General features: G+C 42.2%; 3 protein-coding genes across 7 annotated transcripts in view; 1 reads left to right on the forward strand and 2 right to left on the reverse strand.

Annotated features, from left to right (window-relative positions):
• Positions 1–3,780: 3,780 nt before the first annotated feature.
• Positions 3,781–26,261, reverse strand: LOC125447225 (galectin-2-like). The gene is made up of 4 exons (XM_048521466.2): positions 26,143–26,261; positions 6,677–6,753; positions 5,772–5,943; positions 3,781–4,772 (listed from the first exon to the last, which is right to left on the reverse strand). The coding sequence occupies exons 1-4, from the start codon at positions 26,146–26,148 to the stop codon at positions 4,626–4,628; spliced, it is 402 nt and encodes a 133-aa protein (XP_048377423.1). The 5' UTR covers positions 26,149–26,261; the 3' UTR covers positions 3,781–4,625.
• A 9,744-nt stretch (positions 26,262–36,005) lies between these two features.
• Positions 36,006–94,285, forward strand: gga1 (golgi-associated, gamma adaptin ear containing, ARF binding protein 1). The gene is made up of 17 exons (XM_048521155.2): positions 36,006–36,147; positions 54,818–54,902; positions 55,694–55,769; positions 57,369–57,467; positions 59,632–59,755; positions 62,148–62,245; positions 69,147–69,227; positions 70,470–70,607; positions 71,764–71,845; positions 72,559–72,666; positions 74,633–74,788; positions 75,854–75,927; positions 77,594–77,814; positions 78,638–78,972; positions 80,242–80,411; positions 86,795–86,905; positions 88,214–94,285. Exons 1-17 carry the CDS (start codon positions 36,105–36,107, stop codon positions 88,322–88,324), a joined length of 2,112 nt encoding a protein of 703 aa, XP_048377112.1. The 5' UTR covers positions 36,006–36,104; the 3' UTR covers positions 88,325–94,285.
• Positions 94,286–98,171: 3,886 nt separating this feature from the next.
• LOC125447313 (cytohesin-3-like) overlaps positions 98,172–144,179 on the reverse strand; it is a 77,481-nt gene continuing 31,473 nt past the window's right edge. Inside the window, exons 1-13 of one of the 5 annotated variants that reach the window (XM_048521633.2) lie at positions 142,472–142,582; positions 141,193–141,275; positions 138,887–138,951; positions 131,756–131,822; positions 121,308–121,426; positions 120,126–120,206; positions 117,840–117,952; positions 114,913–115,061; positions 112,353–112,464; positions 111,360–111,436; positions 104,315–104,386; positions 101,636–101,790; positions 98,172–100,907 (exon numbers count right to left, since the gene is read on the reverse strand). In XM_048521633.2, the coding sequence (XP_048377590.1) occupies positions 100,829–100,907; positions 101,636–101,790; positions 104,315–104,386; positions 111,360–111,436; positions 112,353–112,464; positions 114,913–115,061; positions 117,840–117,952; positions 120,126–120,206; positions 121,308–121,426; positions 131,756–131,822; positions 138,887–138,951; positions 141,193–141,275; positions 142,472–142,478 (1,179 nt within the window). In that variant the 5' untranslated portion in view covers positions 142,479–142,582 and the 3' untranslated portion in view covers positions 98,172–100,828. Of the gene's footprint in view, positions 100,908–101,635; positions 101,791–104,314; positions 104,387–111,359; positions 111,437–112,352; positions 112,465–114,912; positions 115,062–117,839; positions 117,953–120,125; positions 120,207–121,307; positions 121,427–131,755; positions 131,823–138,886; positions 138,952–141,192; positions 141,276–142,005; positions 142,122–142,471; positions 142,583–144,179 lie in introns of those variants that run through there. The other 4 variants (XM_048521635.2, XM_048521634.2, XM_048521632.2 and 1 more) reach the window with 4 other exon arrangements.

Below are 144,179 nucleotides of genomic sequence, written 5' to 3' on the forward strand. Positions count from 1 at the left end.
AGATACTACTTTATTCATGCCTACACTATAGTTGTGAAAACAAAAACACTACAATCTGCCATTCCCAGTAATCCATCTTGCAACCTTGTTTTGATCTAATTGTGTATAATGTATTCTTAACTGTGTGTGATATATATGTCTTAATAACTGGTTTGATTGTGACGTTGGCGATGATTATTGTCATGTGAATACAATCATTATCCTGTAAACAAACCAAAACAAGTCTATATTTAAATCTTTTACCTTGTGCATTTATTTCTCCATCTATAATAAAGCTTTTATTCTTTCTTTTGTGTGTTAGTGCTTCTTTTTCCTTATTTTTCCCCAAGATTCCACCTTAGAAAACAATATTCACCCTTCGTTCTTGGTTCTACCAGAGAAACAGTTGTCCAGTTGCTTGTGCCATTCTGCCACTCGTACAGTATAGAACTGTACAGAACAGGTAGAGATGCTTAAGAGTGCCAAGTTCCTAGGAGTGATGATCACCAACAGTCTGGTCCACCCAGATCTTCTTGGTCCACCCACGTTGAGGTGTTGGTCAAGAAAGCACAACAACGTCATTATTTCCTCAGGAGGTAAAGGAAATTTGGCATATCCACAATGACTCTTACCAGTTTTTATAGATGCTCCATAGAAAGCGTTTCTATCTGGATGCATTACAGTGTGGTATCGCAACTGCTCCTCCAAAGTCTGCAAGAAACTTGAGTCATGTACACAGCCCAGTCCATCATACAAACCAGCCTTCCATCAGTTAACTCTATCAATACTTTCCGTTGGGGAAAACAACCAAAGGCCCCTTCCACCCGGTTATACTCCCTTCCATCTGACAGAAGATATAAAAGTTTGAATACACAAGCGAATAGTCAAGAACAGCTTCTTCCCCACAGTTATCAGACTTTTGAATGGATCTCTGAAATATTAATTCTGATCTCTCACTCTCTGCACCTTCTCTGTGGCTGTAACACTGTATTCTGCATGCTGTTCAGCTACCTTGATGCACTTTGATACATTCAGCCTATACAGCATACAAACCAACACTTCTCATTGTATCTGACTACATGTGACAACAGTAAACCAATCAATTGTAAGAACAGCCCCTTCAACCCACCATGCCTCAACTGATCATATGCCATTCTAAACTATCTGCCTGCACATGGTCTGCATCCGTCTATTCCCTTCTTGTTCATGTGTCTATAAATGGCTTTTAAACACTGCTATCATATCTACTTCTACCATCTCCCCTGCATTTCCAGATACCTCCCATCCCTTCTGTTTGAAGGACTTGCCTCACACATCCCCTTTAAACAATCCCCCATTCATCTTAAACCCATGACCTGTAGTTTTTGACATTTCCACCCTGGGGAAGAAAGACCTCCAACTATCCACCCTTTTCATGCCTCATAATTTTATACATCTCTATCATGTCATCCCGCATCCCCCAAAGCCCTTGCAAAAACAATTCGAGTTTGTCCAACTTCTTATAGCTCATAACACTGCAATCTATCCGCCATGCTGGTAAACCTCCTTTGCACTCTATCCAAAGCCTCTGCATTCCTTTCTGTAGTGTCGGGACCAGAACTGCACACTATTCCAAATGTGTCAGTGAAGTTTTATACAGCTGCAACGTGATTAACCAACTTTTATGTTCAGTGTCCTGCTGAAGAAGTCAAGCATGCTGTACACCGTTGCTTTTTACCAAGGTCAGAAAAGACATGACACCAGGTTATAGTCCAACAGGTTTATTTGAAAACACAAACTTTTGGACCCTCACTCCTTCAGGTGTTAATTGTATTGTCATTTTCAGGAAACTATAGATTTGCATCCCACGATTCTTCTGTATATCAATTCAAAATGATAGGGACCTGGGGAGTGTTGTCGAACAGAGACACCCATGGGTTCGGTGACATAGTTGCTTGAAAGTGGCATCACACGTAGGCAGGTGAAGCTGGCATTTGGCACACTTGACTGTTGGTCAGACCATTGCGTGTAAGAGTTGAAATGTCATGCTGCAGTGATGGAGTTTTCTGAGGTCACTTTTGGATAGTACTGCACGTTGTTCACCCTGCTGTAGGAAGGATGTTATTAAATTGTTGCCAGGACCGGAGGGTTTGAGTTACAAAGACAGGCTGGGACTTCTCCCGGAGCGTAGGAAGTCGAGGGGTGGCCTCATTGAGGTTTAACAAAAAACATGTGAATAGCAAAGGTCTTTCCCCCAAGGTAGGGGAGTTCAAAACTAGAGGGCATAGGCTCAAGAAGAAAGGGGAAAGGTATAAAAGGGACGCTGGGACAAATTTTCTCCGGCTATTCATTCTATGTACCTTCTGTGTCAAAGTGATAGAGATGGGCACAATTACAACATTTAAAAGATATTTCTTCATATTAGCCTGGTAAAATATAACAAAGAACTGCAGATGCTGGAAATCTGGGTGGAAAAAAACAACTTATTGGAGAAACTCAGCAAGCCTGGCAGCATCTGTGGACAGCAAGGAGAGTTTATGTTTTCTGAAGAAGGATTGCTGGACTTGAAACATTAACTATGCTCTCTTGCTGTCTCTCCACAAATGCTGTCAGACCTGCTGAGTTTCTCCAGCAATTTCTGTTCTTGTTTTATTACCCTTGTAAACTTTCTCTGAACTGCCTCCAATGCAATTACATCCTTCCTTAAATAAGGTTTGTGACCCTCTGACATAGCACTTCCTCCTAGGATGCATATTTATAAAACGTCCTTGAAAGGGATCGGGACAACTTCCAGAAAAAAAAGGCATAACTGAACTGTTCAGCAAATATGGTTCCCAGGAAAGGTAGCTGAGTGCTCCAGTGTTAGGTGAGGGAGCAATCGTTAGATTGAATGGGAATGATAAAGTTAAGCTGAGACATGACAAGGAAGCAGATGCACAGGAATACCATCAGCTGCAGGTTCCCCTCCAAGACCCGTCATCCTGATACGAATATATATCACTGTCCCTTTAACCGTTGCTAGAACTCCCTCCGGAACAGCATTGTAAATGTTCCTACACCACACGGACTGCAGCAGTTCAAGAAGGCAGCTCATCCCCACCCTCTCACAGAGGGTAGGGCTGGGCAACAAGCCAGGGAAACCTCTTTCACTGCATCCATTTTGGCACATTCAGTAAGAACTGTGTAAGTTTCATTGAGGTTACCCCTCATACTTTGTTCTCTCAGAAGGTAGTGAATCTTTATCACAGAGGGTTGTTGAAGTGGCGTCGTTAAGTGTAATCAAGGCTGAGGAAAAATTTTAATCAGTAAGCAGATCAACGGTTATAGGGTAAAGGTAGGAAACTGGAATTGAAAGTGATCAGGTCAACCACAATCTCATTGAATGGGGGAGCATGCTTTGATGAGCTGAATGACGTACTTCTGCTCCCATGTCTTATTGTATAAGAAACACATATGCAGTCTCCTCAGTCTCTTCTGATAAAACAATCCCAGGAATTAATCTGGTGAATCTCTATTGCAGTCCTTCTGCACCCCTCTTTTAATAAGGACACCTAAACTATCCATCCACACCCTGATGTATTGCAGCATTCCCCCAATAATTGTCAGAAACATATTCAATCTTACGTAATCACATTTTACAATCCACTACACCTCGATAGTAAGAACCCCATGTGATCTGATATACCAGAAGTTCATGTGTGATAAACCAGATGCCTCTTTAATATTCTTTGGTTGATGTGGGGTAAAGAAAGTGACCATATAGGATTCTGTTTCTCCCTCAGTTAACCCATTGTAGAACGAGAATCATCATCATGAAACTGATTCGTCTCACAAGAAGTTTTATTTATGGATAGCTTACAGAAGTTGTATTACTATTAATTAGACAAACATAGTAAGCATGCGGGTTACACAGAACGAAAAAGCCAAATTGACGATGCAAGTCATTCACTTTGACTGGAACAGACTCAAAGAGGTTGGGTGAAGTCTTTGCTGCCTGAATGTTTATGTTTGGGTCCTTGTGCTGTATAATAGTAACATTTTTCTACATTGGGTAGTGAGTGTTACTCCCAGCTCAAGTATACAAAAGCCAGAGGCTGAGAAATATAGAAAAAAATAGGATTGGAGATAGATTTTTATTTAGTAATGGGTTTTGGACAGAGGACTAGAAAGTGGATTTGAGACTGAGATGAGATCAACCATGACTGTATTAAATGGAGCAGGCTCAAGAGACTGCATTGCCTACTCTTGTTCTGGTTCTTTGCTTAATGAACCATTCAGCCCTTCAAACCTGCTCTGCTAATCCATTCCATACATGGACCATCTTTAGCCTTTTCGAAAAGGGGGAATTGACACTAATAGGTTCATATGATCAGAACTAAGATTGCCCAAACTAATTTTACACAGCACCTTTGAGGCCAGTGACAAGGGAAGTTTTCATCTGAGAAATCTAGACTGAATTTGATTCTGTGGCTCTGGAAAGGAAAGCACAAGGTTGAACCATGTCATCATCCAGAAGGTTTGGCAGAGGCTCTCACTAGATATGATTTTTTACAATTAGTCACCTGACAGAAATGCATGCTTCCAACATTTATGACATTTTCAAATTTCCAGCATTCACTAGTTACAATTTTTGTGTGGCGGGTTGCTGGTGTGGTGTCACAGACATTTTAATCGAACTTGAAGGAAGTCAATTTGAAGTCGCCCCACACGGTCATGTAGTCTATTTTATCCAAGGATAATCTGTTGGGGAATTCCACCACATGATCATTTGGGAGCTTTATTTCAAAGCTGTCTCCCTTGAAAGTGATGTATACCTGTGGAAGTGAAGAAAAGAAAGGTTTGAATAGAAGTAAAATGAGGCTGACAGGACAGACTGGGCCCAAATCCTATGCCAAGAAATCAGAACAGGCCATTTGACCAGCAAACTTGTGCTGCCATTGCGTAAGATCATGCACCATGCAGTGGAATCCAGGGAAACCTTGACATTATCGCAAAGAGTGGCGGGAAGATTGATTTTGCTGACTCCATCTCAGCTAATAGTTGCCTATCGTCTTAGCAATCTGACTACCCATAAGAATTGGAAAGCAGGTAGATTCTTGGAGCTAAAAGGACAACTTTTGCAAGACAACCAAACGAAATATTTTCCCTGAGATAGTAGGAACTGCAGATACTGGAGAATCTAAGATAACAAGGTGTCGAGCTGGATGAACACAGCAGGCCAAGCAGCATCAGAGGAGCAGGAAGGCTGATGTTTCAGGCCTAGACCCTTCTTATTTTCCCTGTACCATTAGTTTTAGGCTTTGAAAGTGTTCAAATCTAAAAGTGTTGCCTCCACAGTTTGACTCTCCAATCTTACTCCTTTCTATCTTTCCTGAAGCCTGCACAGTTGTAAGTAATCTTTATCTTATGCAACTATTCTCTCTGCATTCACATCAATTATACTCCCTGCTTTCCTGCTTTGATCAGGAGATGCTACTGAAGGTTTGCTTAAATATTTTGATTTCTGTTATTCGTAGACACTCAGTTTCAAAAATAGTTGTGGATAGTTAACTGCACATAATAACTACTTAAATTGATCCTGTAGACTGTTTGCTGTGAATTTCCAGAGGAAGAAAATGTGCGTTAATCCTGTGTAATACACCACTCTGCTATTATTTACAACATGTGCTAGATGATTTTCTCTACATGTCGTCCAACACCTTGAAACATTGAGTTTAGAGTTGGTGTTTAATGCTTTGTAATTTTACCACTTCATTATTTACAAAGGGAAGCAAGTTTACCTTGGCAATGCATAATATTCAGGCTGCCCTTACCTTGACTTCATCCCCTTTGCTGAAGGGGAACTCCATATCCCTCTGCTCACTGCCCCAGCAGTCATCCTCTTTTGAGTTGCAGACAATTACAGTACCATCAACATTATCATGGAAACGGGGGTTGAAGTGAAGTGCAATGTGGTGTGAACTGCTCCCCAGATTCACCGCAAATCTGTGGCCAGAAAAGAGGCAGAGAGTCAACCATTTGTTCCATCGGTTGTGGTCAGACTGGAAAGATGTTGTGTATTTCTGCATGTATGAGGAAATAACCAGGAAAAACTGTCTTGTTGGTGATGTTGATGAAGAGGTAAGTATTATCAAGGATACTGGGTGAATTCTGTTCTCCACTGGAGAAGATAACAAGGGTCTCCCGAATGACTGTTTCATCTGAAGGTTGGTGCAACTGTTCAATTGTTGTACTTTTAGTTATACGAGTATACTATCCAATCTATGCTACTATGTTTGATTGGTTAAGTCTGGGTATTAATTCAGAGAAGAACAAACAGTCAAGTAGTTAGCTCCTAGAAGCTGAAAGTTGAAGCGTGGTGGAGACAATTTAAAGCATTAATTCTGCAAGTAATGTTCATGTGAAGCTATTGTCATTTCTACATAACTAAGAGATATAAAATATTCAAAAGTTTGGATATTTGACAGTTAACTTGCCCTCTGTTCGATATGACACATTTATGGAATGGGATTGAACCCACAACCACCTTGTACTCTGAGCATGATCAGTACACTTTCCTTGTTTATGTGGACAATACCCAAATTGCCAAGATGTACATGCAGATTAGATGCGTGCATACCTTGTACATTGATGTTATATCTCTTTCCAGTTAGAATTCTCTTTGCAGGCATTTGGTCAACAAATAGGATGAAGAGAAAAAGGAAAATGTAAATCATACCTGTCTGCTTCTTCAGTAATCTTTCCTTTAATCTTCAGAGTGCCTCCACTTGTCAAGTTAATGTTATGCACTTCAAACTATTTTCAAAGTTGGAAAGAAAACAATGTCAATAACACCAGACATAATGACTTTCCTTTACAAAAATCCCCACAGATTATTACTGTGAATGGGACATGAATTTACACGAGTATTCTCACAAGGGCACTGAGTCATGGTGATTTACATCTTCATTATTTCTGAGCTGAAGGAGGAAAGGTTGAACAGGGTTGGGCTATATTCGTTGAAATTCAGAAGAATATAAATCAGCCTCCCAGCCCACTGGGCTGCTCTTTCATTGGAGAGAGACAACTAACGATGGTTCAACCGAAGAGTCACAATGCCTCGGGTGAGGGAAGAGTTCTCAGCCCCAATGCAAGAATTGAATCCAAGCTTTCGGCATCAATCTGCATTGTAAACCAGCCATCTAACTGACCCAGTTAGAAGAATTAAGTCTGATTAAAACATAAAATTCAGAGAGTGCTTGACAGGTTATATACTGAGAGGAATGCAGAACTCGGGAGCACTTTATCAAACTAAGGGTGTCTTGTGACAGAAATGTTTTCTCTGGGAAGATTATTAGTGTTTAATGGAATTCTCTTCCCAGTGACTAACAGTTTGGCCCATTGAATATGTTCAAGGCTAAGATAGATAAATGTTTTATCGAGAAAGGAGAGATTATGGGGGAACAGACTGGAAAGTGGATTTGAGGGCACATCAGAAAGCTATGATGTTGTTGACTGCCCTGAGAGGCTGAGAACACTACTCATGCTCTTATAAAAACTCTTATACAGACTTGTGGGTATACACACACACACAGGCTCTCATACAAATATTCACAAATACATACACACATCAAAACACAAGCACACACACACACACACACACACACACACAGAAAAACAGACACATATGCAAACATTTAATAACGTGCCTGATTTTTAAGAACATAATGGTGACATCTTTTCTTCCACAACCTGAAAATTTTCAATTATTATACCATGACTTAGTGGTACCAATCTTGCTTTTACGTACAAGAGGCAAATTGAGCTTTAATTTCTACTGAATGGTAATGGAATAACCGGACAAGTTAACACAATGATCCCTATTGATAATGCTAATTAATGTGCTCTTTGACTGCATTATATATATCACCTGAGAATCATGTCCTTGTTGAGTCAAATGTCTTGTTGATGAACAACACTAACAACTTACTTGGCTATAAATCACACATTATGCAACATATTCTGGTTTCTTTTCTAACAGCAGACTGATTTATCTAAATGTATTATGCTGAATCCAATTTACAGACAGTGACTGAAGTCAAGGTAGGTACCATTAGAGTGGGACATCATGTGTCATGTAAATATCACAAAGATACAAGTCTGTTAATCTGGAATCTATGCCATTTTATAACCATCCAGCTTTTCCTTTGCAAAAAAATTATTCATGAAATAACTGTACAGACACCTTTATTTACACTTTATTTACTTGTGCACAGTACACTGGCTGTGGCCAGCCAGGTCGGAGGAGTCCCCTGATCTGAGATTCTAAATCCCCTGATTATTTACCTTTTTTTTCCCCCTCTTACCACTACATTACTGCCATACAACAGTAGTGCTTATTTTCCCCAGCAATTTGTTGTGCATCTGCGGATGCCAGACGCAGTTAAAAACACCAGGTATGCAAATAACTTTATTAACATATCACCACCAGGAAAGACACCCAGCTGAATCCCCTGCCTATATTGGTCAGCCAGGATTTCCTGATTGGTCCAGGTTAACAACCCCAATCAAGAACATTGCAGTCAACAAGGCGCAGCTGGTTCCAATTCCTCCGCACTCCCCCCACCCTGCAAAATTCCAGGCATTTAGGCCTGGTCTACACCTTAGAGCTTTTTCTGCAATGTTATCATGCCAAGCCTAGTTCCTCTGATTCAGAGTCTGACAAGGTGGCAGTGTTATTGAGGCAGATCCATCTTGGTCTCTGAGGTTTCCTTGACCCTCGAAAGAGGGGGAGAGCCTACGGTTTCTGACAGGCTTTCTGGCTGTTCTGAGGGGCAATGTGTGTTTTCCCCCTGCCCCATTTTCAGGTGATCCACATGTTTGTTCAAGACTGCCTCACCTACCCGAAATTTGTAAGTGATGGGACCTGACCTCTCATCAACCTCATCTCATACCCTTACAGGGCCATTTCCATGGTTTCAGCACAAGACTTCATTTCCCCGAATTAACTTGTCCCTCTTGCTTAAAGTAAGCATGTGGTCAGCATTGGAATTCCTGATGTCATTTCACCCTCCCCTCTCCAGGTCTGGAAATATCTAATTTAACCTGATGCAAAGTCTTCTGCCCATCTACAACTCACTGGAACTATCCCTGTAGTTGCATGTGGAGCGATCCTAGAATCGAACAGGAACCAGGACAGTTTGGTACCAAGTGATGCTTTAGGCTGCTTTTTTAAGATTTCCTTCAATGTTTGGACTACCGTTTCCACCAGACCTTTGGACAATGAATGGTATGGAGCTGTCCTTATGTGGCAAATCCTATTGGACTTTAGGAAAAATTCAAATTCCCTGCTGGTAAATGATGTCCCATTGTCCATGACCAATATTTCCAGGAGTCTATCAATTGTGAATGATGCTCACAGCTTCTCAATTGTCATCATTGAGCTTGCCGAACAGACTTCATGCACATCCAACCACTTTGACTGGGCATCCATGAATGAGTCCAGGATTTACCCAGCCATTTCCATGAATGTGGGGGTGCTGCTGGTGTCAATTTTTGTCCTTGTTGACACTTTGGGCACCACCCCAACAATGCAGCTCTGTTGGCATCCAGCCCTGGCCACCAGACATAGCTTCTTACCAGCATCTTCAGCTTAGAAACCCCTGGATGACCCTGGTGGAGTCTGGCCTGTGTCTGGCAGTGACCTTTACTTGGGACAATCACCCTTGCTTCCCAGAGTAATATACCACCCTCTATGGTGATCTGATCTTGCCTGATCCAGAAAGGTTTCAATCCTGGATGTGATGGTCCTTCTGCTTCTCCCATTACCACCAGTTGTTTCAGTTTCGCTAGGACAGGATCTTTTGGTCTCCACAGTCGGACATTGTCAGCAGTGACAGGAACGGTGTCCAGGAAGTTTAAAACAGAACGGACTCTTCCAGAAGAGGCTCTGTCGGTGGAGGATCAGCCAATAGGAGGCAGCTCAAGGCATCTGCATTAGCCACTTGGCTGCCTGGACGGTCCTCTACTTTATATTTATATGCACTGAGAATAAAGGGCCCAATGCTGAATTCTACCAGAAGCTATGGGCAGCTGCCTTGTCTTCCTCCATTAGCCCTAGTAGGGGTTTGTGATCTGTTACTATGACAGATTTCCATCCATAAAGGTACTGGTGGAACTTCCTCACACCAAAAATGACTGTCGAAGCTTCCGTCTGTACCTGGGCATATCTGCATTCGCCATCAGCCAAAGTCCAGGAAGCACGCACTATTTGGCATTCTGTTCCACTGGGCCACCAGAGAACCAACACAACCCTCATACCATCTGGGGCGATATTGCATGTCAGTACCACCTCTCGCTTCAGATCATAGTGGACCAACACCCTTGATGACACTAGCTGCTTTTTCACTTCCCTAAAGACTATGTCTTGGCTACGCCACCATTTCCAAAGCTCACCCTTTCTCAATAGCCAAAGTAAGGGTGCCCAGATGGAAGCCAGATTATGGTATGACTTTTCTGCAATAATTTTCCATCCCGAGGAGAGACTGAAGCACAGAAGTGGGAGTCGGAGCTTCTTTGATTGCCCTCACTTTATCTTCCAACAGGTGTAACATGGCTTTGTTGACTTAGTATCACAAAGAAGTCACTTGGGACACCTGGAACACACATTTTTCCCTTCTAAGGCATATGCCTGTCTGGGAGAAATATTTAATTACTATTTCCAAGTTCTCCAAGTGCTGTTTATTGATCTTCCTGGTTGTTAGTACATCATCCAGATAAATGGCAACCTGGGGTAGCCCTTGAAAAATGTTCTCCATGGTCTGCTGGAAAAGGGCACAAATAACAGTATTGTATATTGATATAAACCCTTATGAGTATTATTGTAGCATATTTCTGGGACTCCTCATCCAGTCACAATTGCAGGTTGGCATGGCTCATGTCCAGCTTTGTAAAGTATAGCACCCCCCACTAACTTCGTGTACAAGTCCACTATGTGAGGGATCAGGTATTTATCCAGCTCTGAGAAGTGGTTTAAGGTTTGCTTAAAATCCCCACAAAAGGCAAACTGAGCTGTCAGGCTTCCCAATGGTACAACCGGTGCTGCCCATTTGGCAAACTGCACTGGTTTGATTATTCCTTCACTCTCCAGCCTCCTGATGCCCACTTCTACATTTGCCCACAAGGCAAATGGCACTTGGGGTGGGGGGCCTGGAATTGCTTACTGATTCAGAAGTAAAGTGGCTTTGGCCCCTTTGATAGTCCAAAGCCCTCTGTGAAAAGCCAATGTAGTTGCTGCTGGTATGGAGACATGAGACCATAAAGGAGTCCTACAAGGACTACTTCACTAGGACTTCACTGAGGCAGCTATTTTCTTATCAAAAAATTTTGACCCAATCAAGATTAATCTTTCTCAACCAATTCTGCTCCATTAGGCTTGGGCCGAAGCTTTCACTACCATCAATGGTAAGTACACCAACTGCTTCTCGTCGGAGACTGGAGTGAAAGTTGTACCCTTAACCTGCACTAGTTTCCCAGAGTTTGCTGTCAGTCTGGCTGAGGTCTTGTTCAAACTTAAGGATTGGAAACCTGAGTGAATCTTGTTAAAGACAGATTCTGCAAACACAGATACAGCTGCACTGGTATCAACCTCCTTGGGAACTGGCTGGCCATTTAATCCAATATTAATTTTAATCAGTTCCGATTTGGATGTGGCTAAGCAATTTAGTTGTTCCAACCCATGCACAGAGGAACTTCCCAGGGTGTGCACTCTCCTGGGTAATGGCCGACGAGCTTTCTTACTCAAATCAGGTTTTGCAGGACTGCTTTTCTATCTGTCCACATTTGGACAGCAACTACAATGGCTCACTGACCCGGATCCTGAAGAACTTTTTAGCCACTTGGCTGAGGCCCACCTTTGCTATGGGGTTCTGCTGTGGGCTGTCCTAGGGTCCCTCCGATCAGGATATGCTCTCTGTGATGGTCTGCAAGTGCCTACACTCAAGTGGTGTTCCCAAGCTCAGTTGGACAGGTGAAGGCGTCTGCTTCCATTGGGTTTCAGCTGGTAGGCGTTTCTGCATGGTTTCACCATTAATCCCACATTCTAAACGATATTTCAGCATCTCATTCAGGGTTAACCCAAAATCACATGCATCTGCCATGGTCTTTGTCACAAATCCAGAAACAGATTCCCCCAGCTCTCTAACAGCTGAATAAAACTGATGGTGTCAGGAGTAGAGGAGGTTTGGTGTTGTCATATTCCTTAACCAACTCCTGGAAGGTTTTAGTGTCTGGTGCCTCTGGGAAAGTTAAGTCCCTTGTAACCGTAAATGCTGAAGGCTCACAAGCAGTCAGAAGGACTACTCGTTGTTTTTCATCAGGACAAAAAACATAGCACATTCTTTCCACGTACTATGCCCAATCTTTGATGGCAGGCTCAAATGACTCATGCTTCCCAAATAAAGGCATGATGCCAGAAATGCTTACCCCATTTCAAAGTGACTGTTGTGAGTGAGTATTCTTTAGGCACACATTGTTTTCTCCCGTCGCCACTGAAATAACTGCATAGAGGCTGATATCCCATCATCAAACCATTCCTTATTTACTTGTGCACAGTACACAGGCTGTGGCCAGCCAGTTCAGAATCAGTCCCCTAAACTGAGGATATTCTAACTCTGCTGTTATATTGTTCATCTTGGGCTTCCTGATTGGCCTGAGTTAACAATCACTGCAATTCAGTTGTAGAACATGGACGTTACTATCTACTATTATTACTAATACATGGGCTGGTATTTATTGCCCATCTCTTGAGGATATGATGGTGAGTCGCCTTCTTTTAATGCTGCAGTCAATCTGCTGTGAGTTAACCTACAATTCCTGGAGGAAATTCCAGGATTCTGACCCAGCAACTGTGAGGGAACAGTGATAGATTTCCAAGGCAAATTGGTGAGAGGCTTGGAGGGAACATGGAGGTGGTGATGGTCCCATGTATCTACTGCCCATGCCCTTCTAGATGGAAGCGTTCATGGATTTGAAGGATGCTGTCTCAGGATCTTTGGTGCATTTCTGCAATCCATCTTGTAGAATGAGCCTGTGATTTAAACTGAACCTGTTCGACCATTACCTGGTGTTGTGTGACTTCTCGGCATGTAGAAGGTGCACATTGCTGCTACTGAGCATCAGTGGTGGAGGCCGTGGATCATTGTGGATGTGATGCCAGTCAAGCAGTGTCAAGCTTCTTTTTGGAGCTGCACTCATCCAGGCAAGTGAGGAATATTCCATCACTCTCCTGGCTTCACTCTGTAGATGGTTGACAGGCTTTGGGGTGGTGGTGGGGGGAGGGGGGCATTGCTCTGGTGGTGGGAGAGGTGGGCCATCATTCCTAGCCTTTGACCTGCTGCTGCAGCCACTGTATTTACATGGTGAGTCTAGTTGAGTTTCTGGTCAATGATAAATCATAAACCCCTCCCAGCTGTTTGATAATGGTGATTTCAGTGATGGTAACACCATTGAATGTCAAGAGGCAGTGGTTACTTTGTCTCTTACTGGAGATGATCATTGTCTGGCCATTAGTGTGGCATGACTGTTACTTTCCATTTGTCAGCCCAAGCCAGGATATTGTCCAGATCTTGTTACATTTGAACACTAACTTCTTCGGTATCTGAGGAGCCGCAACTGGTGTTGAACATTGTGCAATCATCGGTGAGCGTCCACACTTCTGACCTTATGATAGAGGGATGGTCAGTGATGAAGCATGTGAAGATTGGGACTAGACTACTACCTTGAGAAACTCCTACAGAGATGTCCTGGAGCTGGGATGACTGGCCTCCAACAACCACAACCATCTTCCTATCAGGTATGACTTCAACCAGTGGAGAGTTTGCCCCCTGATTCTCCTTGATTCAAGTTTTGCTAGGACTTTTTGATGCCACACTTGGTCAAATGCATCTGTGATATCGAGAGCTGTCACTGTCACCTCACTTTTGTCCATGTTTGAACTAATGATGTAATGAGGTCAGGAGCTGAGTGCCCTTGGCAGATGATATTAAGACTTTTCCAGTAAATATGTACCAGGGTGTACAGATGTAATGGGCTGAATCTTACCTTTTTCTGGCTAAGTCCAAGGTTTTGTGGAATGTTTCCCGCCCTGAGATCTAACAGGTGTTCCTGCAGTAACTTACCAAATCTGACTTTTTAACCAGCTGCCCTACCCCTATGGTGTCAGTTATGCCCAGTTGATTCAGAATTGCCATGGGGCACCAACTTGTGAAGGTGCTGCTTGGTGATCAACATATTACAATCAAAATGGAGTCCCTGCTGCCAGTGAGTAAACTTGTTCATTGCCTGAACATGAACCTGAGAGAATTCTGCTACTTGTATTAATGAACCTTTAGTGAGCCAGTGTAGCACAAAGACCTTACAGTGCAAAGGTCAGAGGGCAAACTATTAAAGCCAGAAATGATAAGAGAGATGATGGACATTTGAAAAGATTGTGCTTCCTTTATTTGGCAGAGAGGTGGCCAAGAGGAGACCTAATTCAGGTGTACAAGATGATGACATGCTCAGATAGAATGGGTAGAACGGAGCCTCAGTGGAGAGATCAATAACCAGGGGACATGGATTTAAAGTCATCAGTAGATAGATGAGAGGAGAGTTAAAGACAATGCTTTTCATTCAGGAGGTGTTGGGGATCTGGAACCTATTTCAAGCCATATAAAATCGTAAGAGCTAGAAAGTCAGTATAGATACTGGCTCAAATGTCACCACCTTTTGTGTTGTAAATTTATATGATTCTATGAGCTATGCAATGCAGTATTTATTTTTAGATCATTAGTAGCCTCACAATACCTGAAGTTCCTTCTGTTGTGCTTCATGTGATTGCCTATCTAGATTGCCCTCCTGATAAGCCCCACCTTCCTTCTTTCCTTTAACGGTTTATGACTCAACAATACTTTTAATTGCTAGTTCCGGCTGGCTCTTACTCATTGCCACTTACTTAACATATTCTTGTGTGTGTGTGTGTGTGTGTGTGTGTGTGTGTGTGTGTGTGTGTGTGAGAGAGAGACAGAGATAGAAAGAGAGAGAGAGAAATGATGCAATCCAAGTCAGCTGATTCAACTGACCACAAGTAAATGGACCATTGTGTCTTATTGGAATCCAATTACACAATTTTGGTGTTGCCCTTGGGAGTAGAGGAATATAGAGGAACAGAAGGGTCATTGTGGTGGACCTAACCACTCCCATCTGGCTTACTGAAAATTCTTTTTAAATAATTGGCAAATCTAGGTGAAGAATCAAGGACTGCAGCAGCTGGATTAGACAGGGTAGGAGAAGAGATCAAACTTAAAGAAGATTTCTAACCAACAGGAGTAAGCTATTTGGAATCTCGGGTCTGCTCCAGTAAGTTTGTGGCTGTTCTGATTGTGGCCTCAACATCATTTTCTTGCCTGTTCCTCCGTAGCCCTTGACCCCATTTTAAATGACCAGAAATTCCTTCACGCAGAGAAAGGTGATCCTGGGGAATTCATAGCTATAGAAAGTGGTTGAGGCCAAAATATTGAACATTTTCAAGAAAGCATTAGATATGATTCTTAGGGCTAAAGGGATTAAAGGGTATGAGGAACAGGGAACTGGGTTGGATGGTCAGCCATGATCATATTGAATGGCAGAGCAGGTTTGAAAGCCTGAATGGCCTCCTCCTATTCCCTTTTTTAAAATTTCTGTTTCTCTAGATATAAAATGTATCTCCAGCTCAGCTTTGAATATATTTGATAGCTGATAATGCAGAGGGTAATCTGATGTATGCCCCTTTGCTTACAAATTACAAATAACCTAATACATCTCAGTGTTGAAGTGACAGGACAAAGCAACAATTTGTACTTTGACAGGAAAACAACTCAAGGCTCTTCAGAGAGGCAGAATCTGACAAAATAAAATTTACAGCAAAGGTCAAAATCTGAAGAAGGGTCCTGACCCGAAACGTCAAGCTTTCCTGCTCCTCTGATGCTGCTTGGCCCACTTGTTCATCCAGCTTCACACCATGTTTTCTCTTCATCAATGAGGTGTGGTTTTAAATTAGTGTTGAGGTAGAAATGGTGGGAGTGAACTCAGAACATGGGCCAGAAACTCCACTTCAATGTGAACACTAATGATAAAGCACATGGCTTATATTGATAGTCAGTGTCAAAATATGGTGCAATGACGTTAAGAAACACTTGTAGCACATCAACTAAATTGAGAGAAGCCCGACTCAGAATAATTTGTGCTTCCTCAGTCGTATAAAGAGTGTAGCAGCGAACGACTAGAAAGCATCTAATACATAAATTGTAACAGTTAACTAAATAAGTAGTAATGGCTGGACAGGTGATGTGCTGTAGCTGTATGATGTGGGAGCTGGCTGATCCCATTGTGAATGGCAGTGACCACATCTGCAGCAAGTGTAGGTTGCTGGAAGAACTCCGGATCAGAGTAAATGATTTAGAATCTGAGCTTCAAACTCTGCGGCACATCCAGGAGGGGGAGAGTTACCTGGACACTTTGTTTCAGGAGGCAGTCACACCCGGTAGATTAAATAACTCAAATTCAGAAAGTGTTCAGGGACAAGGTGTGACTGTAAGTGAGGCAAGTAGGGGAATTCAGAGTTCAGGAGTTCAGGAGCCTCAGTCCTTGACCTTGACCAACAGGTATGAGATTCTTGCTCCCTGTACGGATGAGGAAAAGGACTGTGGACAGGATGAGCCAGCAAACCACGGCACCGTGGTGCAGAAGGCCATTCAAGAGGGGGGAGCAAAAAGACAGGTAGTTGTTATAAGGGATACTATTATTAGGGGGACAGATAGTATCCTATGCAAGCTGGATCGGGAGTCCCACATGAGGTGTTGCCTGCCCGGTGCCAGGGTGCGGGACATCTCTGACTGGGTTGAAAGGATATTGGAGCGTGTGGGGGAGGATCCAGTTGCTGTGGTCCATGTTGGGACTAATAACATAGGCAAAGCTCGGGTAGAGGACCTGTTCAGGGATTATCAAGCACTAGGAAAGACATTGAAGTACAGGTCCTCAAGGGTCATAATCTCCGGATTACTGCCTGAGCCACGTGCTAATTGGCATAGGGAAAAAAAAATAGAGAAGTAAACACGTGGCTAAGGGATTGGTGTGGGAAAGAGGGATTCCAGTTCATGGGGCACTGGCATCAGTTTTGGAACCGGGGGGATCTGTACCGTTGGGACGGTCTCCACCTGAACCGATCTGGAACCAGTGTTCTAGCGAAAAGGATAAATAGGGTGGTCAGTAGGACTTTAAACTTGTGAGTCGGGGGGAAGGGAAAGTGAAAGAGACAGGGAGTATGGAGTTAACTGGAAAGATAAGCAACAGGATAGCATGTGTACAGGTGGGTTTAAGCTCCAGGCAGACTAGGAATACAGCAAAAATACAGGATAGCTTAAGACATCATGGGATTTCCAACCTCTCTAATAATGATAAGAAAGTTAGCATTAAGGCACTTTATGTAAATACTCGTAGTATTCGCATCAAAGCAGATGAATTAATACACAAATCCTCTTGAATGATTATGATGTGGTAGGCATCACAGAGACATGGTTGCAGGGAGCTCAGGACTGGCAGTTAAACATCCAAGGATTCACAACATATCAAAAAGACAGGGTGGTCGGCAGAGGTGGCGGGTTTACCTTGTTAGTTAAGAATGAAATTAAATCTACGGCCCTGAATGGCACAGGTTCAGAGGATGTGGAGTCTGCGTGGGTGGAGTTGAGGAAGCACAAAGGCAAAAAAACTACAATGGGAGTTATGTACAGACCTCCTAACAGTGATCAGGACCAGGGGCGCAAGATGCACCGAGAAATAGATAGGGCATGCCAGAAAGGCAAGCTCACAGTGATCATGGGGGACTTCAATATGCAGGTGGATTGGGTGAATAATGTTGCCGGTGGATCCAAAGAAAGGGAATTCATGGAATGTTTGCAGGATGGCTTTTTGGAACAGCTTGTGATGGAGCCCACAAGGGAGCAGGCTATTCTGGACTTAGTGCTATGTAATGAGCCAGACTTTATAAAAGACCTTAAAGTAAGGGAACACTTCGGAGGCAGCAATCATAATATGGTAGAGTTCAGTCTGCAGTTTGAAAGAGAGAAGGCAAAATCGGATGTAATGGTGTTACAGTTAAATAAAGGTAATTACAGGGGCATGAGAGAGGAATTGACGAAAATCAACTGGAAGCAGAGCCGAGCAGGGAAGACAGCAGAGCAACAATGGCAGGAGTTTCTGGGTGTAATTGAGGACACAGTACAGAGGTTCATCCCAAAGAAAAGAAAGATTATCCGGGGTGGGATTAGACAGCCATGGCTGACAAAGGAAGTCAGGAAATATATCAAAGAAAAAGAGACAGCCTATAAAGTGGCCAAGAGCACTGGGAAATCAGGAGATTGGGAAGGCTACAAATCAAACAGAGGATAACAAAGAGAGCAATAAGGAAGGAGAGGATGAAATATGAACAGAGGCGAGCTAGTAATATTAAATGATAGTAAAAGCTTCTTTTAATACATAAGAAACAAACGAGAGGCAAAAGTAGATATTGGGCTGCTCCTAATTGATGCTGGAAGGCTAGTAATGGGAGATAAGGAAATAGCTGAAGAACTGTGTTCATCCAGCTCCACACTTTGTTATCTTGGATTCTCCAGCATCTGCAGTTCCCATTAGCTCTGCCTAACCTTGCTACCTGTGTGTGAACATCTTCATAATAAAGCTTCTATGGTTTTTTGCCTGAGCCTCGCAGTCCTTCTTGGATCTTACCCCTGACCTAGACCCCTACTTAAGAAAGACCTCAATTTTAAATTCTCATCCTTGTTTTCAAATCTTTCCGTGGCCTCACATCTCCCTATCTGTGTAATGCCTTCCAATCTAAAAACTCACCAAGATATCAGTGCCTAAATCTGGTCTCTTAGCTTCTGTGATTTTAATTGCCTCACCAATGCTGTCTGTGCCTTCAGTTGCATAGGACCTAAGCTCTGGAATTTTAACTGTAAATCACCTCGTTCTTCTCTTATGACTTTAAAACTTTCCTATTTGACTACGCTTTTGGACAAGTGCCTGAACATGTGATTTGATGTCCGCTTCTTGCTTAAAAATACTCTAGTGAAGCACGTTTTCATACATTAAAGGCATTACATAAATAAAATATGTTTTTGTATGCCATCTCGTCTTGTGTGAGAAGAAAGTGTGTCAGCTAGTGTTGTGTTACTTGTCTGGGCAGTCTCACTACCGTGATTGAATAGCATCAGATTGTCCAAACTATGGATTACACTTGTGATGGCAGTTTTCCTTGTGTGAGGCTGCATGCAGCATATTGATATGCGTCCTGATTGTTAAGAATTTGTTTACTGATAAGAATTAGAGCTGTATCATTTCGAACAGTCTATGAGGCTAATGGTACAGTTGGCAGAAGATGATACTCGAAGGTATATTTGCTGACCATTCATGTGAACATATTACAGTACTGTATACAGATCTGCAGGGCTTGAGTCCTGAAGATGATCTTCATGGTCATCTTTTCCACTTTCTTCTGACTGTGTGTTTTGGAGATCTCCTAGCCTCCTAGAAGGTACAGTGAGACATCCCCTCAAATAATGGCATAGAAAGCCTTGTATCAAAATTTGCTGATAATGCAAAGTTAGGTGACGTTGTAGATTGTTTAGATGTTTACATGAAATTTCAAAGGGGTATTGATAGAGTAAGTGATTTGGGAAAACTGTGGGAGGTAGATTTTGGTGTCAGCAAGTGTCAAGATATCTATTTTGAAAAGAGAAAGGATAGATCAAGGTACTTTGTAGGTGGTATGAAGTTACGAACAGTGGATGTCCAAAGAGACTTGGGTGTTCGGGTGCATAGATCTTTAAAATGCAACAAGTAGGTGCAGAAAATAATCAAGAAGACTAATGGAATATTGACCTTTACATTTAGAGGACTGAAGGAGAAGGATGCAGAAGTTATGTCTCAGCTATACAAAATTCTGGTTAGACCGTACTTGAGTACTGTGAGCAGATCTGGACACCACACCTTCGGAAGGATGTATCAGCCTTTTAAGGAGTACAGCATTGGTTAGCAAGAACGATACTTGGACTTCGGTGTAAACTAATAAAGAGAGTTCATACAAATTAGGCCTGTATCTCTAGAGTTTAGAAGGGGTGGTCTAATCGAAGTCTTCCAGAAATTAACAGGAAAAGATAGGGAGATAAAATAAACAATTTCACTGGATTGAACAAGGGGGCATAATCTAAAATTTAGGGCCATACTGTTCAGTAGCGATGTTAGAAAGTACTGCTACACATGCAGGATGTTGGGTATCTGAAATCCTCTTCCACAAATGACACTTGATGCTAGATCAGTTGGTAATTTTAAATCAGAGATTAAAAAAAAATTGTTAAGCAAAGGTATTGAGGAATGTGGGCTAAAGGCAAGTATATGGAATTAGTTCACAGATCAGGTATGATCTTATTGAACGGCAGAACAGGCTTCAGAGGCTGAATGGCCTATTCCTGATCCTATGTCAAGATGTCTAGTGTGAAAACATGAACTCCATGCTCTCTGTCATTCTTGTCTGTCCTAGGTCAGTTCCAACTGCTAAAGGACTGCCAATGCCTACTCTAGCCACAGTGCACTTCTTTAAGAGGTTTAGACTTGCTTTAAGCCTTGCAGGCTACTTTATAACTGTTGCCAATGACTCATTATTTTGGCTCCTTGCTCAGTTTGTCACCAATCAATGGCATGGTTGGCAGTGACTTTATGCCGAAAGCATTTTAAATGGTATGCAGCGCGAAGTTTGTATGTTGCGTGTGGTGCAGCTAGTGAACACTCCTTAGTCAGTTATGCCTATTGTCAGGGATATCTAATTTAGCCCCAAATGAATGATCATAAATTAACAAGTCTACACGTTACTTTGTAAAATGCCAAGTTATTTTAGTTTAAATTTTTCGTACTTACTTAATTGATTCCCCAACTACTATCTCTGCTCCATCATTTGGATGTTCTGAGTTAAGCATATTCTTGATTTATTTCTGTGCCAATTGTTGATTGACTGTTGGCAGAGATTTGAGAACAAACCTAGTTCAGATACCTTTCCATGTTCATTGAAAGAGATGGAACTTTTCATTCTTCATATTCTGTGAAGTTATGGACTGCTGTCATAACTCACCAAATGAGGGAGGTTATGTTTACATATTAAAGCCTGTGATAAAATAAAATAAAGAACTGCAGATGCTGGAAATAAATAGTAAAAGAAATTGGTGGAGAAACTCAATAGGTGTGGCGGCATCTCTGGAGGGTGAAACAGAATTAGCATTTCAAGTCCAGTATGGCCCTTCTTCAGAACCCTGTTTAGCATCTGCAATATTTTCTTTTGATCTGATCAAGTAGAATGCAAGATCAGAGCAATTCATTGTCTTGCCCACTGCTATCTTCATGGGAAGTCATAAGTAAAACTTGTTCAGTAATATGTACCTGATGTTGAATATAAATTATTCTTAATCAGTGCAGTATGCATCTGAAATACTGTTCCTCGCAGAAACTAGAGTAGGAGCATTAATCTGAGCAGACACTGGATTGAAATGGCCTGTACTGGGAAGCCATCTCGCCCTCCTGTTAGCAGCAGTTTGTCTTCCTCTAAGTCACTCATGTCCATACCATCTGTTGTGTTGTATTCCAAAGTGGCATGCAAACTATTTTACTCAAGTCTGGGGCCAAGTGTTTTGTGCAAAAGCCTTGAAGTCAGGAACAGTCTGCCTTTAGCACCCTGTTTAGCACTCCCTTCACTTTAGCAATGCCAAATAAACAGGACAGACCATCAAACATTTGTACAACATCAACATCAAGTAGAAATCAATAGCAACTATCCTGAAAATTCTTCATTTTTAATTAATGCAGAGGTATAAGGTGGAGTGGAGATCCTTCCCACTTCATAACCTATATTCAACTGTGTGAGGATGAGAGAGGGCATTAGCTCAACTCTGAGTTCCAAAATGGCAAAGTTGACATATCTTTCTACAGGGTCTCTGGACTTGAATGTTAACTCTGATTTCCAAACACAGATACTGCCAGACCTGCTGTTTCTCTAGCAATTTCTGTTTTTGTTTCAAATCTTCAGCATCCACACCTCTTTGTTTTATTGCCAGACAGCTGATTCGACATTGCAGTCTGCAAATTCTGCATTTTTTTGGCATATGTGGAACTGTTCAACATATTATCCAATGTGACCTGCACCAGAGTTGTGAAGATTCTACAGTCACCATTCTGGATATAATATTCCTATTATGTAGAGAAATACGGCACGATGGCTCAGAGGTTAGCACTGCAGCCTCACAGCACCAGGGACCGAGGTTCGAGTCCAGCCTCGGGCGACTGTCTGTGTGGAGTTTGCACATTCTCCCCGTGTCTGCGTGGGTTGACTCGGGGTCCTCCGATTTCCTCCCACAGTCCAAAGATGTGCAGGCTAGCTGGATCGGCCATGCTAAATTGCCCATAGTGTTCAGGGGTGTGTGGGTTATAGGAGGGATGGGTCTGGGTGGGATGCTTCAAGGGCCTGTTTCCACACTGTAGGTAATCTAAAAACTTAATAAGTACTTAGTGTCAATCTTCACAGTGGAAGACATGAGTAGTATGCCAACAATTAGGGAGAGCCGGGGGCAGAGTTGAGTATGGTTGGCATTACAAAAGAGAAGGTGCTAGAAAAGCTAAAAGATCTAAAAATTGATAAATCTCCTGGCCCCGATAAGCTACATCCTAGAGTTCTGAGGGAGGTGGCTGAGGAAATAGCAGAGGCGTTGGTTGTGATCTTTCAAAAGTCACTAGAGTCAGGGAAAGTCCCAGACGTTTGGAAAATTGCTGTTGTAACCCCCTTGTTTAAGAAAGGATCAAGGCAAAAGATAGAAAATTATAGGCCGATTACCCGAACCTCGGTAGTTGGTAAAATTCTTGAATCCATTGTCAAGAATGAGATTTCTAAATTCCTGGAAGTGCAGGATCAGATTAGAACAAGTCAGCATGGATTTAGTAAGGAGAGGTCGTGCCTGACAAACCTGTTAGAATTCTTTGAAGAGGTAACAAGTATGTTAGACCAGGGAAACCCAGTAGATGTTATCTATCTAGACGTCCAAAAGGCCTTTGATACGGTGCCTCACGGGAGGCTGCTGAGCAAGGTGAGGGCCCATGGTGTTCGAGGTGAGCTACTGGCTTGGACTGAGGATTGGCTGTCTGACAGAAGGCAGAGAGTTGGGATAAAAGGCTCTTTTTCAGAATGCAACCTGTGACGAGTGGTGTCCCGCAGTGTTCAGCGTTGGGGCCACAGCTGTTCACCTTGTATATTAATGATTTGGATGAAGAGACTGGGGGCATTCTGGTGAAGTTTGCCGATGATACGAAGATAGGTGGAACTGAGGAGGTGGGGAAGCTGCAGAAAGATTTAGACAGTTTAGGAGAGTGGTCCAGGAAATGGCTGATGATATTCAATGTGAGTAAATGTGAGGTTTTGCACTTTGGAAGAAAGAATACAGGCATGGACTATTTTCTAAATGGTGAGAAAATTCGCAAAGCAGAAGTAAAAAGGGATCTAGGAGTGTTGGTCCAGGATTCTCTCAAGGTTAACTTGCAGGTAGCGTCCGTGATTAAGAAAGCGAATGTAATGTTGTCACTTATATCAAGAGGGTTGGAATATAAAAGCAGCGATGTGCTTCTGAGACTTTATAAAGCTCTAGTTAGGCCCCATTTAGAATACTGTGTCCAATTTTGGGCCCCACACCTCAGGAAGGACATACTGGCCCTGGAGTGTGTCCAGCGGAGATTCACACGGATGATCCCTGGAGTGGTAGGTTTAATGTATGGTGAACGGCTAAGGATCCTGGGATTGTACTCATTAGAGTTTAGAAGGTTGAGGGGAGATCTAATAGAAACTTACAAGATAATGTATGGCTTAGAAGGGATGGACGCTAGGAAGTTGTTTCTGTTAGGCGGGGAGACTAGGCCCGTGGGCACAGCCTTAAAATTAGAGGGGATAAATTTAGAACTGAAATGAGACAACACTTCTTCAGTCAGAGAGTGGTGGGCTTGTGGAATTCATTGCCGCAGAGTGCAGTGGAGGCCGGGACATTGGATGCCTTCAAGGCAGAGATCGACAAATTCTTGATCTCAGAAGGAATCAAGGGCTACAGAGAGAGTGCAGGGAAGTGGAGTTGAAATGCCTATCAGCCATGATTTAAATGGCGGAGTGGACCTGATGGGCCAAATGGCCTTACTTCCATTCCTATGTCTTATGGTCTTATGGTATGTGCACTGCTCGATGCACTGCAGGCTATTTTACGACCCCAGTGTAGAATCAATTGATAGAAAACGGCCAACAATTATCCTCAAAAGTGTTGGGTGAGAGCAGTGGGAATAAAAACAATGACTTTTCATTATACTATGTTGTTAACATGAGAGGGAATGTACAGCACATCGCAGGAACATTCTGAAACAAACTTTTGGCATTGAGCTGCATAAGGAGATCATTCAAGCTTGGGGGTCAAAGGTAGGTTTTGAGGAATGTCTTAAAGGAAGAAATTGCGATAAAGAGGCAGAGATGTTTAAGGAGATAATTCAAGAACTTAGGGCCCAGCAGCTGAAGGCATGGCTACTAATGATGGAGATTAGACAGTGGAACTAAGAACAGTCAATACCGCAACCCATGAGAGTTGATCCAATAAACACTTGAATAAAGGCAAAATACTGGGGATGCTGGAAATCTGAAACAAACTTCAAAAATTCTGGAGAAACTCAGCAAGTCTGGCAGCATCTGTGGGGGGAGAGAAACAGTTAAAGTTTTGAGTCCAGTATGACTCTTCAGAACTGAAAGGTGTTGAAAAAAATGTTTTTATACTTTTGACAGATTCAGAGGGGGAACAAGAAGGCAGATGGAATCAGGACCCAGTGCAAACAACAAAAGGGTGTTAATAATGGAAAAAAGAAAGATTTAAAATGGGTATAAATTAAGAATTAAAAGGGAGAGAGAAAATTAGTCCTCTGCCCGAGGTGCAAAGTAATTAAGACACCGAAACGACATGGCTCTGGGGAAAGTGTAGAACAAGTTGTTTCTTCCCGGAAAGACAAGTAACAAAATCTTAACAGCAAGAATGAAATCGCTTTATATTGATATCTCTGACTTTTAAGCATCCTGTATTCTGAATTACAGCTGATCTGCACCTCATCTGATCTTGCAGTTCCATGACTCTTGATTTCCTTGACCAACAAGGGCATGGCTATTCTCAGGCTTGAAACTTCAATTATCCCCCTCAACAATCACAGTCTTTTTGAAAGATTCCACACACCTTGATGTGGAAAAGTGCCCAATTTAACTCAGAGGAGGAAAAATTCAAATTTTAAGATTAGTCACCTCACTATTGAATGACCCAGATGGAAGAAATAAATTTTCCATACCAAACTTGTCGAATCATAAAATAGTACAACACAGAGGAGGTCACTTATCCCATCAAGCCTGTGCTAGCAATTTCAAGCAGCGTACAGATGAGTTCTACTTTTCCTCTCTTTCCCCATATCCTTCAAACCTTTTCTGCTTCTCCAGTAACAGTCAATTTTGTTCAATGTGATTTTAAGCACTTGAATACATTTTCCTCTTTTCCTTCTCTGTTCCAAGAAACCAAGCCAGCTTCTTCATTTTGTCCGTGTCATTGTAATCCCTCAATCCAAATAAATCTTTTCCAGAGACAGTGTGTCCTTTGCAAAACTTTCACCTCTTCCGAAAGAGCAGTGCCAAGAATTAGATGCAACTCTTCAAGTAGCTTGAATCCATTTAAATGCCTCAATCTTATTGGCACTCAGACTTCCCATATTGTCACCTAATTTTATCCTCCTTACATTACGTTTGTACTCCTGCAAAAAATTATGGTCTTGCTTGTATGAATTAATGTAGCTGACATTAGTTCTGCATCCCAGGAGAGTCAAATTATAAATGAAACAGCACTTCCAAGTAATGAAATCAGCGAGTTATTAGAATTTATGGCATTTCAAGTGAGACATGACCTTTACTTGAGTACAGTCCCTTTAAACTTTTTCAGAATTTGGCAGTACCTTACTGAAAAGGGCCTTGGTCCCTTTACCTGGTTAAACACAAATACAAAAGGATAAACAACTTTATAGTCCATATACTCTACTCACCGACATCTTCGTGTGTATAAAGAGGAAGTTTGAGTATGCAAGGGAAGTGGTCACAGTCTTGTGAAGAGAGAAATGAGAGCAGAACTGTGCGCATATGTGTGTGTATATATATATATATATATATATATATATATATGAGGTAAAGCATGTTAATCATTGATCAAGTTGCGTATCAGTTTTAAGCCCACTTGTAAATGATTTATAACAGTAATACATTTACAAGAGATAACACAGTGTGGAACTGGAGGAACACAGCAGGCCAGGCAGCATCAAAGGAGCAGGAAAGTTGACGTTTTTGGTTTTAGTGACTGTTAAATAGTGTGTAATGGCAGGCTGTAACAACAAGGCCTGGTGTGTAGGGTAGGGGGCGAGGACATGGGAGAGTGACTGTATGTCACTAACAGTCCCCATTAACAGCTATTCACCCTCTGAGCCAGATCATCATCAACTCCGAGATAGTAGAAACTGCAGATGCTGGAGAATCTGAGATAACAAGGTGTAGAGCTGGATGAACAGAGCAGGCCAAGCAGCATCAGAGGAGCAGGAAGGCTGATGTTTTGGGCCCAAAATGTCAGCCGTCCTGCTCCTCTGATGCTGCTTGGCCTGCTCTGTTCATCCAGCTCTACACCTTGTTGTCTTGTTATCAACTCCATTGACTATCCAATTGCTCTTCTCTCCATCTCTGGACACTATCCTTTATCCTACTGTTCACTCCCTACCCCACCAGCCTTCCTATTTTCTGATTCTCGACTAACATTTTGCCAGCTACCATAGGTTCTGAGGAAGGGTTGCCAGACCCAAAATTTTAGCTTTGATTTTTCCTTCACAGATGCTGCCAGACCTGCTGAGCTTTTCCAGCATCTGCAATTCTTTTGGTTTTTCTGTTATAAAAATCAATTGGTTCACTGATGTCCTCTGGGGGAGGAGATCTGACATCATCCTTGGTCTGGCCCATATGTAACTCTGGACACACAGCAATGTGGTTGACTCAAATAGCTTAGCAAGCTTAGATCGAAGCCCATTAGGGATGGGCAATAAATGATGGCTTTGCCATTTACTGCCCATATCCCTTAAGCAAAACAAAAGTACATCATTGACTATAAGGTGCATTCGGATGTGCTGAAGATAAATGGTGCTATACAAATTCCTGTTCTCCTTTACTGGTGAAGAAAGAATTGAAACACTGACGGGAAAGCTTAAACCTCATTAAAACTTAGTTTATGCTGAACCATGTATAAACAACAATACCAGAATTTAGTCTGTGGGCCCTTTGTTGATTGTCAGTAGGGACTGGCTTAATATTGAACTATTAATTAATAATTTTGTAGTATTCCTCTCTGCGCTATTATCTCCTTAATACCTGTTCAAATGCAGACCTCGAATATCATTGAAACATCAAAAAGAGATTCACAGGAGTGATCCAGGGGCCTGAGTTCCAGAAGTGAGTTCAAATCTCACTGCACTGATGAAATTTAGATTTAATGAAATAAATTCAGAATTGAAGTAAATTTCAAAATTGTGGTAACCATGAATGAAGTAGATTTTTGCAAAAAAAAACTCCCTCCGGTTCACTTTTGATGTCTTTCAAGGGGGGATATCTGTTGACATTAGCTGGCCAGACCTACCTGTAACATCAAGAGCCTCAAGGACATTTAAGTGCCTTCTGCAAAGGCCTGTTTAGTCTCTGTTTCATCAATCTATTACAGGAAGCCTGTTCTGACACCACATCGACTGCATGTGTATTTTGAGGGCAGTTAGGGATTCACAACAAATACCTGGCATGCTGGTGCTGTTCACATCCCTTCAATGAATAACAATGAAACACTAAGACAAGTTAGTCCAAGGGATTGTTTTTAAGGAAGGCAACAAGAGATGTTTTAAGGAGCAAATTCTCGAGGTTAAGCCCTAACAGCTGAAGGTGTGGCCACCAGTGGGAAGACACTAGCTGATTTTTCTTTTCATAAGAACATAAAAACGTAAGAGCACATATAGGCTATTTGGCCCAAATGTCCGCAACACCACACCAGCCCCCACACACAAAAAAAAGAGTAACCCATGAGTGCTGGAAATTTGAAAATGTAGTAAATGTTGGAAACATGCATTTCTGTCAGGTGTCTAATTGTAAAAGATCAGATCTAGTGACAGCCTCCACGAAATGATCAGCACAGTAGCACAGCGGTTAGCACTGCTGCCTCACAGCGCCAAGGGCCTGGGTTTGATTCCAGCCTTGGGCAACTGTCTGTGTGTAGTTTGCACCTTCTCCCCATGTCTGTGTGGGTTTCCTCCAGGTGCTCTGGTTTACTCCCACAGTCCAAAGATGTGCAGGGTAGGTGGACTGGCCATGCTAAGTTGCCCATAGTCTCCAGGGAGGTGTAGATTAGGTGGGTTATAGGGGGATGGGTTGAGGTGGCATGCTCTGAGGTTCGGTGTGGACTTGTTTAGCCAAAGGGCCTGTTTCCACACTGTAGGGATTCTATAACTATATCAAACCTCATGGATGAAGACATGGTTCAACCCTGTGCTTTCCTTTCCAGAGCCACAGAATCAAATTTAGTCTAGATTTCTCAGATGAAGTCTTCCCTTGCCGCTGGCCTCAAAGGTGCTGTGTAAAATTAGTTTGGGCAATCTTAGTTCTGATCATATGGACCTATTAGTGTCAATTCCCCCTTTTAGAAAAGGCTAAAGATGGTCCATGTATGGAATGGATTAGCAGAGCAGGTTTGAAGGGCTGAATGGTTCATTAAGCAAAGAACCAGACCAAGAGTAGGCAATGCAGTCTCTTGAGCCTGCTCCATTTAATACAGTCATGGTTGATCTCATCTCAGTCTCAAATCCACTTTCCAGCCCTCTCTCCAAAACCCATTACTAAATAAAAATCTATCTCCAATCCTATTTTTTTCTATATTTCTCAGCCTCTGGCTTTTGTATACTTGAGCTGGGAGTAACACTCACTACCCAATGTAGAAAAATGTTACTATTATACAGCACAAGGACCCAAACATAAACATTCAGGCAGCAAAGACTTCACCCAACCTCTTTGAGTCTGTTCCAGTCAAAGTGAATGACTTGCATCGTCAATTTGGCTTTTTTGTTCTGTGTAACCTGTGTGCTTATTATGTTTGTCTAATTTAGAGAAATGCAACTTCTGTAAGCTATCCATAAATAAAGCTTCTTGTGAGACGAATCAGTTCCTTGATGACAATTCTTGTTCTACAATGGGTTAACTGAGGGAGAAACAGAATCCTATATGGTCACTTTCTTTACCCCACATCAACCAAAGAATATTAAAGAGGCATCTGGTTTATCAGACATGAACTTCTGGTATATCAGATCACATGGGGTTCTTACTATCGAGGTGTAGTGGATTGTAAATTGTGATTACGTAAGATTGAATGTGTTTCTGACAATTATTAGGGGAATGCTGCAATACATCAGGGTGTGGATGGATAGTTTAGGTGTCCTTATTAAAAGAGGGGTGCAGAAGGAATGCAATGGAGATTCACCAGATTAATTCCTGGGATTGTTTTATCAGAAGAGATTGAGGAGACTGCATCTGTGTTTCTTAGACAATAAGACATGGGAGCAGAAGAGAGAATACAACAAAGGTTAACCAGACTGATTCCTGGGATGGTAAAATTGTCCTGTGAGGAGAAATTGAGGAAACTGGGTCTGTACACTCTAAAGTTTTGAAGTTTGTGAGTTGATCGCATTGAAACGCACCATACACCTACAGGACATGTCAGGATAGATGCAGGAAGCATGTTCGCCCAGCTGGAGTGGAGGACGTATATAGAATTGGGTCACAATCTCACAATGAGAAGAAGACAAATTTCTTCACTCAGGGTTGTGAATCTTTGGAATTCTGCTCTCTAAAAGGTGTTGAGGCTTAGATATTGAGTAATGACAAGACAAAGTTGGATAAATTTTAGATATTAAATTATCAAGGGATATGGAGATAGTGCAGGAAATTTACGTTGGAGTAGATGATCAGACATGAGCTGGTTGAAGTTAAGGCTCAAGGGTCCAACTGGCCTATTCTTGCTCCTATTTCCTATATTTTTATGAGATCTTCTTCATTGACCAGGACAGGCAGATGGGGCCGGGACAGGACATTGACCATTTGGCACACCCTCAGTCTCACACTGGATTGTCAGCTTTCACTTCAATGCTCAAACCTCAAAAGCTGGAACCTTACGATGTATGGCAAGAGTGTTACTTGTTGAGCTACAGATCATTTTTCCATTATACTCTCTTGAGAAAAGTAAAAACGATTAATTAACTAATGAACAGTCCCTTACTTAGAAGGACTTTCTTTAACATTTCTGCGATTATAAGTTTGTAGGCACTTGTTTAAAGTTAGAACAATGAGAAGCATAGTCAGCAGAAATCAAACCTGCACTGGATCACCCCAATGGATTCCAAATCCATTACCTTATACTCTCAGCCCGGTCATGTTGTTGTATTCTTTTGAATAACCAAATAAGAACTGAAACCAGGTAAGACAAAATTATTATGGAACAGTCTCTTAAAGGAACACAGGAACAAAATCAACTCCACAAATTAAACTCGAAATTCAAAACTGATTGTGGGAGGAGGACCCGAATTGCCCATTAGTCAGGAAAGGCCTCAAGTATATTGATAGGTATCACATAACCCCTCTCCAGGGGGAAATCCCTAACTCTTAATAAAAACCAAAAGAACTGCTGATGTTGTAAATCAGGAACAAAAACGAAGTTGCGGGAAAAGCTCAGCAGGTCTGGCAGCATCTGTGGAGGAGAAAACAGAGTTAATGTTTCGGGTCTGGTGACCCTTCTGCAGAACTGTTAATGCCCGGCTCTCTGTTAATTGCAGTTTGAAATTTTTTGTTAAAAAAAGGGAGTATCTTGCATTTACTTAACACCTCTCACAACCTCCAAGTATTCCAAAGTGCTTCACTGAAGTAGTTTTGAAGTGTAGCTGTAAGGTAGGGAACAACAGCAGCCAAACTGCTCACCTCAAACTCCCACAGAAAGCATTGTGACATTGCTTTTCTTTGAAGTGGTGCCATGGGAACTTTTATGACCAACTATGAGGGCAGATTGGATCTCAGTTTAACAAACAGCAGCAGCTCCAACAGAACTATAGTTAACCCTCAGCTTTGACTTAATGTAGCATCTGATCAGGATGTGAACCAACAGCTTTCATACTAAAAGGTAAGGCAGTAAACCTCAGAGCCCTGCACAGCTAACAGTCTCAATATACATTTATTCCTGACTACTACTCCTATTACTCGCAAACAGAAATAATCATTAATGGGGAATGAATAATGTAAAGGAGGCAATGAGATTGCTGATACTAAATGTACGGGTCAACGTTGGGTTTTGTACTGTTATCTAAGATGCACCTAACACAGGACCTTATCAAATATAGTATTAACATAAGCTGGCCCCTCATGGTTTAGGAAGAACTGGCATTAAATATCCTGTTTCTTACTCATTCCCATTATCTCTGTCCGGATCTGGCCACTGTAAAGAAGTAAACGATTAACTCAAGTTTGCAATATTTGGTGCAGTTGCCTGTAACTGTAACTACTGCTAAAGTCCATTCTCTGTGGCAATAAAGTTAGGAAATAAATTGCAAGTCATTTCTCGTCAATGACTCAACTTATGTTGGTACCAGTCTGTGGTTGATACATGTAAAGACTATTCTGTTACGTAAGGAAGTAAGGACAAATGCAAAATCTCAACAGAGTTAGAAAAGGAAAATCAGAAATGTGCTACATGCTACACAAGGTAATTGTAGTTTGAAACTCTTCCACAAATGACAGTTGATGCAAGATCAGTTGTAGTTTTAAATCTGAAATGGATAAATTTTCGTTAAGCAAAGATATTAAAGTATATGGAGTTAGGCCACGGATCAGCCATGATCTCAATGAATGGTGGAACAGGCTTAGGAGTTGAATGGTCTACTCTTGTTCCTGTATCCAATGATTCAATGTCAACAACAACTGGCATTTATACAGTACCTCCAATATAGTAACAAAAATGAATATCCCTCCCTGACTCAAGGCAGTGCTATCCGACAAGCCAACAAGATTAAATTAGGGCAGGTGACTAAAGGCTTAAAACCAGTGGCAGCTATACCATCTACAAATGTACTACAGCAACTCACCTTTAGTAACACCTACCACATTCACAATTTCTAACACCTGGAAAGACAAGGACAGGAGATGTGTGGTAACACCTACACTTGTAAGTTCCTTTCCAAGCTTCACACCATCCTGACTTGGAACTACATGGCGGTTCCTTCGCTGTGGTTGGGTCAAAATGCCTGAATTCCCTAACATCACCGTGGGTGAATCTACACCCCAAGGACTGTAAGAAAGCAGCTTATCCACCACCTTCTCCAGGGCAATTAGAGATTGGCACAGATGTCTCAACCAGCGATGCGCACATCCCCTTAAAGAACATTTTAAAAATCACGTTAACAGATGTGAAAACATCTGACCGATTCTCTATGCCATTGCACACCATAAAATGGGACAAATAGCAGTCATGCTGTAGTCCCTGGTGCAGGTCCTTATATATCCTTCTTTGTTCTGTTTTAGTTCAAGTGGTAGAAAGTCTGTAGGATGTAGTTCACATCAGTAAAGGAAGTAATGAAAATAGACAATTCTCACACTCCACTAACTGTGTGTACTTCCTCTCAAGGAAGTACAAAACTTGACAAGATAATCCTCTACAGTTTATTAAAGGTTGTTAAAGGTTAAACAAACACATAGATATACAAGATACAGGTGTCAATCGCTTCCATCCAAAGGAGAGCAAATATTGTGGAGGTGAAACTATAAAATGAGATTTGTAGTATGTTTGTTATGCACAGTCAGCTGTGACATAATCTTGACCTTATGAGAGGATTATTATGGGGAAAAAAGCATTTTTTAAATGATCCCAAACCTAATTGCATATTTGAGTTTGATTGGTTTGAAACCATTCAGCTGATATGTTAAATCGAGATCTCTAATCAAGATCTCTATTACCGAGCTGCTAAATCAAATACTATATTGATTCCATAGTATAATTTGGAAGGAGAGCAAGTACATTTCTCCCCAGTGTCCCAGCTAAGATGTTTTCCCTCAAACAATGCTATTAAAATGGACTAACCAGTCATTTCATGCAGTAATATTTGTGGGCCTTGCTGTATGCAAATTGGCTGCAAAGCTGTAGTTCAATTAAACAACCCCTTCCTCGGGTTTGAAATAGTGAACTACAAAAAGTTGCAAATCTAGATGGAGGAATAATTTATAAATATAGAAACATAGAAACCATAAGAGAGAAAGGCCACTTGGCTATCAGTTTCAGTGAAATTGGTACTACATTTTCAATCCATCTGAACGTAGGAAATGGGAGCAGGAGTAGGCAGTTCTGCTGTTTCAATATGATCATCTGATTTCACCCCTATATCTTGCACATTATTGATCTGTGTGTATATGTTTATATATATTGATATAAGAATTTCACTGAAGTTCAAGATCTGAAATAATCTTGCTTCAGTATGTTGCTGAACTATGTAACAACCCAGACATCAAACCATGGGCAATGGAAGTGGACAGAGCCTTAATGTCTCTTCTCCAGAAAGACAATGCTGCACTCCTTCAGTGCTGTTCCAAAATGATAAATGTGATAATAGGCTCAACTATTGCACTGGCAGCTTGAATTTCTCATAGGAGAGAGTGCACCATTCTGCTGAGCTGTCACTCTGACAATGATATTATCTAATTAACAAATAACTGCTTTTTGGTCAGGATGAAACATTGGTCGAAAAGTCAAAAGATAATATTTATTGTTCATCCCTATTTGCCATAGAGAAGGTGGTGTGTTGCCTTCTTAAACCGCTGCAGTCCGTGTTGGGTAGATTGACCGACAGTGACATTAAGGAGGGAGTTCTAGGATTTTGATGCAGCAACAATGAAAGACAGCAATATTATTCCCAATTAGGACGTACGTAGTTTGGAAGAGAACGTGCACGCCTTGCTCTTAATAATACATCTGCTGACCTTGTGGTCGGTTTGGAAAGGTGCTGCTAGAGGAGGCTAGATGAGTTTCTGAGTTTGTTTAGTGTTTATTTGTGTTTTTGTTCTTTCATGGCACATGATTGTCACTGAAACATCCCTGAATGTTCTTGGACTGAGTGGCTCACTAAGCCACTTCAGAGGGCAGTGTGGATCCATTACTATGGATCTGGAATCACATGAGGGGCAGACCAAGCAAGGATATCATTGGACCAGATGCGGTTTTATTATAATTGGTGACGGTTTATGGAAACCAGATTTCAAATCCAGATTCTTTTTATGAATCATTAGATTTATTCATGACTTAAATACAAGTTATGCATGTTTGAAATCTGAACTAAAAACAGAAAGTTCTGGTCAAATTAAACAGGTCTGGCAGCAGCATTCTGGAGGGGGAAGAAGAGTTAATATTTCCACTCCGGTACCCTGCTTTTCCAAAGAAGAGTCACATTGGATGCGAAATGCCAACTTGATCTCTGTTCTTGTAGACGCTGCTGCCAGACCTGATGAGTTTCTCCAGCAACTTTTTGAACACATTAATGAATTGTATTCCTAAAAAAAATTCATTCACAGGATGTGGCTGGGGTGGGGGTGTGGTTGGCTAGGTAAGCATTTAACACACAGAAGGAAAAACCAGTAAAGCTTGCAAATGCTGCCTATTTGTTCTGTATACCTCACAGCAGTGCTCAGGTGCGACTAGTACATTCATTTCAAAATATTACTGCTTAATCCCTCTGGGTGCCCACCCCTAGTTGCCCTTGAGAAGATGGTGATGAGCAATGTTGTCCCTAAGCTACACTGCACACACAGTGATTGGCATGCCAACATTATTGACAGCATTGATCTTCGGAAGTTTCTGCTGTGTGTCAAACTTGGAGGTCAACGTAGAAGAAAACAAATTTGCAGTAATGTCGGTGGTGAACTGCCTTGTTTGAATGCTGCAGTCCATTTTTTTTGCTGTCAGTTTAAATGGCAAAATCGCTCAGATCATTAGCCTGGAGTTCTGGAGATCTTGCCTAGTGACATTAAACCTCTGCCACCATCTCCATTCTTTCTTTGTGTATGCCTGGTGGTCAATCATTATCAGGATAGTTATTGCCAATTTCAAAAGAGTAGTAGGTGCCTTCCTCCTTTAGAACAGCATTAAGGGTGCCTCCTTCTTTAAAAGCAGCATTAACAATGTCTACATGCAAGACCAGCGAGGGTGTCTGCCTCTTAAGAGCAGTTATGATAGTGTCTGGCCTTTGAACAGCAGCAGTGAAGGTGTCTAATCCTAAAGAGCAGCAGTGAAGCTGTCAACTTCTTGAAGGGCGACAACAAGATATTTACACTCTAGGTGCAGTGTGAAGGCGCGTACTCTTTAGCAACAGTGTGCATATCTCTAATTGCAGCATCAGCAATTCTTACTATCTCTGAGTGTGCATGCCTGTCCCTTTAAGAGTGCCGTGAAGAGTGCTTTTAATAGCAGTGAGGATACCTGCTCCTTCGAGGGCAGCCATGCTGCCTGGGCTTTTCAGAACAGCAGTAAGGGTACCCTTATTGTAAGAGCAGCAGTGAGAGTACCTGGGCCTTTCAGAGCAGTATTGAAAGTGTGGGATAACACAATGTGGAAATGGAGGAACACAGCAGGCCAGGCAACATCAGAGGAGCAGGAAAGTTGATGTTTCGGTTCAAGAGCTTTCTTCAGAAATTATGCTGCGGGGGCTGTAGCCTTTTAACGGCAGCAGTGAGGATGACTGCCCCTTCAAGGGCAGCAATAAAGATGCCTGCTCCTTTAAGAGCAGCGAGGGTACCTGCACCTCAAGTGCAGCCGCGGTGCCTGGCCCTTTAACAGCAGCAGTGAGGGCGCCTGGCCCTTTAAGAGCCAGCGCCACCTGTCGGGTGGAGGAGGGAAGTTGCAGCTGGATCCAAGATGGCGGCGCCGCCAGAAGAGGAGAGTCTGGAGTCGCGACTGAGTGAGTGCGAGCGGCAACAGATAAAACACACCACACTGACTGACAATAAACAAACACATTCTTTTTTCGGGGAAGGGGTGGCGTGGGCAGGACTGAGACTGGCATTAGCAGCTTTTGTGTTTTTCTTGTGAAAATTAAACACTAGGCCCCACAATCTAATCGAACTCGCCTCAGAATATTCTAGAAGGTAGACTTCGGCTCGAGGTTGGGGAGAGCGGGTAAATCTGGAGGAGCGGAGGTGTAAAACACGTTCCGAAGCTTCTGTCTTTTGTGGGAGAAATCTTTTTGTGCCTGCGGCAGCAATTGTTGGTTATTTTAAAGTGGATTTGGAAGGCGTAGGGGTGGGGATTAATCAGGAAGTGACGACGAATTACTTGCCCTTCGGCCAATAGCAGGCCAGGTGATTGTTCACCGCCTGCCAATCAGGGGAGCGTTGGGTGGGACATCCGGGCCTGCTTCTTTATGAATGGGTCTATCTCTGGTGTCTGGAGCTGCTAGTAATTCTGTCTGTACTTAGGCTATACCCATGAGTGTGTAGGTGCGAGGCTGGGAAAGCCCAACCGGTCAGATAGCATCCGAGGAGCAGCGATTTCGGGCTGAACCCCTTCGCCACGACTGTTAAGATCTGAAAGTTAATAAAATGTGAGGCTGGATGAACACAGCAGGCCAAGCAGCATCTCAGGAGCACAAAAGCTGAAAGTTATTTTTTGGAGCCCACGAGGGATGATCAAGCTGTGCAGACAGGCACAGAGGAAGGAAATAACAGTGTGGAGCTGGATGAACACAGCAGGCCCAGCAGCATCTCAGGAGCACAAAAGCTGACGTTTCAGGCCTAGACCCTTCATCGCGGGGGCAGTCTTGCAGTGGGAGAGAGACTTGCTGAGCTCTCTCTGGCAGTGGGTAACTTGTAGAGTATTGGTTTTCAGTGACTTGGAGACAATAAGGACTGCAGATGCTGGAGGCATCCTGGCTAATGGTTTCAGCCTGAAACATTGACTTGCCTGCTTCTCAGATGTTGACTGACCTGCTGTGCTCTTCTAGCCATACCCATGAGCGTGCATTCGAGACAGTCCTCCAGGACCATTTTCAGCCTTCAGCTTCTTTGTGTTACTACTTTATTACCCATTAAGTCTCAACGTGATATGATTAGGCATCCTTACACTTACCTTATGGTCGTAGTGTCAGTGTAGAGTCATACAGCATAGAAACAGGCTGTTCAGCCCATCATGTCTCTGCTGACTAGCAAGCATTAAACTATGAATTCCCATTTACCCACACTTGGTTCACAGCCTACCACACGTTGCCATTTTCATGCCCAATTGCAATGAGTTTTGAATGAGTCACAAGTCTGTTAAGTGGCAGAGCAGGTTCAAAGGCCAAATGGCCTACTCTTTCTGTTTCTTATGGTCATGTGATCTTGTATTATTGGAAAACTGCACTCAATTCTTATTCTCTAAGGGCATAAGGAACAGAATAGGCAATTCAGCTCCTTCAACCTGCTTGGCCATCCAATACGACCTTATCTCATTCTTATTTCTGCCTCAAATTCACTCCCCTGCTTGCATTCTATATCCCTTCAACCCATTACTCATTAAAAATCAGTCTGCCTTGTCCTCAAATTTACTCTCTGGTAATGTCTTCGTTCTGTGGTGTTGAATTCCACAGAGTCACAATCCTTTGAGAGAAGCAATTTTTTCTTAGCTCTGTTTTAAATCTGTCACCCCCTTATCTAAACTATCACCTCATTCTAGATTCTCCTACAAGTGTGAATATCCCTTCTAAATCTACTTTAAGTCCCTTTTGCATCTTTGTGTTTCTGAATTCGATCTCCTCTCATACTTCTAAACACTTTAGGAAGTATGGCCTAAACTGCTCAATCTCTCTTCATAAAACAAACTCCTCACTGCTATAATCAATGTGGTGAATCTCCTCTAAACTCCCTCCAGTGTATCTACAGCCTTCTTGAAGGGGCCCAGAACTGTACAGAATACTCCAGATGTGATCTTTCTGCTTCAGACAGGTGCAGCAATACTTCTCCACTTTTACACATTATTCCTTTATCAATAAATGCCAACATTTCATTTGCCTTCCTTATTACCTGCTATACTTGCATATAATTTTCTGTAGCTCATGCATGAGGGCTCCCAAATTCCTCCAAACTGAAGCACTCTGAAGTTTCTCACCAGATAATTTGCCTTCCTATTCATCTGAACAATTTGCTCCCTGTGGATCTAGATAGTTGGCTGTCATTTCTATTCCCATTGTCTTGTCCAGTCTGCCTCCGTAAACATTGCATGGTTCTTTGCAGTATGTAGGAGAGGTGTCCACGTTGTTTATTACCAGTGGGAAGCCCTATCCTTCTATTCCCCCATGGATAACGAGGAATGAACATGTTGCATGAACTCTAGCCCTGATGATCATCAGTTCACTCCATGTGCTTCTTTACTTGTGTTTATAACACAAATGTGGCTAGATTTTAGTTTCTGCCTAGCTTGCAGTTTCTCCTTCACTCTGCCCAGGGAGGAGCAACTGTAATATCACCCCAAAGATGCTCAAGGCTTCTGAAGCCCTAGTTCAACAATTTGATGTATGTTTGTGCATTGTGAATCAGGGAATGGTGCTTTTACGAGCCATCTGCCCATTTCTGTGCATGTGGGCTGCCTTGTACATGAGCTGTGGATTTTTCACTAGATGTTTACGTATAGTTGTTTAATAGTACAAAACTTAAGTATTGCTGAACAAATAGGTGTTTTTTTGAAGCTCTCCCTTACCCTCATTGTAAGAAATACAAAGTAGAGGGACCAACTGCACTTGCACATCATGCTTTTCATATACATTGAATGTCATTTCCTTTTGTATTTCTTGTGAATTGTCCCAATGAGTGCAAACCAAAAAGCTTCAAAATGTACTTATTTTTTAAGCTAGGGTAAACCTTCACTTCTCTCAGTTCCAAAGAAGGGTCATGTTGGTCTGAAACATTCTCTGTCTCTCTTTTCACAGATGTTGGCAGAGCTGCTGAATTTCTGCGGCACTTTGCACTTTGTTTTCATTCCTACCTCTCTCTACTTTTTGGGTCCCTACTTGTAGCAGTCAGCCTTTATTTGTAAGTTAAGGTATGCTGGGGGTATGACGTGCAGTTTTGATCCCTCTGTTTTAGGATGAACATAACTTGCATTTGAAGCAGTTCACAGAAAGTTCACTCAACACATCTCTCTGATGAGGGGGTTGTCTGGTGATGAAAGTTTGGGCCCAAACTCATTGTAGTTTAGAAGAAATGAGAGGTGATCTTCTTGAAATACGAGAATCTGAGGAGGCTTGACAGAGTAGATGTTGCAAGGTTGTTTTTCTTTTATGAGGGAATCTCAGACATAAGGCCACAGTTTCAAAATGAGAGGCTTCCCATTTAAGGTGGTGATAAGGAGAAAATTTTGCTTTCATACTGTCATCAGTCTTTGGATTTCTATCCTCCAGAGAACAGTGGAGGCTGGTTGATTGAATACATTAAAGGCTGAGCTAGACATATTCTGGTTGACAAGGGCATCGAGAGTTGTGGGGGACAGGCGGGAAAATGGAGTTAAAGCCCTGTCAGGTTAGTCATATTGACTTTGTGTAGGCTGAATAGCCCCTATTTCTTATGTTCTGTCTTTACTCCCTTAGCTCATTCCCTTAAAGCCTATTGCTGTGACCAAGCCATTGGCCACTGCCTTTCGATCTATTTTATGTTCAATGGTAAATCTTGCTTCAAAATGCTCCTATGAAGTGCCTTTGAGCTACTTACTTTAAGGGAGCTAATTGTGTGCAATCAAAACTAAACGTGTCTGATTATTATCACATTGCAGTGTGTGGGCACATGCCGTGTGTGAATTAGCTGCCACCTTTTATACGTTACAACTGTGTCCACGCATCAGAAAGTGTTGAATTTGCTATAAAGCACTTTGAAATATCTTCTGGAAAGTATTTTATTACAAAGACTACAAATGCATATGTTAAAGTTAAAAGGAAACCCATGTTGTTACCATCTCATCACTTCTTCAAATCAGAGTTTTGATAGCTATTAGAAATGTACACAGGGTCTAACAGAGAAATGAATGTGTAATTAATTCACTATATTTATTTTTTCAAAGATCAAACAGCACATTCCTTGGCTTATTTGTAGTAGGCAGTGCACAGATCATACTTAACCAAACCCCACATCAAAACCCAAACCAAAACATCTATTGTTGAATGTGATACTCAGTTGCGTAGTTCTTTCCCAACAATCCAGTGTGCACCAATAACTACACTGACAACCAACTTTAAATAATCAGTGAAGCTTGTAACATAATTCACTTACATTCACTAGAAGCCGTATATGTTCATTTTCCTCTTGTGGAAACAAAACATGCCAGACAAGGAAGGGCCACAATCACCTTGTTTGTATTCTGCCATTAAATTTAAGAAAAGGACAAGCTCAAAAGACTCAGCAAGTCAGGCAGCGCGTATAGAGAGACAAACAGTTAACCTGATTAAGTTAATGATCTTTCATCAGCATTGCCATCTCAGTGATCATGTTGCAATACTAATTGGTCTTTTGATTTTTATCTTTTGATATGTTGTACTGTGGCTGGGTAGACTCTTCATTTGTAATTCATCTGTGTCCTGATGATACTGCACGAGACAGTCACTTAAAACCTGACACCACACTACATGAGATATTAGGGACAGAATTCCAAAGGTCCACAGAAAGTGGCAACACAGATGGATAAAGTGGTCAAGAAGGCATACAGCACGCTTGCCTTCATTCGCTGTGCCATCGAATATAAAAATTGGCAAGTTAAATTTCAGCTGTACAAGTATTAGGTAGGCCACATTTGGAATATTGCATGCAGTTTTGATCGCCACATTAACAGAGGATGTGGATGCTTTGGAGAGGGTGCAGGCAATGTCTACGAAGATGTTGCCTGCCCTGGAGGGTGTGAAAGTAGGTATGTTAGCAATGTTCACAGTGTAACTTGATAGACACATGAGGCTGAGGCCAATAGAGGGATATATAAACCAATAGAGGGATACATGGGCAACAAGTAATGTCCAGAATAAGGATTAGGAATCTTATTCGGTTAGAGGGCCTGTTCCTGTGCTGTATTGTGTTGTTTAACTAAGAGCTGTAGGAGCTAACAACATGACTGGGAATGGAGGAGCAATTAAAGTTGAAATGTTGAAGAGTCTAAAATTGATGGAATGTAAAAGTCTGAGTTGTCGAAGGTTAGGAAGGGGCAAGTTCATGGATGGAATTGTAAATGAGGATTTCAAGTTTTAGAAGTATTGCCATCTGGTGGCCTCGGTAAATCAGAGGGACGATGGCTGAATGAGACTTGGTGCAAGTCAGGGTGTAGCTTGTAGGCTTTCAGATAACCTGCAACCCAGAAGCAAGAATTTTACTGTGTTGCCTCCTGAAGCAAATCTTTTCTTTTCCCCTTGGGTGATTTTTGCTGGCGCACACACATCCCTTCGTGGACTCTGAAATGTCTAGACATGTTCAGCTGACGATTTTGAATGATATTAGCTGCAAATCTGTGACTTATTTCAGAGATGTTTGTTTTTTCAACGCTGGTGTTGTTGGACATACAAAATAGTGTCCCTGTAATAATAGCAATGCAACTGCACTAATGGAAAGTGTGGATTGGAGTGTATGGGATTAATCACATTTACTAACAATATTTAATTTTACAATACAAGGATAGGAGGATTTATTGGCCTTGGACGGAATACAACATAAGTTTACAAGACGCAATGGCCTAATGGTATTAGCACTGGACTGTTAGTTCAGAGACCCAGATAAAGTTCCAGGGACCTGGATTCGAATACTGCCTTGGCACATGGTGGAATTTGAATTCAGTAAAAATATATCTGGAATTAAGAATGGATTCTTGGTCATCATTAATGTTGATTGTCAGAAAAACCCATCTGGTTCACTAATGTGTCCTTTTAGGGAAGGAACCTGCCTGCCTTACCTGATCTGGCCCAAGTGTGATTCCAGACCCATTGCAATGTCGTTGGCTCTGAACTGCCCTCTGAGCAATTAGGGATGGGCACTAAATGCTGCCTGGCCAGCGACGCCCTCATCCCATGCATGAATAAAGATAAAGGCCCAGTGTTGGCATTCTCTTCTACAGATGGTAGTTGATTATAAATCATTTTTAAATCTGAAATAAATTTTGTTAAGCAAGTGTACTAAGGGATATGGGGTTAGGTCATAGATCAGCCATGATCTCATTGATTGGCAGAACAGGTTCAAGGGACTGAATGGCCTACTCCTGTTCCTATCTTCCCATAATAAGGAAATCTTGCTATAATTGTCCAAGGATTGGTGAGACCACAGATGGAGCTTTAGGCAAAGCATTTGTTTGTGTATTTAAGGAAGGATACATTTGCACTGGAGGTGGTGCAGTGAATATTCAAAGATTGGTCCCTTAGATGAGAGGCCTAGTAAATTGGGCATGGATACTCTCGTCTAAACCCCAGAGTGAGTGATGAACACTAGATTCTGAAGGGGCGGAACAGAATAGATAAGAAAAAAGACTGTTTCCCCTCACTGCAGAACCTATAACATTGGGCAAAGACTTAGGGTAGAGGGCTGATCGTGTAAAATTAAGCTGAAAACGAAAATAAAATTTGTCCCTCAAAAGGGTGCGAATCTTCATATTTCTCTATGCTGGAGACCTCTGGATGATCTATCATGTATGAGATGGGCAGGTTTCTGGTGTTTTAAGGATCAAGGGATATAGGGAGTGGATGGGAATGTTGAGTTGGACTAAAAGGCTACCCATGATTGTATTGGAACATTGGAAAAGACATGACAGGCCACATAATTTACTCCTGCTCCTAGTCTTTATTTTAAAGTTAACTGTATAAAGCAATATTTTTAAAAATTAATTTAACTTGCTAGATTTGCAGTGTAGATGCAGTATTAATCATTTCAGCAACATTTGTGTCCAATTACTTAAAAATGGGCAACTCCTCTTAAATACTTCCTGGTGTGTGGAAATTCCTAATGTCTTTTCCCTTCTTTATTTTACCAATCTTCTGATTTCCTTAAGGAAAACTTCAAAAATACCACGCAGACAGAAAAGGTATGTTTAAAAAGAAATACCTGTCCGGAATCCAAGACAAAGGTGGATTTCTTTTTCAATTAGCATTAATGTCTAGCATCTACAGTATTTTACTTACCATGACCCTGGGGCAAAATTGAAATGAGATTGATATAACTGAAAGTTCACATTTGCAACATAGCTTTTAGACAAATTGTGTACTAGTTCCTGTCAAGTAATTGCTTTAGAGAGGGCGCTGAGCGGCGTAAAAAGTGCAAAATGTTTTTCTATCATTCATGATTCCTACGGCTGTTGCTGTCACCTTGATGATTTGCTGATATTCATTGTGAAAACCTAACAAAATTGTATAAGAAGAATATTAAATGAATGTTGCAGTATATTAATTAGGCTGAGTCTTAAAGTGCCAGTGCTTAATTGATAAACACTGCTTTTCTATCCATATGTGCAATAGATATTATTTTTCCTTTTATTTCTGACAATATCAGAGTTTCCCAGCTTATCTGTTCAAGTAGTACTTTGATCTGTACATGTAAAAATAATACTATTCCGTGATTAAATTACAGCGAGTTTAAAATAACACATGCTGGCAATGATTTCCCAACCTTTAGGAGTGTTAAGAAGTAAACACGGTGATATTGCTGCATAATGGAAGTGGTAAAATATGGTTGTAAGAAATTTCAGATGGCTAGCTCATTTTTCTGATATTGGTATGATGATTAAACAAGGTCTAAAATGTGTTCGTACAGAAATTGGAGATATTAACTGTAATTGGCGCAATTACTTTTTTTCTGTTAGTCTTTTATAGATCAACTAAGAATGCTTTTTTTAATTGTTGCTTGGAAAACAAAACACTCCAATAATGACAAAGTTCGTTGTTACTGTCAACAATCTTTCTTCTAAATAGTTATTAATTCTTGAGCACAGGACTCACAATTGATGTGGATTCCTTTTTAGCTTAAAGAATTAAAATAACCTGTGAAATCAGAGCTTAATTGCTTGTTTGTTTTATTTGTTGAAGTGTAATTCAGAATAGTTAAAACATCCATGTCGTTTCCATCTTCATTTTGTTAAAATAAGTGAGATTGTAGAAATACTTGGGAAAGTGTATTTCAAGCAGGAGTAACATTGGGTTAACTACATGTCTGTAATTTGTGCTAGGAGCAAATTGATGTGATGATTTAAGAATGTTATACAAGAAATATATTATTTGCTCTTAGTGTTTAATCTGGGTGTCAGGAAGTGAGCAGCTTAGAGTCAGCTCCACACACATTACATTGCTAAATCTGTGTGTTATTCTGTTAGTAGAATCCTAGATCTATTTAGTTTTTATTTGGGTATACAATTCTGAATTTATAAAATTCCCACAGTGTGAAAACAGGCCATTCAGCCCAATAAGTCCATGCCAAGCCTCTGAAGACCATCTCACCCAGACCCATCCCCCTTGCCTATCCCTGTAACTTGACATTACCCACGGCTAACATGCCTACCCTATACATCTCTGAACACAATGTGGTAATTTAGCATGGCCAGTCTGCCTAATGTGCACATCTTTGGACTGTGGGACGAAACTAATGCAGACACGGGGAGAATGTGCAAACTCCACACAGACAGTTGCCCGAGGCTAGAATCAAACCCAGGTCCTTAGCACCGTGAGGTGGTGTTACTAACCACTGAGCCACCATGGTGCCTTTAGTCATGTGAATTTGAAAAGCATGGTCTTGAATGCCAACTTTCTTGAGTCTAAACTAAACAATGCTGAGGTAAAAGTGCATAACCATCCAAATGCAATAAGGCCATGTTTTGTGGATCAGGTTACCAAGCTAGATGCATGTTCAGCATCGGAAGGTGTCTTTGATCTCATGCTTCTAAACGTAAGTGCCAAAGCTTGAGTTTACTCCAATGCAAAGTCCTGCAGTCAGGTCAGCCACAGATTTAGGCTGAAGTTACACTTTAACTTCAGTGAGGGGTGCAAAACAAAAGTATTTCACTACATCGCCCCAGTAATAATCTGATTGCAGCCTGTCAGTAAACTAGAACAGGGGTAACAAAGTGTGGAGCTGAATGAACACAGCAGGCCAAGCAGCATCTTAGGAGTACTAAAGGTGATGTTTCAGGCCCGAAACGTCAGCCTTTGTACTCCTAAGATGCTGCTTGGCCTGCTGTGTTCATTCAGCTCCACACTTTGTTGTCTCGGATTCTCCAGCATCTGTAGTTCCCATTATCTCTGAATTAGAGTAGGGTGGTGTTATGTGGCTTAATACAGTAGTGAGAAATGCATCTCAATGTTCAGATGTTTCAATGCCTAGCAACACATTTTTGGGAGTAGTAGTATGTATAATATGTGGAAAACCATAACTTATTCCCTTTATTTGCTGGTAATGTTGTTGAAGTTTTCAATCATTAAATGGCATTATACTGAATTGCCTTATTAAGTTCGAAGTGTGAGAACCGTACAACTTTATTTAGAATAATATGCCTTTGACTGGAGGCTGGATTTAAGGGAGGGCCATAACCAGAAGGACCATAACTCAAGAATCAAAAGTTCATTATGTAGTTTTTCAGTAAATCCCACAACGTCATTTCAATCCAAGTGCCATGTGCTATTCATGATGCATCTTGTTGCTGTTATTGTGATTGGTTGGATAGGACAATTCTCTCTGCAGGCATAATGGAGCTACTGATTTGAGGCAAGTTGAAGCTAGTGAGCCTCAAAGACGGGGTTTGCATCCTCTTTCCTCCTATCTTGTTTCCTTTTACTTTTTAAAGACGTATTGAGGAAGATATGAAAAATTGCTACTTAAAGTTATTTTAAACGTTTTGCTAGATGGTAGTGCACATAAATGGACCTTTTGTCAGTCCACTTTGAAGCATGTTTTTGAGACATCTGATGAGGGTAGCCCAAAATAGCACTCAGCTGACTTGCAACCAAAATCCCTGTGGGATCTCCATGGCAGATCATTCCCGCATGGTGACTCGGCGCAGCTCACTTATTGTAAACGTGGAATAAAATGTTTTTGTACACATTGCTGAAACATCTAAGTCAGCTGATCCTATTTCCCTGCAGTGGCTGAGATGAGCTTTGTCTTGTCTCATGAGTATCTATAATGTTGCAGTAGTGCTGCTTATGAATGCGTGATGTTGGGTATTGCCCAAACAGCAGTTTCCGTATATTAAACCTTATTGTCAGATGTAGAAATTTGCATCTGATTCTGAACTTTTAACTTAATTCTCTGTTTATTACTGCAGTGGAAAACTTGAATATTGCTAAAAAGGAGGATATGTTGTCAGAGCTTTTAAATCTTACAGTCATCAGGACAGATGCAAGAATGCCAAATTTCAATTGATTGCAGTAATTTATTCTACAGGAGAAAAAGGTGATGATTGGCAATTAAACCCTAGCTGAGCCATTGCCATGGAGAAAGCAGCATAAACTTATAGGATTCCTAAACACATTCGCTCTCAAATTAACATTTACAATTATAACAAGCAAAATAAAGTACGAACAAGAGGACCAGTTGTAACAAGTGTGAACTGAAGATAGACCTGTTTGGCTTTACTGCTATGACCAAAAGCTGTGTGTGAAGTAGAGATCAGGGCTGTTTAGAAGTTAACTTTATATTTCTTCCATTCAGCCAGTAGAAACTAATTGACATCTTCAAATGCTGTTGCACTCACTTTACAAAAAAATGACAGTTGAGAATTGGAGGCTTTATAGAAAGGTTGAGGCAAAGAAGGACACCATTTGGCCAGTGGTCTGTGCTGGTTCTCTTGTGCCATTTCCCTGCTGTTTTCATGTCGACCTTTTTCGCCTTTTTTATTTCTTTTCAGCTAACTCAAAACAGATAATGGAAATGTGATTTCTGAACTCTGGATTTATTTTGTTCTTAAATCTTTTAAGTTCCCAGCTGATGGTAATACTGGGGAGATCAGATCCCACAATGAAGCCTAACTTTTATTTCTAATCCAGGAGTGCTCTTACGCACAACTGAATGTTTTTTGTTTTTTTCTCCTGTTATGCAATCAGCCGTGTTATTTTTTCCATCTGTTAAGCACCACGAATAAATCAACTGTTTTCCATATGAGTTAATTTATACCTGTAATGATTGAAGCCAGGTGGATCTTGTTGACTGAGATCCTTGATTGGAATCACTAGCCTGGGCCAATCAGGAAGCCTTGGCTGACCAATATGAACAGGGAAGGCCCCCTTGTGGTGCAGTGGTAGGGTCCCTACTCCTGGTTCAAGCCCCACCTGCTCCAGAGGTGTGCGCAATAATATTTCTGAACAGGTTGATTAGAAAAATAGGTTAAACCAAAAAACACAGGGATTCAGAATCTCATAGGTTCAGGGACTGACTGGCTATGGCTAGTCAGCTCAATGTGTTGTTCACATGTAAATAAAGGGTGACTTGATGACAGGATACTGGCCTCTTTGCAGTTATTTGAACCTCCAAAGCCCATTAAGGGAAGTACAGACTATCAAAGGTGACGGGTAGTGGGCTAAATCAGAATGGAGTTGGAAAAGGGGAAAACCTGGTTTAATAAATGTACATTTTAGTAATTCAGTTGTCATGGTGGCCTGTTACTTAACATTATTGATTTGAGGCTGCCAATTTGCCTTTAACAAAAGAACATCAGTTTGTTACATTTTTTAAAAAAAACTTGTGTATACGTAGAAAGACGAGTTGTAAGGTCTTATGTAAAACAAAGAAAAGGAAGATTAAATCCTATTCCTAGTGATGTCCTTTACTGGCAGCCAACCTCCATATGATACCACTCTTATTTTCACTTTTCAGTCTTTTATTGAACTCCCAAGTAATACCCTTCAGTGGCTTTCTGAAGGTTGACCAGATGCAGAGATTTTCTCTAATGCTGTCTCTCCCTGGGGCACTCATCCATCCAGGCTAACACACTGATTCTTTTTTCCATTGAATTGTCGGAAATAAACTACTAACCAGCACATCTCTTAGACTTAATCTTTTCTTCTGAACTGCCATCTGCATCTGACCTGTGACCATGTACTACTGTCAATCATAAAAGCTCAAATTAACAATAATCATCTCACCAGGTAGCTTGTTGAGTCATTTAGCTTGAGTAACATGATTTCTTTAAAATGCTGTTTGCAGCTCACTGTTCCAAGTGACGTGTTTTTTAAAAAAAAAGTTCTGTCTTCACAACACTGAAAGCCGAAAAAAAAATTACAGTCCAGATTTCCAAATAAGAATACACGATGAACCTTGTTCACAATGGATACAGCATTACAAGCTCTCAAATATCTAAAAAAGCCACTGAGTGTTCTTGTCGCTCTACGGTCATAAAGTTCACAGTGGACTAAACACATCATGAGTGGTAACAATGCAATTGTGATGTCAAAATAGAATTAGATGACAACAACAAAAATAAGAACTGTAGTGTAGTGCTGTATGAGGTATGCACCACAATCCCTTGTGTTCATTGGAGCAATTACAAATGACATAGGTGAGAGAACTTGCTCACACTCACACACACAGTCACACACTCTCTCTCTCTCACACACTCTCGCACACACTCTCGCACACACGTATGCACACACTCTCACACACACGTATGCACACATACCCAGCAAAGCTTAACAAGCCCATCTGTGTCAATTCACCCATGTATACTTGCCAGGGGTCTGACCATTGTCTCATTGGTTGATGTGATGAACAGATTTCTTAAAACTACTTTTTTTCTGGAAAATCATTTTCCAGCGACTGAAGAATCAGTTGCAGATCACTGAGAAAACCTGGACATATTATGAGCCTACATCTTCCACAGATCACAAATTGTGCTCAGGTTGAAAGCCCACATGTAGCATGAGTTATTTCTTAAGAATTCTTACCTACCTAACATAAAGATCCTGAATAGATCTTGGGGAAGACCACATTTGAACGTGATGTCCAATTTTTCCCAGAAGATGCATTAAAGTGATGGATCTGTCGGTAACAAGAGCCATAAGGCTGACGATCAATCTTAAGTTACAGTAATACGGAAGGCAGTGAACAGGTTAGACTCTTCGGCCAGCAAAAAAAGGAAGAATTTGAGAGGTGTTCTGGTATGAATTTGCAATATTGCAAAGAGTCCAGTTAAAGGAAAATTAAGATAATTACTTTTAATAGAGTTGGAAGTGGAATCACAGGTTTTGTCCAACAAACAGCAAGGTGAAAACTGATGTGTGGAAAGTTTATCTATGTAGTATTGGAATGAATGGCCTTCTGGATAGAGCAGTGGAGAAAAAACTAATCATGTAATCAGTTGAGATAACAAGAACTGCAGATGCCAGAGTCAGAAATAAGTGTGGAGCTGGAGGAACACAGCAGGCCAGGAAGCATCAGAGGAGCAGGAAAGTTGATGCTTCTGGTCGGGATCCTGCTTCAGAAAAAGGGCCTTTTTTTCTGAAGAGGGTCCCAATCTGAAACACCACCTTTCCTACTCCACTGATGCTGCCTGGCCTGCTGTGTTCCTCCAGCTCCACACTGTATCACTCGTAACCAGTATCCATGATGGCAAGTGGATAGGCATCAGAGTAGGGAGGAAAATATTGAATTGGATTCTTCATTGACCCCAGCATACCTCTGGGCTCAATGACCTCCTGTGCTGCAACATTATTATTTCATATTGCATTCATTTCTTTAACAACATTGTATGTCAGCATTCATTGTTTGAAAAATAGCCTCAGTTTCTTTTATATGGAAGTGTTAGTTCCAACCTAAAAGTGTCAACTTTCCTGCTCTTTTGCTGCCTGGCCTGCTGTGTTCCTCCAGCTCCACATTGTTAACTCTGACTCCGGCATCTGCAGTTCTTGCTATCACTAGGATTGACGTTGACATTGTTTTACTCTGAATTGTTTCTGCATTGGGTGTAACAAAAGATTGTTTTTGATCATTTTTGTTCAGACGTGTTTGATTTTGAGATTTGATGCAGCACAGGGAGGCATTTCCAGGGTTTGGGGTTTTTGTCTTCACTCAACACTATTCCCTGATTTTGTTTGTATTCTCAGAGTGTTGACTTTTAGGTTTGCTGTATGCTCTCCCCATTTATTCTTCACAGCATTTAAATCTATGGATCAGATACTTCTCTTAAGTACTAAAATTGAGCCTTTGGTTTTTAATTGCTGCTTTCTGATCCGATTTTTTTGCAATCTTTATGGGTTCAGCTAAACAAATTTTTCAGGGTCAATTTTCTGAAGTTGCTCCTCTTGCCTAACGAAGTGATCAAACAGGAATGGCAAGTTTTGCATTTATAAAGTTTAGATCAGCAGCAAAGCAGAGCATAATTGTTCTAATATTGGAAACATGCTGTAATGAGAGATAAATTGTTAAAATACTGGTCTTCATTCCAGCGTCCAAAAAATGAACGAAAAAATTTTATTGTGCCGGTTATCAGTAAAGAACTGTCACCTTATACTGTGCCTTTTGTATTGTCGATGGCTCAAAACACTTCTCAGCCAACAGTAATCACTTTGTTTTAGACAAGCACCGCAATTTGCATGCAAGAACAAGATAATCTTTATTGGAAAATATTGGCTAGAATACCGGCATTTCTCCCTGATTTTCAGAGTCCTTGTGATCTTTTATGTCCAAGCAGGCAACTGGAAACTTAATCATAGAGTTATAGTGATGTACAGCATGGAAACAGACCCTTCCAACTTGTACATGCTGACCAGGTATCCTAAATTAATCTAGCCCTGTTTGCGAGCATTTGGCCCATATCCCTCCAAACCCTTTGTCTACCCACCCAAATGCCTTTTTAAATGTTGTAATTGTACCCGCCTTCATTGTTTCCTGTCGCAGTTCATTCCACACACTCACCACCTTTTACCAGAAATATAATACTTCTCTAAGTGTAGCATTTCCTCAGTTACCTGCATTATCTGTCACCTTTCACAAACACATGACGATGTATAGCCAATGAATACTCTTTCAATCACGTCATTGTAGGAACATTACAGAGCACTGAGGTGTTAGCCTAAATTATATACTGAAGCCCCTGAAGTGGGGCTAATGCCTTTTATAATACTCAGACTTAACCAGGATCCCACAGTTATTCACTTTTAGGCAGTGATCTATGTTTTTACAGATCATGGTTGAACAATCAGATCTGTAATCTTTGCACACTTTCTCTGACCTGCACTAAAACCATGTCCACACAAAGGAACTACTTCGTATGTTGTCAGATGTTTCTACATTTTCATGAGCTAGCCAGTCTAATGACTATTCGAAGCTTGAATATATAGTTTGAAATGAATATAAGTGGCAATGAAACAACAGCTTGTTGGTGCTTCTGCATGGGAGGTGGTAGTGTGTAAGATTGATTTTTCTCACAAAGTAAATTTGAAGGCACAAGTTGACGTTTTTGGCTATGTCTTTTTACCTTTTTCACCTTTGTGCTGAAGACTGTCCTTTAAGTAACAGCAACGTTCTCTGATCTTGTCCAACTTTCTTCATAAGCGAGTGTAATTAAGGAGCCATTTGAATTACATCAAAGCAGTACCTACTCCATTTTCACCTGCTACGCATGCAAGGACACACTTTTCAGAGACTGAATAATGATTAAGTGCAGAAATCTTCCAATTCTAATCAGTTTTTTAATCTATTCCTGTTTCTTACCTCCTTAGAACTGTAACAAATTTGTCATGTGTGATTTCCCCTTCATGAGGGCATACTGACTTGATTTATATTATGTATTTCTAAATGCTCCGCTATTTACATTTTTTTATAGGCTGTAATATTTTCCCTTAGAAGATGTTAAGGTAACAGACTTTTGTGTGTCTCTCTCCCTTTTGAAATAAGGGTGTGACATTGGTAGTTTTCCAATTCTATAAATTCTTTCCAGAATCTAAGGATTCTTAAAATCTTACTGATATTGCACACACTATCTCTGTAGCTACTTTTGAAATCCTAGACTTTTGAAATCCTAGAGTGCAACCCATCAAGTCTGGGAAACTTTAATAGCCTTTAGCCCCATTAGGTTTCTTAGTACACTTTTTTTTTGCTAGTAGTCCTTTGCTTGATTTTTGGTAGTTTCTTTTGGGATGCTCTAATGTTGTATGTCATGAAAACCGATGCAAAATACTCATTCAACTCCTCTGTCATTTCCTGGTTCCCAATCTTGTTTCCTCATGCTCGTTAGAGAACAATACTAAATAAAAACCAAAAGAACTGCAGATGCTGTAAATTAGGAACAAAAACAAAGTTGCTGGAAAAGCTCAGCAGGTTTGGCAACATCTGTGAAGGAGAAAACAGAGTTAACGTTTTGGGTCTGGTAACCCTTCCTCAAAACTGAAGGTAGCTGGGAAAATGTCAGATGCTGCCAGCCTACTGAGATTTTCCAGCAACTTTGTTTTTGCTCATTAGAGAACGAGCTTGTGTTCTCTTGGCCCTTTGCTTTTTTTACATATTTAAGGAAGCACTTAGTATCTGGTTTTATTTTACTAGCTAGTTTGCCCTCTCAACTCGTTCTCATTTTTTGGTCATCTCTGGCTTTTAAAATTTTCTCAATCTTCTGGTTTGCCACTGTCTTTGAAATGAAAACAAATGATGTAGCAAATCGATACTGCTGTTAACTTCTTTGGTTTGTCTGTTTCCTAGAATCTTTGTGCCTCACTAACATATATCTTTGCTGTGAATCATGCACTGTTTTCTTAGATGTCTGCAATTTTTCTTCAACCTTTTTTTTTGCTAAACTCTGTTCTCAATCCACAGCACCCAACTATGCCCTCAACCCAAAGTGCTTACCCTGACATAAGTACAATAATTTCTAACAAGTTTCTCACTTTCAGATTGAATACTAAAATTCCCCCATGTTGTGGCCCATTGGGGAATTTTTTTTTAGCTCTGAGATCATTTGTTAGACCTGCCTAATTGCACATTACCAGATCCAAAATAGCCTGAGCCTTGCTTGAATCCACTACATATTGTTCTATGAAACTGTCTTGAATATGCTAGATGAATTCTTCCTCATGGCTGCCCATTTAAGTTCCCCATAATTATTGCACTGCCTTTTTAATGCCCTCATTATCTCCCAATTTATTCTGTCTTTCCCAACAGAATAGCTACTGCTGGGGAGCTTATAGATTGTTCCTACCAGTGTCTTAATTTCCTTCTTAGGTCTTAACCCCCTCCTCTGCCCCAACAAGGATTCAGCAGTATCAAACCTAAGATCATTTCTTGCAATTATGCTTAATCCATCTCATACTAACAAAGCTACCCCACAATACTTCCCTTTCTACTTGCACTTTCAAAATGCCCTATCTCTGAGTATTTATTTTCTAGCTTCAGTCTCCTTGCAGCCATGTCTCTGTAGTGGTTACTAGTTGTATCCATTAACCTCCAAATTAATTCAGTTCTTTCGTACTGAATATCACATGCATTTAAGAGCACTAGTTTTGTCTTTTTACCATTATTGCCCATTTTTACTTTATCTGCAGCTTCTTTTATGCTTGTACAAATTGTTTCTCCACTCTAGAAATCATTGTCAAAATAGTTGTCCTGCAATACTGCCATATCCTTTTGCTTTGTGAGCCTATGAATCTCTCCTTCTGAATCCTCCCCTCCAATTAGTTTAAATCACTCTCTACAGCCAGGGTTTGGCATCTAGCACTTCTTAAGTGAAACCTATTCAACCTGAACAGCTGCCTGCCGTCCCAGTACTGATGCTAGTGCTACAATAACATTAAACCCATTTCTTCCACACCAATCTTTTAAGCTATATGTTTAACATATTTCCTTTATTTACCATATGCCAGCTGGCTTGTGACTCAGGTAGTAATCCCTAGATTATTATCTTGGAGGTCTGCTTTGTAGTTTAGCTCCTAACTGTTCAAAATCTTTAAGCAGAAACACTTTTCCAGTCTTATCAATGTCATTCATACTGATATGGATGACAACAACTGCACTCCTCTCCTTCTAATCCAAATTCCTGTAAGGTCTTGAGCTCTTCAACTTGTATCCAAAAATGCTTAGTCTATAAACAGTTGCTTTGAATGTATTCACTGTGGGTTATTTGGTGTCTCAGTATGCTGCAGCAGCAACACATCATCCAAGCTGTGATCTTGATCATATTTTAACCAATTTTTAAATGAATCAGTCTCCTATCCCTGTCCCTTAAACTTGATTAATGCACACTCTGAACAATTTAATGTATATTTTCTTTGTCATACAGCAGTATCAAGGTTATATTATGATATTTTAAGAAAAAGAAGGAAAAAATAATTTGAGACCTAAGCATAAAGTCCTTACTTTTACTTTAAAGTATAGTTTGCAGGGAAGTAAGTTTTCCCTCATGGTTCAGTGAGTAAGTACACTAACATTTCAGATTGACTGCTTGTGATAATTTATATCAAAGAAACCACTCTGGGCATTTTCTCAAAACCTGAAATGAATTTTCCACAATCCTTCAAAATTAGAGTCCTCCAATAAATATTATATATAAAGTATCTTCATAGTAAAATCAAGGAAATTTGATAATAGTAATTTTCCAGTCCTGGAGCTGAGTCAATCATGTCAGCAAGATTCACCATCTGGAGTTTATGCTAACCTGTATTTATTTTGTTTCCTACACAGATAAAGCCACAAATCCTTTAAACCGAGAACTGGAATGGAACTACATTCAAGAATTTTGTGACCAGCTGAACAAGGAATTGGAAGGGTAGGTACCTAATGAAAATCAGCACAATTGTCCAAACAACACTGCACCCATTTTGTTGAATCAGTTATATAAATACTTGACGTTGACTGGCAACAAACCCTGGCTCTCCTACGTCTTCCCTTCATTGGTTGAAGATCTAACTGGGATCCGCTGATTTTCGGTCAATAAAAAATTAAAAGTCTTGTCAGGGAGCCTGGAAAAATTAAAATTGCGTTGAGGGGTCCTGGATAACACCATTAGTTGAAATAATTGTAGGCCTACAGACTCAAATGTCACTTCATATATTACACAGTTATTCACGGTAAGGTTTACAATGCATTTGTGACTGTAAACTTGTTTGGCAGACACTGCTATACACAATGGCTACTGGACATCAAGATTGGATTGAACTTGTTTATGTTGAATCTTCATGCCTGAGCTCAGTTGCTAAGTAGTTGCTTGAGATGAAGGACACTGCTAGCACTGGTGAAACCATACATGTGAAAGGATTTGAGAAATTGGGAATCACTAAGCTAAGCCTTGTGGTTGAAGTAAGAACTGACAACATTCAAGATTAGGTTGGAAAGGTGGATGAAGGCAAAAGGGATTGAGGGGAATATAAATGGAAAAGCTCAATTAGACCATATGGATTGCATCTATTTTGATTACTCAAGTGTGCCTGTGGATTGTTTATTAATTCACAGCAATGCCACAACAATGTAAGTTTGCATCTTATCTTAAAGTTCTCTTTTTGCGGAGTGACATTCATTATGCCGTAACGTTGTATCATTCTTACACTTTTCTTTCTTTAGACCTCAGCTTGCCACAAGGTTTCTGGCACATAAGATACAATCTCCCCAGGAATGGGAAGCTATTCAGGCCTTGACAGTAAGATTTACTGTAACTTTGTCTAAAGCCCTTTTGCTATTAAATGATCTTCATGGGTATCAGTAGTTTTTAAGGGATGTGGAGATAGTGTGGGCAAGTGGTGTCGAACCTAGATGATTAGCCATGATTTTTTTCTAATTGAATGGCAGAGCAGGCTTGATGGGCTGAATGACCCTTCCATACTGTTATGTTCCCAAGTATTGAAGTCTATGACCTATGATTTTATTTTAAAAGCATGATTTTGTAGACTTATGTATTTTAACTGATAAATTAACAGTGCTTTAAAACATTAAAAGTTTTACATTATTTTGGAAATGGGTCAAATGAAAATATCCATCCCAGAGCCCAATGCCATTTAGTTGCGATGAGGAGAACTGTAATGGAGCACTCCCACATGTACCATGAGTATCCTACAGAATGATGCCACAATGCAATAAGGCAACTTTTTAAAAATCTTATTGTGATGTGGATATTGCTGGAGAGACCAGCATTTGTTGTCCATCTTCAAACAGTCACCCTTCCAAAGCGGTTGGGGATGGACAGCAAATGCTGCCTTTTGTCAGTGAGACCCACATCCCATTAAATAATTTAAAAAGTCACCCTTTTATTGCCCTTTTGGTGACAGCCTGTTGGAAACTGCCACATAATCAGTTTTTAAAAAAAACTATAAAATTCTACACAATCTATAAAATGAGAATCACTCAGCTGAGATAGTCATTAACATTTGCAATTGAGGTCTGTCACCATCATGGTGTGATAAGCATCCCTTTCGGTCCTAAATGTCAGTCTTAAAATGTCACCAAATCAAAATTCACAACCTACTGTGCACTTGGCTCGTGAGATTATATTTTTCTTTATTATATTGATGGGACCTTCTGTTCAGCATTCAGTTATTAACTGGCATGAAATCATTTGCCAATTATTACATTGTTGTCACTTGAACACCTCAATGCAGATAGACTGATCTCTGTACCACTGCAAGGTGAAACAAGAACATGAACTTAAATTTCCTGCTTTAAGCAATCCCATTATGACTGAGATACTTTCTCTGTCTCTAAGCCATTTGTATCAAGCTGCCGTGGATTTGATCCTGTGTGTTAGCTTTGTAAAATCAGGCAAGATTGCCCATTCTGATTGCTGCCCTGATCAGAAGTGCATAAACTGGACAAGAGCAGGTGATTACTTCACTGCCCACAATTGGATGATCCACAGTATTAATGAACAAAAGTCCTACGTGAAAAATGCCCATTAGCTGTAGCTATCAAAAGGCGAATAATTCCTATGAAATTAGTCTCCCAGCATACCGCCAGTAGAGCTGAATTTCTGTAGAGTTTCTCATTTTTTTCCCCCTCCATCCTCCATAGCTTCAACTAAATAACATTTGCTTAAATTGCCTGGGTTTCATCTGGCGCTTCTGCCAAAGTTAACTTCAGGTGGGAGGAAGATCGCTACAGAACCTGAGCAGAAGGAAGGAAGCTTGATGTATTTAATTTCAAGAAGTAAAGGGGCAATAAAGAGTAGATGTAAAGTTAAACATGTTTGTTTTAATTCATTTTATTCAGTGTCAGTGAAATTTAAATTTTCTCAATTTTTGCTCAGGTCCTGGAGACATGTATGAAAAACTGTGGGAAGCGGTTTCACAATGAAGTCGGAAAATTCAGGTTTTTAAATGAATTAATCAAAGTCGTGTCACCCAAGGTAAGTCTGCTGCAAGGGTACCATAATGCTTTAGAATCTTTGTACCATAATGGAAAATAGATGAGCAAATCATCTGTAGCTAACTTGCGTGTCGCCTAAGTCCTCATGACTTCATAGAAAGTCTTTGTTGGAGAGCAACAGATGTCATTGTAAAGCGAAGGAAATTGTACCTTGTGCACCAAGTATGGCCACACAGCATGTTTAAAAGGAGCAAGGTCGTAGTGACATCATATCATGTGGAACTGAAGCCTGGGACTATAGAGATCCAAGTACGATGTCCTCTTTTATCTCTTCTGTTCGTGATGTTCAATAAAGCCAGCTGGTGTTCACTCACAAGTGCAGATCTCTCATTACAATAGCATATAATTTAGCATGGAAAGCTGCCTGAGGTATCTGTTGAGTGTCTTTGGTGACTAGTGCAGAGGACCCTGGAACCCTATGCAAATAGCCCACAAGGGTACAAAAGATACTGAATTAGGAGGGCTGTTCCAAAGTGATGCAGGCAACCAGAATGACTGTATAGTCACACAATGCCTATTTAAATTTGGCTTTTGAGAGAGAATAAAAATTGAAAATCTTGAAAGAACGCAAGTGCTCAATGACACCTTTCCTGCATATGGCTTCCCAGGTGCTGGGAAATAGTGTAATAAAGAATGGATCCTTAATTGGCTGCTTGCACTGCTGGGTGTGTCATGGATAACTAGCCAAGAATGACAGAAAATCATTCAAAGAGCTGACTTTTCCATTTTACAGTGGGGCTACATCATTGGCTTAGCGATTGTAGAATTTTTGGAATGTCAGCATTGCAGAATATTCCAGCTTGAAAACTAAACTCTTCAACAAATAACAAGGTGTAGAGCTGGATGAATACAGCAGGCCAAGCAGCATCTTAGGAGCAGGAAAGCTGACGTTTCAGGCCTAGACCCTTTATCAGAAACGCCAGCTTTCCTGCTCCTAAGATGCTGCTTGGCCTGCTGCATTCATCCAGCTCCACATCTTGTTATCTTGGATTTTCCAGCATCTGCAGTTCCTATTATCTCTTAAACGAATAAATGGTGTTACCATGGGGGCCTCCTCTAGGCCCAGCATTCATAACCTTTTATTTTGATTCACAAGAAGTACTTCCCAAATAGAATGAACACTAAACTCTTAACTTTGCATATTTCTAACAGACAAGTGATACATTTGCTATATTTGAATATGTTAATGTGTGTAAGTATTTCAATACACCCTTTAATGGGCTCTTCCTGCACTCAAATTTGCCTTTGAATTAGAGCAGTCTAATGCATCACTTACCTCAATATGCCACTTGAGAAATCTCTCGCTGTCTGCTGCAAGCGTGCCTTCGCTGGCCTGTATTTGCATTGGGAGATTCCTGGAAATCCATGCACTGTAAGGTTGGTCTTATTGGCAATCTCGTAACCAGGGCCAGAGCCATTTGCTTGCCGCACTTGGAAGATGTGCTCAAAATTTGAGTAACAGATGGAGCTAGATGTTTCACATATTGTGTATTAACTGCACCGGAGTTGCTGTTCTGTCTGCCGCACAAGTGAGTAATCTTGTACGTGAAGTTCAGTATGTGATGTCTTCTGTGTAGGCCGTATGTCCCAACAATTTGTAGATCATTATCAAGTACCAGGTAAGGTACTGACCAAGTTCACCCAAACTTTGCTTACCCAAACTCAGAAATTGGTTTTGAACCTTTAAGTATTGTCCAGTCACAGAATCCCATTTAACAACCCAGAGAGTGCTAAGAGTAATACTAACAACCAATTCAAACTTATTATTTGGTCTCATTATACTTGTTAGATGCTATGCTTATGCATATGCATGATGCCCTGCTTTGCAAACAGAAATAACGTATCCACACATTGTACATTTTCAACTAAGCAGTCGCCTGGGGTTGGATTTTCCCTGGTGCATTCTGCATGGAAATACCTCAGCTAATTCATCAACACCCTCTTCTTATGCTGTATAACTTGTTGTTCCCTTTGAGATTTGGCATCTTAGTAATTCTGTCCTGGTGAATGTAGGTTAATGAACTTTGATTGTGGTCTCTGTTTTCTCCAGCAGCAGTTGAATTCTTAGTTATTGAGGTGCAGTATTAATAATTCTAATTCAAACATTGTGGCTAAGGGATACTTTTTTGTGTTTTTCCCATTAGTATCTGGGAACGCGAGCTTCTGAGAAAGTAAAAGCTAAAGTTTTAGAACTAATGTTCAGTTGGACAGTGGGTCTACCAGATGAGCTGAAGATCACAGAGGCCTATCACATGCTTAAAAAACAAGGTTTGTTCAGACCTTTCTGGCCAAGTGTAAGTACTCGGCTATAAACTATTGCTATTTCCAATGATATGCCTTGATCCTGAACTGCACAACCCTTATTGAATGACCTCCTTCTTTACTGTAAAATTCTATGATTCTATATCAGTCTGCACTATTATTCTAAAAGCCATGGTATCAGTACGCAACCTGTATTTATATGTCATTAAGATGGAATAAAGGATTTCCAAAAACTCTTGTGTTTCTTTACGAGAGTAATACAAGAACTGAGAAACCATACCTATCAGAGAGGATTGAACAGACTGGAGTTCTTAACTTTACAAAAGGCAATGCCAAATGATGGTCTGTTGGAAGTTTTTTCCATTATTGGAGGGCTTCTACATGGAGAAACCACAACTAGGGGACATATTTATAACATTACTAACAAATCCAACAGGAAATTCAAGAGAAGATTCTTTACCCAGGAAGTGGTTGGAACTGAGGAATTCCTTGCCTCAAGCTGGAGTTCAGCTGATTTGTGGCAGCAGATTTAAGAAGCTGGATAAACAAGACTGAGAAAGGATTGGAGGATTATACTGCTCAAGTTAATGAAGAAGGGTGGGAAGTAGACACTTGAGAAGCATAAATGTTAGATTGGGCCCATTGGACCAAATTACCTGTTTCTGTGCTGTATGTTCTATGTAGTTGTTCACTGTGAGCATGGCCGGCTTTGAGTTAGGCAGCACTAATTCCTGTGAAATTCCAGGTTTAACATGTTGTCAGGGTGAGCAGTTTTTGTCTATGTAGCCAAGGTTCAGGCAGGTGAGGAATTTGGATCTCTTTCAGGTTGGATTCGGTCTTTGCGTGCGTGCGTGTGTGTGTGTGTGTGTGTGTGTGTGTGTGTGAGAGAGAGAGAGAGAGAAATCCAGCTAATTTAGGGAAGAGCAAAATTGCCTACAAATCACTATTAATCTTTACATAAGTGAGTCCAAGTGGCTGCTGCCAAAACTTACCCTTGAGCTGAAATAAGTGACTGCTAATAGTTCCTTGTTAACACAGACTTTCACTAAAGCATATGAACATACAAATAAATTGGGGGCGTGAGTAGGTTACTTAGCCCTTGAGTCTCCTATGCTATTGATAAGCTCAGAGACTGATTGTGGATTTAGCTATATTTTCCTGCTAACCCCCACCTTTCCTTTGGCTTTCTTGTTAGTAAAGAATCCATCTGCCTCTATTCCTTAAAAATATTCATTGGCATGGTCTTCCCTAGTGTAGGGAAAGAGTTCTATGGAATTGTAGAGGTTTACATTGTGGAAATGGGCACTTCAGCCCATCATGTTAATGCAGGTCATCAAGCATCTCTATGTTCTAACCTCATTTTCCAGCACTTAGCCCATGGTCATGTATGCTGTGGCATTTCAATTTCTTCAAATTTCTTGAAGGTTTCTGCCTCTACAATCTGTTTTTAGGCAGCGAGTTCACTCGATGGATAATTTTTATTTTTCCTCAAATCCTCTCTTAAACCTCCTACTCCTTGCCTTAAAACTATTCCCATGGTTATTGACCTCTCCACTAAAATGAAAATTTATCTCCATCTACCTTATCAATGCCTTTCAGAACTCTGCTCACCTCAGTCAGGTTCCTCTTCAGCCTTCTCAGCTTTAACGAAAATGACCCCAGCCTATCTAATTTTTCTGTAGCTGAATTGCTGCAGCTCAAGCAATATTCCTGGTGAATGTCCTCTGCTTGTGACCCTTTGAGGGGAAAGTAATCCTCATCTCTCCACTAAATTGGGCACAGCTTAATTTTAAACTGTGCCCACTAGTTCTAATATCTTCCACAAGGGGAAACATGAAAAAGGCTTTGTTTTTAAAAACTGATTCCGGCACAACGAATGCATCATATAAATTTTAAAGGCAAGCGTTTTGAGTTGAAGACCAGTGTTCGGTTGCTAATAATTTTTGAAATTTTATTTCAAAACTTTTTAAAAAAATGCGAGTTCTTTGCTTGCTACAGAGTCAATTATTGTTAACAAGTAACTTGGTGAGAAAGAGATGAAGAGTGACTGTAGAATCTCTACAGTGTGAAAGCAGGCCACTTGGCATCGAGTCAACACTGACCCTCCAAAGAGCATCCGTCCAGACCCAGCCCCCTACCCTATCCCTGTAACCCTGCATGTCCCATGACCAATTCACTTAACCTGCACATTGTTGGAAGCAGGACACAAAAAGGCAGGTTACCACAGATTTGGAGATAGAGGAAGAGCTGTGCTGATTGAAGTGCCAGCAAGTGCAGAGTTTCTTGTGGTTCTGTCATCAGTGAAACTGAGTTTCCAATATTGGCTGAGCTATGTGGAGAGTGTTTTGCCGTATGCCGTAAGTTTTCTGTTTTAATATTTTGCCCCGTTGTTCCACAGGAATTATAAAACAGGATCCTGTGTTACCTGATGATGAACCCCTTCCTCCACCCCCTCCACGCTCGAATGCCATGTTTGAAGATGAGGAAAAGTCTAAGGTAACTTGTCCCTGTCCCATTGTGTTTGCAGGGACCAAGTCTAAGTACACGGCTGAAGCTGACACTGTCAGGCTGTAATTTTAAATTACTTTGTGGAAAATCTGAAGGGGGACATATTTACAGATGTTGCCTGCATACTGTAAAATGTAATTAAAGGGAACATTAGCCTTGAGGTGAAGAAGGGGTAGAGAAGACGAGCTAGTTTGGACCATGATAATTTGTGTAATTCATTTTAAAGCATGAATTCTGTACTTTATATGACTAGATAGCAGTGTTCAAAATACGTAAGGATCGCCCCTGAATTGCCAGTAAAATTCAATAATGGGGGTGGAGGTCACCAATGAAAGAAATGTCCCTGGAAGTAGAAACAGGAAAGAAATGGTGAGGAGCTGCTTCGCCAATTTCAGGATGGCTCTCTGCTGTGCTCGCTGCCAGTAAGCTCCATGAATCAATCAGCAGCAAATGTAGGAGAAGAGCAGACTGCAATTGAAGCAGCAAGGTGAATTTAATATTAAAAACACTTGCAGTTCCAAGGGCTCTCGGGTGCAAGACGTTATTTAAACACTTACCTCGAAGCCCCAGGTCCTACACAGTAGGGCCTCCCTCCCTCCCTCCTCCTCTAACCTAATTAAAAGTTCACAGAGCGGGAGCGTCGACCAGAGACCTACAGGTGGGTGAGTCTGCTTTAAAGATTAGCAAATACCTACCTTGACTGGCGGAGCCCTCCATTCCTGTTCCAGCAGCAGAAACAGCGGGAGCTCTAACTGAGAAGGACCTTTGTGTGTTGTTAAGGTAAGGCTTTTCAATTTATATCCTTGTGTATTGTGTAATTGATTAAAAGTTTAATTGCTTAATTGAAAAAGAGTGTAGCAGAGAAGTAGTAGAAAGCATTTAATACATAAATTGTAACAGTTAACTAAATAAGTAGTAATGTGCTGTAGCTGTATGATGTGGGAGCTGGCTGATCCCATTGTGAACAGCAGCGACCACATCTGCAGCAAGTGTTGGTTGCTGGAAGAACTCCGGATCAGAGTAAATGATCTAGAATCTGAGCTTCAAACTCTGCGACACATCCGGGAGGGGGACAGTTACCTGGACACTTTGTTTCAGGAGGCAGTCACACCCGGTAGACTAAATAACTCAAATTCAGAAAGTGTTCAGGGACAAGGTGTGACTGTAAGTGAGGCAAGTAGGGGGATTCAGAGTTCAGGAGTTCAGGAGCCTCAGCCCTTGACCTTGACCAACAGGTATGAGATTCTTGCTCCCTGTACGGATGAGGAAAAGGACTGTGGACAGGATGAGCCAGCTGACCATGGCACCGTGGTGCAGAAGGCCATTCAAGAGGGGGGAGCAAAAAGACAGGTAGTTGTTACAGGGGATTCTATTATTAGGGGGACAGATAGTATCCTATGCAAGCCAGATCGGGAGTCCCACATGAGGTGTTGCCTGCCCGGTGCCAGGGTGCGGGACATCTCTGACTGGGTTGAAAGGATATTGGAGCGGGAGGGGGAGGATCCAGTTGCTGTGGTCCACGTTGGGACTAACCACGTAGACAAAGCTAGGGTAGAGGACCTGTTCAGGGATTATGAAGCACGAGGAAAGACATTGAAGTACAGGTCCTCAAGGGTCATAATCTCCGGATTGCTGCCTGAGCCACGTGCTAATTGGCATAGGGAAAAAAAAATAGAGAAGTAAACACGTGGCTAAGGGATTGGTGTGGGAAAGAGGGATTCCATTTCATGGGGCATTGGCATCAGTCTTGGAACCGGGGGGATCTGTACCGTTGGGACGGTCTCCACCTGAACTGATCTGGACCCAGTGTTCTAGCGAAAAGGGTAAATAGGGTGGTCAGTAGGACTTTAAACTTGTGAGTCGGGGGGAAGGGAAAGTGAAAGAGACAGGGAATGTGGAGTTAACTGGAAAGATAAGCAACAGGATAGCATGTGTACAGGTGGATTTAAGCTTGAGGCAGACGAGGAATACAGCAAAAAGGAAGGATAGCTTAAGCCATCTTGGGATTTCTAACCTCTCTAATAATGATAAGAAAGTTATCATTAAGGCACTTTATGTAAATACTCGTAGTATTCGCAACAAAGTAGATGAATTAACAGCACAAATCGTCTTGAATGATTGATGTGGTAGGCATCACAGAGACGTGGTTGCAGGGAGCTCAGGACTGGCAGTTAAACATGCAAGGATTCACAACATATCGAAAAGACAGGGAGGTGGGCAGAGGGGGTGGGGTTGCCTTGTTAGTTAAGAATGAAATTAAATCTACGGCCCTGAATGACATAGGATCAAAAGATGTGGAGTCTGTGTGGGTGGAGTTGAGGAAGCACAAAGGCAAATAAACTATAATGGGAGTTATGTACAGATCCCCTATCAGTGATCAGGACCAGGTGCGCAAGATGCACCAAGAAATAGATAGGGCATGCCAGAAAGGCAAGCTCACAGTGATCATGGGGGACTTCAATATGCAGGTGGATTGGATGAATAATGTTGCCGGTGGATCCAAAGAAAGGGAATTCATGGAATGTTTGCAGGATGGCTTTTTGGAACAGCTTGTGATGGAGCCCACAAGGGAGCAGGCTATTCTGGACTTAGTCGAAAATCGACTGGAAGCAGAACCTAGTGGGGAAGACAGTAGACCAGCAATGGCAGGAGTTTCTGGGTGTAATTGAGGACTCAGTACTGAGGTTCATCCCAAAGAAAAGAAAGATTATCCGGGGTGGGATTAGACAGCCATGGCTGACAAAGGAAGTCAGGAAGTATATCAAAGAAAAAGAGACAGCCTATAAAGTGGCCAAGAGCACTGGGAAATCAGGAGATTGGGAAGGCTACAAATCAAACAGAGGATAACAAAGAGAGCAATAAGGAAGGAGAGGATGAAATATGAACAGAGGCTAGCTAGTAATATTAGAAATGATAGTAAAAGCTTCTTTCAATACATAAGAAACAAACGAGAGGCAAAAGTAGACATTGGGCCGCTCCTAATTGATGCTGGAAGCTAGTGATGGGAGATAAGGAAATAGCTGAAGAACTTAATAAGTACTTTGCGTCAGTCTTCACAGTGGAAGACATGAGTAGTATGCCAACAATTAGGGAGAGTCAGGGGGCAGAGTTGAGTATGGTAGGCATTACAAAAGAGAAGGTGCTAGAAAAGCTAAAAGGTCTAAAAATTGATCAATCTCCTGGCCCCGATGGGCTACATCCTCGAGTTCTGAGGGAGGTGGCTGAGGAATTAGTGGAGGCTTTGGTTGTGATCTTTCAAAAGTCACTGGAGTCAGGAGAAAGTCCAAGGTGATTGGAAAATTGCTGTTGTAACCCCCTTGTTTAAGAAAGGATAAAGGCAAATGATGGAAAATTATAGGCCGATTACCCGAACCTCGGTAGTTGGTAAAATTCTAGAATCCATTGTCAAGAATGAGATTTCTAAATTCCTGGAAGTGCAGGATCAGATTAGAACAAGTCAGCATGGATTTAGTAAGGGGAGGTCGTGCCTGAAAAACCTGTTAGAATTCAGTGAAGAGGTAACAAGTATGTTAGACCAGGGAAACCCAGTAGATGTTATCTATCTAGACGTCCAAAAGGCCTTTGATATGGTGCCTCACGGGAGGCTGCTGAGCAAGGTGAGGGCCCATGGTGTTCGAGGTGAGCTGGTGGCTAGGATTGAGGATTGGCTGTCTGACAGAAGGCAGAGAGTTGGGATAAAAGGCTCTTTTTCAGAATGGCAACCGGTGACGAGTGGTGTCCTGCAGGATTCAGTGTTGGGGCCGCAGCTGTTCGCCTTACACGTTAATGATCTGTATGAAGAGACTGGGGGCATTCTGGCGGAGTTTGCCGATGATACGAAGATATGTGGACAGGCAGGTAATACTGAAGAGGTGGGGAAGCTGCAGAAAGATTTAGACAGTTTAGGAGAGTGGGTCTGGGAAATGGCTGATGAAATTCAATGTGAGTAAATGTGAGGTTTTACACTTTGGAAAAAAGAATACAGGCATGGACTATTTTCTAAATGGTGAGAAAATTCGCAAAGCAGAAGTACAAAGGGATCTAGGAGTGTTGGTCCAGGATTCTCTCAAGGTTAACTTGCAGGTAGAGTCTGTAATTCAGAAAGCGAATGTAATGTTGTCATTTATCTCAAGAGGGTTGGAATATAAAAGCAGCGATGTGCATCTGAGGCTTTATAAAGCTCTAGTTAGGCCCAATTTAGAATACTGTGTCCAATTTTGGGCTCCACACCTCAGGAAGGACATACTGGCCCTGGAGTGTGTCCAGCGGAGATTCACACGGATGATCCCTGGAGTGGTAGGTTTAATGTATGATGAACGGCTAAGGATCCTGGGATTGTACTCATTAGAGTTTAGAAGGTTGAGGGGAGATCTGATAGAAACTTACAAGATAATGTATGGCTTAGAAGGGATGGACACTAGGAAGTTATTTCCGTTAGGCGGGGAGACTAGGACCCGTGGGCCCAGCCTTAAAATTAGAGGAGGTAAATTTAAAATCGAAATGAGATGACATTTCTTCAGCCAGAGAGTGGTGGGCTTGTGGAATTCATTGCTACGGAGTGCAGTGGTGGCCAGGATGTTGGATGCCTTCATAGCAGAGATCGACAAATTCTTGATCTCAAAAGGAATCAAGGGCTACGGGGAGAGTGCAGGGAAGTGGAGTTGAAATACCCATCAGCCATGATTTAAATGGCGGAGTGGACTTGATGGGCCGAATGGCCTTACTTCCACTCCTATGTCTTATGGTTTTATGGTCTTATAGTGTCCTTACGTCTGGTAAAGAGGAACCAGGTTCAAGTCCCACTTGCTTCAGAGGTGTGCCATAACACAGTTGAGTAGCCTGATTAAAAGTACTTACAAGCAGTTCCAAAGGCTACCATGTCGATGGTACAATCCCTACCTCTGAACCAGAACGGTTAGGTTCAAGTCCCAACTGCTCCAGAGATGTTTTGTAACAGTTCAGAACAGTGTTGATTTAAAAATATTGTACTACTATGACTTATGATTTGTCTACAGCTAACCTTGTCTAATGTTGGAAGCTAAGCAAATTCAGACTTGGTTAATTCTTGGATTGAGACATACCTGGGAGATTAGCTGCAGCAGGCTTTCTGCCCCTGGTGGACAGAAATTGATTTATGACTTATGCTTATATAAAAAATAAAGCTGAGTTCCTCCCCGTAGGAGGGTTAGTTTCTTGTCGAGGAAAGGTGAAAATTTATGTTTATACTACACTGCAGATTTATAGTAAAACCTTTGCAAATTTCTGAAAGTATTTTGCAGTTTGAAGCAATGTCAGTGTCAAATTAAGAGACAGGAGTGAGGGGTTGGGAGGGGTAAGAGAGTCTACAAAGGGTGGAAGGGTCTGAAAGGGATTGCAAAAGGCAGCAAAGATTTTTTCAGATTTTCAGCAAAGGAAAATGTCCTTTATTGGAAACAGGAAAACTGAGGTTGTAAATTCCTAACAAATTAATGTGGGGTCTCTATACTAAAGCTGCAGGAGCCCAGCTGCTATTCTGCAGGGAAGGTATGTTGTAGTTCTCTAGTAATGAACAATTGTAAAATTTACTATTGACCATTTTTATTCCAGATACATTTGCAGTTTTTGTTTTATCGTACCTCAAAGCATCTTGCATACTATGAATTACTTGAGGTCCATTGTTGGAGATGGTTTAGTCATAACCTCATTAGTCCCCAGAAAATGTGATTACATGTCTTTTGTGTATAGAAGTATATTGGTTATTTTTGCTTAAGAGCATTTGCTGATTTCTGCCTGGTTTCCTCTTCCAATTTAAACATTGTGATATCCGGAATTTGTGAATTTAAGTTTATCAGTGGGGTATTCATAAATTCTGATAACATTTCAAAATGTAACAGTTTGGGATGCTGGCTGGAGTCTGATAATTTCTCTACAGATTGTAGAAAAGTTTGAAGCAGTTTAAGTTGCAACCTTTACCTGAGGCATGGTGACCCTCAGGTTAAAATCACCACCAATTATGTGCCGCTCTCTCGCGCACTGTCACTGTCTCTGTCTCTCTCTCTGGTAGGACTATGGCAACTGTACCTTTTGTTACTGTTTGCATCTTGTTACTGTGAGACCTAACATTAGAGCAGAACTGTGAGGCTGGAAGAACACAGCAGGCCCAGCAGCATCTGATGAAGGGTCTAGGCCTGAAACGTCAGCTTTTGTGCTCCTGAGATGCTGCTGGGCCTGCTGTGTTCATCCAGCCTCACATTTCATTATCTTGGATTCTCCAGCATCTGCAGCTCCCATTATCACTCATTAGAGCAGAACTACTGGTTTCTAGTGCCGGAGTAACGTGTTTAATTTCTATGACATGATGTGCTATGATATTTCTGGTGTTTGAAGTTTTTAAGAGTTGAAAAGCCCGTCAAGAGAATGTTTTATTTTCTCTTGAGATTTAGACAATTTAATAGCTAGACTCTCTCCCTGGTGTCAGTGGTGTTTTTCCTTAACTCAAGAGTTATGTTAAATGAGCATACATACACAGTTGGAAAAATAAATGGAGTAAATAAGTAAATTAGAAAGATTTACATTTATTAAGTATCTTTCATACCTCAGGATGTTCCAGAGTGTGTTGCAACAAACAAAGTACACTTGGTATATTGTTGTTCTTGTAATGTAGAACTTCATATTTGTAAGCCTATTCATTTAACTGATTGGAGAATGGCCCAGTTTCTATCTGTTGCTCTTGTTACATTCAGTACCATCACTAGATGGTATTACACGTTTACATTTAGCACCATTTGAGAGCTAATGTGGGAGTATTAGTATAATAGAACAGTTGTTTGTTACATTGAAACTCTGTTTGAACTATATCAGCAATGCAATTTCCGGAAGTTTTGACTCTTGTTTGATTTTTCTGTTTTAGTTATTGGCCAGACTCCTGAAGAGCACCCATCCAGAGGACCTCCGAGCTGCAAATAAATTAATCAAGGAGATGGTCCAAGAGGTGGGCTTTGTTGCTTATTCTTAGAGTTTGCAAATTGTCAGTTGTCTGGCAAGTATAAAGTGGGAATATTAAAATCTACATGTACTTTAGGTAGCTCTCTTTTTCACTTCTAATTGTGTCTCATAATGTGGAGGGGTTAGTGCTGGCAAATGAAGATTTTGCCATTCCAAAGATGTCATGGTGGCATGATTTATCATCTACAAAATGTATTTCAGCAACTCACCAGGGCTGCTTTGACAACATCTCAAACTCACGACCAATACCACACAAATGGCCAAAGGCAGTAGGTGAGCTGCCTTCTTGACTCTCTGCAGTCCATGTGCAAAAGCTAGATCCGCAGTGTCCTTAGGAAGGGGATTCCAGGATCTTTGGCCCAGCAACACTGACGGAAAAGCAAAATATTTCAGAATCAAGATGGTGCGAGGCTTTAGGGGGACCTTCCAAGTGATGGTGTTCTGATGTGTCTGCTGACTTTGCCGTTCTAGATTTCCAGTCTAAGGAACCTGGGTGAATTTCTACAGTGCATTTTAGAGTGTGATAACAGGCCTTTTGGCCCAACATGTCTCCACCACCCCTCCAAAGAGTGTTCCACCCAAATCCATACCCCTGCCCTATCCATGCAACTCTGCACTTCCTATGTCTAACGCACCTCATCTACACATCCCTGTACGCTCTAGGGAACTTAGCATGTCCGATCCAATTAATTTGCACTTCTTTGGACAATGGGAGGAAACCAGAGGACTCGGGGAAACCCACAATCTTGTCTTGTACACCCTGCTACTGAGCAGCCATGGCGGACAGAGTGAATATTTGTGGATGTGATGCCAATCAAGTGTGCAGTTTTGTCCCGGATGGTTTCAAGCTTCTGTAGAACTGGAGCTGCGCTCATCCAGGCAACTGGAGAGTATTCAATCACACTTGTGACTTGTGCCTTGTAGATGGCTTTGGGGAAGGCAGGTGGTGCAGGATTCATAGCCTTTGACCTAATTTTATAGCCACTGTATTTATATGGTTAGCCCAATTCAGTTTCTAGCCCATAACCCCAGAAACAGAACTGAATGAGGCAGTCTGATTAAAGTCCACCTCTGAGGCGAAAACTACCGAAACCCGTCAGATTGTTGCCCACCACCCCATTGTCCTCATTTTCTGTTTTTTTTTTAATACTACTAATAATACAGTAAAGATGTTCTACTTTTAGAAGAAAGAGTACTAAGAATGAAATCTGTTCTTTAATCTCTTTAGGACCAGAGAAGAATGGAGAAGATTTCTAAAAGAGTCAATGCAATTGAAGAGGTGAACAACAATGTTAAACTTCTGAGTGAAATGCTGGAGAATTATAGCAAAGATGAAACCCCTGAGAGTAATGAAGAAATAATGAAGGTATGTACGGAACGAAAAGAAGGTTTTTGTTTGTCATGCTGTGATTACAATGTGTATGTGGGTTTGTCAAAGTGAGAATCATCACATGTGGAGAATGAAACATGTACTCAAGTAACTTTTGAACCATGGAGCCAGTGTTCTACTAGTCTCAAACACTGTACATTGGCAGATTGTCCCAGCTGTACATTTTCCACCTTTTCCCAGAACTGGTTCCAGTGCCCTGCAAGCCCCATCTAGCTTCTCTCATTTGACCCCATTTGAGATTATTACTGTTTTGAGGTTCTGCTTGTTAATTTGGAACCAAACCCTTCATATTTATAATGCATGCTCTCTTTTTTTTTCCTTGTTCTCTCTGTATGGCTGGTACCCACGTGGACCATGATGACTGAACCCCTCCCCTCTGCTTATTCCCCTCCAGTCCTGAGCCGATGACCCAAACAATGGTACTGGCCAGGCGCTGTAACTTTATACTTTAGGGACATCCTTGCATGGCTTATTAAATAGTTGGAGAGTCCCTTTGGGAGGTACCACGTGATATATAGTGCAAGGAGGTTCCCAGTTGTTGTTGGGGTAGAATTATAACAACTTCACACACACTACAGTAAATTGGAGGCTGAGAGTGATGGGTGACAGAAGTGGAAGTGATGTTCTCTTCCTCTAGCGAGCACAAAAATACACAATACACAATAGACTTTAGTTTGTATCATTGCTCTGTGTTGAAGTGTATAATGCTTTACCAGCAAAGTAAAATGCTTTAGCCAGTGGGGAGCTCATGTTGGGAAATCCCAGGCAGGGTCCTTATGAGAGGATCTTGGGTATAAGCATTAGACCTGAATCTCCAAAGTATTGTGCACAAGTAGCTAAGTTGAAGAATATTGAAGTGGGGAAAAATATTCCAGAGTTTATTTTACTTTCGTGCTCCCCGAGCCCTTCATCAGTTTAGGATTACTGATGGCAAGAGGAGTTTGCCATCCCATCTGCCTAGACTACAACAGGGATATCTTGGGCATGGCAGCTCCCATATGTGTTAGACCGTATCTCACCCTGACTCCACATGCTTCTAATTGCTTTTAACCTGAAGTGCCCTGCAATACTTGGAGAATGTTTGTTCATTTTCCTTAATTAAGTTAGTCTTTTCTATACGTGTTTGCTGCAGGAATTGTACCAACGATGTGAGAAGATGAGGCCCACACTATTCAGACTGGCCAGTGACACTGAAGATAATGATGAGGCACTGGGTAAATTAATTGAGTAAACCAGTTTAAATTTTATTTACCATGTGCATTACTGAATAATTAATTCTGTTACTTCTAGTTCACAAAATGGCCAGCTATATGAAACAGCCATAACTATTCTGCTACCATGAACTGTTACACCATGCAGATGTGATGCATATGGGAGAAATGAACTGGCTGTATGTAGGTGAAAATTCTTTTCTGTGTTTACGTACATGTAACTTTTTTTTGTAAAGAGAGCGCAAGAAAATTGTCTTCTAACTAACCAACTTTGTTCAGTTTAGACTTTGTGGCTGTGGAGAAACAGGCCATTATAAGGACCTATTAGCTTTATATGGTATTATGCAAACAAAGTGCATGTCATATGTGGACAGAGTACAGCAAATGTCATTCATAAGTTAAAGAAAATAAACTGCTGGATTGTGCATGAAGCTGTTCAAATGGCCAGCATTATTTTAGAAACTGTTTCCAACGGCAATCTCCTTTTGTATTTCTGGCATTTTCTCCTTTAAGTCATCTTATTTTATGGACTTGGTCTTCCATACCTGCTAGGTTTCTAGACTTGAGTAGATGCTGGATGCCCCTGTGACCCCTCAGGAGGTATGAACTGCAGGAAGTTAAGGAACAGCAGATGCTGTAAGTGAATAGGTTGTGTTTAAAACGTAAACCTTTTAGTTTACAAGCTCATTTCCAACTTTGTTTTATTTTTGCCTCAGCTGAAATTCTTCAAGCAAATGATAACTTAACACAGGTCATTAACTTATATAAGAAGGTAGTGAAAGGGGAAGAAGTTAATGGGGTGACTGACTTGCCAAACATTAAAGGTATGTAATGTTATTTTGTACATTTCCTTTGACATGTAGTGCCAGATGCAAACCTCCCAAAGTTATCAGACAGTATCACATTCAACTGCGTGTGTGTTATCTCATCTTTATCAGCTTGTAGTGTGCAGCCTGCAATATTACTTGCATTTATGAAGTACTTTGTCTCTTCTCAAAGCACATCTTCCCTGGACAAACTCATGAGGGTATTTTAATTATTGTGCAGTTACTTGGTGGCCGTCCTGAGTCAGAAATATCTCACAAGCAGCAACAACATGAAAGCCAAATAATTTGTTCTCCGTATCTTTGTCTGAGAAAACTTTTTTTAATACTCATACACAGGATATGGGCATCACTGGCTAGGCCAGTATTCATTGTCCATCCCTAATTGCCCAGAAAGAAGTCACACTCCTGTGGGTCTGGTGTCATATGTAGTCCAGACCAGATGAGTATGGCAGATTTTCTTCTCTGAAGTACATTAGTGAATCAGGTGGATTTTTTTTTCCTGACAATCAACACTCATTACATGGGTATCTTTGGTCTGTTAATTCCAAATTTTTAATTGGGTCCAAATTCCACCACCTGCCATGATGGGATTCGAACCCGGGTCCCCGGATCATTACCAGAGTCTCTCGATTAATAGTGAAGCGATAATGCCATTATGCTGGAAGAAATTTTTTCCTCTTTCCCAAGGATTCTTTTACAGCACATCTGAATGAGTGGAATAATTTCTCCTTGGGTCAGTTGGTTGGATGGATGGTATGTGACATCAGCAGCATGGTTTCAATCCCTGTCCTGGCTGCAGTCACTGTGAAAGCTGTGCCTTCTCAATCTCCACGAAGGTATGGTGATATTCAGGCTAAAACTTGCCAGAAAGTTGTCTCTCTGTAATGAGAGCTGATATCGCGTCTGAAAAGTGATGCAGCTGTTCCTTACACGTTCACAAACTTAAAAACCTCTTTTTGTGAGACTAAACATGAGTTTGGGACTTGAGCACCCAACTTCTGGGCTAGAGGTCAGAGCACAGCCAACTGAATCATCATTGATGCTTTTGGATGGTAGCAACATGACTTCATATCTGCTCATTTCCTGCACTCAGTGATGTTGAGGAGAATCCACCTTGCCTCCAAACAACTGAGTTAAGACTCTACCTAATCTGATAGACAGAAACTGAGGAGTGTGCAAGACTGAGGGAAACTGCAAATGAGAAAATAAATTTGGACAGCCTTGGCTCAATTCTTGGGAGCTTGAGGTTTGATGTCCAAATTGCCCACATTTCTGCATAACGCCACTCTGTCTGGACTCTTTATTAATGGTTGGTTTAGAAATGCTGGTGTTTCACTGGTATAGTTGAATCAATTTTTAGAGATTTCAATCAAGCTGCATATTTGGTTAGAATAGAAGAACTTTAAGTCTGAGTTTAACCAATCCTGAATGATTAATTGCATTTATCTAGTGCCATCAAATTGTAGCATTTAATTTGTAATCTTTGAGTGCAGCTTACAGCATACAGTGGTTGGGTTTTCCTGTATTTGGCAAGTACAGTATGTGGACAATCTAGAGTTAGTCTGTTACCAATTCATTAACATCAAGAATTGACAACTGTGGATTAATCTATTGACTGCTCAGTCAGTACACCATTATGCTTGAAAAAGTATTCAGCCAAAAGGAGGGAGCAGAGGCACATTATTGAGTAGCCTAATCTCCAGCCATTGCTCAGTAGTTCCCAGTGACCATACCGCACAACTGAAACATCTTGTCTGTTTGGAGCTTATTCATCCTTCAATGCCAAAACAAAAGCTATGCATAGGAATGAGGGAAGAATAATTTATTTTGTTTCTCAAATAAATTTAACTAAATTGTCTTCATAGTGGAGGATTTTTTTCTTTTTAAATATAGCTCTGAAGATCCAAAAAGATTTACATGCTTGTGATTTAATATACTGTTACCTTTTTTTTTCATTATTTAGCCAGCAATTCTGCTCTACTAGATCTGACGGGGTTGGACACTGGCTCAAACACTCCTTCCTACCCTGCTGTCCCTGCCAGTCGGACCTGGAATCCTGATCTGGCACAGGATCTAAGCAGCTCTGTATCGTTACTAGACGATGAACTCATGTCATTAGGTGAGAATTATTCTTGCATGCTTCTCTCCAAATGTGACATTTAATATCCCTTGTTAGCGTAAATTTCTACTAATTGTAGTTTCAACATATCTGCTGCTGAAAGCCTTCTCCATGCTATTGTCACTTCCAGACTTGACTATTCCTTTGGTCTCGTGATCTGTTCCACCTTAAATCTAAGCTCATGTAAAACTCAGCTGCCCCTATCTAACTTGTTTCAAGTTTCGTTCACCAGCCATCCCTCCTGCTTGCTGTATTAAATGGACTCCTGGCTCAAAATTAATACGTGAGAACTTTTCCAAATCCTGCATGGTTTTGCTCCCCTTCCCAACCTGTAACCACTTATAGTCTACAGTATGTGAGCTTTTTCTCCAATTCTGGCCTATGATCTACCACCTCGTAATTTTAACTGTTCTACCATTGGTGATCATGTTCTTAGCTGCCTCGACCCTAAACTTTCAGTACCTTGTCTTGTATATGGTGTTCAGATTTTATTTAGTTATGCACTTTTGGAATGTCTTTTACAGCTAATCGTGCTATGTAAATGCAAATTGCTTTTTTTACTGGTGTGGTGTATGGGTTTGGCTTGATTCTAGAGAGTTTACATTGCCCAAGATGCCATGCATTAGTGTTCAATCACTACTGCATTGTTGTAAGAAAGTTTGAACTTTAGTGAAATAGTTGGATGTTCAAGTTCAGTAGTTCCAGCTGCTCAGCTCCCTTTCAAAAAGTCCATGGCTTTGAGCTACTAGAGTATCTTTCCTTTTCAAACTTTCATTTGTCCTAGTTGTGAAAGTTTGGTTATTTTCCAAGTCTGGTGGTGAGCTGGTTGCTGAAAATTAGTAGGACATTTGAAGGAACTTACCATTTGTGGATTTGTCAATTTAGAAACTGGTTAATAAGACCTCAGCTGAAAACTGTCTCTGCTTGGTCTTTTGGCTGAAACAGTTTACAGTTGCCATGGAGGCAGATATAGACAATAAACCTGCAGGGAACATCTCATCCCTGAAATGTATTGCTATGTTAGAATCTTCTGCTATAATTCTCTCCTCTCATTCACATTTGTAGGGCTGAATGATCTAGGTCCTAATGCAGCACCTTCATCACAGTCTGCTGAATCAAGTAACTGGAATACATTTCAGGTAACAAAGTACAAGATATGGATCTTGATATCGTCTTTGATGTAACATTGAACTTACCATGAAAACATTTTATGGAGTCGTCGTCATACAGTAAAGAAGAGGCTCTTTGGCCCAGTGTGCACCAAGAAAGGCTACCACTGGCTATTGTGACATTTCGAGTGCTGAATTTTGCACTTTACAAAACTTGAGTCTTCCCACCTGTATTGCCCTCCCAGAGCATTCCAGGCTCCTGCCACCTTGGTGAAATAAATTTTCCTCAAATTCCCTTTCGGCCTTCACCTTAAAATTGTGCCCTCTCGTCATTGACCCTTCAACTAAAGAAACAAGTGGAAGCAACTTGCCTTCTGAAGGTAAAGGAAAATAACCTTTCAGAATGATGGTTCTGAATAATGTTTATTCGCTGAATGGAAACAAGTAATTATCTACCGTGATAAGCCTAAATCTGTAAACCGATTACTGAAAAGTAAACTTGTGTTGGAAAAATCTGTCTTCACTACTGTACAAAAGGTTCCTGCTCCCCAAGTTCAATGCATTACAAGAAGGTTAACTTTCAGAGTATTAGGAATGATTAATCTTCGTTACAGGAGACCTAATGACACAGTGGTTAGCATCCCCCTGTTTCAGCCAGAGCCCTCATGTTGAAGTTCACCTCCAGACCTTGACCACCATGGGAGATGCATTTAATACAGAGCCATTTGGCTGGGCATCAACATGTTAATCCTTCCAATATGCCCTCCAGTGGGCAGGTGGAGTGTGGAAGTCTCCTGGTCAGCCATGCATGATGTGGAGGGGTATCCCTCAAGCTACAGCCTCTGGTGATCTGTTCCAAGAAACCTGGTCATAAAACAAACAGGAGCATGTGCTTTGTCTGCCTGAAGCATGGAAAGAAGAACAGACATCCCTCCCTGAATGTGCACTTCTGTTCTTCATTAAACTTGAAAATAAAGAAAATAGGTAATTATTTTTAGGAAGGTTCTTTTCAATATTTATATATTTAAAAATTGTAGTTTCAGTTGCCAAACCAAATTTACTTTGGCTTAAACTTTAACAGTTAGTGGTTTTAAAAAAAAAGATTAATAAGATAATGATTTTTGGCATGCATGCTGTACAGCAGATTTTGCTGTGAAGTACATAAATTACTTTGAATTTATGGCAGGTCTCATCTATGCTGATGTTTATACATCACACAAGTCCTGCCTCGATGTGCTTAATTTTACTCTATCAGCATGACCCTTTACATCTACCTCCCTCACTTACTTAATCCAGCTTCCCCCTTAGGTGTCTGTGTAAGTTATCTCAGTTGCTCCAAGTTCTGCTTTCTGGATAAGGGAAGTTTATCTGAGTTCCAGTTAATGCCTCTAGCTTTGGACTTGGCCACAAGTGACAGCATCTCCTCACCATCTCTTCTCATAAACTCCATCGTAAATTTCAAGACTTTGAGTAGTCTCCTCTCTGTCTTCTCTTCCCTCTCCTAAAGAAATGTGCCCCAGCCTTTCTAACCTTGCCTGATGGTGCTAACCTCTCAATTCTAGGATAATTATTGTGAATTGTTTTTGAACCTTTGTCAGTACTTCCTATATTTTTTGTTTTTGTAATATATAAAAGACGTACTCATTTTCCATGATAAAATCAAATGTTTTATTTATTCCCACTCCTCCCCCACTAGTCCTCTGATTCTGAAGAGCTGAGTGGCCCCATAACCTCAGCAGAATCCAGCACATTGCCTTCTGAGTTGTTGAAGCCAGCAGCTTTGACAGCTGGCCAGCAAAATCCTGCCCCTGCCTGTGTGCCTGCAACCTCTGGGAACAAAGCCTTGGATGACTTGGATATGTTGGGGAAAACCCTCCTTCAGCAGTCATTGCCTCCAGGATCTCAACAGGTCAAGTGGTAAGCGACTGAGGGCAATGGAATTAAAACAGCATTTTGAGCCGACGTTGGCACTGTAACTCGTCCGATTGTTCCCACCTCTGGCCCAGAGCCATTAGTTATGGTACTGAGTTGCCAGTGGTTCTATTCTGGGATTAAGCACAGTCATACGGTATACAAACTTTCAAAACAAAACTTAAAAGATTACAACTTTTAGTAGAACAAAGTTCTCACAGTTCGAAGACGACACAAAGCAGCGTGAGGTTAACTGTAAACTTGGTAGCATTAATTTAAATGTTACTGGAAAGAGAAGAAAGTTGAAGTTTTTTTGCTTCGTAGTTATCAGGACTGGGATGCAAGAAACCAAACTTTGCGGGGAACACAAATTTATAGAATCTGAGAAGAGGGTGATAATTGAGGGTTGGCATGGGGATGCAGCAGGAGCCATTTATGGATTAATCTCAGATCAGGCCTGTCAGCAGATTGGTCAGGGCATTCACGTGCAGAATGCAGCAAGAATTTGTTGTCACCATAACACTTCTTTGCTTAAAAAAAATGGTAGAAAGTATATACAAACTCTTTGTCCTCACAAAGTAGAACCCTCTGCGTGAATGTGTGTAGCTCCTAGGGCATGCAAATGAAACTCGCTGCAAATCCAACTGGCATTCTTTTTGGTTTCTTGAGTGTCAGTCCTGATGGGTGCAAGTTGAAAATTTTTAACTTAATGTTCCACCCTCCTTAAAGTTGAATGATTATAAAACAAGTGTTTTGATCTGAGGTAGGCAAAAGGCCACAGTATCCAGCTATAACATTTTCTTTCTGTTATACATTGCTTTATCGATAGGTCAGTTCCACAGCAAAGGCAAACCCTTCGAGATCTCCAGAACAAATTGAATGCTAGCACTGCAGTTGCCTTGGGCACATCGCCACTTTATCCTGCTTCAAGCAAGAGCATCTCGCCAGTTTTAAGCACAGCTGTTTCTTCAGGCCTTGCCCTGCAACGTGATCAGCCTGCTGTGTTTGCAGGCAGCTCTACTGTTCCCACAGCTTCTACTGCACCTTGCATAGGGCAGCCTGGGATGCAGCACAATGCACAAGGAGGCCTCAAAACCTCGCCCATGCCTCAGCAGGAAATTTCCCTCACTAATGTTTTAGTACCTCTAGAATCAATTAAACCAAGTGAGTATTAATTTGTATGTGATGTGTTTCTCTTGTTCTTCACCTAGATGGGGAGGCTGCAGTTTTTCTCCTTTTTATGGTAGAGAAGCGAAAAGGGAATTCTGACCAAACTCCTCCCACTGGTGGGAGTGTCAATTCGCAGTGGACATGGGTTTAAAATAATTGGTAGAGGGAGGGCACAACTTTGTTTTTTACATTCAAGCTGTATTCTGGAATGCAGTGCCCAAAAAGTTGTGGAAACCAATTCAGCAACAACTTTCAAGATTATACTTGAAATGGAACATTGATCAGGGCAATGTGGCAGGGGGAAGTGCATCAATTAAATAGCTCTTTTGAAGAGCCAATGCTAATGCAGAAGCCTGAAAACCACCGGTGTTGTATGATTCTGGGATTATGAAATGTCTTGGGTTGGGAGTGTCCAATTCACAAAGACTTTTTTGGTGGTAATTTCATGAACTGGCGTAACTGCATTTTGTATTAAGTACCACAAAGGTGAAGCGCTCTGAAGGCTGCTTTGTTGTTTGTGTATGTCTTGGTGGTGGGATGGGGGAAGACCTCACTCAGGAGTTCAGTTCTCTCGATGCTAGTAGGTTTCCCAGCCACCTAGTCCCTTTTTTGACTGTGAGGATTAGGCTTTTATACCACACTGAGATAGTAGTAGAGCCGACATCTAGCTTCCACCATTGGCAGACAACCTCATGCACCAGCCTTCATTGGATCTCCCTCATTCACATGTCGTTCTTTCAATTCATTCACTGTAGGCCAGCATTTATTGCTGATCCCTTATAGGCCAGAGCCAACCAAATTGTGGGTCTGGAGTCACTTGTTGGCCCAACCGGGTAAGGATGGCAGCTTCCTCCCCCAAAGGACATTAGTGATCCAGAATGTTTTTCTCCGGCAGTCGACATTAGATTTGTGGTCATCATTAGACTCTTAATTCCAGATTTTTATTTTTCCTTGTTCACTGAATTCAAATTCCACCATCTGCTGTGGTGGGATTCGAGCCTTGGTCTCTGGAATAGCAGTCCAGCAATAATTCCATTAGGCCATTTCTCCCCCTGCATGATGGCACAAGATGAAGGGAGGGAACCAGTCCCTGACCCACATGTGTTTGGTGCTGGATTAGATGGCAGGGATGGATAGATGGTAAGTGCATGGCGTTACTGAGTTGCTCACTGAACGGAGAATGGCAGGTGTGTGAAATTACTGCTGCAGCATTTAATGATCAATAAATTTCACTTGACTTTCTTCTCCCTTTCTGCCACACAGGTAGCATCCTGCCAGTCACTGTATATGATAAGAATAGTTTTCGAGTTCTGTTTCATTTTGCGAAGGACCCTCCACCAGGACAGCCAGATGTTCTGGTTGTTGTTACTTCCATGATCAGTACGGCACCACAACCAGTGAAAAATATAAGATTTCAAGCTGCTGTTCCTAAGGTACAGTGGACCCCAGGGTCCTTCTTTATATTAGCTCCTTGCCAAATTCCTTGTGCAAGTTGTGTCATTTTGCAATATTGAATTTTTTTAAAAAAAGATGCAAATACGTCTCCCCTGATTGCACCAACTCTGTGTCAGGCACGTATTCCTTGGCACTAGTTTGCTAATACTCTCACAAATGCTTTGTGCCTCATCCAACATCTTGAAATTTGCTACTGTACTGTGAATGGCCATCATAAGTCATATTTGCACAGTCCTCATTTTCCATCGGGCTTCTTTAAACAGTGATCAGAAGTGGGATGCATGCTCATATTTTCCCTTGCTCTTCAGCCCAGGGCCTCTAAGACTTAAATGTAATACTGTTTCTGCCACTTCAGCTGGCAGCATACATCAGGAACTGAATTTGGGATGCCTCTGATTATGTAGCTCACTTTCACTTTTTATTACTCTTTCGTGGGATGAGGGTATTGCTGGCACGGCAAGCATTGGTTGTCCTCCTTAATTGTCCTTGAGCTGAATGGCTTGCTTGGCCATTTCAGAGGGCAACATTTCATGGTCCACATTTCCGAGAGGAATTCTGGATTTGTCGATTGAATTGAATTTCCACCAGCTGCTGTGGTAGGATTTGAACCAGTATTCCTAGGACATCAAAAACAAAATGCACTGGAGAAACTGAGCAGGTCGAGCGGCATTAGTGGAGAGGGAACTGCAGTTGATGTTTTTGGAGTCAAATGTGACTCTTTGGGGAGACATATTGGGCTTGAAACATGTAACTCTGTTTCTTTCTCCACAAATGCTACCAGACCTGCTGAGTTTCTGTTTTGCAGTACCTAAAGTTGTTCCCAGATTATTAGTATGGGGCTGTGCATTAATACTTAAGTGATATTACCTCTATGTCAGTGCGTCCCCTAAAAGCATACAGCTGTTTGGTCAGAATCTTTTCCCTACCAGAAAAAATGGGAGTGCCTTCCAGCTTTCTGCTTCCGTTGATAATTTACCATCTGCAGCACAGATACTGAGCATCCCATGTGTCTGAGTAAATTGGAGCCCTTTGACCATCAGCAGCTAGAGGCAGGTCATCCTGCCTTAGTGAGGTAGAAGACATGACAGCAGGAGAAAAAAAACACACAATCATGACTTTCAAGGCCAGCAGTGGTGGATCTGTGTAAAACCAGGCCTTTATTTCAAAGCTGTCGTAGAAATTGCTGGATCTTTTTTAAAAAAGTGCACGAGTACTTTTGTACGGTCACTGGCTGCAGCTGCCAATAATAAACTTGTTTTAGTTCATTCTTAATCAATTTAGAAATGCAGGAAGCAGACCACACACACACTTCAGTCTATTTTGATGGGTTGTTTTCTTTACCCAAGAATGGTTCATTGGCCTCAGTCCAGAGGCTAGAGGTTGAGGGTTGCAGCTCTTATTGAGTATAGCGACCAGGAGACCCTCCTGTTCTTACCACTGTATTAGAAGGATTTACAAATCAATAATCAACTTGTTTGGCCGCACTGTGAATGCACCTCCCATGATCGTTAAATCCGAAAGAGAGTTTCAACCAGGTGCTTCAGGTTCAAAGGCAAAGACACTACCAGTTTCACCAGAGAACTTCCTTGTTTGCAAGCATTAACCTTGATTACACTGTCACCTGTAATTCATCCTGACCCTTCCTTTTACCCTGTGGGTCTAATTCGATCATTTCGAACAATCAATGGACACTTCATTGTAGATCAAGAATCTGAGCATGCATCTTGACTGTCAGACACTGCTGTTGGGAAGCACAGTGTCTCAGTGTTTAGTACTGCTGTCCCACAGCGCTAAGTGCCTGAGTTCAATTCTACCCTCGGCTGACTGTCTGTGCGGAGTTTGCACATTCTCCTTGTGTCTGTGTGAGTTTCCTCCGGGTGCTCCAGTTTCCTCCAGATGTCCAAAGATACGCAGGTTAGGTGGATTAACCGTGCTAAATTGCCCGTAGTGTCCGGGGTGTGTAGGTTAGGTGGGTTAGCCATGGGAAATGCACGGATAGGAAAGGATAGGTTTGGGGTGGTGGATTTGGGTGGGATGCCCTTTGGATGATCAATGTAGACTCAATAGGCCAAATGGCTTGCTTCCACACTGTAGGAATTCTGTGACTTTAGCTCAATAGCGGCCTGAACCGAGAGGGAATATTAGAGACGAATACCGGAGTGCACAAAATATTTGGAGAAGCAGATAACATTTGTTTTTTGAATGGAACATCATTAGATGAAGATGGAGTAAGGAAGGAAGTATGAAGCTCAACCCAGGTTACTGTGAATGCGTGAAGTCCAGTAAATCAGATTGGGGAGTTACAGACACAGCTTGCCACATGGAAATTTGATGCAATATTGTGGTGAGTAAGAGACCTGGCTCAAGGAAGGGCAGGGGGCTGAATGCTGAATATTTCTGGGGGCAGCTGTTTACAAAAAAAATGGAAAAAAAGAAGGGGTGGTGGTATTGGTTAAGGAGAGTATTGCAGTCCTGGAGAAAAGTGTCTGAGGGTTCAAAGAATTGGTTTGGCTAGAGAACATAAAAGGCTGCAATTGCATTGTATAAGACCAAGGGCAAGAGACATTACTGAAATGTTGGAATTAATACTTTTGCATCTGTCTTTACAAAGAAATTAGCTGTTACCTAGGCCATGGTGAGAGAGGACGAAACTTGATCATTAGAAGGGTTCAAAATTATAAGAAGTATTGGGTAGACTGTAGGTGTTTAGTGTTGACAAGGCACCCAGACAAGATGTATTAAAGGAAGTGAGATTGGAAATTACAGGGGCATTGACTGTAATCTTTGTCCACAGTAACCTCAAGACAGGTGATAAAAGACTGGAGACCTGCAGATGTTATGCCCTTGTACAAAAACAAGTTGTGAAAATAATCCCGATAAGTACAGGCCAGTCAGGATTAGTTTAGGAGATGGGGAAGCTTCTAAAAACAATTAGTCAGAATAGAATTAGTCATCACTTGGAAAATAACTGGGTTGACTTGAAGACCCGGCATGAATTTCTAAATGAGAAAATAATGTTTGGTTAATCTGCTGATGTTATTTTTAAAGAGAAAGGGACAGTGAGTGTAATGCTGCTGAAGGGTGTATATGGACTTCAAAAGGTACTCGGTACTATGGCACAGAACAGACTTGAGATAAATTGTAGCTCATGAAATAAAAGGGACAGAATCAACATGGATACCAAGTAGGCTGAGTTACAGGAAACTAATGGTCGATAGTATTTTCCAGGCTGGAGGAGGGTTTTGTAGTAGACTTCTGCTGAGTTAAGTATTGTCACCATAACAAGAACTGCACCTGCTGGAGTCAGGGTAACACAATGTGGAGCTGGAGGAACACAGCAGGCCAGGCAGCATCAGAGGAGCAGGAAAGCTGATCGGGTCGGGACCCTTCTTCAGAACTTGAAGAAGGGACCTGACCCGAAACGTCAGCTTTCCTGCTCCTCTGATGCTGCCTGGCCTGCTGTGTTCCTCCAGCTCCATTTTGTATTATCTAAGTATTACTACCCTTGTTTTTGTTACTCATCTAGATCTTGGTGAGCAGAAGGCAGTCTTAAAGTTTGAGAGTTATATCAAAGTTGGAAACCTTGTAAACTGAGGAGGACAGTGCAGAGCTCAAAAAGAACGTAGTCAAGTTGGCAGAGTCGGCAATAGAGAGGTAGTTCAATGTGGAGAGATGAGGTTATGAATTTTGGTAGGAAGAATGTGGGGGAAAAAATATAGAACAAGGGAATAAATACTTAAGGGCTGTAGTTCATATGTGCATTGATCATTGAAGATAGCAGCTGGTGGAGAGAGGCATGTTCTGGACTTTTTTTTCTTTACTTGCTCTCAGGATGAGGGCATCGCTGGCTAAGCCAGCATTTATTGCCTCTCCCTAATTGCCCAGAGGGCAGTTAAGAGTCAACCACATTGCTGTGGGTCTGGAGTCACAGGTAGGCCAGCATTTTCCTTCCCTAGACGACATTAATAAGCCAGATGGGTTTTCCTGACAATCGGCAATGGATTCATGGTCATTAGACTCCTAATTTCAGATATTTATCAAATTCAAATTCCACCAGCTGCCATAATGGGATTCGAACTCAGGTCCCCAGAACATTACCTGGGTCTTTGGATTAATGTTCCAGCGATAATACCACTGAGCCATTGCCGCCGCACAAAATTTATTGGACTTTATTAATAGAGGCCTGAGAGGCATGGAGTATAAGAGCAAGCTTGTATAAGATAGGTGATAACTCTTAGCCACAGCATTGTGTGAAGTTCTGGTTGCCACTTCGTAGGAAAGATGTGAATACATTGGAGAGGGATAAACTGTTCCTCTCAATGAACAAGAACAAGAATACACATTTAAAATGATTTGTAGACTTGGCTAATGTGTTGTGAAAGGTAACTTTTTCAAATGAGGTTTTTTGGAAGTATGCTGGAGGCAGGTTTAATTGAGGCATTCAAGAGGGCGTTAGATTATTGTTTTCATTCAAGTAATGTTCAGTGTTATAGGGGGAAAAGCAAGAGAATTAATTACACTAAGTCATAAATCTCATTGGATAGCTGGTGCTTGTGTAACAGGTTGACTAGCCTCTTACTGTGCTGAATTGCAGAAAACTGGTATGTAGATGCTGTAGGCAAATGGATTTTTGAAATTCATTGCTAAAGGAATAGAGTAAAAAACTATAGCAGCATTGCTGCAACTGTACAAGGCATTAGTGAGGCTGCACTAGGAGTATTGTGCCTGTTTTGGTTCCTTTACCTGAAGAAAGATGTAGATGCCTTGGAAGCAGTTTGAAGGAGGTTCACTAGGTGGATTCCAGAGAGGTGGGGTTTGTCCTATGAATAGAGATTGAGCAGTTTAGGCCTGTACTGTCTAGAGTTTAGAAGGATGAGAGGAAATCCAATTGAGGTATGTAAAATATTACAGGGGATTGACAAAGTAAATATGGAGCAGATGTTCCTCCTTGTTGGGCAATCTAAAATGAGAGGTCATGGTTTAAGATCAAGGTCTAGCACATTTAACACAGATGAAGAGGAATTACTTCTTGCAAAGGGTGATGAAGTTGTGGAAGCCACAACCCTAGAGTGAGGCACATGCTAGGACTCTGAGTAAATTTAAGGAGGAAAGAGGGAGATTCATAGTTATTACTGTATGAACAGTTATGGGGAGTGGGAGTGGGCAGGAAAGTGGTGTTGAGGTCTTGTTGAGATCAGCCACAGTCATATTAAATGGCAGAGCAGGGTCAAGAGGCTGGATTGCCTACTCCTGCTCCTAGTTCTTTATGTTCTGTGCTGCAACCCATCTCTGATTTTATGTGTAAACAATCTTGAACTGCTGCATGAAATTGCCGTATGCAGTTTGTTTCCAGCTTTTCTGTTTTGTAATAATATGATTACTGACCTCAGTGCCACTAGGATATACTTGGAAGTCTTCAATATCAGTACTACTAATCTGGAATCTTTGTGGACGTGCAAAGAGTTTCTTTTTCTTTAAAACAAAAAGGAATATTAAAAACCAATAGATATTAAGACCATAGTGATTGATACGGTTTCAATTGCATGAGATCTTTGAATTTCTTTCCTTTTTTTGGGGCCTGGTGAGCCATTTCTTATCTTCAATGTATGGGCTTCATTTTTCTTGCTGTGAAAAGCGTAGATGCAGGAGCTAGGCCAATCAGGCCATTGAGTCTGCCCCACTCTAATAGGTCACGACTGATTATCTCTTCAATGCACCATGTTCCTATCCCCTAAAGTCATTAGTTTCCAAAAAGTTCCTGGTAGGGCGTTGCAGTCACCACCGCCCTAAAGATTGCCTTCAAAGTCCTGGGATCAGCTGCCTTGGGACAGCAGAGTGTAAGCTTTCTTCAGTTTCATTTTCTTCTTCTGAAGTCAGAGGGGCCTTTAGGAATAGGGTCACTGACTGACCGGTTTGGAGAGCAGGAGCAATGTAAAGCCTTTTTAGAAAATAAGTGTTGGGTTGCTTTATAAATTGCTGTGCTTAAGAGTATACCTGTTATCTTTATAACAATACCAGTCGATAGAATTATGTTCGTTAATATACTTGATGACGAAAATCTGTCAGTCTGGTTTTGAAAACTTTAATTCCCTGGCCTCATTTTGAAGGAGAATGTTGCGAATTTCCACTGCCCTTTTTGTGAAGAAACGTGTTTCCTGACATCACTCCTAAAACAGCCAAGCTTCAGGTTGTGTTATGTCCCATTCCACTAGGCTCTCCTACCAGCAGAAATTGTTTGTTTCTGTCTCTTATCCGCTTGTGTGCTGTCGCTCACCTGTGTTCTTGCCTGCTCATGCCCACTGTCGCTCACTCTCTAGCTGATCAACTGCTTGTGTAAATCTTTGATTGCCTTATTTTGCAGGTCATGAAGGTGAAGCTGCAGCCTCCCTCTGGCACTGAGCTGCCAGCATTTAATCCCATAATTCAGCCTTCTGCAATTACACAAGTCCTACTGCTAGCAAATCCACAGAAGGTGAGTGTTCTTTTCATTACTGTGCACGTGTTAACACACTAATAGTTGGGCCAAATAGTTCTGGCAGAGTAACAACTTATACCCTCTAACTTTGTGTCATCACTGCTCATACAAAGCAGTCAGCAATGTTTTTACTTTGGCTAAATGGTTACTCATGTTCACTGTTATTGTACAGAACAGCATTGTATGATCAGTCTTGATGTGCATGTACGTCATCTCTTGCTCAGTTCAAGGAAGTATTTTCTGATGCCTTATGGAAGGAGCTCAGTAATAGGGACCATTTATTATAAGAAAGTTACAAATGAATCGTCAGGAGAAAGAGTCATTTGAAACCTTGGGATGATCATTCCCGCCTATTTGAGACTGTGTCTCTAAGCTTAGGAGTGTCTCCCATGCTCAAGATTATGAACCACACACAATGGCAAAGCCACCAACTTTGTGGTGATAGCAGCAGAAGGAATAGAATGCTTAGGGACAATTGTTGCTCATAGACAGCAGACCCTTTTTGTAGAGGACGTGTTCAGAGACGAGCCCATGAGGAAGGCAATAGAAAAGGTCCTAGTGCATTTTCTTCCTAGAGTTCTAATGCCTTTTGAAGTTGAAAATGGGTTCTCTTGAGAGAACAGATGGAGTAATGCTTAAGGCCTCAAAGTGTGGAAAATGAACAGAGGACATGTCCTGGGGCAGACCACAATGAATAAATCCAATAGGAAATTGAGGTGCAACTAATTTATTAAGAGAGTGGTTAGCATGTGGAATTTGCTGTTTTTGGAATTATTAAAATAGGCGTACTTAAAGGACGCCTAGATGAATAAGTTAAAGGGAAGGTAGTGATAGAACATGCAGATAAACTTGGAGAAAGTTCCTATGGATCTTAGACACTAACACAAACCAGTTAGATTCAATGGCCTGTTGCTTACTGCAAATTCGATGTAGCAGGAAGACAAACTGCTCAGATGCCTCAGTCAGTGAACAAGGCAAATAAAAGAATACAAGGTCCTCCTTTCTCTGAACCTTCAGGCCCTGTGTTGATGTTCCTGGCCCTTTTTTAATGGCTTGCCATAGAAACAAAGGTGAGACCTACACATGGAAAATTACAGGAACCCAAGAGCAGTCCCGTTCTGGCTCAAGATGTTTTATACTCCACTCCATGAGATGGAGATAGGGTTTTTTAAAATTTTTCTTTTTAATAGGGCTCATGATATTGCACCGCCCATTGTTAAGAGAGAATTTGTTTCTTTAGGAAAATGTTCTTGTTTGTACGTTTAATAAGCGAAAGACTGAAATGCAGCATCACTCTCTTTGCAGGAGAAAGTCCGGTTACGGTACAAGCTCACATTTACATTGGGAGAGCAAACCTTCAATGAGATGGGAGACGTGGACCAATTCCCGTCTCCAGAGTCGTGGGGAAAGCTCTAACTGGGACACAAACAGAGACACTACACAATACTGCTGCTCTGTTGTTGTGAGACCTCCAACAGTTTTCTGATAAGGTGAATGACAGGGGCTGCGATAACTAAAATTGAATCCTGAAACAGTTGATTTCTGATTTCTAAGGCAGATCTAGTGGTACACCATATGGGTCTGGATCGAGACCTCTGTCCTGCTATTGGGCAGGATGCTGTTATTCCGACCTGTTAGCTGACCATGTCAAAATAGTTCCCTCTCTGTGTGTACGGTGGTGTTACACCTGATGTCAGTGTGTGATAAAATTATTCAAAAAAATTGTTATTCTGCCTGGCTTCAAAGTCTCTTTTTTCCGAGGTACATGTTTAACGACTTATTCCGGTGTTCCCAAATTGGATCACTGTAGATTTTTCAGTTGACGGTACTAGCATGCAACTAATATAAGAAGGACCAGAATGTTCGATTTCTGCTCTGTGCTAAATTGACCACTATCGGTTAGGAGAGTGACACCACTGCAGTGACTCTGTGCTAGCAAAACTGAAATCAGACCGCAATTCCAATCCCAAGTTCTAGCAGGTGGGTCCTCCTCAGAAGCGCCTCTCTGGGTCGTTGGGCTTAACTGCAATACTCTTGTCAAATACTCCTCTGGTTCGTTTATAAAGGTTGACCATTTGGACTCTGTACTAGAGTGCGGAGCCTCGGTTGTGGCAGCAAGTCATTTGGCACTAATCAGCCCTTTTTGTTAAAGGCAAGTACTTTTACAAATGTAATATAGATTGAGCTTTTGTTCTTTGTCATCCTGAAATAACAGAACCATGATTGGCCCCAGGTGACAACGGTTGGATTGTTTGATTTGCGCAATTTGGAGTGTCAGCATGCCACACTTGAGCTTACAACCCACGAAGTTCAGACATGGTAGCACAGTGTCTCTCAATGGTGTTCCCCAGGAGAGTAGATCATCGTAGATTCAACCAGCAATCTAACATGGATTTTGATCTTGCTTCCTGGCCTGGGTAGACAAGTTCATTGTGACATTGGAGATTCTCCTTTTTGTATTGAATGAGGACTGGGAATATCGATGGGGTTTTCTGTCACCACGAGTTCAAATGACCCTGTCCTTCAGTTGTAAACAGGTAGTTCACCTCCTGCCTGACTCACTAAGCGCACACAGTTGGTTCTGTGTGCTTTTAGAATGACCCAAACAGACTTTGGCACAGAGTGCAGGAGGAACATTCAGGAAAAACTGATGATTCTGACTGTAAAATGTACACGTTGGTAGAAACCATTGCCCAAAGCTCATCCCCACTGCCTTTTTTTTGAAACTATATGGCTCCATTTATCTTTCAAAGATACACAGTGCAAATGTTCTGCTGGCATAATTCTTAGGTCTTCAACACACCCAGATTAAAAGCAGCCCAAATGATAATGTAATCCAGGGGAGGGCAACTACTTTAGACTGCTAGTCTCCAATTGAATTCTGCAATCATTGAGTCCCTTCAGTTTACAAGTTACTGAAATTAGCTCATGCAGCCCCTCTAAACAGTTTGATGGGATTGTGTGTGTAGTGGCCATAAGACCAAAAGCCCTGTGTTGACTTATCAGAGGATGCACTTTATAGTTGTCATGTTTGTGTGTCTGCACAAATATATTGATTTCATTCAAGTGTCAGCCATTAACCTGAAGGTTTCAGACGCTATGGTGTATAATTTGACATTTCTATGTAGAACCGTAAAACACAAAAGTAGAAGTGAATTGCTTTCTATTTCCTCCAAAACTCTAGTGAGAAGGAGCTGGTAGTGGAAAGGAGAGTGTAAACAAATGGGGCAGGAAGAGGTGGAAAGTCTAAAACATTAACAGCTTCTGCTCAGTAAGTGATTGTACATCATGCTGAAATACAGATTAGAAATCTTTAGAAATAACCCCTAAAATTTGATGCTGGTGACAGTAATTGTAGTCAGTTGCTGAATGACCTAACGACAATAAATATTGTTAAACAGTAAGGCTTTGAAACAATCTAGTAGAAGATTATGATGGTAAGGGCTTTTAATTCTAATTCTAGTCATTGTCTTCCTGTGAAGCTGGAGGCTGGTGAATTCCATACTATAATATTTTGGTTTATCCATTGACTATCATGAAGCTTTTTTTGGGGAAATGTTTGTTTAATGCACTAGGTTGTAAATTTAATGAATGTACAGATTTACGTTAACTTTTAATTACAACTTATTTAATTGTTTGAATCAAATTTATCAGTGCTTTTGTTTTTTAATAATGTTTTTAAACCCTCAACCAACATGACTTAGGGCACATTTTCTGGGTGTTTTAGTTCCTTGTAGCTTGTAGGGACCTTGTGTACAAATTGAATGCCTCATTTGCCTGCATTATTGCATTGTCATTTTAAAAATATTTCATGAGTTGAAAAGGACTTCACTGCAGCCTGAAATTGTGTAATTTTTTTAATTACATGCAAGCAAGTACTTTTCAATTAAATTACTTCTAGCTGTAACGTTGCCAAATGTGACTTTAGATGATCAGGAGTTAGATGATAATCCAATAAAGTTACAAGGCCCTTTAACTTCACCTTCCCCATATAATTTGAGCATTGCTGTCACAAAACTAATTATGTTTTTCTCTTTTGATTACATCTCTGAGTGAAATTAGACTAATTTGTCTGTAGACTGTAGACTGTGCAGTTTCTAAATGCCTTCTGCAACCTGTCATATTGGATTCAATCCAATCTGTCAATTTCTTGAAGGAACTGCAGAATTTTATCTCTAAGTGAATTGAACAAAAGTTCAGAATGACGATGAGTAATGATTTTAAAGTCCAGTGCAGCCTTCAGAGCTTGTCACCCTGTAGTCCAACAATCATGAGATTGCCTCTTCAGCAGGCCAGTGGGAAGGGGAGCTTTTTGGCTTTGATTCTTAAACAACACTAAGTATTTGTGAGATAGATGGAGGAAAAGTGAAATGCTATGGATGCGGGAAATCTGAAAATGTTGGATGCACACAACAGTTCAGTCAGCTCCAGAAAGGAGAAAAATGCAGGTGAAGCTTCCAAATACCAGAGCCATGTGTAAACCTGTTAAGTCAGAGCTTGACGAGCATATTAACAAGATCAGAAAAGGAAGGGGAAGATGTGTAGTAAATATTTCTTTAAAAAAGCACATGGACAAACTTTGGCTGAAAACTGTCAAGGAATGAACAGAAAGATTAGTGAGTTGAAGATAAATAGCTAAAGAAGTAACTAACCTGAAGAGTGGGGAAAATGGAAATCTTAATGTGGTCTTGTCTGAAATTAAAACTGTAGATAAAGAGAATTTGGCTGAAGTCTGCAATGTTTGAACCAAAGGGTTTGCAAGGTGCTTTGGAGAAAGATTACATTGTTCTTGTAGGCAAAGTTCCAGTTTTATTTTCAAACAATACAAACAGCTTTGCGCAAACAGGTAGTGTAGGTAGTTCAGTTTCCCCAAAGATTAACACGTGTAGGTGTTTCAGACATTGAGTCAAATTTAGGCTGAGTTGAAATATGTTTGTGATTACATTTTCTTCAGTAGCTGAAGTACTAAATTGCAGTGATTAGGAGTGGAGTTTACATAGCATGTGGTACAAGCTTGCAGTTTTATTGTGTGACTCTTGGAAATTTCCAAGAGACAAAATAGAAATAGGTGGGAAGAAGAGAGCAAAGGTGAAAGTGCTTCTGTACAACATTCGGATCAAGCATTTTTTAATCCTCCCCCAGTTGTATTTTTATTGAGCTATTTCCTTTGTATAATTGTACCCATTCTTAAAATTACTGCAATTGCTCTGTTTATAGTGTAGGGCAGATTTAATGACAACCAGAAATTAAACAGCCACAAGAATCACGTGTGAAATTGTAACACTTGCACTTGGATATTCTCAATTGCCAGGGTATGGTCAGTACACACAGTGTTAAACTGACATTTGGTGGTCTTTGCAAACAGATTGAGAGTACCCAAAATGGAACCTGATGTTCCAAAATTTGCCAGTAATGTGACTGTTGACCTCTCATCAGAGGCAACTCCACAATTTTAATTTGAATAAAAGGGCAAGTTATTTTATGAATCAGAAATGCTTGCATTTACATAGCCCCTCGGGCTGATCTCAGATGCTCATAATCAGATTTTTTTCATTTGAAAGGTGGTCACAGTAATATGCACAGCAAGATAACACTATCTAAGAATAACTGATAATTAATTGTTCAGAAGTGTTTGAGAATTAATCTGCAGCAGTGTTTGATTACCCACTTTTAATACTGCCCAGAGTGGGAGCTTCGAGAGCACCACAGATCACACTGAATTTCAGATTCCTGACTGGAATGGAAAAACCACTATGAGCTCTGATGTGAGCTGCATGCAGCTCATTAAAAGCCATTGTAACGTCCCATTTCTGAAAGGACGATCTTCTTTGGTACCTGCCCACCTGTGGAGAGGCTGAGGTTGGACAGTTTGTCCTCAGTACAAAGAGTACTGTTGATGGGCAGTGAGTTTCACCAAGACACTGCCTTCTGGCAAGTCTTTTATTGAGACCTGGAAACTGGCCGTATCTGAATTGCATGCAATGGCTGAGCTTGGTAGTAGGACCAAGGCAAATCGGCTGACGTTAGTACAGCTGAGGAGGAGGGTCTGCGAACATCAGCAAGCTTGATGGCAGCAAGGGAGACCAGGACTGGACGTGGTGGCCTGAGATTTAATGAGAGCTCCCCAGTAGATACGTATAGTGAGTTAAATCTTGCCTCTCCAATGGAGCCCTGCTACACGCCTGAAGAAACTGGTCATGAGATCAATGTCATTTTGGCACCTGATTTGTATATGCAAAGGGCCTGATATCTGCTTGGGTCATACACTCTGGCTTGCTCCAGGGGAATCTAACCAAAAGGGTGTGCATGGAAAATTCTAACATGGGGTGAGTGTAGGGATGTTGGTTGTCATCTTGAATCCTTAGGTATTCATTTGATACAACCTAATTTCTAGACCATTAACAAGTTATCACCTTCGCAGTGTGAAATGGCAGCAGCAGCATTGTTGCTGATAAAATGTCTCCTGGATTGTGTTCAGTTTTCTGTTTTCTTCTGTTGCTATTGTTAATTTGATTCAAGGACCCTCATTACATTTGTCCATTTGAAATGTGTGTGCCCTTCACTGGTTTGTTTCACTGGGTCAAGTCAGCTCAGGTGTGCTGTAATGATGTGCGAGGAAGTATTAATCAAATAGACTTGGTGACCGGAAAATGTGTCACTGTTCAATGACTTTTCAGACCCCACTAGAAAATAAAAATCAAATCTTCAACCCTGTTACCCTTTGCCAGAATGAATACAATATGTCAACAGAAATTTGCCTCAGGCTGACTATTGTCAATTGCACAGTGATGCTATTGTAGGTGTGTCACCCTTCGTTAATACAACTTTCAGTGAATCTCCAGTACTTTAAGGCTTGTGTAAGCTGAAATAATTTCCTGAAAGGTAGTTTGACCGCTTGCCTGCAAGAGCAGCTTTCGAGACTCTCAAAGTATAGAGACATGTATAGCCTCCTGAGAGAGTCTATAACAAATGCCAGCAGTGAGAGTATCACCTGTGTGGTACATTGCCAAGTGAGATTGTCATTCCTACAGTCAGGTGCGGTCTATCCGTTCCAACTGGAGTCCTTGCCCAGGTTGTGATTGATCTGCCTCAGAAAGTGGAAATGTGTTTAATCTGAGCACAGAGGTGTTGTTTCCTTTTATTCTAACACTACTTATCTATTTGTTCCAATAAAATACCCTTTGTCTTCCCTGCTTGGGATCTGTAGAACTGACTTCTGTATATATTTATATGGTCTTTTGGAATTATGTACATTAGAACAAAGATTTATTTATGGGGATTAAAGTTTTCTTTTCCTGGGATTTTGAGAGTCACGTGATGTACACTAGGCCTCCTTTTCTTTTGTGTATATTTTTTCCAATAAATCATTCAAGGTCTCTCTCATTTGTTTTTCTATCCGATTTCAAGAGAATATTTTTACAGTTTTTACACTAAACAACAGAAGTGACTTGCACCCATTTGTCAGAGCTGGACTTGAACCTAGATTCTGCAGATGAAAAGCAAATGTATAGTGGATAACCCTGTTGTACCCTTTTATTTGTTGAGGCAGAATAGAAGGAACTTTACAGTTTCTTTTCCAACACTAATGCAATAGTGAAAGAGAAGGGAATTAATGAAACATTGTTCCCTATTTGATCCATCGGCAACGCAGGTACTTTAGTCTCTATTGTGTCTGGTGCGTGATTACCAGCCTTCAGTGTGCAAAATAGTTGCAACAGCATTATCGTTCATGAGATGACGCCTGGATTATGTCCAATTTACTTCTGTGGCCCTCATTGCAGCACGGTCCTTACGCTGTCTGTTCAAAATGTTCTGTTTTGCAGTTCAGCGTAATTTGGCCAAGTCAGCTAACGTGCACTGTAATAATGTGTGGGGAAATATTGATCAAAGGGACATATTGACTGAAAAATATGTCACTGTTCAGTGCCTTTACAAACTCTACCAGCAAATAAAAGTTGAAAACCTTCAACCCTGTTACCCATTGCTGGGATGAATATAGTATGTCAACAGAAATTTTGCTTTTCTGACTTTTACATTGTCACTTGCACAGTGATGCTGAGATGAGACCCCAGCCTGTGCCCCCAGTGAGGTCTCAGAAGGGCGAGAGTTCTTGGAATGTATTGGAACATTTTGCTCCATGTGGGCTTTTGCTTGTTTGTTTTCTTCTGAAGTCTGGTGCATTTATTACAGTCATAGCCATACAGCAGAGAAACAGACCTTTGGTCCAACCGATCCATGCCGACCATGTTCCCGAACTAAACTAGCCCCACCTGCCTGTGCTTGGCCCATGTCCCTCCAAACATTTCTTATTCGTGTATTTATCCAAATGTCTTTTAAACATTGCAACTGTACCCACATCCACCACTTCCTCTGGGAGCTCATTCCACATGAGTCACTGTTTTAAACTAAAATTGCCACATACTTCTTTTATAAATCTTTCTTCTCTCACCTTAAAAAAATGTCGCCTTGTCTTAAAATCATACACCCACGGAAAAGATACCCGCCATTCACTTTATCTATATGCTTCATGATTTTAAACCTCTCTAAGGCTACCTCTATCTCCTATGCTGCAGTGAAAGAAGTCCCAGTCTATCCAGCCTCAAACCCTCCATTCCTGGCAACATCCTGGGAAATCCCCTGGAGATTAGATAGCATACTACATATGATTGTGCTTTTAACATGGCCAGCTGAATGAAGCAGACTACTAGGCAGGTGCACAAGAAAGAGCTCATCCTGACCTGAAGGGACTGAACAGAATCACAGAATTGTTACCGTGCAGTAAGAGGCTCTTCTGCAGCAGCTCCCTGAGCAGTTTCCCTTTAAAGCCCAGTCACCACAAGTTTTCTAAACATTGCCTGTTGTTTAGATTTCAGTAATTATCCGATGTCCTCTTCAATGCATCAATTAACATTTCTTCCCCACACTTTCGGGTAGTGTATTTCAGACCCTTCCTAGCTATGTCCGACATCTTTCTCACCTCTCATGTGCGTCGCTCTCGCTCCCTCCCTCTCTCTCTCGCTCCCTCCCTCTCTCTCTCTCGCTCCCTCTCTCTCTCTCTCTCTCGCTCCCTCTCTCTCTCTCGCGCTCCCTCTCTCTCTCTCTGCGCTCATTGAATACAACATGGGCCTAATTATTTTTCTTTAACTTAGGATCACAATGTGGATGTTTTCTATCTCACATAGGTAGGACCTGGAATAGGCTGGGGAAGTGAGCAAAGTGGCAGAGTGAATATAATGTAAGAAAATGTGAGGCTATGCACTTTGATAGGAATAACAATGGTGTAGATATTTTTCTAAGCTGGGCAAGGCTTCAGAAATCTGATGCACCAAGGGACTTAAGTGTTGTTGAACTTGGATTCCTAAGGTTAACATGAAAGTTCAGTTGGCAGTTAGGAAGGCAAATGAAATGTTAGCATTCATTTCAAGAGGGCTAAAATGCAACAGCAGAGATGTATAACCTCCGTAACACAAAGCTGTGTTCAGACTGCATTTGGAATGTTGAGCAGTTTTGGGCCCCATATCTAAGGTAGGATGTGCTAGCCTTGGACAGGATCCAGAGGGCATTCACAAAGATAATGCAAAGATTGAAGGACCTGTTGTAAGAGGAGCAGTTGAGGACTTTGGGTGTGTACACAATGGCATTTAGAAGGATCAGGGCTGGGGGGGTGGTGAGGAGCGGAATTTTGATTGAAACTGACAGGCCTGGATAAAATGGACATAGAGAAGATATTTCCACTAGTTGGAGAGACTAGGTCCAAAGGGAACAGGTTCAGAGTGAAGGCATGATAATTTTGAAATGAGATGAGGAATTTCTTCAGCTGGAAGATGATTAATCTGTGGAAGTCATTGCTGCAGAAGCCAAATCATTAATTGTATTTAAATCAGAGATAGATAGGTCCTTGATTCGTAAGGGAATCAAAGTTTCCAGGGAGAAGGCAAGAGAATGGGTTTGAGAAACCTATCAGCCATGATCAAATTGCAGAGCACACTCATTGGGCCAAATGGTCTAATTCTGCTCCCATGTGTTTTTGCATCACACCCAGGATTTTAACAAGACATTTGTATTCTCATCTTACTTCAAAAGTCCAGCATAATCACATTGTACATCCTTATCAGGATAGTTGACATGTTGGATCCGCCATTCCCTAGGTGTTAAGACAAGGGATGAGATGCATGTGTATGTGCTGAACCTCTTTAGTAATCATCCGAGGCAGAAGGGATAAGTATGAGGATAACTCCTTTAGCCCAGCAGAAGGTTCCTTTGCCTTTGAGCTGGTTTCCAGCCTTTGGAGTTTCAATAGCCCTAACAGTAAGCAGCATGAATCCAGACACAAGAATTTTAGAGCTACCCCCTGTAACATCCAACTGTCAGTGTTATGCAGCTGATCCTGCTCAGCTCACAGCCCTCTTCATCTCACCAAACACCCGCTTTTCTAATTGATGAAAGTCGACTGTCCTGCAGTTGTGGATCTTGTGACTATGGGTGGATAATGTGTCAGCAGATAATCCTGGAAAGCAACACTAATATGAGGGAAGACACAGCACATAACTATTATCTGAAGGGCTCTGCCTGAGAGTTTGGTGGAGGCAGATGAAGTCAAAAGAGTGAAAGTATCTGAGGTGAGAAAACCGTGATGCTATGGGGGAGCAGGGCCACGTGAGCCTCCACTTTCAGTAAGCTGACACAGACATTGGTTGCAGTTCAGAAGTAGACCGTTCAACCCACTCTGTCATTCTGTTCTCTTGTACCTCCATATACACGTTTGTTCGATGGATAACTTGATTAGGACACTTACCACCCCTGCTAAGATTGGCTGATTTCATACAGCCAATATGTTGAGGTTAAACAACTTCAATAGCAGGTGAGATACCCTCTATGAGCTTTTACTCATAGATTCAAGACACTCATTTATTCCAACATGCCTTTTTTGCATGATCTGTCCAATTCATCCCATTCAGATCTTTTCCCATTTTCCTGCAATTTGTTTTTCTTCCTGGTTTCACGTTTGTTCATGAGCTTTCGAATTCAGCCAGCTTGTGGGAACAAGAGGGTTCCTGTTGATTGGGATAGTGGTCCCAGCATTATGCTTGTTGTTAATTTCAGCTTCAGAGGTTGCATGAACATTTGGCAGAATTGCTAAAGGTCAGAAACGGTGAAACAAAAGAATTGCATTTGAAGGATTGTTGTTGCAAAATATAAATTTATTAGTCTATTTACAGCAGAATAGCTGAAGTTCATTTTCCACAAATCAGATTCTCAGCTATCTTTATTCAAATATACATAAAATTTCTAATAGATAACAAAATACATCAGTAAAATATAGTTTCCTAAACTAGGTTTGCATTGAAGTATTTTTCCTATCAAATAATAGAAATTGTTTCCTTTACTTCAGTGCCAAAATAGTGACAGTTGGAGAAGATCAGATTTCACTGAAGCCATTCCGTTAAATGTAATGTAATGTTGCCTAGTGTACTGCAGGATCAGTTTAACTCAGATGGCCAGACAGTTGGTTTGTGAATACAGAGCGATGCTAACAGCATAGCTCAATCCCTGCAACAGCTGAGGTTACCATGAAGGACTTTTCTCCTCAACCCCTCCCCTTCCCTGAGATGTGTTGGACCTCAGGTTAAATCACTACCATTGTCTCTCTCTAATGCGAGAGTGACCCTTTGGTCTGGTAAGACTATGGTGACTTTACTGCTGTCAGACTTGCACAAAATAATGAGCTAAACAAGTTTCCCACAATAATTGAAGCATAAATGTTGGCCAGGACATTGAAAGAACAGCCTAACTTGTCTTCAAGTAATGCCTTGGGATCTCTACACCCACCTGAGAGGACAGGAAGACAGTACTTCTAATTATGCAGCCCTCCCTTGGTACTGCATTGAAATGTCAGCCTGGATGTGTTGGGACTTGAAGCCACAACCTTCTATCCATGGGACAACGGTGCTAGCTACTGAGCCACAGCAAGTTGGCAAAACATCTGAAGAAGTCATGTTGGCCTCCTACTAATTTTTACAGCTCTTTCTGCTTTTATAATAAAAATAAACACCATTTACTGCCTTTGCTAAATTTGTCAACGTCATCCAGATTGCTGATAGAAAGTATTGAATCTGTCAAGATTAATAGCTTTCTGAATATCTTTCTAATGCTCTTTGTTTAAGAATAATTTCTATTTAGGAGTTTTGTAAAATGTAGAAATGCAGCCCCAAAAGAGTGAACGTTCAGGATAACAAACTGGAAGGTGGGCTAAATAGCTAGTTGTAATTAAAGATTCAGTATCAAGGGGTATTGAATTAGAGCAGTTCAAAACAACACAACATACAGTGGTGTAAAACTATTAGTTTCTATTTCTAACCTACATGTATTCTGTGCTTTATTTATTAAAAGCTGCTGTACACCTATATGTATGTAATGTATCTGTTTTAAAAAAAAGTTATTAGGCATTCCATGTCTCTATAAGTTGCATATAAATAATGGTTTTGCACATTTCAATCTATAAACATCCTAATGATAGCAAATCACTCTGTTGCTACACATCAAATGTCAGCATTTATCTGAATCAGTCCAAAACACTGACTATAAAATAGGTCATTTTCAAATGCTGCCAGTATTTAAGAACACAGGAAATAGAAGCAGGAGGAGGCTATTTGCACCCTCAACCTGCTGTACTACACAGCAAAGATCAGGGCTGGTTTTCAAACGAACTCCAACGTCCCCTCCCCCCACCCCCAATATTCTTCAATTATGTTTAGTATACAAAGTTCTAATGATCTCTGCTGTGACAATACTCAGCAACTGAGCACTCTGTGTACAGAATTCCAAAGATTCATAATATTTCAGCAATGATTTCTTCATCTTGGTCCTAAATGGCTGATCCTTCGATTTGAGACTGTGACCCTAGTTCTGTACTCTTCAACTGGTATCTAACCTGCAAAGATCCAAAGGTACTTTATGTTTCAATTTGATTGCCCTTCCTTGTTCTTCTAAACTCCTGGGGCCTCATCTAGTTAGTTTCTTCTCATAGGATGGACTCCTCATCTCAGGAATGAGTCGAATGAACCTTCACTGAAGTCACTTTAGGGCAAATTTAATGTTCTTTTTGATAGGGTGGTCTCATCAATGATGTGTGTTACGGGACAGTAGGAGGACAAATAACGTGCTGATCACTATTTCTTTTATACATTCATGGTATCACTGACCAGGCCCTTATTTGTTCCCATCCCTAATTGCAGTTAAGAGTCAACTACATTGCTGTGGATTTGGAATCACATGTAGGCCAGACCAGGTAAGGATGGCAGTTCCTTCCTTAAAGTACATTAGTGAACCAGATAGGCTTTTTTGGACAATTAATAATGTATTCATGGTCATCATTAGTTTTATAACTCCAGATTTTTATTGAATTCAAATTCCACCACCTGCCATGGTAGCATTGGAACCTGGATCTGTGGATTAACAGTCCAATATTATTATCGTGAGACCATCACTTCCCCCTTTAATCACCTACAAGGCTTCTGGTTGATTATGAGGCCGTGACTCAACAGCATTCCCTGACAAAGTAATTAGAACTTAAGCACAGGAGATCCAGGAGAATCTCTCAATACGTGTCAATGGAACACAGTCATTACTATTGCATATCCATGTACCTATTCAGAGTGCAGATTCAGTGGCTATTGTCAGACCAGTTGATGCATACGACCTGTAATTGGACAAAAGGGCAATGCAAGTCTGTCCAAGTTATAATTCACCAATAAAATAATTCAGGGACCTTTGCACATCCTGATGGAAGAATGTTCGGGGACTACATTGGAATGGTCCAAACAGATGCGGTCACCAAAAGCACAAGTTCACACATTACAGGTGACTATTTCACTCTTGTTTATCCCACCGCTTCAGAGGTAAGAAACAAAGTGCAGTCTCTCAGTTTGATTTGTTGACGGTTAACTTTTTCTTTCGAGAAGCAACCATGTCGTAGAAAGGATCTCGAGAGATACTGGCTCTGAAATATAATAATAAAAACACAATAAATTTATTCTGATTTAGAAGAGAGAAATGACAGTAACTGCTATGACTAAATCTTGTAAGACTCAAAAATACTTCACTCATCCAACTTTGAGTCCACAGTTTATGTGGAGGTGTTCAGGTGTCGGTAATAGCTTTGACTTTTCTCATTTACGTTTCTGTCTCTTTTTGCCCCATTATCATCGTCTTAGGCCTGGCACCATCATCCGTTTTGTTATTTAACCTTTCCTGTGTTTCACCCTTAACCACGGACCTTCCTTTTTGTTCTCCACCCACCCCCCGCCCCCACCCCTGACATGCACACCTTCCTGTCCTCTCCAAGACTCTCTACAAGTCCTGCCTCTATCGTCTTAACTTTTTTTTCACTTCTGTTGAAAGACACATGAGCCCAAAACAGTAATTTTGTTTTCCACAACTACTGCCTAATCTACTGAGTGTTTCCTCCCTTTTTTTTGTTCTTCCAGTATCTGTCAGATCTCACCTTAGAGCTAATGTACAGATTGTGTATTTTAAATTTTAAATCATAATTTATTCTTGTATTCTGTTTGGGATTTGTTCAAAATGTAGTGTTCATTGGATGTGTTTGCTTTCTATTAGATTATTAGCCAGAAAAGATTGACACAATTTAGATGTCTGTATTCCCAAAAAAAGTGTCCTTAACTATTATAGCTCATTCAACCGCGCTGCATTATGGCTCACTTTTACCTGATTGATTTAATCCATTCATCCCTCTCTTCCCTCGAAGGGGCAGATATCCTGTAAAACTGGTGGTTGCCTTCAACAACCCGCCCATCAGTGTCTGTTTTGCAGGCTTTAATGGTGTGACCTTTGCTGTTGGGACTGTACAGGTCAAAGCAGTTCTGCAGCATCAGAGTAAAATAGTCTATGATTAATCTGTTATTTTTGCAGAAATATAACTTGCTTGCTTCATATCTCCTTTTGCCATCAACACCCTGGACGTCACCATTGACTCGAAACTGAACTGGACTAGCTGTTTAAATATATAAATCTACAAAGGAGCAGTTCACAGGTTGGGAGAGACATGTGGAGAGTAACCTCCTGACTCTCCAAATCCTGCTCACTGTTCACAAGCCACAAGTCAGGAGTATGATGGAATACCTTTCATCTATCTAGAGGAGTGTGGCTCCAATGAAAAATACACAACACCATCCCAGGGTAAGGAGTTTAATTAGTGGGCACCCATCCACCAGCTGAAATATCCAATGCCTGTACCACTGATGTACAGTAGCATCAGTTTGTGACATCTACAGGATGCAGTGCAGCAATGTGCCAAATCTGTGACCACAACCACTGAGAAGGACAAGAGCCAAGATGTACATGGGAACACCACCTGAAGGTTCTCAAACAGGTCAATGTTCTGACTTGGAAATACAACACCGTTACTTTGGTGTCACTGGTCAAAATCCTGAAACTGCCTCCTTAACTGCACTGTGGTTGTGCTTGCACCAAATGGAATGCAGCAGTTTGTGAAAGGGGAAATCAAGGGTAATTGGGGATGGGCAACAAATGCTGGCTAAACCAGGGATACGCGTAATGTAGGAATGAAAAAAAAACTGGTACATCTTAAAAAGAATAACGGCAACATCTGCTATTTGGTCTTCCTACCACTGGCGAAGCTGTGGTGTCAGTTTATTTCTGTGATATGGGTGTAGCTGGTTAGACCAGCATTTATTGCCCAGAGGGCAATTAAGAGTCAACCATGTTGTCGTCTGGAGTCACATGTATGCCAGACCAGGTGAAGATGGCAATTTCCTTCTCTAAAGGACATTTAGTGAACCAGATTGTTTTCCTAACAATCAACAATGGATTCATGGTCTTCAATAAACTCTTAGTTCCAGACGTTTATTGAATTCAAATTCCACCATCTGCTGTGACAGGATTTGCCCCCCGGTTCCCAGAACAGCAGAGTTTTTGAATTAATTGTTTCGTGATGATACCACTTGGCCATTGCCTCTCCATTGCGACAAACGTGATCAACCTGCATTGAATTTCCTCTGACTAACTGTGTGATGGGCCATAGGATATCTGCAGAATGGCAACGTTTTGTCCGTACCCCACACCTTGACGATAATGAACTGTGATGCAGGAGACCATCACATTGTTAGCTCCCCAGCTTCTCAAAAACAACCGTACAATTATGGGTTACCAGCTCTCATAGGTTTACATTCAAAACATAAGTTTGCTTTCAAAAAACTGTGTACCTTTATCAGAATCATTTTCTGTGAAGAATTTTATTAGGTATAAAATTACAAGAGATGGGAATGCAAAAAAGGCCATTTGCTTGGACACAGGTAAAGGGTGGCTCCATGATCAGCTCAGCTGCCTCATGGCTTCAGGGACCTGGGTTCGATTCCAGCCACAGGTGACTGACTGGAGTTTGCATTTTCTCTCTGTGTCTGCCTGGGTTTCCCCTGGGTGCTCCAGTTTCCTCCCACAGTCTGAAGATGTACAGGTTAGGTGGAGTGACCATGCCAAATTGCCCATAGGTCCAGGGGTGGCCAGGCTAGTTGGATTAGCCATGGGAAATGCAGGGTTACAGGGATGGGGGAACCTGGGTCTAGGTGGATTCTCATTGTAAGGTTGGTACAGACTCAATGGGTCGAATGGCCTCTTTCTTCGCTGTAGGGATTCTGAGGACATTAGTGAACCAGTTGGGGATTTTCCTGTTATACGGGATAACAAGGTGTAGAGCTGGATGAACACAGCAGGCCAAGCAGCATCAGAGGAGGAGAAAAGCTGACATTTTGGGCCTAGACCCTTCTTCAGAAAACCTGTTTTCCTGTTAATTGACAACAATTTCATGGTCATCTTTAGCCTCTTAATTCCAGGTTTTTCATTCAATTCAAAGTTCACCATTATGCTGCAGTGGAATTTGAACCTAGGTCCCCAGAACATCACCTGGGTCTTTGGATGAATAATTCCTTGATAATACCACTGGGCCATTGCCTCCCTTGTCTCAGCTAGATGGATTGTTTTTACCTCTTCTTTCCCCTTCTCCTATATTTTTACAACTAAAATTGCTCAGAGACGAAAGAAAACATTTTGTGATGTTTCTCATGGGCGACGCTACAGCAGAGAAAAAAAAAATCACTTTTGTCTTTGAAATCTCTGGCACAATCCTGGAAAGTCGGCAGCTCCAGCCAGGTATCCTCTCTGGCCGACAAATGGGCTAATCAGAATGAATGCACCTCATCACCTGCAGTAAGTGTGTTAGGAAAATCACCTGATCCTTTCCCATCAAATAGGGAAATCTTGGTGCTGCCTTTAACTTTTTCTGCCAGGACCGCTTCGAAAGATTTCACTTCCTATTCTAAATATTATTTAACTTCAAACGTTGCAGAAACCTTTCTTTAAATTGCATACCAATTTTCTGGAGTCTTCTGAAGGTTTCACGCACAAATTTTCCAAAGGAATAATACCACGGGGTTCTTTATCCTGCGAAAACAGAATGGTGCTTTTTTATTGGAAATATCTTTTTGGACAATGTATATTTGTGCTTCAGAGCAAAATGCAGTCATGTATCCCAAGGTGTGGCCAGGTCCTCAAATCTTTGCTACCTCTGCCAATTGGGTACAAGAGAGCAGGAAAGCTGTTGTTTTGGGTCAGGACCCCGCGTCAGAAATTTCTGATTTTCTGTATAAAGGTCCAGACCCGAAACGTCAGCTTTCCTGCTCCTCTGATGCTGCTTGGCCCGCTGTGTTCCTCCAGCTCCACACCTTGTTATATCAGACTCCAACATCAGCAGTTCATACTGTCTCAGGGAGCAATTCAAGATGTCTCCCTTCCCTAACTCTAACAAACCAGCAAGGTGTTGTAAGAGATGCTAACACATAGTTGTGATCAGAGATAATGGGAAGTGCAGATGCTGGAGAATCTGAGATAATAAAGTGTGGAGCTGGATGAACACAGCAGGCCAAGCAGCATCTTAGGAGCACAAAAGCTGACGTTTCGGGCCTAGACCCTTCATCGGAAAAGGGGGATGGGGAGCGGATTCTGAAATAAATAGGGAGAGGAGGGGAGGCGGACTGAAGGTGGATAGAGGAGAAGATAGGTGGAGAAGGAGAGTATGGGTGGGGAGGTAGGGAGGGGATAGGTCAGTCCGGGGAGGACGGACAGGTCAAGGGGATGGGTTGAGGTTAGTAGGTAGGAAATGGAGGTGCGGCTTGAGGTGGGAGGAGGAGATAGATGAGAGGAAGGACAGGTTAGGGAGGCGGGGACGAGCTGGTCTGGTTTGGAGACGCAGTGGGGGAAGGGGAGATTTTGAAGCTTGTGAAATCCACATTGATACCATTGGGCTGCAGGGTTCCTACGCGGAATATGAGTTGCTGTTCCTGCAACCTTCGGGTGGCATCATTATGGCACTGTAGGAGACACAGGATGGACGTGTCTTCTGGGGCATGGGAGGGGGAGTTGAAATGGTTCACGACTGGGAGCTGCAGTTGTTCATTGCGAACCAAGCGTAGCTGTTCTGCAAAGTAGTACCCAAGCCTCCGCTTGGTTTCCCCAATGTAGAGGAAGCCACACCAGGTACAGCGGATGCAGTATGCCACATTGGCAGATGTGCAGGTGAACATCTGCTTGATGTGGAAAGTCATCTTGGGGCCTGGGATGGGGGTGAGGGAGGAGGTATGGGGGCAGGTGTAGCACTTCCTGCAGTTGCAGGGGAAATTGCCGAGTGTGGCGGGGTTGGAGGGTAGTGTGGAGCGGACAAGGGAGTCATGGAGAGAGTGGTCTGTCCAGAAGGCAGACAAGGGTGGGGTTGGAAAAATGTCTTTAGTGGTGGGGTCGCATTGTAGATGGCGGAAGTGTCGGAGAATGATGTGTTGTATCCGGAGGGCGGTGGGGTGGTATGTGAGGACGAGGGGGATTCTCTTTGGACGGTTATTGCGGGGGCGGGGTGTAAGGGATGAGGTGCGGGAAATGCAGGAGACGCAGTCAAGGGTGTTCTCAACCACTGCAGGGGGGAAGTTGTGGTCCTTAAAGAATGAGGACATCTGGGATGTACAGGAATGGAATGTCTCATCCTGGGAGCAGATGCAGCGGAGGAGAAGGAATTGGGAATAGGGGATGGAATTTTTGCAGGAAGATGAGTGGGAGGAGGTGTATTCCAGGTAGCTGTGGGAGTCAGTGGGCTTGAAATGGACATTGGTTTGTAGGTAGTTGCCTGAGATGGAGACAGAGAGGTCCAGGAAGGTGAGGGATGTGTTGGAAATGGTCCAGGTGAACTTGAGGTTGGGGTGGTAGGCGTTGGTAGCTGATGAACTGTTCGAGCTCCTTGTGGGAGCAAGGCGGCGCCGATACAGTCATCAATGTAATGGAGGAAGAGGTTGGGTTTGGGGCCGGTGTAGGTGCAAAAGAGGGACTGTTCCACATAACCTACAAAGAGGCAGGCATAGCTTGGGCCCATGTGGGTACCCATGGCCACCCCCTTTGTCTGTAGGAAGTGGGAGGAATCGAAAGAGAAGTTGTTGAGGGTGAGGACGAGGGTGTCGGTGGAGGGGGACTGGTTGGGCCTGCGGGACAGGAAGAAGCAGAGGGCCTTTAGGCCATCTGTATGGGGAATGCAGGTGTATAGGGACTGGACGTCCATGGTGAAAATGAGGTGTCGGGGACCGGGGAATTGGAAGCTCTGGAGGAGGTGGAGGGCGTGGGTGGTGTCACGGACATGGATTTGGGTTTGGAACATTTTCATTTTGGTGGAGAATAGTATAACGATCGGCAGTGTCGCTGTAAAATACTCAGCAGCAAATCCTATAGGGCATGGAGATTACACACTCACTCAGGTTGGGGAAGTAGTCCCAGTTCAACGTGGAGGTGAACTGTCCACCCAGTGGCTCCTCTGCTGCAGTGTGATTGGTTGTGAGACCACCAGGAGTGGATCTCCCCTTATGGGCAGGAGTTCTCACTGTCAGTGATTGGCTGGGATAGCCACAGTCATGGGTTTGAACTCTTCCATTTGCTCCCGTTGTGGATCAAGTGACCGTAATTTCCCTGACCCTGAAAAACTGGGATGGGCTGAGGAGTGGCAAATGAAATTTAATTTAAATAAGTGTGAGGCATTGCATTTTGGTAGGACAAATCAGGACAGGAATTATACGTTTAATGGTAGGGTCCTGGATGTGTTGCCAAACAGAGATTTCAGGGTGCACATTCATAATTCCCTTGAAAGTGGAGCTGCAGGCAGATGGGGCAGTGAAGACGACATTTGGTACACTTGTTTCATTGGTCGGTGCATTGAGTATATGAGTTGGGAAGTCATGCTGCAGCTGTACAGGATATTGGTTAGGCCACTTTGGGAAAACTGCATACAGTTCTGGTCCTCCCGCTATGGGAAAGATGTTGTGAAACTGGAAAGGGTTCAAAAGACATTTCCAAGGATATTGCCAGGGTTGGATGGTACTGGGAGAGGCAGAATAGGCTGGGGCTATTTTGCCTGGAGTGCTGAATGAAGTACAGATTAGATTCCCTACAGTGTGGAAACAGGCCCTTAGCCCAACAAGTCCACACTGCCCATCACCCTATAACCCACACACCCCTGAACACTACGGGCAATTAGCATGGCAATCCACCTAGCTTGCACATCTTTGGACTGTGGGAGGAAACCGGAGCACCCAGAGGAAACCCACACAACACAGGGAGAATGTGCAAACTCTGCACAGACAGTTACCCGAGGCTGGAATTGAACCTGCGTCCCTGGCACTGTGAGGCTGCAGTGCTAACCACTGAGCCACCGTGCCGCCCCAGATGCATGGAAATTAGATCGTTATTGCTCAATGGTGAGAATCTAAAGCCAGCAACTAAGGCTTAAAGGGAAAATGACCAAAAATGTTCTTCATGTCATGATTCTGACTTTCTTCATGCCCTCTCTGCTAAGGGGTGATCTTATAAAATCATAAGGAGCTTAGATAGGATGAATAGCCAAGATCTTTTTGAAAGGGTAGGGGAGTCCAAAACTAGAGGGGCATAGGTTTAAGGTGAGAGAGGAAAGAATTAAAAAGGACCAAAGAGGCAACGTTTTCTTGCAGACAGTGGTGTGCGTATGGAATGAGCTGCCAGAGGAAGTGGTGAAGGCTGGTACAATTACAACATTTAAAAGGCATTTGGATGGATATGTGAATAGGGTTTAGAGGAATATGGGCCAAATGATGGCAAATGGGGCTGGATTAATTTAGGATATGGGAAAGTGGGAACCAAAATTGTAGCTCAAGTATAGGAAAGGTTGAGAGTAGGGAGGTCCGAAATAAAGTTTCAGGGACGCAAGATGGCACTGGCAAGCAAGAAGTTGGTTTGAGGTGTGTCTACTTCAACGCCAGGAGCGTCTGGAATAAGTTGGGTGAACTTGAAGCATGGGTTAGTACCTGGGACTTCGATGTTGTGGCCATTTCGGAGACTTGGATAGAGCAGGGACAGGAATGGTTGTTGCAGGTTCTGGGATTTAGATGTTTCAGTAAGAACAGAGAAGATGGTAAAAGTGGGTGGGGGGGGGGGAGGCGTGGCATTGTTGGTCAAGGACAGTATTACAGTTGCAGAAAGGATATTTGGGGACTCGTCAACTGAGGTAGTATGGGCTGAGGTTAGAAACAGGTAAGGAGAGGTCACCCTGTTGGGGGTTTTCTATAGGCCTCCGAATAGTTCCAGAGATATAGAGGAAAGGATAGCAATGATGATTCTCGATAGGAGTGAGAGAGACAGGGTAGTTGTCATGGGGGACTTCAACTTTCCAAATATTGACTGGGAACATTATAGTTTGAGTACTATAGATGGGTCAGTTTTTGCCCAGTGTGTGCAGGAGGTCTTCCTGACACAGTATGTAGATAGGCCAACAAGGGGCGAAGCCACATTAGATTTGGTACTGGGTAATGAGCCCGGCCAGGTGTTAGATTTGGAAGTAGATGAGCACTTTGGTGATAGCGATCACAATTCTGTTATGTTTACTTTAGTGATGGAAAGGGATAGGTGTATACCACAGGGCAAGAGTTATAGCTGGGGGAAAGGCAATTATGATGAGATTAGGCAAGATTTAGGAAGCATAGGATGGGGAAGGAAACTGCAGGGGATGGGCACATTAGAAATGCGGAGCTTATTCAAGGAAAAGCTCCTGTGTGTCCTAGATAAGTATGTACCTGTCAGGCAGGGAGGAAGCTGTAGAGCGCGGGAGCCGTGGTTTACGAAGGAGGTGGAATCTCTGGTCAAGAGGAAGAAGAAGGCTTATGTTAGGATGAGATGTGAAGGCTCAGTTAGGGCGCTTGAGGGCTATGAGGTAGCCAGGAAAGACCGAAAGAGAGAGCTCAGAAGAGCCAGGAGGAGACATGAGAAGTTGCTGGCGGATAGGATCAGGTTTTCTATACGTATTTAAGGAATAAAAGAATGACGAAAGTAAGATTAGGGCCAATCAAGAAGTGGGAAGTTGTGTGTAGAGTCAGAGGAGATAAGAGAAGCACTAAATGAATATTTTTCAACAGTATTCACTCTAGCAAACGACAATGTTGTTGAGGAGAATACTGAGATACAGGCTACTAGACTAGGTGGGATTGAGGTTCACAAGGAAGAGGCATTAGAAATCCTACAGAGGGTGAAGATAGATAAGTCCCCTGGGCCGGATGGGATTTATCCGAGGATCCTCTGGGAAGCTAGGGAGGAGATTACCGAGCCTTTGGCTTTAATCTTTAGCTCGTCATTGTCTACAGGAATAGTGCCAGATGACTGGAGGATAGCAAATGTGGTTCCCCTGTTCAAAAAAGGGAGTAGAGACAACCCTGGTAATTATAGACCAGTGAGCCTTACCTCAGTTGTTGGTAAAGTGTTGGAAAAGGTTATAAGGGATAGGATTTATAATCATCTAGAAAAGAATAAATTGATTAGGGATAGTCAGCACGGTTTTGTGAAGGGAAGGTCGTGCCTCACAAACCTTATTGAGTTCTTTGAGAAGGTGACCAAACAGGTAGATGAGAGTAAACCGGTTGATGTGTATATGGATTTCAGCAAGGCGTTCGATAAGGTTCCCCACAGTAGGCTATTGTACAAAATGTAGAGGAATGGGATTGTGGGAGATATAGCAGTTTGGATCGGAAATTGGCTTGCTGAAAGAAGACAGAGGGTGGTAGTTGATGGGAAATGTTCATCCTGGAGACCAGTTACTAGTGGTGTACCACAAGGCTCGGTGTTGGGTTCGTTGCTGTTTGTCATTTTTATAAATGATCTGGATGAGGGCATAGAAGGATGGGTTAGTAAATTTGCAGACAACACTAAGGTCGGTGGAGTTGTGGATAATGACGAAGGATGCTGTAGGTTGCAGAGAGACATAGATAAGCTGCAGAGCTGGGCTGCAGAGCTGGGCTGAGAGGTGGCAAATGGAGTTTAATGTGGACAAGTGTGAAGTGATGCACTTTGGTAGGAGTAACCGGAAGGCAAAGTACAGGGCTAATGGTAAGATTCTTGGTAGTGCAGATGAACAGAGAGATCTCGGTGTCCGTGTACACAGATCCTTGAAAGTTGCCACCCAGGTTGACAGGGCTGTTAAGAAGGCATACAGTGTTTTAGCTTTTATTAATAGAGGGATTGAGTTCCGGAACGAAGAGGTTATGCTGCAGCTGTACAAAACTCTGGTGCGGCTGCACTTGGAGTATTATGTACAGTTCTGGTCACTGCATTATAAGAAGGATGTGGAAGCTTTGGAAAGGGTGCAGAGGAGATTTATTAGGATGTTGCCTGGTATGGAGGGAAGGTCTCATGAGGAAAGGCTGAGGGACTTGAGGCTGTTTTCGTTAGAGAGAAGAAGGTTGAGAGGTGACTTAATTGAGACTTATAAAATAATCAGGGGGTTAGATAGGGTGGACAGGGAGAGCCTTTTTCCTAGGATGATGATGGCGAGCACGAGGGGGCATAGCTTTAAATTGAGGGGTGAAAGATATAGGACAGATGTCAGAGGTAGTTTCTTTACTCAGAGAGTAGTAAGGGAATGGAACGCTTTGCCTGCAACAGTAGTAGATTCACCAACTTTAGGTACATTTAAGTCGTCATTGGACAAGCATATGGACGTACATGGAATAGTGTAGGTTAGATGGGCTTGAGATCGGTATGACAGGTCGGCACAACATCGAGGGCCGAAGGGCCTGTGCTGTGCTGTTATGTTCTATGAAGAGTCTGTTTCTGTGCTGTATGACTCTTTATCCAGGATGTGTAACTCGCTCCTACAGTGAGAGTTGGGGGAACAGTTTCCATACATTTAAGGGCAAGTATGTGAACATGCGTTACAGGGAGTGGGCAAAGATTACAATGATAGGTTTAAATCAGGTACGATGGAAAGGAATTTAAGTGGAGCGTAATCACTAGAATAGACTGTTGGGGCTGAATGGCCAGATTATGTGCTGTACATAACTTTATTTCACATGAATGAAATGTGACTTACTGTCGTGTACTCAAAGTAATACAGGCAGTTGTCTGTCAGAATAAACCACCGACGTTTCCATGTTTTCACCCGGCCTCCTGCAATGATAGTCGGGGGGGGGCATTAATAAGGGGCATCATATGGCAAATTGCTTAGTGACCCCCTGTCACCACCTCCCCCCTCAACCAGTATGACACAGTGAACCATTAGACTTTGTACAGGAAATATTGTTAACTCGGTTTCTGACCCAGCTCCACCTGCTGTTGAAACCTCAGTGCACTTTATGAGAGTTCAGTTTCTACTTTTTTTTTCAAACTGAAAGTAAAGGTCTCCCAACACTGCCCATCAAACACTCCCGGGAAGGGACAGCACAGGCTTGTATACAGAGTAAAGCTCCTCCGACTCTTCCAAACTGTGAGATTGTGTGTGTGTGTGTGTGTGTGTGTGTGTGTGTGTGTGTGTGTGGTAGTTTGTAGGAGTGGAGGGCTACATTGCACAGCCCAGGGTAACAGAGAAAACCTGGGGAGAGTGGGGGAAGAGTTTGGGAAAGGGGAAGCCTGATAGAACAAGGTAGGCCATAAAGGAGGTGGCCCTTCACCCTTTCCCAGCGATACCCATGATCTGGAATCTACTGGGCTGCCTCCTCCACTCTCCAGAGAGGACACATTTGGCTAGAGGCCCTTGAGTGGCCATTTAACGTATACAGTTGTCTCAGAGGTGGATGGGCAGGGGAACCTGACAAACCCCATCCCCCTGCTGTGTTGGGGTCAGGATTTGGTGGGGACATCACATCAGAGGTACTGGAAGTGTTATGTCAAATCCTATGCCAGACTTCTGCCAACTCACCTCTCCCCCGCACCCCCTGGGGAATATACAATGTGGCCCAGTGAGTCTGCAACAAAAGACGATGTAAAACTTGCCCCAGTAGTCAATTATCTGTTACTTTGGTTGTAATTAGTCCATTATCCTTTAATACTGTCAAAGTGCACAAGGGTTATTGAATCTCTCACTCACCCAGCTTCGAAAGCCATCCTTCCCGGTCTGGGTTGAAAAATGTATGTGTCAGATCATTCCCATCATCCTCTGGGATTTTAAATGGCTCATTTCGAATGCTGTCATACAAATTCTGTCCCAAAAAAATCAAATGGTTGTTGGGAGAGGTTAGTTGAAACTGTTATAGTCTGAAAGCATAGTTTGATGCAAAATTCCATCCAGCTGTCTTCAAAATCTCTGGCATTGCAGCTTGCATCCCTCAGGAAGGACGTATTGGCCGAAGAAAATGTGTGATGTAGGTTCACCTGACACTGAGGCCGAAAGGGTTAGGCTCTGTGGACTGACTGCATGGAATCATACATTACAGAAGAGGCCCTTTGGCCCTTCCTGTCAGTGTTGCCAAAAATGCACCGTATCTACTCTAGTCCCACTTTCCAGCACTAGGCTTATTGCTGTCAATCACGGGGCACTTCAAGGGCTCATCCAAATACTTCTTAAAGGTTCTAAGGTTTCCCGTCTCAATGACGAAAGTATTCCAGATCCCCAGCACCTGCGCCAAGGCTGGTATTGACCTCAGTGTAGAAGATAGAGCAGAAGGTGCAGATTCTAGTCTCACCTGCTCCAGGGGTGTGCAATAGCATTGCTGATTCGCAAATATGTAGAAGATTGAGGAGTGATCTAATTGAGTCATTTAAGATGATTAAAGGAGTTGGAAGGATAGATACAGAGAAACTATTTCCCCTACGGGAGGGGTGCAAGAGGGCAAAATGTTAAAATTCTGGAAGATATTGATACTAAAACTGTAGATTTTTTTAAGGGAGGAGTATTTTAAAAATGGAGCGGTTCGGGGTAGAGAGAGTTAAGGTATAGAGCAACCATGATTTAATGAAAAGCTAGAACAAGTTTAGGGCGGCACGGTGGCTCAGTGGTTAGCACTGCAGCCTCACAGCACCAGGTACCCAGGTTCGAGTCCAGCCTCGGGTGACTGTCTGTGTGGAGTTTGCACGTTCTCCCCGTGTCTGCATGGGTTTCCTCCGAGTGCTCTGGTTTCCCCCCACATTCCAAAGATGTGCAGGCTAGATGGATTGGCCATGCTAAATTGCCCGTAGTGTTCAGGGGTGTGTGGGTTATAGGGAGATGGGTCTGGGTGGGATGCTTCAAGGGGCGGTGTGGACTTGTTGGGCCAAAGGGCCTATTTCCACACTGTCGGGAATCTAAAATCTAAACAAAGTTCAAGAAGCTGAATGGCCTACTCCTGTTCCTGGGGCTGTAAGTGCACAGATCATTCTAAGTACAAAACAAGTGGAGAGGATACAGTGACCTCAGCTCTATTAATAGGGGTACGGAGTGAGAGAGTAAGCTGGTGTTGTTGGACTTGGATAAGGTAATTGTTCAATCTCAGCTGGAGTATTGTGTCCAGTTCAGGGGGTCACATACGAGGAAAAATGTGAATGCACTGGACAGGTTGCAGAAGTGATTTACCAGAATAGTTCCAGCAATGAGAAAGTTCGGTGATGAGGATTGATTAAAGAGATTGGGGATTGTTCTCTTCAGTGGGAAGAAGGCTGAGAGATTTGATAGAGGTTTTCAAAATCATGAGCGGGCTGGATAGAGCAGCTGGGAAGAAACTGTTCCTGCTCAAAAAAGGAACAAGAACAAAAGGGGCACAGATTTAAAGTGATGTATGAAAGAAGCAGGAGTGAAGTAAGAAAAAAGAAACATTTTTTACAAAATGAGAAATTGATTTGGTTTGATTTATTGCTGTCATGTGTACTGAGGTACAGTGAAAAGTGTTATCTTACATGCTTTATAGGCAGATTGCACTATACAAGTGCACTAGGGAACAGAATACAGTGTTACAGCACAGGTCTGGAATGCACTGCCTGGAAATGTGGTAGAGGAAGGTTCAATTGAGACATTCAAGATGGCTTCTTTTTTTCCCTTGTCCACAAATGGATCCCAATTGTTTTGTTGATTTAACCTATTTTTCCCAAACCAAACTGTTCAGGAGACGTTATTACACATCTCTAGACCAGGTAGGATTCCAACCAGGGTCCCTCAGTTCAGGAGTAGGAACACTAATGCTGTGCCGCAAGACTCTTTGTAATTTTGACATTTTTTTAATTAAACCAATTTTTTTTCAAGTGGGTGCTAGATGGTTATTGGGATAGAAAAAACATGTGAGAGTCTGGAAAGAAAGCAGGGAGATTTGCAGAGCCCAGTGCTAGCACAGTGGGCTGAATGGTCTCTTTCTGTACCACAATGATTTTGCATTAGCCAACATCTTGTTCTTTCTTCAATTATACCCAGAAATGCCCTTACACACAACCAGATGATTATTCTTCCCCCATCACCTGATCGCCCATATCTTTTTCTCATCTACTAGCCACCACCAGTAAAGAGCTGTGTTCACTAACTGATTAATTTACGTGCAAAGCCCATGAAGGGCAATGAAACCATCATTGAGGGAGAGGAGGAGCATCATCAAATCAAGTTGGAGTTGGAAGAGGTGCCCTATCCTTTCTCAATGAACTCAGGATCCTTGACAGCTGCTGGCAGCGAATGATGAGCAAGCGCCTACCCGGAGAAGCTCCTGAGGAAGATCCCCTCCATTGTTAATCCCACGGTTCATAGTGATAAACCTCTCCAGCGTTGGCTTCTCCTTAACGTTGGGATTGTGTAGACTTGTGTTCAACATGATTATGGCAAAGGATAACACGTAGCAGGTATCTGCAGTGAAAGGTAACAGGTTAGACCCTAAGATGCAAATGCAAATCCACACCCTGGTAAAGTAATTCCAAGACAATAAGTAAATCGACAATAACTCCAACAAGTTGATTTCCAACCAATTGCTTGTTATAAATCCCAGGGCACTATTCACTTGATATGTTGAACGATGATGTAAGAAAAACATGATTACATCTCAGAGACTTACCACAATCGTCTGAGCATAGACTAATGCAGCATACAACCAGGCCCTTCAGCCCACCATATCTATGCTGACCAACAAATGCTAAGCTTCTTCAATTCCATTTACCTGCACCCAGTCTGTAACTTGCAATGCCCCAGCACTTTTAAGTGCTTTCCCAAAAGCTTCTTAAATGTTGAGAGTTTCTGCCTCTGCCATCCTCTCAGGCAGCAGATTCCATATTTCTATCACCTTTTAGGTGGCACGGTGGCTCAGTGGTTAGCACTGCTGCCTGACAGTGCCAGGGACCCGGGTTCCTGTCTGTGTGGAGTTTGCACATTCTCCTTGTCTGCATGGGTTCCCTCTGGGTGCTCTGATTACCACAGTCCAAAGATGTGCAGGAACAAAAACAGAAATTGCTGGAAAAGCTCAGCAGATCTGGCAGCATCTGCAAAGGGAAGAAAAAAATCAGAGTTAACATTTTGGGCCCACTGAATCTTCCTCAGAGCTTGGAGGAAGGTCACTGAAACCAAAATGTTAACTCTGATTTTTTTCTTCACAGATGCTGGCAGATTTGCTGAGCTTTTCCAGCAATTTCTGTTTTTGTTCCTGATTTGCAGCATTGGCAGTTCTTTTGGTTTTCCAAAGATGTATAAATTAGGGCGGATTGGCCATGCTAAATTACCCATAGTGTCCAAGGATGTGCAGGCTGGCTGGATTAACTGTGGGAAATGCAGGGAGAGGGTAGGGGTGGGTCTGGATTGAATGCTGTGTAGTGGGTGTGGACTTGATGGGCCAAATGGCCTGCTTCAGCGCTGTATGGAATGTATGATTCTGGGTGAAAAATGTTTCCTCAGATCTCCTCTCAATCACTCGCTCCTCACCTTACACTTATGCCCTCTGGTCTTAAACACATCTGCCAGGGGAAAGAGATTCTCACGATCCATTCTGTCTACACTTCTCACAAGTTTATACACGATATCTCAATCAGAGCGTCCCCCAGCCTCCGCTACTCCAGTGAAAACAAACCTATTCTGTCCTGTCTCTCCTCATGGCTGGGAGTTTCCATGCCAGGCGATATCCTGGAGAATCCTGTCTGCACTCTCTACAGTGTAATCAAGCAGCTGGCCACAGAATGGTGCTGAGGCCAATCATGATGAAGACTGATCCCTACAGTGTCTCATCTCCAGTCTGATGGGGGAATAAGCGGAGACCATGGTAAAGCACAAATGTCTTTAGTCTAGTCAGGCAGAGATCCAGACTGAATCCCAGCCCTGAAGCTGAAACCGAACAAAATTGGAAGGTAATCTCAATCAGGGTGACCATGACAGCTATCACCAATTGACATGAAGCACATCTGGTTCACGTCAGAGAAGGTAATCCCTGTCCTTATCCCCTGTCTGGTCCATGTGTGACTTCAGGCCTATACCAATGCAATTGATGCTTGACTGCCCTCTGAAATGGCTGAGCAAACCAACCACTTCAAGGGCAATTTAGGGTCTAGAACAAATGCTGGTCTCGTGGACAAGTGCAGGAGATTGAGAAAATGTCAAAGTGGCGCTGCTGCTCAATTGTGTCAGCTGTAACTCTGTGAGTAGCCCTGTTATCTCTCAGCCTAGAAGGTTGAGAGTTCAAATCCCACTTCAGAGACCTTAAGCACAGAATCTCAATGCTCAACAACTGAGGGAGGCCTATGCTATCCTTTAATTCAGATGTGATGTTAATGTACAGCTCCCCTTGCTACCTCAGGTTAAACATCGCGGGCATTATTTCTCAATTTCTTGCTGGTGTCCAGTCATCCCTCACTCAATACCTAACCAAACATTATCTGGCCATTATAACATTACTGTTAGTGGAACTTTTCTGTACAGTTCATCCTATATTCCAACATGACTATGCTTCAACGAATAATCCATTAGTTCAAAAGTGCTTTGGGATCTCTTCTGTCCATTGTGCTGCAATATAAGTAAAAATCTTTTCTTTTAAATTGCCCCTGGTAACGCCCGTGGTCAATTGAGTTTATATTAATTTGTACAAGATGGTGACAGGGTTGGGAGTGAGCACTTGCTGGATAGTGTCACCTATGGCCACTGCTTGGAAATACGCTGTGGTAATTGGAACAAGGTTAACCAGGTGAACTTCACAGAATATGAGTTCCCTGATTGGGGCTTTTTTAAAACTCATTTGTGAGATGTGGGCATCACTGGCTGCCTGGCTTTTATCGAGAAGATGGTGGTGGCTACTAACCTGGTCCAATCAGGGAGCCCTGGCTGACACATTAAACAGGAATGCCAGGGGTTCTGCTCAGTCTAGGAGCTGGCTGTGAGCTTATTGGTCAGGGTTATGCACCATGCACATGTAAATAAAGGGAGACGTGGTGAAGGGATACTGGCCTCTGTGGAGTTATTTCATACACCGAGATAGTTGGCCTGGCAAATGGGAAATGATGAATCCCCATATTTGAATGCCGAGAGGACAATCTGACTGAAATTTGTATCAATGGGAAGAAGGTTTATGAACAGGAGGTGTGAAAGATTTTTGCCAATAATTTTCCCTGTAACGTCATCGTGAGTGTTGGAGATGAGATTGATCTTTCCTACCTGTTGATTGGAAAACACCTGGGTTGCAATGACAGTACCGTATTGCAAAAGCCTCCATCATTCTATCGATCTTCTGTGCTTCACCTGGTAACCGAAAGCTCCATAGAAACTGCCTGCAGGTTAGAGAAAGCGAATAGTTTGGGAAAGGATTCAGGTAGAGATACATCAAGGCTTTATACGGGGGATAGGAGCAGAAAGTAATTGGATAGAATGTCCTGTTAAAATGAGAGATGATTCTGCTGAAGAAAGTTTACAGTGGTGGTCTGGATCTGAACGTAAGCATGAGGAGCAAGGCTTTCAGCTCCTCAAACCTGTTCCATCATTTGATACACAATCATGGCTTGTTTCATCTCTGCCCTCAACTCCATGTTCCTGCCCAGTCCACATAACCCTTCAACCCAATACGATTAAAAATCTGTCTCCTCCTTAAGTTTATTCCATGCGTCAGCATCGAGCACACTCTGGGGGAGTGAGTTACCCTGATTCATGACCCTTTGTGAGAACTAATTTCTCATCACATTAAAAATGGAACAAAGAACTGCAGACGCTGAAGATCTGAAATAAAAAATAATCAATACAGGAAGAGAAATCTGTAATTGTCTGGTTTTTTTTGTTATTCTTCCTGGAATATCAGTTTTGTTGGCAAGGCCAGCAGTTGTTACCCATCCCTAATTGCCCTTCAACTGAGTAGCTTGCTCACCCATTTCAGAGGATAGTTGCCGAAGGTCTGGAGTCACATGTCGGCCAGACCAAGTAAGGATGGCAGATTTAAAAACTGAAAGAACTGCGGATGCTGTAAATCAGGAACACAAACAAAGGTTGCTGGAAAAGCTCAGCAGTTCTGGCAGCACCTATGCAGAGAAACCAGAATTAATGTTTCTGACAAAGGATTACCAGACCCGAAACGTTAACTCTGATATTTTCTTCACAGATGCTGCCAAGGATAGCAGATTTCCTTCCTTTCAGAGAACACTATGTTTTGTGTTGGTGAACAGTAGTTTTGTGGATATTATTTCAGTAATTAAATTCAAATTCTGCCAGCCATCACGTGTAAAGTGGACAGCGAAGAAGGTTATCTCAGAGCACAATGGGATCTTGATCAGAGGGGTCAACGGGCTGATGGGCCTCGGAGTGACAGATGGAGTTTAATTTGGATAAATGTGAGGTTCTGCATTTTGGAAAGACAAAGTTTGGCACGACTTATACTTAATAGTAGGGTTCTGCGGAGTGTGGCTGAATAAAGAGACCTTGAGGTGCAGGTTCGTAGTTCCTTAAAGATGAAGTTGCAGGTAGACAGGGTAGCGAAGGTGCTATTTGGTACACATGTTTTATTGGGCAGTGCATTGAGTATAGGAGTTGAGAAGCCATGCTACAGCTGTACTAGACATTGGTTAGGCCACTTCTGGAATACTGCATTCAATTCAATCCAATTTGTTCTCTATGAAATACTCTATCCCTTAGGACGGTCAAAAGGATGTTGCTGGGGTTGGAGGGTTTGAGCTACAGGGAGAGGCTGAGGAGGCTGGGGCTATACTCCATGGAGCATCCGAGGCCGAGGAGGTGACCTTATGGAGGCTTATAAATCGTGGGGGGCATGGATAGGGTGAATTGTCAAGGTCTTTTCCCAAAGGTAGGGGAGTCCAAAACTAGACGACATAGGGAAAAGATTTAAAAGGAACCTGAGGGGCAACATTTTCATGCAGAGGGTGGTGTATGTATGGAACGCATTGCCAGAGGAGATGAGGGAGGCTGTACAATTACAGGATATATGAATGAGAAGGGTTTAGAAGCGTATGGACCAAATGCTGGCAATGCGACTGGATTAATTTAGGATTTCTGGTCAGGTTGGACGAGTTGGACTGAAGGGTCTGTTTCCGTGCTGTATTGACTCTATTTTGTGTGAAACTATTAGTTCATCACATCACAGTGGAATTTGAACTGATATAGTACTAATGAATTGACATTACCACACTGCTCCACTACCACCCCTATGGTTAGCTAACGGTTTCACACAAATATTCTCCCTTGGCACTGCCCGTTCGGAAGTGAAAGGAATTGTCAGCTGCATTTTAATGAAACTGACAGGGGAATGGTGGGAAAATGCTTGGATTGGAAATGAAGGTAGAATGGAAAAAACTGAAAGATGGGGCCAGAAAATGAAGAGAAAGAAGATGAGAAAAATGGGAACAACTGTGAGAATCCATGAGGAGAAAGAAAAGTCTTTGGACAGTTTGTGCAGGAAGTGAGACCATGGAGGACCCTCTCTGGCTCTGCAAGGCTCTTTACCTCAGCGCCTGTACAAGGTTGAGATCTGCAAATTCATGAAGCTCGACAAAGCACTGTAGGGTCTTGATGTATACTTCCTCTCTGAAGAAACAAAACCAGAACATAAAATTCAACAAAGGTATTCAACTCTGGCCAAACACATCTCTTGTTTCCCATCAGCACCCTCAGTACCACTCCCACCCCCAAATCCCACCCCAACCTCACACACACTCCTATTCTCATATCCCATTCCCTACCCTCATCCCCAACCCCACCCCGATATCCAACCCCATCCTCACCCCCACCCCCATGTCCACCCTCACCCCTCCCTGTCCCATATCCAACCCCACCCTCACCTACACCCCTACCCCCATATCTCACCCCCACCTTCACTCCCAATCCCACTTGCAAATCCAACTCCACGCATAACCCCATGTCCAACCCAATTCTCATCACCACATCCAACCCCACCTGCACACCCATATCCACTCCCACCCACAACCTACCTACCCTCATCCCCATATCCACCCCTACATCCACTCACACCCTACTCCCAATATTCAATCCTACCCCACTCTCAATCCTACTCCGCCGTCCCCATATCCAGCCCCACTTCCCACCTCTGCATCCCCACCACCAACCATGAGTTCTTGCATCCCCAGCCCCGTATCCAATCCCATCCCTGTATCCGATATCAACCTTAGTCCCACCTCCAAACTCAAATTACATGCCCACAGCTAACCCGTGTGTGCATCAGCACATTCCCATTGGGGCGGGGTTACAGTGCAGAAACTCACAGCTCTTTTTTATACTGTGATGAGGGGGTTAGTTTGGCTCTGTTAACTGAGTGGCCGGTTAGTGATGCTTGCAGCATGAGTCCAATTCCTGCACTGGCTGAAGTTACTCTGCTGGATTATTGCTCTCTCCATGCCTGCTGTGTGGTGACCCTCAGGCTAAACCATTACCACCTGTTGTCTCTTTCTCACAAATGACAGAGAAGAGCTCTATGGTCTGGCAAGACTGTGGCAACTTTACTTTCATTCTAGGTTGACACACCTTCAAGAGCATGCCATTGGCCTTAGGACTTGAGTTCATAACGCGCGCAATTTAAATGCAAGTTCTTTCTGTTTCCTCCTCAGGTTTTTAGGGGCACACACTCTACTGTTGTTCAATCCAACAACCTCTGTTTGATATGGAGCTCACCTCTGTCCGAGATAGTCTCCTATGGCTGTTTTATGCAGGCCTTCCCCCTTATATAGGAACTTGGCAACATCTTCTTCCTTCGGAGATAACAATTTGTTCTCTGTCAAATACTCTACCCCCTACGACAATGAGAAAAAGAATTATAAGCACAGATCCTATCAGATTATATCTCACAGTCAGTACAGAAGTATCCCTTTAAGAAATGTTCTCATTAATCATAAACACAAAATCATAACATGTGACCTAAGCATATTATGATCTCAAACTCCATCTTACCTCAGATCACTTGAAGCCTGGCACTCTACTGGAAGCATGCAGCTCTGTTGAAACCTAATACCTTAATGTTAGCCCAGACACTTATGTGCCAGAGGAATGTAGTACTCATATATAATAGTTCAGTCTAATAATGACTGTTGGATTCTTCAATACCACAAAATCCATACTCAGCTTTTTATGGTATAGAAGATAATCTAATCAGGAAAAGTACCCTCGGGAGGGATAACTCACACCAACTCCAAATTTACATTGTCTAAAGTCGGTGCAATTTAACTCAAACACCCCAAAATCTAGAATGCTTTCAATAAAACGAAGATTGCATTTAAGTGAATCAAAAGCACTTTATATCAACAAATATGTGTATTTATAAAATGCCTTTAACCTGGTAAATGTTTGACAGAAAGCCACATCAGGGAATATTAAGATGGGTGACCGTGAGGTTCTAGTTTCTTGTGGCACTCTTAGGGCCGAAGAACAGCACAAGGCAAATCAGGATTTCATGTTGCATGAAGAGATTTGGTAGCATCCCTACCCCTAAGCCAGGAGACCGAAGTTCAATTCCTGACAGCTCCAGAGGTGTATCATGACATCTTGGGACAGCTTTGAAAACAAATCCTTAATGTTGCACAAATGAACAAAAAAAAATCCTTTTATTACCACAGCGTGGAATTTTCCCATTTTGTTCTGGTGGGCAGTTACTAACACCCCATCCCTAACTAAGTCACCTGATCCCCCACCAATCAGCTCATTCATTGGTGGCAACACTGACAAGCCTGGTTCACCAGAAGCTGCAGGTCAGTCTGAGCTCAAGGCATCAGGAACTCAGGAGCGAGAAAGTAAACCTCTTGTTTTTTCTAGTTGTGGGAAGGGATCAGAATCAAGGGGATGTGGGGGGGCTAATTCCTTTTGGAGCCCAACCTCATGCAGACCTCCAAATTCCCCCAAATTGGGGTAATTAAAGGCTCCTCCCCTGACACAAACCAGCAGGCACAGTGAAATGGGCCACCTGCTGGGGAGGCAGGTGATCAGGGACGTGGGATTTTTTGAGGCACTTAATTGCCATTAATTGACCATTTGAGGGCCTTAGTCTCTGGTGATCTAAGAAAGTCCCCGGTGGGTCTTCTCTCCCAACACTTAATAACTGAGATTAGGGCCTGACGTTTCCTCCATGGTCAACTCGCCCCATTATTTTCCTCTTTTGCTGGGAGTGAAAAATCACACCCACATATTTTCTGCTGCTACTTATGAAAGCTCCACCTGCTGGTCTTGTACTGTATGGCAGCTACAAGTCAACACTATTCAAACTGCATTTCAAAATATGACAATGCTACAGTGACCAAAAACTTGTCAAAGATGCTGGTTTAATGGCTGTCTTAAAGGAGGAAGGAGTTTTGCAGAAGCAGGGAGGGAATTACAGATTTTCAGATCTAGACAGTCATACATACAGTCACCAATTTTTTTTTCCCTATTCCCACATGGAGTAAGACCATAAGACCATAAGACATAGGAGTGGAAGTAAGGCCATTCAGCCCATCAAGTCCACTCCATCATTTAAATCATGGCTGATGGGCATTTCAACACCACTTCCCTCCACTCTCCCCGTAGCCCTTGATTCCTTTTGAGATCAAGAATTTGTCGATTTCTGCCTTGAAGGCATCCAACATCCCGGCCTCCACTGCACTCTGTGGCAATGAATTCCACAAGCCCACCACTCTCTGGCTGAAGAAATGTTGTCTCATTTCAGTTTTAAATTTATCCCCTCTAATTTTAAGGCTGTGTCCAAGGGTCCTAGTCTCCCCGCCTCACGGAAACAACTTCCGAGCGTCCACTCGTTCTAAACCATACATTATCTTGTAATGTGGTGTCACTAGCTAGACCAGCATTTATTGCCTATCCCTAATTACCCAGAGAGCAGGTAAGAGGCAACTGATGCCAGAGAATGGTGACTTTGTACACTTTTCACTGGCTATAAAATCTAATGCGAAAATTGCTGTGGATCATGAGTCACATGTAGCCCAGACCAGGTACGAACGGTCAGATTTCCTGATCTAAAGGGCATTAATGAATCAGATTTTTTTTTAATGACAATTGACAGTGGTCACATGATCACCATTTTTGAATCCCAGAATTTTATTGAATTCAAATTTCACGATCTGCCATGCTGGGATTTCAACCCAGGTCCCTAGAACACTAGCCTGAGGTTCATCAATTACAAATCTTGATACCTAACCACAATGCCACTTCCTTCTTAAGGGAGCAAGGGGAATTGTGGATGCACAAGAAGGATAGTATGAATAACTTAATTTAACTGCAGTGGAGTAGATTTGATTCAAAAATAGAGTCATACAGATGTACAGCACAGAAACAGACCCTGCAGTCCAATGTGTCCACGCCAACCAGATTTCCTAAATTAATCTAGCCCCATTTGCCAGCATTTGGCCCCTATCCCTCTAAACCCTTCCTATTCATGTACCCATCCAGATGCCTTCTAAATGTTGTAATTGTACCAGCCTCCACCACTTCCTCTGGCAGCTCATTCCATACACACACCACCCTCTGTGTGAAAAAGTTTCCCCTCAGGTCCCTTTTAAATTTTTCTTCTCCCACCTTAAACCTATGCCCTCTAGTTTTGGAACCCCCCACCCAGAGAGACAACCTTGGCTATTCCCCCTATCCAAGCCCCTCATGATTTTATAAACCTCTATGAGATCACCCCTCGGCCTCTGATGCTCCAGGGAAAATAGCCCCAGACTCTTCAATTATTTCCCTGTAGCTCAAACTCTCCAACCCTGGCAACATCGTTGTATATATTTTCTGAACCTCCAAGTTTCACGGCATCTTTCCTATAGCAGGGAGACCAGAATCGAATAAAGTATTCGAAAAGTCACCTGACCAATGTCCTGTAGAGCCACAACATGACCTCCCAACTCCGCCACTCAATGCACGGACCAATAAAGGCAAGTATACCGAACACCACCTTCTCTACCCTATCATCCTGTGACTCCACCTTCAAGGAACTATGAACCTGAACCCCAAAGTCTCTTTGTTCAGCCAAGTTCTCCAGCACTTTATCATTCAGTGTACCTTCTCTGCTAATAATAACACTGGTGTAATGGCTATAAACCAAATTAGCAACATAGCAAAGTGCAATTGGTTTATGTGCCGAGAGATCCCTTTGAACTTTGTTGTGTGTTTCTATTCCAAAGGCAGCTTGTGGGGAAAAGGCTTTGGCTCCACTGAGCTATTTTTCCTTCAGGGACCAAAGGGTGTGTTTCTGCATGTAACCCGCTGGGGTCGGGGGGAGGTCATGAGCCGCTGAGATAACAGCAGCACCATGGCATCAACCCTTTTGTCACCAACAAAGCTCCAGAAAGGAAATCCACCCTTCAAAGATCTTCAAAACACTCACCAGTCACATTGCACTATTGTTGGCCTGGCCAAGATCCCTGGCATGCTACACAGAATGCACACACAACTAGGGATGTATAAAATCAAACCAGCTGTTCCGTATGGAAATAGTGAGAAAATTATTTGGAATGTGCACAAGCTGGCTCATGGATCTGCTGTTAGAATGTTTCGGGACTGTACAAAAATGATGCTGGAAAACCCTACTGAGTCAGGTAGTATCTGTGAAGAGAAAGAGTTAAGTTCACAGGGCTTCATCGCCTTTCATAAGGTCTGATGAAGGTCTATCATCATGAGACACTAATTCTGACTCTGTCCACCAATCCTGCCTGACAGTTCTCATCCCCAATTTCCAGAAACTGCAGTATTTTGGTTTTGTGTTTTACATATTTTGGGTGTGACAGATTGGCACAATCCCTGGCCATGCCCAATGTGAGAGTTTAGATGCTGGGCACTTCCTCATTTTGCAGGGAACTGTGGACTTTTGGAATGGGTTACTGTCTGTGCTAATGCCCTGCAAAACAAATGCTGGACCAGAGCTAGGAGTTGTATCTGAGAAGTAATTTACCCGTTGACAGAATAGTCACAGTAGACTGCATGGTTTTGTGCAAGTGTCTCACCAACTTGACCGAGTTTTTTGAGGAAGTAACCAAGAAGATTGATGTCGGCAGATGGTAGACATTGTTTACTTGAGCTTTAGTAAAGCCTTTGACAAGGTTCCACACGGTTGTGTAATTAGTAAAGTTAGATCATGTGGGATTCAGGATGAACTTGCCAATTGGATATAAAATTGGGTTAACTGCAGGAGACAGACTGTGATAGTGGAGGTTAAAATTGTATTAGTGATATTGGGAGCTGCAGATGCTGGAGAATCCAAGATAACAAAGTGTGGAGCTGGATGAACACATCAGGCCAAGCAGATCTCAGGAGCATAAAAGCTGACGTTTCGGGCCTAGACCCTTCATCAGAGGGTCTGATGAAGGGTCTAGGCCTGAAATGTCAGCTTTTGTGCTCCTGAGATGCTGCTTGGCCTGATGTGTTCATCCAGCTCCACACTTCGTTATCTGCGATAGTGGAGGGTTGTTTTTCGGACGGAGGACTGTGATCAGCGTGTTCCACAGGGTCTCTGGGTCCCCCTTTTTTGTTTGTCATTAATTTAGATTAGGATATAGGAAGCATGGTTAATAAGTTTGCAGATGATACCGAAATCGCTAAGATTACAAAGAGATCTTGATCAATTAGGTCAAAAAGCTGAAAAGTTGCAAGTGGAACTTTAATTTGGATAAATGTGAGGTGTTACAGTTTGGTAAAACAAACAAAGGCAAGATTTTTACAATTACATGTAGGGCTTGGGTAGTGTTGTAGAACAGAGGGACCGAGAGGTTCAGGTACACAATTCATTGAAATTTGCATCACATGTAGACAGGGCGGTTAAGGAGCTGTTTAGCAAGTTTGCCTTCACTGACCAGACCTTGAGTGTAGATGTTGTGATGTTATGTTGAGAATGTACAGGATGTTGGTGAGGTCTCTTCTGGAGTACTGTGTCTAGTTCTGGTCTCCCTGTAATAGGAAGAATATTATTAAGCTGGAGAGGGTCCAGAGGAGATTTACCAGGATGGTGCCAAGAATGGTGGGTTTCAGTTAAAAGGAGAGGCCGGATGGACTGGGACATGTTTCACTTGTGCGTAGGAGGTTGAGAGGTGACCTTCTAGAGGTTTATAAAACCATGAGGAGTACGGATAAGATGAATGACAAGTGTCTTTTCTGCATGGTGAGGTATTTCAAGTCCGGGGGCATATTTTTAAGAGGCGAAAGATTGTAAAAAAGACGTGAGGGGCACTTTTCTTGTTGTACACACAGGGATGTTTGTGTGTGGAATGAACTTCCAGGGGAAGTGGTAAATGCAGATACAGTCATGACATTTAAACTCCATTTGAATAAATACATGAATAGGAAAGGTTTGGAGAGAGATGAGCCAAACACAAACAGGTGGGACTAGTTTAGTTTGGGATTATGGTTGGATCAAAGTGTCTGTTTCTCATGCTATATGACTCTATAGGCCTGAATCCCTGGACTTATAGAATTCCTACAGTATGGAAACAGGCCACTTGGTCCATCAAGCCCAATCTTCTGAAGAGCATCCCTGCATGGACTCATCCCCATGACCCTGCATTTCCCTTGGTTAATCCACCTCCCCTGCACCTTTTTAATGTGTATGAGGAAACTGGAACATCTGGAGAAAACCCATGGAGAATGTGCAAACTCCACACAGACAGTCACTCGAGACTGGAATTGAACCCAGGACCGTTGGCACTGTGAGCAGCAGTTGTAACCACTGAACCACCGTGCTGCTCTACGCAAGGCAAATAATGAGCAAATTATCTAAAGAGAACACTTCTTAAAGGGACATAGTAACTACACAATTGGAGCTTGTAACTAAAGCAGAAACTTCCGTGGAAAATTATTGAATTAAAATGTAAAGCCGGGGGCTGTTGATACCCTTCAGTTCCTGAGGCACAGGCTGACCACAAAAAGTGTGATCTCCTGGATATGCGATGGTGTTCTAAGAGGAATTAACTTCCTTCTGTTTGGCCACTTTATTTTTGGTTTTGTTTAATTGATTCTCTCAGGCCATCAGTAAGGTATGGAATATCTCGTCAGGGTGTTGGAGATAGCAAGGACTGCAGATACTGGAGTCAGTGTCAACACAGTGTAGACCCAGTTCTGACCCAAAACATCGACCTACCTGCTCCTCTGATGCTGCCTGACCTGCTGTGTTCCTCCAGCTCCACACTGCGTAGATATGGCGTGGTCAGCATTGTGAATGTAAAACAGACAGAATAAGCCAGTTCTGAGGAAGGGTTACGAGACCCGGAGCGTTAACTCTTGTTCTTTTTCCTTTACAGATGCTGCCAGACCTGCTGAGCTTTTCCAGCAACTTCTGTTTTTGTTCCTGATTTACAGCGTTTGCAGTTCTTTTGGTTTTTATTTAGAATAAACCAGCTAAGCCTTACCTGTCTTCATTTTCCTATGTTTGTATTTACAAGACAATAATTACCATCAAATCTTCAAAGTTGTTTTTATCTCTCTCTCTCTCTCTCTCTCTAAGACTTTCGCATTCGAGCGAAATATCAGTTGATCAGATCTTCAGGTTGAGAACAGATTTTGGCATTTCTTATAAGCGTCTTTGTTTCCTGTGGTTTTTCAGTGTTACTGCCCACACAACAAACTGCACTAAATTACAGCATCCAAGATTTACCTTGCTGTATCTCCAGCTAATAGTTTGCAATTCAACAAACAGTGCAGTGTTTGTCTTCTGAAGCTTAGCTGCACATTAATCTTAACACAACAGGCTCAACGTCACACCGCACTTTCTAAGTTAAGAATGAATTTACTGAATTCAGGTCAATCTCATCTCAGCTTGGATGGGACAAGAGTATAAAGCAAAACTGAATCCATTGGACTGAACTTGGTTTGACCAAAGCGTGTACAAAACCGTTCAGTTTGCTCAGTGAAGGACAGCTATGCTTCAATTAACTTTCCCCAGCCCTACAACATCTGAGAGTATTATGTAGTTCTGATTCTAACCTCCCATGCATTCTCCACATCCTTCAACGCACCAAAGGTGGCCAGGCTACTATTCATCCCAACTCTGAACTCTGGAATTCCAATCTCCAAACCTCATCGGCTGCCTTTCTTCCTTCAAGACTATACTTAACTCCTTACCTCTTTTGGTGAAGAGTTGGACCGCCTGTCCTCGGGGTGGTGGGGGTTGCAGAGGGGCTACACCAGGGTCCAATAGCTGGGACACCCTGGGGGCTCACTGTGCTCCAGATGAGGAAGGAGAGCCACTGAAGTTGGGCCAGTGGCCAGGAGCAGCACCAACACCTGTCATTTCTTTCCAAGTCCCTGTTGTAAAGTCTTATTCAGTTCGGTGTCAATTTTTGTCTATTTCGCGTCCAATGAAACAAGTCGGGGGATTGGGGTGGGGATAGGTTCCTAAATAAGGGTGGCGCAGCATCTAAGGGGTTAGCACCACTGCTTCATGATGCCAGGGACCTGGGTTCGATTCCACCCTCGGGTAACTGTCTGTGTGGAGTTTGCACATTCTCTCTGTGTCTGTGTGGGTTTCCTCCCACAGTCCAAAGATGTGCGGGTCAGGGTGGATTAGCTGTGGGGGATTGCCCAATAAGGTGTACAGGTTAGCTATGGTATAAATCCTATGTGAGGTTACAGAGATGGGCTAGAATGCTCTTCGGGCAGTCATTGCACTTGATTGGCTGAATGGCCCCTCTCTGCTCTGTAGAGTTTCGACAAAATGTCTCTTAGGGAAGGGGAAAAAATTTCACACTTCTACGACGTGGTCCTATCCCTTTTCAGAGCAAGAAATGAACTCTGGTTTACTTCTTGGAGGTTCCAGAACAATCCGGGAGAGCTGACAACCTCACGTTGATTGGTGGTCATGTGATCCAGTTGACTTGGGCAGTCTAGGTTGCCATGGTGATGTGCATGTTGAAGGTTGGAGCTATGGAACGGTGCAGGTTCCAGCATTCTCTCCATCCCAGGGCTGAACAGTAACCCCCTCACCTGCTCCTACCACCCCCTATTGGAGGTATTTGCGGGTTGATACTCAACTTGATCTGAACACCACTTCCTTGACCATCAAGACCTGGAACAGGACATGAATCCAGAAGCTGCTGGCACAGAGACAGGGCCACTGCTCATTGTGCCAGCAGACTTGGATAATCTGTTGGCTGGGACGATGAAGTCGTCCACAGCAATCATAAAGAGGATATTTTTAAGGACCAGAGGCACGCATAATTTTAACAGCTACAGTCGTTCACCCAATCTCCAAATTGAAAAGGAATGAATCAATGATCATCAATGTTTGGTCCATCAATGTTTGTCAAGGCGAGGAATGGTCAAGTTAAGAACTTGTTTGTTTTTATAATAAAATCGTGAATGGTCTCTATGCAGAAGGAAGCCATTTTGCTCATTGTGTCAGTGCCAGCTCTCCGCAAGAGCTTTTCTTTTTCTATTTCATTCATTTATGGGGTAAGGGCATCGCTGTCTAGGCCAGTATTTATTGCCCATTCCAGAGGGCATTTTCAGAGTCAATCACATTGCTGTGAGGCTGGAGTCACATGGAGACCAGACCACATAAGAATGGCAAAGTGTGGAGCTGGATGAATACAGCAGGCCAAGCAGCATCTTAGGAGCACAAAAGCTGATGTTTCGGGCCTAGGCCCTTCATCAGAGAGGGGGATGGGGAGAAGATGCTGAAATAAATAGGGAGAGAGGGGGAGGTGGATCGAAGATGGATAGAGGAGGAGATAGGTGGAGAGAGGCTTTAACTCGTCTGTCTCCTCTCCACCTATCTTCTCCTCGATCCATCTTCGATCCGCCTCCCTTTCTCTCCCCATTTATTTCAGAACCCTCTCCCCATCCCCCGTTTCTGATGAAGGGTTTAGGCCCGAAACGTCAGCTTTTGTACTCCTGAGATGCTGCTTGGCCTGCTGTGTTCATCCAGCTCCACACTTTGTTATCTTGGATTCTCCAGTGTTGTAGTTCCCATTATACCAGACAAGGCAGTTTCCCTCTGTAGGATACATTAGAGGAGTCTTTGGGAAGCAGGGAAACTGATATAGAAGAAGGGTTAACTGTTCAATATGGAAGTCCCATCAAAGATTAAGGACTCATTCCCCAGGGGCGAGCACTTTAAACTCTTCAAAATCTAACCTAAGACTAATGAGTGATGGTGACATGGAGAAGGACGTGTTATTTTTGCAGAACGACACTGTGCATTTTTTTATGGTTTCCTGTCATCGCTGCTAAGTGTGCTATGAAAGGATGTAACCTTATCATTGTGGACAATCCTGAGTCAGCCCAGGCATTAACCAGAAATGATCTTATTGACCTTGCCTTTATGAACCGCTACAGTCCACCTGCTGTGGGTTGATCCACATGTCATTCGGGAGGGAATTCTGGGGTTTTGACCCAGTGACAGTGACGGAGTGGAGATATAGCCGCCATTTCAGGGATCCAAGTGGACAGTGAAGCTACCCTGAGGAAGTGGCTTGAGAAATTCATGACTTCTTACTCGATGATCTCACTATATTTTTCAATCTCTTCTCAGTCCAGAGGTTCATCTCATTTTAATCTATTACCTTCCCTTGCGACCTCATTCTACAGCTTTATTATCCTTTAAGTGTAGAACTATTTCCCTGCCTTACTTTCTTTCATTGAATTGACTCTTTCATCCTTGACTCCGAAGACCTGAGCAACAATTCTAAGGCATTTTTTGGTTTCAATTCCCTTGGTCATTCTGAACACTGTGTTTCTCAAATTTGGAGAGAAGCTAGGATTCGCCCTTGCACTTTCAAAGAGCTTCCACAGACCAGAGGGACTGAATGGCTTCCCTCTGTACTGTACCATTCTAAAGTGTCTATGCAAGAAAGATAGAAAGGAATGGATTCTAATTATTGAGAATTTGCCATTGACCACCTTTAGAAGTAGAAAAAGGGGCAAGAACACAAAAAATAGGTACAGAAGCAGGCCATTCAGCCCATCAAGCCTGCTTCTCCATTCAATAAAATCATGGCCAAACTTGGGCTACAAGTCAAATTTCCTGCCTGTTCCTCTTTACAGCAGAACTTGGGAACACAATAGATCAGCAGCAGAAGAGAATAAACAAGGAAGGAGCTCGTGCTGGAAAGGGATGAAACATGGAAAATATTCAGTGGAAAGCTAAATCGAATACTGAGTACCTTCTTGGGATCCATGTTGAATTTCTTCTTTCCCATGGCCATCAGCTTGTTCCTTTCAGCAATTGTGCTAAATGAACCGAGAGGGAAAAGTTAGTAAGGAATCATTCAGCATTGAACTTGAATCTGAACTGGGTCCCCTCTTCAAGGAAACGTCTTCGAGCCAACAGCGTTGTCAAAAATTGAGCAGGCTACTTTTGCACTTCAAACATTTCCAATACTAAGTGAATAACAGGAGAGAGGTTTGTGTACTGTTACCTTTTGCTAATTCTCCAATATTGAAGATATTATAAACCAACTTCACCCACTGTTGCCATGGCACCATTCTCCCAGCGGTAACTGGTAGTTAAGGTTAGCTGGGTTACTTAGCCACTCAATCCTGCTAACTACAAACCTCAAACCGGACTCTCCACAAATGCAATGGATTCAAAAGCAGATCAGAGCTTGGGAATACTGCAGCAAATAACTCACCTCCTGACTCCCCAAAGCCTGTCCATCAACTGCAAGGCACAAGTCAGGAGTGGGATGGAATACTCCCCACTTGCCTGGATGAGTGCAGCCCCAACAACACTCAAGGAGATTGACAAAGCAGCCGCTTGATTGGCACCATATCCACAAGCATCCACTCCCTCTGCCACTGACCCTCAGTCACAGCAGTGTGTACCATCTACAAGATGCACTGCAGACACTCACCAAACATCCTTAAGCAGCACCTTCCAAACCCACGACCACTTCCATCTAGAAGGACAAGGGCAGCAGATACATAGGAACACCACCCCCTGCAAGATCCCCCCCAGGCCACTCACCATCCTGATTTGGAAATATATCACTGCTCCTTCACTGTCGCTGGGTCAAAATCCTGGAATTTCCCACCCCCCCAATCGCATTGTGGGTCTCCCTCAGCATATGGACAGCAACAGTTCAAGAAGGCAGCTCACCACCACTTTCCCAAGGTGCAAGTGAGGACGGGCAATAAATGCTGGGCCCAACCAGAAATGCCTACATCCTACATGTGAATATAAAAAATTATAAACAAATTAAAAAAAAATAATTTTATGCTACTGGCTCAGCAACAACCCCACAGCCCAAAGACAGCAGGGATCCTTCTGTAAATAGAGTTATGGACCAGGCCAGTGCCCCTCAAAGAGATTTTAAGAAGGTAGCCTAGACCCTCACTTTTCCTCATTTTAAAGGCTAATATAATATGCTGTGTTCCAGATGCAACGTGACTGGTCAAAGCACTCGATGTTAAACAAAACACAAAAGTGGAGCCGTAGGTAGACAGGATAGTGATGAAGGCATTTGTATGCCTGTCTTTATTGGTCAGTTCATTGAGTACAGGAGTTGGGAGGCCATGTTGCAGGATATGCTGGGTATTGTTGAAGCCAATTTTGGATTACTGCATGCAATTCTGGTCTCCTTGCTATAGGAAGGATGTTGTGAAACTCGAAAGGGTTCAGCAAAGATTTACAAGGATGTTGCTGGGGGTCTGAGCTATAAGGAGATACTGAATAGGCTAGGACTATTTTTCTTGGAGCGTCGGAGGGTGGGTGACCTTCTAGAGGTCTATAAAATCATGAGGGGCGCTGATAGGGTAAATAGCCAAAGTCTTTTCTCCAGGGTGAGGCAGCCCATAATTTAAGGGCATAGGTTTAAGGTAAAAGGAGAAAGATTTAAAAGGGACCTAAGGAGCAGCTTTTTCACGCAGAGGGTGGAGTGCGTGTGGAAGGAGCTGCCAAAGGAAGTGGTGGAGGCTGGTACAATTATAACATTTAAAAGGCATCTGCATGGGTATGTGAATAGGAAGGGTTTAGAGGGATGTGTGTCAAATGCTGGCAAATGGGGCCAGATTAATTTAGGATATCTGGTTGACATGAACAAATTGGACCGAAGGGTTTGTTTCCATGTTGTACAAAGCTATAACACAATGACACTTTAGTCAAAATATAACCAAAGAAAGAGGAATTTAAAATAGCTTAACTCTATTGGAAATCTTAACAACATAATAGGTGCAGTAACTATTACTAATTAATTGTTATAATTTGGTATTATCATAAATATATCCATTGGCAAACAAGGCAAATTCAAAAAATAGATTTGTCTGTCCGGTAACCGAGCAACAGAGAGAAATCCCAGCTCCTCGCTGTAACTGAGAGAGAGAAAAGACAGCTTTTACTACTTCAAAACTCCAGCAGTCCCTGCCCTGTTGAGACTTCAACAGCAACTGCTTAAATCTAACCCTAAAACTGAACAAAAAGTAGAAATCCCAGTCTGTGAGAGCTGACCACACCCACTCAGGCTGCTTCTATTGTTCCAATTTTAAAACAAAAACACCCCAAGGCCTCTCAAGCTGTTTGTTACCACACACATCTCGGTGCCTCTCATTCAATCTCTCTCAAAAAGAAACCAGGACAAAATACACCTCTTAAAGCAATAGCATCACAACGGGCAGATGGGGATTAACTATTGATGCTGTTCTTTTCCCTGTAATTTTAACTCCAGCCTGATCAGGGACAATTCTGCAGTATCTGATTAGGTTTTTTTTTCTTTAATGTATTCATGGAATGTGACCCTTGCTGGCAAGGCCAGCATTTGTTGCTCATGTTCACTGCCCCTTGAGAAGGAGGTGAGCTGCTTTCCTGAAACACTTTGCGGCATCTTCGTGAAGTTGCTCCAGGGTCCTAACCCTAACTCATCGAAAGCTGCATGCCATCATGTCCCAACAGGTAGCTGGGAAACTGAGTTTGGAGCAGGGTAGCGTGTGGCAGAAACAGTGGTTTCAGTCTTCTCAATAATTAATTGGAAGGAATTTTGCTCATTCGGGATGTCAGGGCAACAATTTGCTAGTTTAGTAAAAGCCAGGGAGAGCCAGTGCTGAATTTGACCATCATTGAACATTCAGAGACAGAGTGTGTGGGTGTAGAGGCTCACTTGGCCAGAGAAAGAGTGCAGCTCTATACAATCTTTGACATGTGACGATGATGTGGCATTTAAAAGGTCATTTTGTATGGAATTTAATTTTATAAAGGGAGGCTATAGGACAGAGGTGCTGAGCTGTCTCTCGGCAAATAAACAACTTGTGAGACCTTGGGTCTTATAGGCAAAAGTTGGAGCAGTGGAAGCAGCCACGGTGTGGCCAGTTCTCTCATGCCAGGCTTTCTAGCTCATTTTTAGGTTTAGCTTCAAGCAGAAGCTTTTGGGGTCTCGAAGAGTTGGAAATTTCAGTGAATGTATCGAGGCTGCGACTCTCTCTGAATTTTTTCCTGATTTTTGTTTTCCTTTTAGATTGGAGAGCTGCTTTTGAGAATCTATGTCTGAATTTTCCTTGTATGTTTATGGGATGTTACTATATTGGAATAGTTAATAATTAAATAGATACTATATCTGTTATTCTGTTCAGTTTCCAATCTTACTATCCTGAATTCCTCTTTCTTTTGTTGTATTTTAAGTACAGTGTTTTGCATAATGTTGAATAATTTGACAAGTCGCATTGCATCCGAGAGACCTTTACATTTACCTCTAAAATAAAAAAAATGTTACAGTCTAGACTTCCTTCCTAAATATTTTTGAGGGGGTCTGGTCTGGTCAATAACAGACACCAGTAAAATGTTCCACAGCACTTCACCCGACAGGCTTCAGTATCAAATTCTATGATGAGATGTTAGCACAGGGACGGTAGGCTTTAAGGAGCATCTCGAAAGGAGAATAAAGGGGGAGTAGGTTTGGGTGGGGGGTAAATTCCAAGTTGAGGCACAATGACTGGCATTATTTTTTAACATCCATTACCAATCTGCTCAGAGATGTTATTACACACCTCGGGGGCAAATGTGACTTGAAGGTGGCTCAGAGATAGTAGGAACTGCAGATGCTGGAGTCTGAGATAACACAGTGTGGAGCTGGAGGAACACAGCAGGCCAGGTAGTGTCAGAAGTACAGGAAAGGTGACGTTTCAGGTCTGGACCCTTCTTCAGAAAATGGCTAGTGGTCCAAGGCTATGACATTAACAACCTGCCACAAGAGCCCAAATCTCTATCTGTTATAACCTTGCCATCCTCAACCAGTCTGCTTATGCATGACTCTAGATCTTAACTGCCCCCCTGCCAGTGACACAGCTTTAGGGCAATTAGGAATAAGCAACAAATGCTGACCTTGCCAGTGCCACCCACATCCCATTATCTCTTTTATTTCAAATCTTATCTCAACATACACAAAAAAATAAAATGGGACTCTAGTATATCAGTGACCTGAGACATGGGCATCACTGGCTAGGCCAGTATTTATCACCCATTCCCAAAAGGTCAGCTAAGAGTCAATCACATTACTGTGCGTCTGGAGACACATGTAGGCCAGTCCGGCAGACATCCTCCCAAAAGGGAATTGGTGAACCAGATGGGTTTTGTCTCAACCATCAGCAAGTCATATTTATGGTGATTAATTCCGGATGGAAAAGAACTCAAATTCCAACATCTCCCAAGGCAGGATTCAAACCTGAGTCACCAGGACATTAATTACCTGGGCCTCTGGATTAATAGTCTAGTGATAATACCACGAGGCTATCACCTCCCCATGTCTCACCTGACACATGACGCGTATCATGTTTGAGACGAACAGATGATTTTGGACCTATTGTCCCCAAAGCTTTGCACCACTGCATTCTTTACCTCATGGCTAACTCTTTAGATTTGTATAATATTAATGAGTGAAATGGGTCATTTTGGCTCAACATCTCAGTTTAGAGTCTGTGTTCCACACAAAATTCCTCCTAGCCTACTCTCTCGTAGAGTCATACAGCACAGAAACAGTACTTTTGGTCCAACCAGTCCATGTCAACCAAAATCCCAAACCAAACTATCTCATCTGCCTGTGTTTGGCCCATGCTCCTACTTATCTACTTCACCAAACGTACTTTAAGCATTGTAACTGTACCTGCACCCATCACTTCCCTTGGAAGTTTATTCCACATGCAAACCACTCTGTGTTTAAAAAAATGTTGCTCTCATGCCTTTGTTAAATCTTTCTCCTTTCAGCTTAAAGACATGCCCTCTAGTCATGAAATACCTCACCCTGCAGGAAAGACACCCACTATTCACCTTTTCTATACCCCATACGATTTTATAAACCTCTATAAGGTCACCCCTTAAACTCCCACACTCCAGTGAAAAAAGGTCCCAGCCTATCCAACCTCTCCTTATAAGTCAAACTGTCCAGTCCTTGCAACATCCTGGTAAATCATTTCAGAACCTTCTCCAGCTTAATAATATCCTTGCTATTACAGGGAGATCAGAACTGGACACAGTACTCCAGAAAAAGCCTCACCAATGTCCTGTACAATCTCAACATGACATTCCGACTCCCACGCTCAAAGGTCTGAGCAGTGAAGGCGAATGTGCTAAACACCCTCTTAACCATAGATAATGGGAACTGCAGATGCTGGAGAATCCAAGATAACAAAATGTGAAGCTGGATGAACACAGCAGGCCAATCTGGAGAGATTTTGAAGCTTGTGAAGTCCACATTGATACCATTGGGTTGCAGGGTTCCCAAGCGGAATATGAGTTGCAGAATATATCAATGTTGACTTCGCAAGCTTCAAAATCTCCCCTCCCCCCACTACATCCCAAAGCCAGCCCAGCTCGACCCTCCCCCCATTGCATCCCAAAGCCAGCCCAGCCTGTCTCTGCCTCCCTAACCTGTTCTTCCTCTCACCCATCCCTTCCTCCCACCTCAAGCCGCACCTTCATTTCCCACCTACTAACCTCATCCCACCTCCTTGATCTGTCCGTCCTCCCTGGACTGACCTTTCCCCTCCCCACCTCCCCACCTATACTCTCCTCTCAACCTATCTTCTTTTCTCTCCATCTTCAGTCCACCTCCCCCTCTCTCCCTATTTATTTCAGAACCCTCTCCCCATCCCCCTCTCTGATGAAGTGTCTAGGCCCGAAACGTCAGCTTTTGTGCTCCTAAGATGCTGCTTGTCCTGCTGTGTTCATCCAGCTCCACATTTTGTTACCTTCTTAACCATTCTGTCTGTATGTGATGCAAACTTCAAAGAATTATGTACCTGAACCCCAAGGAGTCTCTGTTCTATAACACTACCCTAAACTCTGTTCTTTTCAATGTTGTGTGTTTTTTACCGTATTCTCCTCAAAAAAAATTTTTTAAAAGCCCAGTAATTCTTGGAATGAACATTGGAGTCTACTGCAGTTCCGTTTTGACTTGTACAAAATGTGCCAGACCATTTTGTGTCATTTTGCTAACTTGTACAGTTTCATTCCCTTCAAATACACGTATTTGGTTTATCTCACCTATTCCATGTGGTAGCACATACCACATTCAAACCAGATATTCTCTAACTCATACTGAAGATGCAGGTTGAGGACTGTTCCCATAAACCACAGAGCTAAACTCACAGGTGGCATGGTGGCTCGGTGGTGAGCATTGCTCCCTCACAGTGCCAGGGACTCGGGCTCAATCCCAGTCACGGGTAACTGTCTGTGTGGAGTTTGCACATTCTCCCTGTGTCTGTGCGCGGGGGCTCTGGTTTCTTCCCAGAGTCCAAAGATGCGCACATTAGGTAGATTGGCCATGCTAAATTATCCCACAGTGTTTAGGGATGTGTGGGTTAGCCATGGGATGATGGGGTGTGGTAGGGGGCTGGGTGGGATGCTGTTCAGGGGTCGGTGCAGACTCAGTGTGCTGAATAGCCTCCTTCTGCACCATGGGGATTCTGTGATAAGTGATAGGTTGAGCACAAGACTACAATTAGCCTGCATCTGATGGTAAACACATTGATAGAGATTGATCACTGCAATTAGCCAAAAAAATCCATTATCTTTGTATGGCGTGACTGCCAAAATGGCAGAAGGTAAATTAGATGAAATCTGATTAATTTTTTCATTAAATCTTTTCTAATTTTTTTCTGAGGAATGTGCATCATGTTAAACTACTTCACATTTGTAATAAAAGTTCTGAAGATGTTATATCGGATTTCAAAATTTAAATCTCTTTCTCTCTCCACAGATGCTGCTAGACCCGTTGAGTTTCTCCAGCATTCTCTGTATGTGCTCCACATTAGTAATTCTGAAGGCCTGGAATGGATTGTCTAAGTATGACCAGTAATTATCAACCACTCACCTCCCATCTGTGTAATTAAAGTTCTCGAGCTCAGTGATTACTTTTGCAATTTCCATCTTCAATCTCTGCAAGAGAGAGCTCACAATTAGGATGAGGACTCTGACAAGGGACACAGCCAGAGGCTAATGCAGTCGACGTGATACATCTTAGCTGCTAAAAAGCATTTAAGAAACTTCTGCAGTATAGGATTTTCAGCAAAGCTTTAGCTTAGGAAATAAAAAGGATATCGACAGCATGAGTACAAAATTGGCTGAGTGGCAGGAAGCAGAGAGATGGTAAATGGTTTTTTCTTGAACCGGAGGTCAATATAAAAATCTGGATTAATGTCAACCTTGTACCCATTACCAATTTATTGCCAGTTCACTAATGCCCTTTAGGGAAGGAAATCTGCCATCCTTACCTGGTCTGGCCTACATGTGACTCCAAACCCACAGCAAGGTGGTTGACTCTTAACTGACCTCTGGGGAGTATGTAATAGGTAATGAATGATGGTGTAGCCATGTCCCTAACCCATGAAATAAACATTTTGAGAATGAAAAAGGTGTAATTTTGAACTGGGTCTCTTTGTGTGGAAGGTAGTGTGGCTGTGTCTGAGCCAGAAGCCTGGAATTCAACTCCTGCTCCAGGATCTGATAGCTATGTTCATAACCCTTCCAAACAGGTTGCCTTCTCACTTGACAATCCTTCCAGCACACCTCATGATAGGTTCATGGTCAGTTCTAATTGGTTTTGGGAGTGATTATTTAAATCCCGCCACAGCAGATAGTGGAATTTGAATTCAATTAAAAATCTGGAATTAACGGTCTAATGATGACCATGAACTGATTGTCAGGAAAAACCCATCTGGTTCACTAATTCCTTTCAGGGAATGAAGCTACCGCCTTACCAAGTCTGGCCTACATGTGACTCCAGACCCAAAGCAATGTGGTTGACTCTTAACTGCCCTCTGGGCAATTAGGGACAAGCAATAAATGCTGCCAGGCCAGCAATGCCCTCATCCCATGAATGAATGAAAAACAAGTTCGAATGACATCCTTCAAGCTGAAGCCTCTGGTGAAAGGCTGGCTGTAGTTATTCCTTGCGTTTTCAATACAATTCAATTTACTCAATTAGATGGGCTGAATGGCCTTCTTCAGCTCTATGTCTGATTCTGGGTTCATTTATAGCTAAAACGAAAATAGACCGTGCTGTGTCATCCATAGACACAGTCTTGGGTGCTGCAGTACACAATGACAATGGTTTCTGGTCATAAGATAATATCTTTGGCACATCTTTGGAATTCTTAAAGCAACAGCGCTCTTAAAATGATAATGCACCACTTGCAACCTGTTTTGGGAAATATGAGCCATGGAAATGGACATAAACACATGTTTCATCTGCACCATGCACCACAGGGGTGAGAAGAGAGAGCAGCAATGAGGAAAAGTGGGTACAGGAATAGGCCAGAAGATTGTTGAAGGTGGCAGGGTAGGTTGAGAAAGTGGTTAACAAGGGCCTAACCAGATCCTGGGTTTTATAAATTATTGGCGAACATTTTTATAAAGCGCTACTTTGGCCTAAAATGAAGTATCAAGTCACATTTTGATCGTCATTAAAAAAAAAGTGAAGCCTTTAGCCTGGGTGCAGAAAAGTTTTGCAAGAATGGTCCCAGGGATGGGGGCCTTCGTTTACGTGGATATCTGGGGACACCAGGGGTGTTCCCCTTAGAGGAGAGAGGGTGAGACGAGATGTGATAGAGATGTTCAAAAGCATGAAGGGTCTAAACAATGTGGATAGAGACTCCTTCCAAACTCTAGTGAATACAGACCCAGTTAAATCAATGTCTCCTCATAGAACAATCCTGCCATTCCTGTATCAGCCTAGTGAACCTCCGCTGTACTCCCTCTGCGGCAAGGATATCCTCCCGTAGATAGGGAGACCAAAACTACACACGATATTCCAGGTGTGTTCTTGCCAAGGGCCTGTTTAACTGCAGCAAGACATCCGTACTTCTGAACTCCAATCCTCTTGTAATGAAGGCCAATATACCATTTGGGTTCCTAACTGCTTGCTGCATCTATCTGTTTACTTTCTTAGAGAGAAGCCATAACATTTCGGTCCAGAAAGGTTCTGAGGAAGGATCTCTTGATCTCAATTGTTAACTCTGACTTCTCTCCACGGATGCTGCCAGACCTGCTGAGCTTTTCCATCAATTTTAGTTTTTGATTTTGATTTAAAGCATCCGCAGCTCTTTCGGTTTTTGTTTACAAACATTGACTGGTGTGCAAAGATACGTCTTCTTAAATGGCCCACGATCCCGCTCCTACCTGAATGTCGTTCTGTAGCTCTTCCTTATGCAAACGGACTCTCTCAATCTCTTCTTGTTCCTCTGGTGTGAGATCTGAGAAGTCTGAGAGGGAGAAGTGAGAGGGTACACTTAGGCCTTAACCACAAGGAGCACGTTTTTAACAACCAGTTACACATTCTTTTACACTTCATGAGTTGTGGGCATCACTGGCAAGATTGGCATTTGGTGGCTGTCCTTAGATGCTCTTAATTTGCAGACACAGGGTAAACATCCTGAAAATGCAGCATTAACTATACAGCTAGCTACATTGAAGATGTCAAACTCAGCCTGTCTGATTATTTAGAATTTCTATATAAAAGAAACAAGGAATTGCAATTCTGCAGCACTTCTCAAGGGTTTTTGAGTAGATAGGGAAAACTTCTCCACCAGTAGAAAATTCAAATGAAAGAGGGAACTGATGGAAGATGGCTGATAAAATACCAAAGGAGGCAACAAATTATTTCAGCGCAACAAACGATTATAACCTGCAGTGTACTGCCTAAGAGGGCAGTTGGAGCAGACTCAATACTAACTTGGGAAAGGGAATTGTGCGTGTGGAATTGCCAAGGTATTGAATGTAAGCTGTGGTGAAGCAGCAAGGAGGAGTGGGACTGGTTGAATAGGTCTTTTCAAGAGCTAGTACAAACACAATGGAACGAAAGGTCTCCTTCTCTGCTTGATTGCATGCTTTCAACCAGACGTGTTCAACTTTGCTATGAGCGACAGAAAAGCACTTTGCCACGCTCCCAGCACAGGTCCTAACAAATGAAGCAACTGTTATAAAACACCATACCTGCCAATCCTTCAGAGTTATGTTCCCTCAATCCAATTTATAGGAATCCCTCGGTTCAAAGTAAACATATAGTTTGTAACCAATCTCACTTCATCCTGAATGTAGGTCTCTCCTACAGCTACTTCAAAGCTGACAGCTGACGCTAGAGACTTCACTAAGTTATAACCCAAGCCACTCGCACATGCTTTCTAAATGACTCGGTGAAACAGGATTTGTTTGAGTAAACTTTTTCCCCTTACATCATCAAGTTATAATGTCAGTCGACTGACCCCGAACTCTGATTAACACAGGTACAAAATGGATGGGGACCGTGTGAGAGCTCACTTATTCATTATGTTCCTATGTAGCCTCAGGGGTGACTCAGCAGGGCAAGTTATCATATGTCAACTAAATTTTAATATCATTTCAAAACTTGATGCCCACAGAATTTTAGTAACCGCAAGGAAACAAGCAACAGGGGACTTACAGATCATGCCCACAATATCCAGACTGCAGTGCCAGGGAGCGGCTCTGACCGACCAAACATATAATCCCACTGTGCAGTAATGGATTCAACTGTCTCTCCCAAGAAAGCAATCAGTAACTGAAAACGGGACACAGCCAGACACCGTGACTGAGTTTCACGTTGAAGAGTGTCAACTGTACAGAGACCCGCACCCCCCCCTTGCAAACTCGTGTCCGCAGTCATTTCCTGGAACTGAGACACTTTCTTTAATTCTTTTCTACATTGTTATGGTGACAATTGTACTCTCTCATTGTGCACAATGTGCATCAATAGTAAACAGACTCAGACAAACAAAGGTTGGGAATCTTGCAGTGAGTAACTGACCTCCTAATCCTGCAAAGCCTGTCCACTATCTCCAAGGCATAGGCCAGGAGTGGGATGGAATACTCCCCACTTGCCTGGATGGGTGCAGCCCCAACAACACTCAAGGCACTTGACACTATCCAGGCCAACACAATCTGCTTGATTGGTAGCACATCCCTAAACATCCACTCCCCCCCACCACCGACGCTCAGTAGCAGCAGTGTGTACTATCTGATGCGCTGCGGAAATACACCAAAGTTAGTGCCGTCCAAACCCACAGCCACTACCATCTAAAAGAATAGGCAGATAAATAGAACACCACCCCCTGCAATTTCACCCCCTCCAAGCCACTCACCATCCTGACTTGGAAATATATCACCGTTCCTTCACTGTCGCTGGGTCCAGGTCGTGGAATAATCTGAATCATGGCATCGTGGATATACCTATGTCACATAGACTGCAACAGTTCAAGAAGACAACTCACCACTACATTCCTGAGGGCAACTGGGGATGGGCAATAAATGCTGGACCAGCCAGTGATTCCTATATCCTAAAAAAACACATCCACACTATACAGTCTTCTGTTCCGTCTTAAGGGGTACAGAAACTCCCACGAGTACTGCTGTCTGATAGGGGGTTAACTTAAAGCAGGGGATGGAAGGTACAGCCAATGACAATACCAACTCAGTGTTATCACCCAATCATCCAGTACTGTTCAATCCAATGTGGACCATTGGAGTAGATGTTTTATTTTCTCCTTATTCAAATGGAATCCGGCCAGTTCCTAACATATGATGGGTCGAATGGCCTGCTTTTGTAAATTCTATAACTTCAACTCGCTTTTATGTAGCATTTTTGGTGAAATGATTTGCCCCAGGCATTTACCAGCAGTGTTGTCAGAGGAAACCTAACACTGAGAAGCATAAGGAAATGGGGAGGCGATGGTCTAGTTGTATCTCTGGATTGTTAATCCAGAGACCCAGGTAATGTTCTGGGGTTCTGAGTTCAAATCCTTTCATGGCAGATGGCGCAATTTGACTTCAACAAAAAACTTGAATGACGAGTGTATTGATGACCATGAAATAAAAAACGAAAGAACTGCAGACGCTGTAAACCAGGAAACAAAGCAGAAATTGCTGGAAAAGCTCAGCAGCTCTGGCAGCATCTGTGAAGGATAAAACAGGGTTAATGTTTTGGGTCCAGTGACCCTATAACTGCTGAAGAAGGGTTACTGGACCTGAAACATTACCTTTGTTTTTTCCCTTCACTGCCAGATGCTGCCAGACCTGCTGAGCTTTTCCAGTGATTTTTCTTTTGTTTCCTGTTGATGACCATTGTTGATCGTTGGAAAAATCCATCTGGTTCA

Source organism: Stegostoma tigrinum, chromosome 38 (assembly GCF_030684315.1).
Source record: "Stegostoma tigrinum isolate sSteTig4 chromosome 38, sSteTig4.hap1, whole genome shotgun sequence".
Taxonomy (NCBI): Eukaryota; Metazoa; Chordata; class Chondrichthyes; order Orectolobiformes; family Stegostomatidae; genus Stegostoma; species Stegostoma tigrinum.

Bases quoted from the DNA above. Each gene is read 5' to 3' on its own strand.
- LOC125447225 (XM_048521466.2), bottom strand. The intron at 5,944-6,676 runs GTATGATTTACA...TTCTGGCCACAG, and splicing joins ATTACTGAAGAAGCAGACAG to ATTTGCGGTGAATCTGGGGA. The intron at 4,773-5,771 runs GTAAGGGCAGCC...TCACTTCCACAG, and splicing joins GCAAAGGGGATGAAGTCAAG to GTATACATCACTTTCAAGGG.
- gga1 (XM_048521155.2), top strand. From the start codon at position 36,105: ATGGCGGCGCCGCCAGAAGAGGAGAGTCTGGAGTCGCGACTGA. The intron at 71,846-72,558 runs GTAAATTAATTG...TTTTTGCCTCAG, and splicing joins AGATAATGATGAGGCACTGG to CTGAAATTCTTCAAGCAAAT. The intron at 80,412-86,794 runs GTACAGTGGACC...CTTATTTTGCAG, and splicing joins TTCAAGCTGCTGTTCCTAAG to GTCATGAAGGTGAAGCTGCA.